At 43.8% G+C, this 144,179-nt stretch overlaps 3 protein-coding genes and 3 pseudogenes across 14 annotated transcripts in view; 4 read left to right on the top strand and 2 right to left on the bottom strand.

The window, feature by feature from the left end:
- The first annotated feature begins 72,381 nt into the window (after nucleotides 1-72,381).
- ZNF32 (zinc finger protein 32) lies at nucleotides 72,382-77,542 on the top strand. 6 transcript variants are annotated; one of them, XM_007962476.3, is made up of 3 exons: nucleotides 72,382-72,605; nucleotides 75,207-75,345; nucleotides 76,603-77,542. In XM_007962476.3, exons 2-3 carry the CDS (start codon nucleotides 75,276-75,278, stop codon nucleotides 77,352-77,354), a joined length of 822 nt encoding a protein of 273 aa, XP_007960667.1. In that variant the 5' UTR covers nucleotides 72,382-72,605; nucleotides 75,207-75,275; the 3' UTR covers nucleotides 77,355-77,542. The 6 variants fall into 6 exon arrangements, with proteins under 6 accessions (XP_007960667.1, XP_037842467.1, XP_007960668.1 ...); XM_037986539.2 differs by having other exon boundaries at nucleotides 72,525-72,605; nucleotides 75,207-75,349; XM_007962477.3 differs by lacking the exon at nucleotides 72,382-72,605 and adding an exon at nucleotides 72,608-72,822.
- Nucleotides 77,543-89,787: 12,245 nt separating this feature from the next.
- Nucleotides 89,788-90,404, bottom strand: LOC140712460 (large ribosomal subunit protein eL21-like; annotated as a pseudogene).
- A 15,442-nt stretch (nucleotides 90,405-105,846) lies between these two features.
- Nucleotides 105,847-119,305, bottom strand: ZNF485 (zinc finger protein 485). Of its 5 annotated transcripts, none has more exons than XM_007962465.3 (5): nucleotides 119,220-119,305; nucleotides 118,657-118,734; nucleotides 116,991-117,117; nucleotides 116,380-116,475; nucleotides 105,847-109,406 (listed from the first exon to the last, which is right to left on the bottom strand). In XM_007962465.3, the coding sequence occupies exons 1-5, from the start codon at nucleotides 119,292-119,294 to the stop codon at nucleotides 108,334-108,336; spliced, it is 1,449 nt and encodes a 482-aa protein (XP_007960656.2). In that variant the 5' UTR covers nucleotides 119,295-119,305; the 3' UTR covers nucleotides 105,847-108,333. The 5 variants fall into 5 exon arrangements, with proteins under 5 accessions (XP_007960656.2, XP_007960657.2, XP_007960659.1 ...); XM_007962466.3 differs by having other exon boundaries at nucleotides 119,186-119,294; XM_007962468.3 differs by having other exon boundaries at nucleotides 119,191-119,294.
- Nucleotides 119,293-121,893, top strand: LOC119619978 (adenylyl cyclase-associated protein 1-like; annotated as a pseudogene).
- A 2,880-nt stretch (nucleotides 121,894-124,773) lies between these two features.
- Nucleotides 124,774-127,913, top strand: LOC103215765 (putative coiled-coil-helix-coiled-coil-helix domain-containing protein CHCHD2P9, mitochondrial; annotated as a pseudogene).
- Nucleotides 127,914-138,764: 10,851 nt separating this feature from the next.
- Nucleotides 138,765-144,179, top strand: part of ZNF239 (zinc finger protein 239) — an 11,378-nt gene continuing 5,963 nt past the window's right edge. Inside the window, exons 1-2 of one of the 3 annotated variants that reach the window (XM_007962470.3) lie at nucleotides 138,765-138,841; nucleotides 139,722-139,762. Coding sequence is in view for 1 of the 3 variants with exons in the window: in XM_007962469.3 (XP_007960660.3) it covers nucleotides 139,338-139,342; nucleotides 139,722-139,762 (46 nt within the window). In the remaining 2 variants the exon portion in view is untranslated. The other 2 variants (XM_007962469.3, XM_007962471.3) reach the window with 2 other exon arrangements.

Raw genomic sequence — 144,179 nt, 5'->3', positions numbered from 1 at the left:
ATTTTCTTGTTTCTTTGAATGTTGAAACTGGACATCTCAAATGATGTAATGTGGCTGCTTTGAAATTCAGGTTCTCTCCACTCCCTGGGATTTCTTTTTGTTGTCATTTATTGTTGTTCTTGCTGCTGCTGTTTGTTTGTTTTAGTGACTTTCCTGAATTAATATTGTAGACTCTGTCTTTTTGTGGTAAATGACCAGAGAAGTCTCTGCTCAGCTCAGTGGGCAGCTCAAAATTGTGCATAGATTTTCTTAACTGTCTGAAACCATTAAGTTTCCCAGTTGTTGCCAAGGGATTCTGAGTACATTTTGGGAAATGCCTTCTACACTCAGCCAAGTAGTTGACAGCTCTGCCTTAGGCTCTCCTTTTTGCTCTTCAGAACCTCCATATCAGCCACAAGTGAGAGCTTAGAGTTTCTCAGCTCCTTCCTGAACACATGCACAGCCCTGGGCATTTGCACTACCCTGTGCATGCAAATGGCCTTCCAGGTTCCCAGGATGTGTCAGAGTTTTTCAAAGCCTCCTTTGGACATCTGTCTCCAGCTTTTCCCTTTGGGTTTTTATGGTCAGCTTGTCATTTGCCCCAACTATTATCATCACCTCAGGCAGCAGTGATGCTAAACCATCACCACTGATTGTTTTTGACAAATGTCACTGAGGAAAAGGTTATTTGCACTGGGCAAGCTCTGAGTCAGACCAAATAAAGAAAACTCTTATGAGTGGGGAATGACTAGCAGGTCAAACAATGGCAGTTCTCTGGGAATGGGTCTTTGGAGAAGCTGCAGCCCCATTCTGGCCTCTCCACTGGCTGCTGGGCTGCTGTCTTTTACCTCTGCTGTGGGTTGTTGGCTTCCAAGGCTACTGCCAAGCTGTACAGGGAAGACAGAAATAGGGCTCGTTAAAATGCTACAAAGCTTGCTGTTCTTACCTCAGCTCAGTGTTTTTCTTGAGTAAATGCTTTCCAGATTGTGACAGGCTTTGTTAGTTTCCAGAATTCTGAAAAAGTTAGTTTTCACGATTCTTAGCAGTGTTATTGTTAATTTTATAAAGAGAAGGAGAGGGGTTTGAGATCCTTGCTCCACCATCCCCACTGACATCCTCTTCACATGCCATTAGAACTATATTAGAGTTATAATTTTTGTTTTAGTTGTCAAACAAACTAGAAAACATAAGAGGAGAAGAAAAGACTATTGGGCTTAACCATATTTTTGTTCTTCATGTTCTTGCTTCCTTCCTGATGTTCTCAGATTTTTCTTATCATTTCCTGTTTAGAGAACTTCCTATAACCAGTCTTTTAAGGTAGGTCTGCTGGCAACAGATTCTCTTAGCTTTCCTTCATCGTTAATGTTTCAATTTTCCCTTCACTCTTGAAGGATATTTTCACTGAATATAAGATTCTGGGTTGACAGTTCTCTTTTTCAGCACTTGTTATGCCACTTCTTTCTGGTGTTGGAGGTTTGATCTTGATTAATCTATTGTCATTTGAATTGTTTTTCCCTGTGAGTAAGGAGGTATTTTTCCTCTCCTGTTGCTTTCAAGACTTTTCTGTCTTTAGTTTTCAGAAGTTTGACTAGGGTGTGCCTTGGTGTGGATCTCTTTGGGTTTATCCTGTTTGGGGTTCACTCAACTTCTGGAGCTTTGTAGGTTTCTGGACTTCACCAAATTTTGGAAGTTTTCAACCATTATTTCTTGGAGTACTTTTTCAGTATCTTCTTCCTCCTCTCCAGGTGGTAATTATTCCATTTTTAATATTCTACCACATTATGTTGTATCAGTCTATGAATATGCTGCTTGATAAGTATAGTTAATTATTTAGAATTTTTATCTATAGTTGTAAGTGAAAATGGTCTTGTTATAGGTTTGGAAGTATGGTTGCAGTAGCCTTACAAACAAATTGTGGAACTTTGTAACTTTTTCTATGATCTAAAACAGCTTAAAACAGAAATGGCATACTATAATTAGCTCCTCTCAAAATCTATTTGAATTTTTTTGTTTTTGAGACACAGTCTTGCTCAGTCGCCCAGGCTGGAGAGCAGTGGAGTGATTTCGGCTCACTGCAAGCTCTGCCTCCTGGGTTCATGCCATTCTCCTGCCTTAGCCTCCCAAGTAGCTGGGACTACAGGCGCCCGCCACCGTGCCTGGCTAATTTTTTTTGTATTTTTAGTAGAAATGGAGTTTCATCATGTTAGCCAGGATGGTCTCAATCACCTGACCTCATGATCCACCTGCCTCGGCCTCCCAAAGTGCTAGGATTACAGGCATGAGCCACCACGCCCAGCCGAATTTTTAAAATCAAAGCTATCTATGTACTTTTCTCACCTCTTCTGTCACTTTTTATCTGGTTAGTATTCTCCTCCTTCTTAGGTTAATTTTGGTGGTTATCTTAGTATGTTCAGACTGCTTTGTCAAAATCTCATTAAGTGGGTAGCTTATAAACAACAGGAATTTGTTTCTCACAACTCTGGAGGCTGGGAAGTCCAAGAGCAAGAAATCAGCAGATTTGGTGTCTGGTGAAAGCCCGCCTTCTGGTTCACAAACAGCACTGTTTTGCTGTGTCCTCGCATGATGAAAGGGGTAAGGAGTCTCTCTTGGGCCTCTTCTATAAGGGCACTAACCCCATTCATGAGAGCTCCACTCCCATGACCTAGTCACCCGCTAAAGGGCTCACCTCCAAATACCATCACCTTGGGGTTAGGACTTCAATGTATGAATTTGGGAGGGGACACAAACATTCAGACCATAGCTGTGGTTTACATTTTTCCTAGAAAATCATCTATTTCTTATATATTTTCTATTCATATTTGATGTCATTGAGTTACATATTATACTACTTATAATTTTTAATATCTCTGTTATATCTGTAGTTAGTTTTGCTTTCTCTCCTTTTCCTTAATCAAGCTTGTTGGGTATTTGTAAATTTAATTGGTCTTTTGAAAGAATCAGCTTTTATGTATTTAATTTGACTTCTGTAAAAACTGGTTTTGGTTTTATTTATCACTGCTATTATTTTAATATCATTCATTCTAACTTTCATCTTTGTCAATTGCCTCCTTCTACATTGTTCATTTCTTTGGTTCTTCTCTTGGGTTTATGACATATAAAACCAACTTCTTTTAGCTCCTCAGAGTCTGCGTCCATGTGTTATTCAGTTTTGTGTGCTCAAACCACCCAGAACATTGCTTAGCAAAGCAGGTGCAGCAAGAATGAGTGGATTAAATTACTGACATTGGATCTCATGGTGATGAAAGTCTCCTCATCTATAGCCACATGGCTGGGGTACCAAAAAACCTTATGAGATGTGTATATTTGCCTTCAGAGAGGTTAATTTCCGAGGAGTTGGGGTTGGAGGAGAAAAAGCCCGAAAGTCAAAGAATGCAAGGTCACATTAAAGTGTCATCAGAGGAGTAGAGGCTGCAAATCATTTCAGTTCTGCTGAGTCCAACCCAGTTCCTTCTTAGCTTCTCACTTTGCATTCTAGTAACAAATGTGAGAACATCCAAGAAGAAGGCTATTTTACTCAAAATCCTGGTGCTACAAACAAGAATATTGCACACACTTGTCTAATGGATAGAGCTTGTGACTTAAGCCCTCTCAACTCACGCATTGTAAAGGATGCTAGAGACACCACAGGTACATTTTGGAGTCTGAAATTAATCAAAAGACCAACAAAAACATCTCAGCCTTTTGGGAGCACCTTGCAAAATATACAAGTTTAAATGTTCTGCTAACTCCCTCTAAACTCCTAAAAGCTCGACAGTGATTTTGTTCTCCCAATTTCCTGAAACCATTGTACCCACTGGATTGGACAACCTCAGCTGGTGGCCATGTGTGCTATAAGAATCATCCATTTTAGACACTAGAGTTGGAGAATATTTCCCTGGTTCAAGCAAAAAAGCCCTTCTATCTTTCTGTCATAATAGTCATTTCCATGGTAAACTCTATAGGCCTCTTTGTAAATTTGGAGGCTGAGCAGAGCAGAGAGACATTTTCCCTCTTTTGAGAGAAGACATGTGAGTACCTTAGAGGCACAAGCAGCTCTCAAGACTCACTGTCATGCTGCTTGGTTTCCAATTCTTTGCTTTCAACAAAATTGAAGGAAAACCTAGTGAATGTGTCAGCTGACAATTCACTGAAAATAATATTTGATGATAGATTACTGTTTGATTTTTGGCAAATAGCTAGGAAAGAGTTCAAAGTACTGATAAAATAAAACTCCATTCTCATCTACTTATATAAGAGAGTAAGGGTTCTCAGGCTTAGATTTATAGAAACTGAAAATAAGTAATATTCATCTCTGTATGCATGAATTAATTTATTAAAATGTCCCATATATCTCCTTTAACACTAAAAAAATAAATTTAACCACAAAATTTTTACTTTTATGTACTTTCTCCAAATTTATAATATATTCACGGTATTTTCATCAATTGCATACTAATAATATTATAGTAATCAACTAACAATAAATATTCTTAACACTTGTAAGAGCCTTGTAATCTCATGAACTACTTTGAAAAATCTATTTTTATTTTTATACATATTTTTGCCATATACATATTTTTGCCACAGGGAAGTTTAATAAATATACCAATAAAAGACTTTCAGCCATTAAAAAATATATTAAGATAAAATTCAAAGAGGGAGGTGGGAAATGGAAATACAATGTAAGGAGAAAAAGGAACAGTGTTAAGTTTCCAGCTATTAAAGATTTAAATTCATATATATATATTTATTTATTTATTTATTTATTTGTTTTAGAGACAGAGTCTCCCTCTGTCACCCAGGTTGGAGTGCAATGGCATGATCTTGGCTTACGGCAGCCTCTGCCTCCCAAGTTCAAGCTATTCTCCTGCCTCAGCCTCCCAAGTAGTTGAAACTACAGGCACACACCACCATGGCAGGCTAATTTTCGTGTTTTTAGTAGAGATGGGGTTTCACCATGTTAGACAGGCTGGTCTCGAACTCCTGACCTTATCAAGTGATCCACCCACCTCAGCCTCCTAATGTGCTGGGATTACAGGTTTGAGCCACCGCACCTGGCCTCAAATGTATTTTTAAATAGGTGATGATGAGTATCAAATTGCAAGATACTTAATTTCTATTACATCTATGTTTTAAAGAGTGTTATGTTTACTTTAAATGACTAATACATATGCAAATTACATCCCTTGCAATTATAAAATACAAGATAACATAATTAGTGTCATCTTTAAATGTGCATCATTTTCAAAATTCCTGGGGAATATGCAAAACTGTTTAGTCTGAAGGCCATGGCTTGAGAGGTGCCTCAGGCCTCTGCTTTCCACCTCCCCAGCTGCCTCTCTGGATCACAACTTTGGCCCCTTTCACCCGGACTACAGCACAACCCCTCAGGACATCTCCTTGATTGGAAAGACCTGAGTGTGCTGCCTGGGAATCTCCTACAAACAAATCTGGTCACATGGCCCCTTCTTCAAAATCCTGTTGATGTCATCCCACCTGTGGATTATTGCTGACAGGACTCTGAGCTAAGTCAACTTTAAATCAAGTCATTAACTTAAGCCATAGCCATTAGTTTAAGATGAAGCCATCAGAGGGTATTGACTTGGATTTCACTCTATCTTGCTCAATGAAGAGCTCCACATTTAGATGGCGTACAACATAGGAAGCAAACCAGCCGCCCTTGGGCCACATCAGGCCTGCAGGTGTGTTTGGCTTGAAATCAACCTGCTTTTCAGTACCTGGCAGGAGCACACTGGGCCAGGACTCCCAAACAGCCATTCAACTCAGGTGCAATCATCACTGTCCTTGTGGAAGGTCCGCCCTGCCTGCTTTCCTAAGTGTGTGTTATTGCCGGGCACCTGCAGGCAATTGTACCTGAGACCTGAAACAGAGTTTCTTCTGCGGTGTGTATTAACTACATGATAGTATCATCGTGTCATAGACAACTTAAAGCATCTAATGCTAAGGGCACAATAAAATAATATTGATGAGAAAATTTAAAACAAAAACACTCACATCCCATTTCTCCAAAGGATTCGTTCTGGATCATTCATCATCTCTGGTTCCTGGTTGCTCTCCCCTCCTCCTCCCCTGGCTCAGACTCCCTGTGCCATCTCTAAGACCTGGCTGCTTTGTTTGCACAGGACCCCAGGAAGTATGGACAAAGACAAAATCTCTGGAGGGCTGAAGCATTTGTGCCATGAACAGGTCATCCTCAGAAGGACCTGAACTCCAGAAAACAGAAGAGCACTTTGGGGGATCTTGCAGCTGGACTGCTGCACAGGAAGGGCTGGGGCAGGGCCCCTCTGCAGAGAGCGGGGCAGACGAGGCTTCTTGGGCACTGAGGGATCCAACTTGTGCCCGGCTCCAGGTGGTCTAGGGTCTGGGAGCTCAGTCATGGAATACGGGTGCCAGACAGGGCCTACTGGAAGCTGATGACCCAGAGGCCCCCTTGACTGTTACAGGTCAGCTCTGGGTGGGGTTATTTCTAGGATCAGTTACACCATGCCCAAAATAATGAAACCAATACACTTCTGGTCAAGCTTTCATGTGCTTTGGGAATCTCAGCCAGCAGCCCACTTCTGCTGCCCACCTCACTTGATTGAAATTACAAAGACAAAAGATGACCCTCCCCATCCATGTTCACAGCAGCACTGTCCACAGTAGCCAAAATATGGAAGCACCCAGGCATCATCACAGATGCTTATCATGGAGAAGCAAAATGTGCTGTGTCCCTACAATGGAGTATGATTCAGCCTCAAAAAGGAAGGAAGTTCCGACACATGCTACAACATGGATGAACCTTGAGACCATGATGCTTAGTGAAATATGCCTGTCAGAGAAGGACAGAGATGGGGCCAGGCATGGTGGCTCATGCCTGTAATCCCAGCACTTTGGGAGGCCGAGGCAGGCAGATCACCTGAGGTCAGCAGTTCAAGACCAGCTGGGCAACGTGGCGAAACCACGTCTCTACTGAAAACACAAAAATTAGCTGGGTATGATGGCGCCCGCCTGTAATCCCAGCTACTCGGGAGGCTGAGGCAGGAGAATCGCTTGAACTGGGGAGGCGGAGGTTGCGGTGAGCCAAGATCACACCACTGCACCCCAGCCTGGGCGAAACAGTGAGACTCTGTCTCAAAAAAAGAAAAAAGAAGAAGGACAGAGATGGCATGATTCCACTTACAAGGTCCCAAAAATACTCAGAGCGATAGAGACAGAAAGTAGAATACTGCTGTTTCAGTTTTGCAAGTCAAAAAGGGTGCTGTGGATGGATGGCGATCACGTTTGCACGGCATTATGAATGTATTTAATACCACTGAACTGCACACTTAAAAATGGTTAGGATTGTAAATTTTATGTGACATATATTTTACCATAATTTAAAAATTGGGAAAAACAAAGATTATCAAATTCAGGGAAACAAAGTTTAACTTAATTTAGTAGCAAAGAAAACTAAGTCTAACAAGAAAAATTAAAACTGAGAAGAGTGTGTGTTTGTGTGTGATTCAGAGGACAGAAATGGACCCAAAGAGTAGAATTTAGAGGAACTCTGAGATCAGCTCAACACAAAGAGCGTTCTGACGTTCACTCGTCTAGCAGATCCGTGCCAAGGACCTCTGTGTGCCAGGCACTGGAGAGGCAGTGGGAGCGGAACAGAAGGTCCTGCCCGGGAGTGGCCGACTGGACTGCCCTATGAAGGGCCACTCCCCATCCCTGCAGGAAGAACCTGGACGCCTGTCTCAGGAGAGTGTCATGCAGTGAGTTTCAGATTTACAGGCAGATGAGCTGGGTCCAATCTGAGGCTCCTGTGAGCCCAAGGGGTAGTGGATTACAGTGTTTGTGTTTCTTAGGTGCTCACGGCTCCACTCTCAAAAGAGGGAAAACATCTTTCACCTCACCCTTTGCTCAGCTACTTGAATTTACATAGAAACCTATAGTGTTTATGACAGAAATGATCGTCAGAAAGACAGTAACAAGCCATATTGCATCGGGTTCCCCATCGCTGCACCAAGAAGGGCACACCAGCTCTGGACACTCCTACCAGAAGTGTGTGACCTCATCATGAGAAAACTACAGACCCACCCAGACTGAGACATTCTGCCTAGTAACTGGCAGCATCCTTCCAAGTCTTGAGGGCATGAAAGGAAAGGGGCAAAATGAGGACTGTTGCAGACTGGAGAAGACTAAGGAGACGTGAGGGCTGCGCGCAAGGTGGGATCCTGGAAGAGAAATAGGATCGCAGCATGAAAAGCGCTGGAATCATATAAAGGCTGCCATTCACCCAATGATACTGCACTGTTCATCTCTTCGTTTTCATCATCGTGCTAGGGTGTCTCTAAAATGTGCATACTGTATTGGCGAAAACTCTCTGCACTTTATTTACAACTTTCCTGTAACTCTAAAATTATTTCTAAATAAAGAGCTTTTTAAATACTCCCACCCCTGGCCTGGCTTGCACCTGTATTCCCAGCTCTTCAGGAGGCCGAGGCAGGAGGATTGCTTGAGCCCAGGAGTTTGTGGCCAGCCTGGGCAGCCTGGCAAAACCCCATCTCTACAAAAAATACAGAAATTATCTGGGTATGGTGGTGCACATCTGTAGTCCCAGCTACTCAGGAGGCTGAGGTAGGAAGATTGCTGGAGCCTAGGATGCAGAGGTTACAGTGAACGGAAACTGTGCCACTGCACTCCAGTCTGAGCAACAGAGCAAGGCCCTGTCTCAAAATAAAGAAAAAAAGAAAAGAAAAATTAAAATCCCCACCCTAAGCCCAGCCCCAGGGGTACCAACCATCAGGCCAAACGTCTGCACTGAGGTCCACTGTGCTCTTCTGCAGGGCGCAAAATGGCCTCCGCACAACCCTTGCCACTTGGAAGGTGTGCGCATGGCTGTGTATCAGCTGATGCCCCATGGGTCTCTCTGCTCCTCTGTCTGCTCCTCACTTCAGCTAAAACCCCACCCCATGCCTCCCCCTTCAGCGATGCCTGCACACATCCCCCCAGCAACCCTCTGCATGGGCATGGGTGGGAACTGTGTATCTTGTGTCCTAGGCTCCTGAGGATACTAAGGAAATGTGAATCCATTTAGATTTTTAAAGGGTTGGGAAGAGAGAGGCATCAGTATTGCCAGAGTGACCTTTCCCTGAGGCCAACCTGACCGAGCCCTCTGTTGGTTCCATTGCCTCTACCCTGCCCACCTCTCGGCATAGCACACAAATGCCTGGTATGACGTCTACATCCGTGTCCAGCCTGGCCCTGGACCTGGTGTCTCTGGGCTGATAATTCTCCTGCCCGGATAACAGGCATTGTGCCACCTGTGGACCCCATTGCCCTGAGACCTCAGGCCCCTCCCTTGCTCACTTGCCTCCTGGCTGCGGCTTCTCTAGTGCTCTTGCCACCTTCGCCCCTGAGAGCTGCCTCTAGTGAGCTGGTTAAACCACGGAGATTCCTGACCCCAGGAAGATGCACCTGTTTCCCTAGTTCTTTCCTTCTCTCTCAGCGACAGCTGAGAGTGACCAAAGAGAAGTCCTGCCTAATCACTTCCAGGCTGGGGGATAAAGGGCAACTTATTTTGGATCCAATGATGCTTATAAATCCGTGGAGCAGCCGACAGCGTTATCAATAGAGAGGTTGCACATCCTGTCCGCAATGGCTACACGTAACTTAATTTTACATACAAAACTGTAATTCAAAACGGTTGAGTCAGGAACCATTTCAGTCATTCTCAACCCTAAAGAGCTTCTTTCTACCTCCTATCCCTTTAGCCTCCCACTCCAGGGAAGTGTTTTCTTCCCAGAACTCATTAAATCCTCTTCCACTTTTCATTTATTTTCTCATTTTCCCCCACAGCCCTTCTCGCTGGTTTTAATATTTTTGTTTTCTTTTCACCACCCACTACAACAGCCTCTCTGTGATGGTAAGCACTGTTCTTTCCAGAATTCCTAGTTCTTGTCCCCACCTTCTCTTCTCCCCTGTTTCCCCCGGCTCTCCTGCCCTGATGGCATCATTTGTTAACTTTGGAGGTGTTTACTCTTTTAATCTTCTGAAGTTTGGAAAGAGGATTGCACTTCCCTCCATGTGTTTTGTGAGAAGACCACATTTGGTGGCAGCTCAGGCACTGCTGTGCAGCCTTTTTGTGATTCAGTTGATCTGTTTGCCTGCTCCTTGGGTTGTTTAGTATAAGGCCCCTGCCAGCATGCTTTAGAAAGGGCTGCCCGGCTGTCCTGCCACCTACCCCTGGTCCACGCTGGGCTCACGGGAAGGCAGCTCAGAGTCTCATCCCTCTCTCCTCCCAAGCACGCCTCCCTTCCAAGCCACACCTGCATTCTGTGAGCCCCATGCAAGATCCAGCTCCATCTGGCTCAACCCTGTTTGATAACAACCACTTCCTCCATGGACCAAGCAGTCCTTCTGTGTAGATGTGGCACTTTCAAGTTTCCATGACAACTTGAACATGTAGACATTTATCTTCAAAAATGGTCTTAGGAAACTTCTGCCATATGCTATGTCCCCCAGATACAGAGTAATGGGGTCTGTGGTTGCACCTGCTGCAGTGCTGTGTGTAGAAGAGGTACTGCTATTCATGCCCGGCAGACACCCTCCAGTGCCACATCATGATGCACCTGCCCTCTCCTGTGTGAACAGATACAGACTGAGCGTGCAGCCGAGAGTCAGAAGAAAGACCTGGTGCTAGTCCCACATCCTTACACTTACCGGCATAGTCCCATATCCTTGAACTTACTTAGTGCCCAGAACATCACTTCCTTAATTTTTCCAAATAGAATGACAGTACCTCCCATGCTTAATTCACAAGACTGTAATGAGAATCACATGAGGTAATGTATGTCAGCAAAATATTGCTGAAAATACTCTCCCCTCAACTATGTTGTGAACCTGAAAATGCTCTTTAAAAATAATAAAATCTATTTTTTTTAAAAAGTAGCCCTTGGAGAGGTTAGCCATTTTTCTTTCCCAGCCTCTGGACTGATTCTGTGGAGAGAGCATGGGAATGACTTGGGGGTGCAGCCCTCAGTGTGTCCCTCCGCCAGGCAAGAAGGACTCCCCAGGCCCCACAAGGGACATTACAAGCTGCTGCCCTTCTGCCTACTGATAACCTACAAATTAAGGACATTTGGGACACAGACTGCACAAAGGAAATGCTGGCTAATGAGAAACACAAATGTAAACACCATAAATCAAAGTGCCCTCTCTACGTGGATGAGTGCAGTTAGGAGGATTAAGGTCCAGGCCAGAGCCAGACGAGGCCTGACCTGGGCAGAAAACTTCTCACACCAGGGACAGTGACCACATCGGGGGAGAGAGGTGTCCCGGCACAGGCAGGGCCACCACCCACTGTGGCCATAATTGAGTGAGGTCAGACTCAGAAAAATGTGGATGTCTATACAATAGGGTCAGCAGACTTTATTCACTGGACAAATAATTTCTTCATAATCAGGATAATTTTATCCATCACCTCTTAAGGATAAGACATGAATGGTTTCCTTGTACCACTAGAGGAAATTCTGCTCAGAAACCAAGTACTTGTTAGGGGAACTATTTGATTAAGTATTCTGGGTGAATATAATACTGATCTCAAACAACTGTAGCTGAAGTCATCACAAGTACAATGGTCATTGTACGCACAAGAATCAAGGGCATATTTTATTTCTAGGTAAAAACTATTTTTAAGGTACTTCATAAATCACTGGCAAGGTCAACCACACTAAACATTCCAGAACACACAGGGGAAATCTCCGTGGGCGTGCCCAGACCTCTGGGCTGCAGCGATGCATTGTTCTGAGGCTTCCTGCACGGAGCTGTCCCCGTCGTCAGCAAGTCTGCTGGGCCCACAGTAGTGACTGCGGGAGGCTCACTGTGACCCGGCTGCACAGGTGCAGCAGACACCATGGTCCTCACTGCCAGTACCCACACAGTGCGGTGATCACTATGAGGCAAACCTACTGCAGGCCCACTGTCTTCATGCAGCAAATACAGCAGCCCACAGAGCTGTTAAGAACATGAAGTGGAATAATAAAGACGGAGCACTTTGCACCTAGCCTGTCATTCGTCCAGTGTTCATCATTTCACAGATAGGGATGATCACTTTTTATCCCAGGCCGTGCTGATCACCTTACCCAGGTGCATTTAGTAGTAGGCTCAACCCCAAGCCTACTCCTGAATACACATGAATACATGCATGAATGAGTGCAGAGTTCCCTATATTTACAGATGAGGATAGCAGGAATCAGAAAAGGCAATATAATGAAAATTGTGACTGGAATTCACAATTTCCTAACCAGGAAAGCAGGTTAAATGGGAGACCAGTAAGTGGCAGGAGACAGTTATGCTTTTCTGTCCTCCCACTTTCTAGGTGTGAGACTACAGATGTGATGGCTGGAGGTCCAGCAGCCACCACAGACTCTGAGTTGACTTTGAGGACAGAAGTTGTGTGCTAAGGCTGACAAAAACATAAAGATAGGTGGTGTCAGTGTCCCTCATATCTGTGGGGCCACTCTGTTGTCCCTAGGCACACATTCTACTTTTCACTAATACAGGCGGGGACACGTCTATCTGATTCTAACCATTGTTATGTTTGGTCTCCATTACTAGAAGCCAAATACATTTCTAACTGAAAAACAAATATTCTGGACTGGGCGCAGTGGCTCATGTCTATAATCCTAGCACTTTGGGAGGCCGAGGCAGGCAGATCACCTGAGGTTGGGAGTTCAAGAGCAGCCTGGCCAATATGGTGAAACCCTGTCTTTACTAAAAATATAAAAATTACCTGGGCGTGGTGGCAGATGCCTGTAATCCCAGCTACTTGGGAGGCTAAGGCAGGAGAATCATTTGAATCAGGGAGGTGGAGGCTGCAGTGAGCCGAGATCACACCACTGCACTCCAGCCTGGGCAATAGGTCTCATCTCAAAAAAAAAATAAAATAAAATATATATATATATATGTGTGTGTGTGTGTGTGTATATATATATTCTATGTCATGCCCATCTCTCCTCACAAACTGCTGGCCCCCTCCCCGCCTACTTCACTGGACCCCACTCCTCTCCCTTCTCTAAATGCTGGATCAACACAGGGCTCAGGCCTGGGCCCTTCTCAAATCCCACAGCTAATTCCCCCCACTCCTACCAAACCTTTTTCTCTCCTACTCGCCAATCTCAGAACATGAAGCTCAGGCCAAAAGGCTCAGAATTCTCCTGAATTCCTCCCTCAGGCCATGAGCACAGCCCACATCAGCCCACAGCCCCTTGCCCTGGGCCCCGGCACATGCCAGCCCTTACAGCCTGCCCTGCACGCAGCCTCAGAGGGTCGCTTTTCCACTCGTACCCTTCAATGGTGTCCTGTGGCCCTAAGAATAAAATCCATGTGCCTGCCACGGTGGCCAGGGTGCTCTGGTCAGCCTTTGCCTGCCTCTCTGCCCACGTATATGCCTTCTGGCCCCACATCAGCTTCCTCTCAATCAGGGCCTTTGCCCTCACCCCTGCTGCCTGGACACCCCTCCCCGAGGGTGAGTGGCAGTCTCACACTGCGACTGCGCATCTCCTGACCTGACCGCTATGAGCAGCCTCTACTCTCTCCATCCTCCCCATCAGCACCTTGTGGTATTTTCTTTGTAACTTTACTGCTGTCTGAAATCATCTCATTAATTTCCTTGTTTTCAGCCAGGCACAGTGGCTCATGCCTGTAATCCCAGCACTTTGGAAGGCCGAGACGGGTGGATCACTTGAGGCTAGGAGTCTGAGACCAGCTTGGCCAACATGGTGAAACCCCCACCTCTACTAAAAATATGAAAATTAGCCAGGCGTAGTAGCACATGCTTGTAATCCCAGCTACTTGGGAGATTGAGGCAGGAGAATCATTTGAACCCGGGAGTCAGAGGTTGCGGTGAGCTGAGATCATACGACAGGTGAGCCGAGCTTGAACGACAGAGTGAGACTCTGTCTAAAAATAAAAAATAAAAAGTCCTTGTTTTCTAGTGTATTATTTAGGATGTGCAACTGTAGAAAATCAGGAGCTCTCTTTGTCTTCATCCCTGGTTTCTGAACCTTGCCTGGCTTAGAGACACTTCTCACTCATCAGGAATTAAAGAGCCATGTCGTGGTTACCAAGCTACAGTTTTTGTTCATTATGTATCTTCAGTCTTCATGCTGCTTTCTGGCTCTTTCACCCAAACTGACAACAAGGTAGACATTTGTAAACTGAGCTTTCCATTCCTGAGTTCCTGTGGTTGATTCTTTTCTCAGTTATGACATCATAAAGCTTAGCATAAGTCCAGAGCCCTTGTATATAAGAATGGATTTGCTGTCTTAACATATAAAGTCAAATTGGGGATAAGAAAATGATTTCTCTGAAAACCGAGACATTGCCCTACTGTCTTCTGCAACTTGCTGCTGGGAACGGGTCTGACATCCTCCTGACAAGCAGTTTGTTCGTTCCTGAGTAGCATGAGCTCTCAGATCGGATGTTACTATACCTATTTTTAATTTGTCAGTTAAATTGCCTGTTTTTAAGCACTGATAATGGATATAGCTTTGTTTTTTAGAAAATTTGCCTTATACATCGTTATGTAACTCGGTCTCTAGACCAAGTACTCTTTCATCCCAGCTCAAGAAAGTTTTCAAATGTTCTATCTTTCATTATTTCTTCTTTGCAGTTATTTTTCGTTCTTCCTCACAATAGGCCATATTATTCGAAGCCTGTTTCTCCTCTTACTAGCCTCCTTGATGGCTGTACTGTTTTCATTGCTTTCATCCCTTTATCCTTTCCCTGTGGATTCTAGGAGAGCAATTTGAATTTGCTCTACCTACGGGAGGGTGTTTCTAAGGCTTCAGTCCTTTCCTTTATGGCCACTGTGGAGTGCTGGGCTCTGCTGTTGCAGGTGGGCGCCTTTGAAGCCTTTTCTCCTGTCTGGGGTGCTTTTCACTGGGGCTTGTGCCTCAGCCTCTGCATTATCTGAGCTCCTCTAATAATCTCATATCCCTATTGCTCACTGAGAATTTGAAATATGGATCTTTAAATTCTTTTTTACTTCTTTCTAAAAATATTTTTTTCAAACACTGTATTTTCAACTATAGTCAGTGTATTCGGTTCAGAAGATGTTCATTAATTCGACTGGTCCATGTTCCGTAAAAACCTTGTTACAGAGACACACAGCACACTTTCACTCTCTTACCACCCTGCGTCCCCTGGCTGAATGCCCCTTGAAGAGCTAAAGCTAGAAGGCACAGTGGGTTCACCCCCAGTCCTGATGTCAGTGCTTTGGAGATGGGCACTCATTGGGTGTGGTTGGCTGGGCTGAGGAAGGCAGGTTCTCTGACCCACTTAGGGTCAATGTATGCCCTTGTGAATACAGGGATGGGCTTAGTTTTGTTCCACCAAATAGGCTACACAGAAGAAAAAGCCGTACCAGTCCTCCCTCCATCCGGCCAGCAGCATTGTACCTTCAGGGACAACACGGCTCAGGACTCATTGGGACATGTCTGCCCCCTTACCTCCCCAACATTGCAAGCCGGCAGGGAGCAGGAGAGGCAAGGCCCAGGCTCAGGACAGATGAGCAGCAGTCCCTGCCCCAGGGGAGGGTAAGGTGCTCTCAGGACTCTACCGGGTTCAATGACAGCCACTGGGCCACCAGGCCCCTTCTCACTCACATACCTCTGGCCAACTGAGCCACTAACAATGGAAATGTCCTCAATTGTGCCTGAGGCTGTCTCATTATTTTTGAAGATAATGGAAATCCCTCCCAAGGCTAACAATTGTTGACACTGTTCCTGGGCGGTTTTTGTGTTGCTTTTTGGCTGTTTTCTGTACTTTGATGTGTATTTTAAGAACAAGTTGGAAGAGAGACTACTCAGGGCTACAATAGCCTCAGGTCACCGCTAGTCTCCTTCTCCTTGAATCCCCATAATGTGGAGCCCAGAAGCTGGCACTAACAGGTTCTCAGTAAAAAATAGACAAATGAGTCGTGAGTTTTGGCTGAGCTATTTGGGACCGGAAACTGATCTAGACCCAGGCTGGGATGGATCTAGGGCAGGGGTTGGGCTGTAACAGGTCAAGGGAGGAGGGGCCGTCAGAAGCCTCTGAAGGCACAAACACCACGTGAACCGAGGCAAGAGGCAAGTCCAGCGTGCAAACCAGGCTGCCCAGGAAGAACAGGGCTGGACAGCAGGACCTCAGCTGTGGGGGGCAGGAGCCCCGCCACTGTGAAGCTGATACAGAGCCAATGCACATCAGGGGATTCAGGGATAGTGCAGGTAAAGTGGAGCTGAGTGTCTCCAGCTGCTGCCTGGGCCTTGGGGCGCAGGACAGACCCAGACGCTGCGGCCACGCCTCCAGGACCCCTCGGCAACATCTCCACCTGTGAACCTTGGCCTTCACATGCTGTCCTCTGTGTGCAGGGATCCCAGACCGCCACTGACAATAAGCCTTGCTTCTGCAAGGCCTATTGCTGCCATGGCTGGTCCTAGTTCTAGGCATGAAATTTTGCCCTAAACACCTCTCTCTTCCACCTCTGGACATTCACAGTGGGATGGGGGAACTCCCTGTGTCCCGTGTGTTCACAAAGCAGGGCTTCTTGGGCCCAGGCCTGTTGGTCAGCCGTCCCGGCCTTGCCTGCTGAGGGAGCACCAGCACCAGGAGTCCGGGCATGCGTAGGAGTCGCCGTGACCAGGCAGACCAGCATGGCCAAGGACCCTACCGTCCTCCTCTCGCAGGGCATAGTGAGGCGGGGCCAGAGCTGGGCTAGAATAAGTGCCCAGATCACTAGGGGAAACAAGCAAGGAAAGACAAGGAAGGGCAAGAAAGCGAGCCCACCTGTCTCAGAAGCGCCTCCCTGCAAGCCCGCACCAGCCTCCTGGCCTCGCCCTGCCCACCACCCTCCTTCTTCCCTAGAAAGTGAGTCCTTGGCAGAAAAAACTGCCACCGTTCTATACCTGGAAGGTGCTAGCAAATATGCCATGGGCCATGGGCAGCCAGCTCGGGACCCTGGTCTTGGGCCACGCCGGGTGCAACTGTCAACTTGTCCATCAGAGCTGGGGTCTCCCAAACCTGCCCGCCTGCCTCCTGCCAGTCAGGATCGAGGACGTCCGCATGGGCTTCAAGGAAAGAATCATTTTCTCCTGGGGCATTTCCCACTGTAGCTAGTTGTTCTCCAGCACATTCCATATAGGCATTAAAGGGAGATTGAATAGCTGGTCTACAGCAGCAGAGACCCTGAGAGTTCTGAAAGCCCCCGACTCCACGCCCGGCCTCTGCACTGGGGAGGCTGAAGCCTCTACAGAAGATGGGGATATGGGCAGGTGGCAGCACGGGTGGCAGCATGGGGGGCAGCTCGGGGAATGCACCTGTACCCGCCTCCTGTGTAGTGCTTCCTGCCCCTCTGAACTGCCCCCGCAGGCCGGCCTCAGGCGTCTCCATGAGTTCAACACTAACACCACCTGCCATGCACCCAGTTGAAGAAGCCCCGGACAGAGGGCACCAGTAGGGACAGAAAGAAAACACCTCTCGTCTTATTTTTTTAAAACTGTGGGCCGGGCACGATGGCTCACTCCTGTAGTCACAGCACTTTGGGAGGCCGAGGCAGGCAGACTACCTGAGGTCAGGAGTTCAAGACCAGCCTGGCCAACATGGTGAAACCCTGTCTCCACTAAAAAATACAAAAATTTGCCAGGCTTGGTGGTGCACACCTGTAATCCCAGCTACTCGAGAGGCTGAGGCAGGAGAATCGCTTGAACCCAGGAGGCGGAGGTTACAGTGAGCTGAGATCGTGCCACTGCACTCCAGCCTGGGCGACAGAGTGAGACTCCATCTTGAGAAAAACAAAAAACTATGGAATTGTCCCACCTATCAAAACAATTTTTGTTTTGGAGTTTATTGGGAGGAGTAGGGGGTTAGGGGAGAAGCAAGAATTATAAATAGAATACAGAAAAAAAGTTTATTAGTATATTAGTAGAGATAAAAAGCATTAGATAATGTCCCTCATGTTAACATCTCTAACAATATTTAAGTTAACATTAGGTGAGTGACCGAGCTGAGCGTACACTGGGGCGTAATCCCAGGAACGCAGGCTGGGATGGATCTAGGGCAGGTGTTGGGCTGTAACAGGTCACAAAGGAGGAGGGGTGTCAAAAGCCTCTGAAGGCACAGACACCACCTGAACCGAGACAAGAGGCAAGTCCAGCGTGCAAACCAGGCTGCCCAGGAAGAACAGGGCAGGACAGCAGGGCCTCAGCTGTGGAGGGCAGGAGCCCGGCTCCTGTGGCGTTGATGCGGAGCCACTGTGCACCAGGGGATTCAGGGATAGTGCAGGTAAAGGTGGGGCTGAGTGTGGGGGGTGTGCTCCCAACCCCTGCCCTTCTTGCTGCCCTCCAGCCTCTGTGCCCCTCAAGGTACTCTACACCATGGTTCTTTCTTTATTCCAGTAACACAAAAGTCAGCCTGCATCCCTGCCTGCTCCAGGTATTTTAATGAGAACCTCCAAACATTGGCTTCTTCTCCTCCGGCCCCCCTGCATCTGGCCCTGCCCATTTTCTCCTCCTCTCCTATGGGCCCCTTCGCTGGGACCCACTGGGGCACACATTCCGCCCTGTGCTTCTGTTCACCACTGTGGGCCGCCCTTCTCTTTCCATGGGCTTCTGTCAAAATCCCACCCAGCCTTGAAGGGCTGCTTCAATTCCATCGTCTCCAGGGAGCCTGAGTCTCAGTCAGGACTGTCCTCCAAAGATCCACACTCCCCTAGTAGGTATTCATGCATTCACTGAGCCTCCCTTTGAGACCCGAGCCCCTTGTGGGGGTCTCCTCCTCTCTGTGCCCCTCAGCACCTCACACCGTTCCCAATACTAGGACACTCAGCAGTTTGGAGGGTGACTGAAAGTGTGGGTGATATGTGACTCTGCGACTGTGTGGTCTGCCCCCCTACTAATTTGTCACAGTTCAAGGAACATGCCTGAGCGTTTTCATAACAAGAGAAAAGACAGGAAGGAGGAGAATGGAAATAGAGGCTTTGGAGAAGTTGAGAGTATTGAAGTTGTACTCACTGTGGTTCCCTAGAGTCCTGGAAATCTCGAGGGGACAGTTTAGTGAAAGACTTGATGATGAGCTCCTTCTCTTAAGAGTAGCACAGTGGACCAAAATCGTGTGACACAAACCCCTCCCACGTGGCTGTGAGGTTTATAAATGTAGTTAGGCAGAACAATGTGTTACTCAAAATTCCTCTCTACTTATTCAGGGACAACTTCTTCTGAGGCCCATGAAGGGTAAAAGCTGAGTGTCTTGGGGGCCCTGAGGCAGGGAGGAAAGTTCCTGCCGGGACACAAAGGTGGCTTAGCTGAGCTGGGTGTAAGGAGAAGGGGCAGGAGATAGGGAGCAGGCATCCCACCTCCATAGAAGGACACAGAAATCAGGGACCTGCTGTATGTGGACTTCGGGAAACGTGTTGAGGGGGCTTCAGCAGGCAGAGATGCAGACAGCAGCAGGGACTCACCGACCTGGTAGGGGCCTCATCGAAGCCAGAAGAGCTCAGGTTTGGGCCAATGACATGAACGTTCTCCACTGGTAGTGAGAGTGTCTGCTTTCATTCATGTGCACACAAATACACACACACTCACACACAGGCTTAACTAGCATGCAAACCAAGCGGGTGCTCCAAGTGTTTATCTGGATCAAGTTGACTTAAGTTTAAATGGCAAGCAGTAGTTTGGAGCAGAGTGCTGGCCGCAGTGGCCCACAGAGGGCCTGAGTCTCGGTGGATCCTGATCCTCCCCGAGCTGCCCCCTCTCCCTCCCCTATGTACATCTATACATAGAGAGGGCTCCACGCCTGTTCAATTGGACCCCATGAGTCCATCTGGGGGATAATTAAAAGGGATGGAAGGATGATATACTAAGTAATGTAGAAAATGGAGTCTTGTTTACTTTATAGATGAAGAAGACAGTTTGCCAATAAAACATAGCACTCCATTTCCCTCTAGAGTTCTGTTATTAATATTAATCTGTGATGAACTCTTGGCACTTCTCTCACAAGGCCTTCCAAAGGCTTTAAAAACAATAAAGCATGCTCAAGAAGAGCAGAGTGGATTCCAGCAAGACAGCTGGACCAAATTGCCTTCTGCCGGGTGGGGGGAGTGGGAAGGAAGGCAGCTGGCAGCTTCATAAATTAAGCACATTAAGGACAAAATTAGTAAAGGAATGTCATCCCTCCATCTCTTCAGAGACACCCAAAAACACAGTCTAAACACGAACATGAGTTCAGCTCACAACTTTACACACAGGCTCCAGAGAGACACACACAAACGCAGAGCCACAAACACACATGCAGAGACTTGGGTACAATCTTGACATGGCACACATGCAAAATACACGTTTGCACACAGAGACACAACATATGCACAGACACTAGGAAGAAAATACGCAGTGCACTTCCATTGCTTAAGTGTCAATGTCAGGTGCTGGGCCCCTGCAGGTTTCTGAAAGTGGCCTAGGGGAAGAGGGGGTCAGAGTCCCACAGAGACCCTCCTGGGCAGAGCTCATCTTTTACCTAATCCTCTGGCATGAAATGGTGAAACGCTGATGCCCCCCGCCCTCTTGAGCACGGCAGATGATGAGGCCTTGTGGCCCCCTCTCCCTCCACACTCAGTTCTGAAGAATGCTTGGCGTCAAGCGATGCAGACACCATCCCAGAGTCCCCCTGGGTCTTTTCCCTGGAAAGCATGCGGAGGAAGTCTGTGGTGGCCCAACCCTGCCCAGGCTGAGAATGAAATGATAGTTGGCAATCTCCACTATCCCCTCATTTTAAAGTCAATAATTTTGCAAAACTTTTCATTTAAATCATTGAACACCCTGATTTTGAGAAATGAAATACATTTTGTAGGATGTAGGCATTATCACGTGCAAGTGCTGTCCTTCTCTGCCCACATCCCTACTCTCTTCTCAGCAAGAAGAGGAGCCTGGGGCTTGTGTGGCCATTTCAGGCAAGGCTAAGTTAGGACAAAGAAGAGCCAAGACACGGGCGGGAGGAGGGCAAGAAGGGGCTGTGACTTTGCTGCAGTCCTTGGGCACAGTTAGTGTGAGTCAAGCGTTGATTAATACAGATAAGGTCAAGTCTAGAAGGCCAACTCTATTAAACTCAAATCTTATTATCACATCTGACATGGACATTAAAATCTCTCAGATAATGGCAGCTATGTGCACTGGGGGTGACATCAGGGTTTTTCAGGCACTGGAGAAATTATTTTGACAGGGAAACTTATGTGCTGAAGGCAGAACAGCAGATGAGCGAGCTGGGCCGTCTCCTGGGAGCCCTGAGACAGGATACAATGCGGCTGTCATGCTAAGTGACATTCGGTCCCTTCAAAGGTCGGCCTGGTCACGCCCGCGAGCCCCAGCCCTGGCAGCAGGGTCACCCTTGGGCCACAGATCCTGCAGAGATGGCCAGGGCTGCACATCTGAGGGTAGACTGGCAGGCGAGGCAGAGCCCACCCGGCCTATGGGTGTATTGGTTTACGCAAAAACATCTCTCAGTGTTTTGGATACCTAATACATTCTGAGAGACACTTTCTTTAACTAAGTAACAATGGAAGAATAAAATTGCGGACTATGTGCACCCCATAATGCAGAATGAGCACGAAGGTTTCTGTACATCTTTATTGTTAGATGCTTAAATGTCAAATAAATCACAACAAAATATTCTCTCTGCTTAATGCCATATTATGAATTCAACAGTTTCTTTTTTTCTCAAATCAGCTATCAGTAAACTTTCAAGAAGCCTCCTCCGTATTATACACGGAAAGCACAAGGGTAAATGGTATTCGTTTCCGCTAGGAAATATTTGCTGATTGTAGAAAATTGTGTGAGATCCTTCCCGCTTATGGAGAATACCTTCATAAGGCAGAATAGATTTCCTCAAAACTTCAAGATTGAGCCTAGAGAATCAATGCATGCACACATGTACACACATGAGCACACACACACATGTGCAGTGGTGGGCAGTGGATGGCCCCCAAGGTCCCCATCCCTGCTATAGAATCCCCTCCCCGGGGCTGTGAGGGATGAGTTATTCTCCCCCAGTAACTGCTCCCTCTACAGCAACAGCGATTCTGCAGAGGTAATTGAGGTCTCTGTCAGTTGACTTTCAGTTAACCAAAAAGGAGATTCTCGCAGTTGTGAGCCTGACATGATCAGGTGAGCCCCTTCAAGGACCCTTCTGGAGGGAGAGACTGGAAGTGGGAAAGGGCCGTGCCAGCAGCCCCGGGGCAAGGAGCTAGGGGTGACTGCTAGGAGCTAACAACCGCCCCAGGTGACAGCCAGCATGAGAATGGGCGTCCCCATCCTACAATTTGAGGAACTGAATCCTGCCAACAGCCACGTGAGTCTAAAGAAACAGCCCAGGACACGCCTTGATTTCAGCTTCTTGAGACCGTAGGTGGAGAGGCCAGCCACGTTGGGCCTGAACTTCTGTCCTAAAGAAACTGCAAGACAATAAGTAGCTGTTGTTTCCCCGTTGTGTGGTCATTTGTTATGCAGTAATTTGTTATGAAGCAATAAAAATCCGCACGCTCACACCAGCACCCTTCCCATAGCCGCCCGCTTCTGTGTCCTTTCTGCAAACAATTCCAATAACCAAGACCATGGCATTCAGTAACTCCTGCATTTTATGCCTACGTCTACTTCCCAAATGTCCTGCAAATGCACTCACACACACATTCACTCACACAAACACAATGACTCACATACAAATACACACACATGCACTCACATGCAAATACATTCACACACACATGCACTCACAAATACGCACACACACATGTGCTCACATGCAAATACACACACATTCACACACATGCACTCACAAATAAACTCACAAAATGCACTCACATACAAATGCACTCACACACATGCTCTCACATACAAACACGCACATTCACTCACACACATGCACTCACATACAAATACACACACGTTCACTCACGTTCTCACAAATACACATTCATTCACACACATGCATTCACAAATGCACACACATTCACACACATGCACTCACATACAAATACACTCACAAACATGCACTCACATACAAATACACTCACACACATGCTCTCACATACACACACATTCACTCACACATGCACTCACATACAAATACACACATTCACTCACATACAAATACACACATTCACTCACGTTCTCACAAATACACATTCACTCACACACATGCATTCACAAATACACATTCACACACATGCACTCACATACAAATACACACATTCACTCACATACAAATACACACACATTCACTCACGTTCTCACAAATACACATTCACTCACACACATGCATTCACAAATACACACACATTCACACACATGCACTCACATACAAATACACTCACATTGACACACACACGCACTCACAAATACACACATTCACTCTCACACGTACTGACACATGCACTCATACAAATACACATTCACTCCCACACTCACTCACACATTCACTCACACACTCAGTCACACATTCACTCACACAGTCACACATACACACACTGGCATACACGCAGTCATACATTCACTCAAAAATAAACACACATTCACTCACACTCACACACACATTCACTCACATGCATACGTATACACATTCACTCACACTCATACACATACACAGTCACACACATGCACTCACACACACGCACTCACACACAGGGACTCACCCACACTCAAATACACATGGATTCACACACGTGCAGTCACATACACATTCACACACACATTCACACACAGGTGCACACATAGGCACTCACCTTCACACTCACACAGGCACACTCACACTCATACACACTCGCTCACACAGGCACACTCGCACACAAACACACACTTTTTTTTTTTTTTAATTATACTTTAAGTTCTAGGATTAACACACACTCAAAGAGCTCCATCTGGCTGCCAGGGGGCGGGGGGGGCGGGTGTCTGAAACGAACACCATGTTGCGGGACCGCCAGGGCCCTCAGGCTGGGAGGAGCCAGTGCAGGAGTCACTCCTGCTGTTAGAGCGCCGGCCTGAGGAGGCCGGGGCCATCTTGCAAAGGAAGCGAGTTCTGGGAGGATGGAAGATGGGAGGGTTCCGTGTGGTGGATGGAGCACAGAACCTTCTCAAAGGCAGGAGTGGGAACGGGAGCCTGGCGGGTGCCCAGAAGGTGGGAGGCGGGCTCTGCTGGAGTCTGAGCTCTTTCACAGGAAAGGTCGGGGCCTGGAGCTGGCGAGGGGCGCCCGCAGTGTGGATGCGGCGGAGAGCTCTGCGTGCCATGTTGAAAGGGGACTGGGCCGAGGGCACCCCAGCAAGCTCCATCACCCAGGTCAGGGCTTGACAGGGATGGCGGCGGGGGGCTGCCAAGCGGAGCTGCTGCCCAAGGGGCTCCTGCCGGGCAGAGCAAGAGCAAGGGCAGCACAGCCCTGCCGAGGGACAGAAGCGACTGCCAGAGTAGAAGCAGGGTAAAAAAGAGTCCCATGTCCCACGAGAAGTCAGTTGAGAGAGAAAAAGAGCAGGCCCTTATCCCACCAGGGTAAGTGCCTACGGGAGAAAACAAAACAAAATGTGAGGATGCATTCGCCCCTGTTGCCTTCATTTTCTCAGCTAAAGACCCGTGGCGCCCAGAGTGAGGCTGAGGACGCCATGGAGGCAGAATGCCATGCAACTGTGGGGCCTGCATGGGGCTCCAGGAAACCAAAACCCACTGGGGCTCAGCTCCTCTGGGAAGCAGCCAAGCAGGTGCCCTGCCCTGACAGGACCATGCCTACAACTCCCTACACAGCCTTTGCCTACCTCCCCCTCGCCCACCCAGACCTGCACCCCTGGGAGCCTGTCACACATGTTCACTGCCCTGCCAAGCCCCCCAGGACGCCCTTGTGTTTGACTGTAACCAAGTCCTCATGTTGTGATCCAATCATTTCCCTCAGGGAGTAAGAGAGTTCAAGAAGACCATGGACAGGGTGTTTATTACACAACTTCTTTGCAGTAATTCTCCTGCCACTACTTTCTCACTGTTTAAAATCAATAAGGAAGAGGCACTGTATTAGTCCGTTTTCACGCTGCTGATAAAGACATACCTGAGACTAGGCAGTTTACAAAAGAAAGAGTTTTAATTTACAGTTCCACGTGGCAAGGGAAGCCTCACAATCATGGTAGAAGGCGAGGTAGAGCAAGTCATGTCTTCCATGGATGGCAGCAGGCAAAGAGGGAGAAATTGGGCAAGGAAATTCCCCCTTACGATACTGTAAGATCATGAGACTTACTCATTATCACGAGAACAGCATGGGAAAGACCTGCCCTCGTAATTCAATTACCTCCCACCAGGTCCCTCCTACAACACGTCGGAATTCAAGATGAGATGTGGGTGGGGAGATAGCCAAACTATATCAGGTACCAAGGGTAAAACCCAGGGAGCAGCTGAAGGGCCACCAGGGACGAGAATGAGAGGAGAGGTGAAGGGCAAGTCCAGGGCCCCAGGTGTGTGGGTCCCAGATAGAAGTAACCCCGAATGCAGGGAACAGACCCTCCCCTCCTCCCAGCCCCTCTGTTTGCCACCAAAGGGCTCACTTTCTGGGAACCAAGCTTACAGTGACCCCTTGGGTGGGCAGAAAGCTTCCTGCAAGTTGAAAGCATGAAGGAGAGAAGAAGAGGTCTCAGGAGCACAAGCCAAGTGGGGTTGGCACAGGGGAGCAGGCAGAGGGAAAGCACACAGTGGGGGATACAGTGAGGGGGGCCTGGGCTCATAGCAGGCGATTCATGTGGCCAGGGTCCCACCTCCCTGTCAGAGTGTAGGGCAACCAACTGGTCTCTGGGTCAGGATGCTGCCTCACCACTCACCATTGTACACCCCTGCCAGACAGAGGCCTGTAGCTACCTGGATTCTCCCCCAGCAGAAAGAATATGGACTTCAGTGAGTGAAAGTCATTTCCTCGGTCTGTTCAGGCAGACATATCACTGGTGGTCCAAGATGCTGGTCAAAACAGAGCTTCCTCCTCAGCCTTGACCAATGACAGAGGTTTTGATAACATTACCTTGTATGGCACCATCACAGGCCAAAATTTATAGAGATGTTTTGTTAAATCTAATTTTTATTTTACTACATATTTTTTGAAATAAATGCATATTTTCCTAGACACTGAGTCAATTCCATAAACACCTGTGGGTGCCAGCAGGCGTGCTAGGAGCAGAGGCCACTGGAGACATGAAGGCTCCTGCTGCTGGGAGACTCACTGGCCATAACCCAAGTGCTACATGTTGGGTGAGGGGAGTCCAGGAAGGCTTCACCCCAGAAGGGATGTTGAGCAGGGATGGGGGAAGAGAAGACTAGGTGGGATTTGCTGGGCAGACAAGAGAAAGGCAGTGCAGAAAGAGGAAATAACTCCTGCAAAGGCCAAGGTCTTGAAGAATTAAACAAAGGAAGTACCAATAAAAATAAAGAAAGGGGGGAATATGAGACCCATTAAAGGAGAGTGAATTCCAAAGGCCTTCCATAATGGGGTTAAGGAGCTGAGGCATTCAGCATGACCCCCTGTGAGGGAGTGGAAAGTGGTGTCACCAGTGGAGACGTGGAAGAGGCCAGAGGAGCAGGCTGCAGGAAGGAAATGAGTTCAGTCTTGACTGTGTCTGCTGGACATTCCAAAGCTGCTGTCTGCTAGGCAGTGAGGAGTTAGGTAGGTTCATCTGGAGACCAAGGAGCAGGGTTGGTGGTAAAAGTAATAATAATAATAATAATAATAATTAATTTTTTAAAACCCTGGAGTGTGAGTTACTCAGAAAGAGCATCTGGGAAATTAGCAGAGAGCAGAGTCATATGGAGCACACATTTCCTACAGAGTTTGTAGGGTAAAAATACATAGGAGGTGGGTGCAGAGAGAGAAGATGTGGTTGCAGAGACTGATGAGGAACAGACATTGCAAGAAAGAGCAAGCGACATGCGGACTCATAAGCATTATCACTGTGAGCTGCGGAGCAAAGCACTTTCTGGGTGCCACATGCTTCATCGGCAAGGCCTCTTCAGTCTTCCCAAAGTCTCTGTATAGTTACTTGCTCTCTTCCCCATTTTATAGAAGAGGAAAAGAAGTCTCAGAGCTAGCAAGTGATGAGTCCAAAATCACACAGCTCTTACCTGATGGAGCTGCCGTTGGAACTTACTGCAAAAAAACATGCTCTTTCCACTCTGCTGGGCAGCACCAGGTTTGTCACAGAAGAATGGGAAGGTCACACCTTCAGATTCTGGGAAGAGAACAGGTGAGAGGCATGACTGTCACCTGCCTGCAGGAGAGCAGTTTTGGTGGAGTTTGGGAAGTCGGAGCTAGACTGCAGAGACTAATGGAGGGGCTGGACGGGGAGCAACACAGGCCAGTTTCTCTTGCCAGAAAGAAGCCCGACCATGGCATGAGACAGGTCTCACCAGTGAGGGCATTTTTATTTTCTCTTTTTTGTTGTTGTTGGTGTTTTAAGCTTGTGCGTGCTCATAATCTGTGGGGGAAAGAGTCAAAGAAGGAGACATCGAGGACTCGGGAAAGCAAGAAGTAAATACAGGAAAGAACAAAGTACCCAAGAGGAAAAAGGTGAAGGTGTCAAGATGAAGAAGGAGAAATTACCCCTGGATGAGAGGACAGTGCCTTTGATTCAGAGACCTGAACACAGCAGGGAAGGGCATTTGTGGGCCTGGGGCCAGGAAGCTGAAGGAATCCTCTTCTAACCTAGGGAAATACGTGCATGCCAGCAGGGGCTGAGATGGGGCAGTGGGGAGAGGGACTGGAGGAGCATGGTAACGGTGGAACGGCCGTTCCCTGAGGAAGGACAGCATGCCCAGCAGAGCCCATGTATAGCACAGCAGGAGACCTCACGCCGGTCTTTGACCAACTGCATAACTCTCCTATCTTCTTGGCCAGCCATCAGTTGCAGGCAAGCAGGAGGGGAGAGCAGACGGCTCTACGGGTTCACAGTTGGGCACTGGCAGAAAGTCAAGGGGAGAGGGACTGGCAGGGGCTGGAGTGACCTTCAGAAGACCTTTACGAGAAGAAAGACATGTTGCAATGTGTGTTGTAATGGGAATTGGCAAGAACTTTATACCACCAAGCATCTAAGGATGCAGTTTTGAATCATGTCGAGATAGCTCTACTTGGAGCTTTGTTTAAAGGTTTCCTAATCTTCTCCCCCACCCACCTCTCTTTCAACACATGGTAGATAAATGCTAAATAGACAAATGTCCCAGTTAGCCTCAGTAACAGAGGAAATCCAAGCTGTAGGGTCATCTAAGACCCATGGAGGAAAAATGTGAAATGTCCACACGCACAGGTGGTGCTCAGTCCCCCGCCACACTGTGTGTGGCCTGGGTCCCTGAGGCTATTCCTCTCCAGGAATGGCAAGCATGTCCTTTGGGGCTCTGCATCATCGGAGCTGTCTTCTTTCACATTCTTCTCCTTGCAGCAGTCTTTGGTGCTTTATCTGTAAAATAGGGCCCAGGACTTGAGGGGCTGGAGCCCTTTAAAATTCTAACAGTTCATGAGCCCTCCTCCTCTTTCAGCAGCTGCTCTATAACCATTACTTCTGCATCCTCCTAAGACACTATAGAAAGGGTGCACCCAGCCCCAGAATGCTGGGTGACTCAGCCCTTCCTAGCTTCCAGATGGATGGCAAGCCCAGGGCTGCCAGCAGGGGCGTGGGCCAGGGACAGGAAACAAGAATGAAAAAGAACAGTGCCTTTTGGCCATCTTCCCAGAGTCTCGCACCTCATCACCACAGTCTTATTAACCATTTGGTCCAAAATATTACCTTTAAAAATGTGTTGAAAGTAAGCCACTTTTTAAAAATCATGCAACTGTCACTATGGAAGACAGTATAGCGGTTCCTCAAAATATTAAACACAGAATTACCATCTGATCCAGCAACTCAACTCCATTTCTAGGCATATATACAAAAGAACTGAAGGCAGGATCTCAAACAGATATTTGTACGCCCATGTTCATGGTAGCATTATTCACAACAGCCAAGAGGTACAACCAAACCCACTGTCCACCAATGGATGAACAGATAAGCAAATTGTGATATAGACATGCAATGGAATATTAGTCAGCCTTAAAAAGGAGGATTACTCTGACACTTGCTACTACATGGATGAACCTTGAGGTCATTATGCTACCTGAAATAAGCCAATCACAAAAGGACAGATGCTGTTTCATTCTACTTATATGAGATACCTAGAGTAGTCCAATTCCTAGAGACAAAATAGAATGGCGGTGGCCAGGGCCTGGGGGAAGGAGGAAATGTGGAATTGTTGTTCAATGGGTACAAAGTTTCAGATTTGCAAGATGAAAAGATTTCTGTAGATGGATGGTGGTGACCTCTGCACACCAATATGAGATGAACTTAATGTCACTGAATTGTACACTTAAAAATGGTTAAAATGGTACATTTCATGTTATGTGTATTTTACCACAAAAAAAAAAAAAAAGATCTTTTAATCACGCAAATGCTTCTTTCTCCTTCCCTACTCCAGAATCAGCAGCCACACTTCCGTCCCAAGGAGTGAAGCTGAGTAGAGAGCGCACCCTCTGCCTGGGACCTGATGAAAGATCCGAGCAGACAGGGGTCCCCTGGGGAACTGTGGACACCGAGCTGCCTCCTGTTCCGGCAGCAGCCTGGACCCCCGACTCCGGGTGCAGGGTCCTCACAGGTGTCCTGTGACACCCGCCACTCACTGCGCAGCCCCAGCCGACTGCTCCCACTCCGCGCTCCCCTCCTGGACCCCGCGCAGCTCTCTTGCGCAGAGGCCAGGCTACCTTCCCAGTCTCCATCAAAGGCAGAAATTACCGAAATTCCGCCGCTACTCCTGACAGAAGCGAACGTGAGGGGCCTGTGGGCCTCTGACCCTGGAAGGAGTGCGCAGTGCCAATGTTGGATAGGGACGCAGCGTCGGGCAGGAGGACGCAGCCAGCAGAGCGGCGCAGCAGGCCGGCTCAACTGGGCCCCCTGGCGCTCTCCCCCGCCGGTTCCACGGCCGCCCCGCAGCGCCCTCTTCCGGCCCAGCCCAGAGCGCCGCTCCCCAGCACACAGTGTGCGCCGGGTGTGCGCGCCCCCGGGGCCAGAAGCTCTCCCTGCTGCTCCTGGCACGCGCAAATGCGAAGCCCAACTCTCCTGAGGCGCGAGGCTTCTGGCGAGTATTATTTTTTTATCCCTCTTCAAAAGGCCAGGATCTGTTAGATCTGGGCACCGCGTTTCTAGTGTCCCTCTGAATCGACCAGTGAATGAACCCATTTCCAGGAGACTTTCGCAGAAAAATGCGAAAAAGTGAACCCGGCGGGGGACGAGAAGGGCGATCGCAACGAGGGCCCCATGGGGGAGAGCTTGCGGTTTGAGGGGCGAGGCCCACAGCGAAGGCCTGGTTTCTCTCTTCCCTAGAAAGTCCTTGTGCAAACGAGTCACTGACCACGGCGGAAGGGCTTGCCCGGCCGGGCTCTCTGCAGCCTGCACCGCGCACAAGGCGGAAGGCGAGAGGGCTCCAGACTCCGCCCTTCCCTCTTCCTCCCGCTCACAGCTCCCGGGCCACCCGAGGCCAGGGCCTGGCCTAGTGGACCTCGCCGGCTCACAGTGGTCACCAAGACGCTCGCGGCGCCCGGGTTCTGCTCACCCCCAGCTTCCGTCCGCTTTCTGACCCTGTCTCGCACGCCCTTACCCCCTAACCACCCCCGCACGCTGATGCCCTCCATACCCTGACTCCCATAGTCCTGGCCTCACTGGGAGCTTCAGGCCGGTAATCTCACCTCCGTCCCGGGCTCCTCCTGTCCTGCCCCAGCTGGAACTCCATGGCCCTTTCCTTAAAGCGCTGCCTTGAAGGCGCCCTTGAGTCCCTGGACCCTGGCTCAGCCCCTCGCCCTCGCGTCCCTCCTGCTCTCTGCCTGCGTGCCGCCTTGCCTGGGCCGCTGCAGGTGTTGGGAGAGGGTGGCTTTGGGCATTATGACCCCGGAATCCTCAGGGGGACCCACGACTGCTGGGAGCGAATCCCCGTGCAGCTCCGCACCTCCCACCCGCTCCACTCCTCAGCCTCCCAGCACCTGTAAGGATGACGGCCTTGCTTCTGTTGCCTTGAGAAGGCAGGAGGTCAGGGGATCGGCACAGGCCTCCTCCGACATCCTGCCCCGTGTGCCATCTGCTGCCCCCGCGCCCCCTGGTCTTGCCCTAAGACCTTCCCAAGAGCTCTCCGGGCCAGGACCCCCCTCCCCCCGCCCCCAGGCCGTCTACTCAGCCACCAGCCACGCCCTCACTTCCAACTTCCCCCTCCTCTAGGTTATTCCAGTGAAGGCCAAATCCAGTAGGATTTCTCCACCTTACCTTACAAAGGCCCCCTCAGGGCCCCACACTTCTTTCCCCAGCAACCTCTCCCAGCTCCTGTTTGCACACAGCTCCTATTTCTCCTTCGCACCCTGACACATTCACCTTTACCCAGCACTCCATCAAAACCACTCTGACATGGTCAGTCTTCCGCCTCGCCCTGCTCCACTCCGAGGTACTGGCCACTGCTAATCATTCCCACCTTGCAATGCTTTCCCAAAGGAGGGTCTCAGCCTGCCCCTCGCTCCCCAGCCCCTCAAGCCTCCCTCCCAGCCCCTGTAGCCCAGGCGAGCCCAGCTTCAGGTACAGTCCCTGGCCCTCTGGAGGCACGCTTCTGCCCCGATGACTTCACCCACTCTCCCTGTTTAAAGGCCACTTTTCCACCCGTGAGTCACCAAGGAACAGCCCCATCCCAGCTTCTCACACCTGCTCCACACTCGCCTTTCCTGTAGTCCACCAGACAGCTCCTCCCAAATGCCGAATCTTAAACTGAAAACACAAAGGGCAAACTCCTGATTCCCTCCCCCCACAGAAAAACAGTTCGCAGGCCGGGCGCCGAGGGTTCACGCCTGTAATCCCAGCACATTGGAGGCCGAGGCGGGTGATCACAAGGTCAAGAGATAGAGACCATCCTGGCCAACATGGTGAAACCCCATCTGTACCGAAAATACAAACATTAGCTAGGCTTAGTGGCGCATGCCTGTAACCCCATCTACTCAGGAGGATGAGGCAGGAGAATCGCTTGGACCCAGGAGGTGGAGGTTGCAGTGAGCCGAGATTGTGCCATTGCACTCCAGCCTGGGCGACAGAGCAAGACTCCATCTCAAAAACAATACAAAATAAACAAAACAGTCCCGCTGGGAACTTCTTTGCCTTTCTTTCTGTTGCTTAGATCCAAATCGCATTTGTCTTCAACTACCCTGCTTCTCCTCCATCCAAACCCACTGTCAGCAAATCCTGCTGGACTTGCCTTCAAGGAAGACCCAGAGAGCAGCCCCTTCTTGTCACCTCCCTCACGCTCAGTCCAGGACACGCCACCACCGTCACTCCCAGAATCATGTGGCGTCCTCCGTCTTCTCCCTACTTCCGCCCTTACCGACCCCTCCAGGAATCTAGTCACAACACAGCAGCCGCAATGGCCTTGTTAAAGCGTTAAGTGAAAGTCATGTCAATTCTTTGTTGAAAATCCCTCAATGCCTTTCCATCCCAGAGTCCTAAGATATCCCAAATGGGCCCCCTCTGCTGGGCACTTCCCCTCCTCCACCCACAGTGGCCCCCCAGACTCCCCAACTCAAGCCCTCCCCGCAATGCCACCACCATCTCAGGGTCTCCACAGCACCATCCCCCTGCTTGGAATGCAGGCCCCAGGTACCGCCCCCCACCCCCACCCCCGCCCCGCACTTGCTTCCTGATGCCTTTAGCTCTCTGCTCAGAGCTCCCTGCACAGCAGACTCCTCCTGGCCACCTTAAGACTGCAGCTCTCTCCTTCCTCCCCATGCCTTCTTTTCCTCTTCCTCACTCTGGGTTTCCAGAGCCCTGGCTGCTTTCTCTCATTCGATGTGTCCTGACTTGCTTATTGTCTTTCATCCCTCACTGAAGATGTGCTTCAAGCAAGCAGGAATTTTTTTTTTTTTTTTTAAGAGACAGGGCCTCACTCTGTTGCCCAGACTGAAGTGCAGTGGCTTTTCACAGGTGCGATCATAGCCTGCAGCAGCTTCAACCTCCAGGGTTTAAGCAATTCTCCTGCCTCAGCTTCACCAGTAGCTGGGATGACAGGCACGTGCCACCACCATGCCCGGCTAATTTTCTTCACTGCTAGGTGCCCCTTGCTAAGATCATTGAGGAGGATCTAGTGGATCTTTGCCCACTAAATGCATGAGGGAATCCTATATCTGCCTTCTCTCCCCTCTTTTCCTGCCATTTCCATCACATTCTACTCTTGCTATGCTCCGTGAGGATTTCTCCAGGTAGACTCTTTCCTGCCTCGGATTTTAGAGTCCATTTTGGGACTCACCACCTCTAGTGGGTTTTGCTTTAGCTTGGGCCACCGTGGACCACTTCTATTTCTAAGAACATTCCCTTGTTCTTCCACTGCTGCTTTTTCATAATTGCCTACACTTGTGTTTAATCAAAGCTCTGGCCCCTTAACACCCTCTGAGATGCAGGCGGAAATTGTGTAAACGTGTTTCTGCCTTCTACAGTAACTATTTGGGTTGGGGCATTTTTGTGGTTCTAAGCACTGCTGGCTTTCTGACCCACCCAGACATCTTCTGTGGCCCATCCACATTTGTGAACTTGATTGACTGCCATGGAGCTGGTGGGATTCCATCAACGGGATGTTGAGGCTCCCCCAGAGGCATCCACATGTAATTATTTGAGTTGAAGGAAAGGCCTCCCCACTGAGAGATGAGTGAACCTTATACCTTACACCTTTCCTTCAGGGTGTTCAGGTAAGCGGCTGACCAGCAGAATGAGGTCCTCTCAGAAGGGAAGTAGGTGATCGACCACATGGGGTCCTTGGGGAGCACCCACCTCCGCTCACAGGTGACCAAGCTGAGCCCCGGGAAAAGCTGTGGCCTGCTGTTCTGACTGTGCTCTAAAATACTTCCGGAAAGCTTTTCCTTTATTCTCCCATAACTGCTTCCTGACCCACCCATTCCTCTAGCCTCTGGACTTTAGATTTATTCAGTGAGGTCTGTAATAACAACAACAAAAGCTAAAATCATCCTGACATTTGCTGTATGCCAATATTGTTGTCAGGACTTTATAGAAATTAACTCATTTAGTTAGCTCATATCAGCCCAATCAAGTATTTACTATTGTTTTCCCAGTTTGAAGAGGAGGGAACTAAACCGCAGAGAAGTGAAGACCTGCCCATAGTCAAGCAGCTGCTAAGGGGCATCCCTGAGACCACAGCTCACTCACCAGCAGGGAGCGAGAAAAACAGAGAGGGCGAGCACACCTGAGACCTGCCGTGCTGGGCCTTTGAGAGTGTCTGTGAGTGCGTGAGCGTGTGTGCAGTCAGGAGTCACCTGGGGAGCTGGCCGGGGGCCCTCACATGAAAGCCCAACCAGCCACAGCCACAATCACCCTGCTATTCCTGTCAAGACCTTGCATAGCAATAAATTGTTCACATGCCAAGGCTAGAAAGGCAACAGAGTCTGCAAAGCCAAGCTCTCATTGACCTTATAACCAGAGGGTCTAGCTTATGCATATAGTAGGTTGTTTAATAAATATTTGTTGGAATAAAGACATTAGAAACATTAGAAGTCTCCTTTTGATTTTTTTATTCTGTATGTGCATGTATTTATGTATGCATGTGTACAATGTGTATCTGTATGTACATATATATACATGTTTTCATGTATGTGTATAATATACACATGCATGCATATACTGTATGTACAATATATTATAAACATGTGTGTGTTAATATGTCAGAAGTAGCCTTTTACAATCAAACTCTACTGAGGGACACATGATTTGCCTAGTAAAGGATTCCCAAACCAGTAGGAAGCCAGTTTTGTTTCCAGTCTTGAAAAAGAAATATAACTAGCATCAGTTGGAATTGAGAAGAATAGTCCTTCTCAACAATATCTCATATTATTAGAGAGTAATCCTGAAAAGATCAGGCTACTACATATACCACACCTGTAGTTAAAATTCAGTTCTGTGAAACCTTGTCTTCTAAGTATACCATTTATGGAGTCAGAACATAAAAGATCTTAAAAATAAATCCTTCAGAAGGTTAAAAAAATCACCAACTTAAAAATAAACACTGAGACATTGATTTTGGAAAGACTCTAACAAGGATGTTGCAGAAAGTCCACAAAACACAGCACCCAACCAAATTCAGGTTCAAGGCTGCACACCAATCAACAAGAACTGCTTGCACATGAAACACCCATCCCACTTTTACAAATCTGCACAAAGAAGCCTTAGAAAGTCAGAGGGCACTCCATATTCCAGTCTGTAAAGGCTGTGATTAGCTGATTAGCATCACTTTAATATTCAATACAGATTTCTCATAAAGCCCAATATGTATTAGTCTGTTCTCACGCTGCTAATAAAGACATACCCAAGACTGCACAATTTACAAAAGAAAGAAGTTTATTGGACTTACAATTCCACATGGCCTGGATGGAGGCCTCACAATCATGGCAGAAGATGAAAGGCATGTCTCACATGGCGGCAGACAAGAGAAGAGAGCTTGGGCAGGCAAACTCCCGTTATTAAAGTCATCAGATCTCAAGAGACTCATTCACTATCACAAGAACAATGCAGAGAAGACCCGCCCCCAAAATTCAATCACCTCCCGGTGGGTTCCTCCCACAACACATGGGAATTGTGGGAGTTACAATTCAAGATAAGATTTGGGTGGGGACACAGCCAAATCATATCACTATATGTTATTAAAACCACACAATTGAAAACCTCTACTACAAGCCAAATATGTAAAACCTTTAAAGAAAAAAATCTCAAACTGAGGATTAGAGGACAAATGGTTGTGGTTTTTTTCCACAAGAAATTTCATAAGAAATCAGCTGAGTATGGTGGCTCACACCTGTAATCCCAACACTTTGAAGGCCAAGGCAGGAGAATCACTTGAACCCAGGAATATGAGATCGGCCTGGACAACATAGTGAGCCTAGTCTTCACAACAAACAATTTTTAATAAAATAGTTTTTTAAAGAAGTCGTCCAGAATACAGGGCCAGCTGGACTTGAGGGATTGCAGAAAGTGTCCTCAAACTTGGACATCAAGAAAGATGAACTTGAAAAAACAGTCCTGCGTCCCATCATCGTTGGAGTTAGAACTGTCTGAAATGTGTACAGTATGCACTGCAAAAACCTATTCAAATGTTCTTGTTTTTCTATCCAGATATGTTTTGGTTCTGTGTCTGTCTCACACCTGTCCAGAGTCTCTTGCCTGATACTAAGTCATTTGCTTGAAATCTGGAAGTTCTATCTCAGTGTGCTTAGCAGGAAGAATCACACAGGAAGGATACATGTTCTTGGTGACAGGAGTGAATGAGGGATAAAGGTTCTTGGGTGATGAATAGGGGATAACCAGGGTAAAAAAAAAAGTCAAAGGAATTGTGTCCAGAAAGAGGAATTAATTTCATGTTAGGTCAAAAGTATGACAGAACAAAACTCAACTGAAGAACTGTAAGTTATTTTAGAAAGCTGGATTCATAGGGTGGATGGGTGGCGGAGAGAATCATGAGAAATGGGCTCGAGAGTGGGGCAGAAGCAATACCACAGGGCAGAACTCTCACTGAACTCTAGAGGGAGCCGCTGAGTTTTACATCGACCCCCCCTCATTGCATCCCCTGGGTTAGAGGGCTGGTGGTGCTCTGGTCTAAGTGATGAATCTCTGCAGCACTGAGCAGGGTGTGTTGCCTAATGGGAGAAATTTCAACGGTAATCAAAATTACAGGACTGACAGGCCAGTCCTCTCCTTTCTCTGCACAAGGCTGGGAAGATGCAGCTGGAGGCAGCTGCTATGGGAGGCTCAAAGGATAAACCCAGTACTTGAAGTTTTAACTCTTTCACATTTCCAGGGACTGTTCATCATCACAGATTTCTTCTCCCATTTTTTGCTTGCACTATCTCTCTCTCTCTCTGAAATTTTAACATTTAAAGAAGTTCAAATCTCTCCTGTCTTAAAAGCAAAAAGCAAACAAAAAATACCTCAACTGCAATGTTCCTTCTGGCCACCATCCCCCTGTCTCCCACTTAACATCAAGCTTCTCAAGAGAACTGTCTGTATTCATTTTTGTTGACTCATATCTCAATGACTCTCCATGCAGTCCACACAGATTTCTGCCTTCATTAGTTCCCCAGGAGCATATTCCCTTGAGCCATCAATGCTCTCCATGCAAATGGTTTCAGTGGATGGTTTTCAGACGCCTTCTGACTTTCTCATACTCCTTCTGACTTTCTCATACTTCTCCTGGTTTCCCTAACGCCACATTCTCTTAGTTGTTCTTGTCTATCTCTGGCTACTCCTTCTCAGTTTTCTTTGCCAGTCCACCCTTTTCTAGCCATCTGTATATGTACAGACAACTCAAGGGCCAGTTCTTAACAAGCTCCTCATCTTCAAACTCCATCTTCTCTTCCCGGGGTGTTCTCATTCATAACAACATTCATTACCATGGTTACCTGGCTAGATGCTCACCAACCTCTGTTCCTCTTGTGGGGCACATAGACCAACTATAATTCCCAGCTTATCTTACAGTTATATTGGGGCCACATGACTGGGTTCCAGTTCATGGTACAAGGACCAAAGTAGCATACACCATAAAACATCCTGCATGAGCCCCTTTGTTATGGAACTCAGATCCTGAAGTCATCATTTGGAAGATGGCCATTCAGGAGAACATTCTGTCCCATAACAGACTTTGTGAGAGCAAGAAATCAACTTTTATGTGTTCACCCACTGAGATTTTCCAGGGTTTGTTTCAAAAGCGAGCATTAATTACCCTAATACACGTCTACCATCTGCCGGTAGGTGACTCCCAAAGGTACATCTCTAGCTAGACCTCGTCTCTGAGCTCTGAATCTGAATATATGTGTCTCCTCAATATCTCCCATCATAAGTCCCAAGGGTCCCTCTTCCATAATATGCAAACCTGACCTCAGGGCACTCCCAATTGCTTCTCTTCCTGGGTTCCCATCCCAGTGAATGGCACCTTATCCATCCAGCTGCTGAAGCTAGAAACTCTGAAATCATCTTCCACGTCTTCTTTCCCTCACATTCCCCAACATGCACCATCAGACATCTAGGCTATCCCTAAACCTAGTGTATTTTTCTCTCCTAAGTTGTACTTTTTCACTATTACTTCCCTAGTACCAGCCACTATCAGCTCTTGCCTGAGCTGCGGTGAATCCTGTGTTGCACACTTTTAATCTGCACACCTCTAACCCTGCAGTCTAAATTTTCGTAGAAAACACTAGCCACAGCCCTGGCTGACTATTGCTCCCAGAATAAAAAGTTGGCATCCTCAATACAGCTGCAAGACCCCACCTGATAAGTCCCTATGAGTTTCCCAAACCTCATTTTATATCTCTCTGCCCTCAGGCTCAGTGCTCCAACCACTTGACCCTTCATCCAGTCCTTGAACCCACTGGGCTCCTTCCTTCCTCATAGCCCATGCTGCCTGGTGCCACAACCCTGCTCCACAGAGACAGAGAGCTCTTGTGCCCTTGCCTGCAGCCCAGGCTAGAGGCTCCAAGTACATCACTAGACCTAATCCTCAAAACAATCCTCTGAGGTACGTGCCTTTATGCACATCCTATAGATGGGAAATTTGAAGTTGTGGGGATCTAGGAAACTTTTCAACGTTTACATATCCAGTAAGTGATAAAAGCAGAATTCGAATGTCAGCCTGCTTGACTGCAGTGTCCGTGCTCTCACTCCCTGCACTGTGAGGGAGACACTTGCGATGGTTGAGAGGACCATGGTGGAGGACCAGGAAGGATGGGATTCACTGAGGCAGAGTCAAGGCCCCAAAACACCCATTCCAGGAAAACTACAGGTGACAGGGCCTGCAAGGATGGAGGATTAAGTCAAGCCAATAACCAGTCTGGCACTCCTCCTGAAGCATCTCCTGTGCTCCTTCCTCTTCCCAGGACCCCAAAGGGCTCCAGTGATTGTCCCCCCAACTTCATGAGGGAGTTCATGACTAACATACTTAGCAGTATTTGATAGCTATTGGATAATTTTCTTATCATCAGGAAATTATTGAGATAATTCCATGTCCTCATCACTATTACACATTTATAAAGTGTCTTGCCAAGCAGAGAGGAATTTGGTTTTAAAAAATAAAAATGCTTATTGAGCACTGCTGGAGCCAAAGTTTTAGGTTGTCAAGAGATGTGATCCTTATTCTTGTGAAGCTTAAGTACCCACTGGGGTGTGTTCTGGTTATCCACAGTCATGGAACAGACAAATCCAAACTTAGTGGGTAAAAACAGCCGCTGCTTCTTTATGTCTCATTTTTTTGTAGCTGGGGAAATTGGGCAAGGTTTGGCTGGGTGACTTCTCTGTCCTACATGGCACTGCAGAGGTCACTTGGTGGTATTCAGCTGGCAAGCAGGCTCTTCTGGAGGGACCAAGCTGACCTCACTGACACATCTAGTGACTTGGAAGACATGGGGGATGATTCAGCCAGGCCTATCCATCAGAGATCTATACAATGGACTACTACCGAGCAATAAAAAGACAAATTACCGATCCATGCAACAAGCTGGCTGAATCTCAAAGGCATTATGCTGAGTAAAAGAAGCCAGTCTCAGAAGTTACATACTCTATGATTCCATTTATACGACATTCTCAAAAAGACAAAACTATAGTCATGGAGTGGGTACCAGGGGCTGGGGGTAAAGGAAGGGACAGTGTGACTATAAAGGAACAGCACCAGGAAGCTTTGGAGGAGATGGAACAGCTCTGTGTCCTGATTGTGGTGGAACTGTCCATTCCCAAAAGGTCACCCTTACTGCATGTTAATTTTAAAAATAAAATAACTTTGAGTCAAGTAACAACTTCTTCTGGACTGAATACATGAGCACAGAAGTAATTCTGAATAGAAGCCTGGCAGTCTGTGCAAGGGACATGATGTGCCGAAAAGTGCCTTGGTCCATTTTGTGCTGCTATAACAAAATACCTGAGACTGGGTAGTTTATAAAGAAGAGAAATTTCTCTCACAGTCTGAGGGCTAAGTGCAAATCAAGGCTCCAGCATCTGGTGACTCATTCTTGCTGAGTCATCCCATGGTGGAAGGTAAGAGGGCAGGTGAAGATGAGAGAGGGTAGGGGAAGGCAGAGAGAGGAAAGCAAACACCCTTTAGTAAGTAACCCACGCCTGTGATAATGAACCCACTCCCAAGATAATAGCGTTAATCCATTCATGAGGGCAGACCTTCCCAAAGGTCCCACCTCTTCATATTGTTAAAATGGCAATTAAGTTTCAGCATGCATTTTGGAAGGACATTCAAACCATAGGAGGAAGTGAGGAAGGAATCCCTGCTGTGAGCCTCACCCTTCATCCAGGGCTCACCTGGCTGACTCCATTCATCCCAGCAGAACTATGGAGAGTGGAGCCATAGTGAGTCCTGTCATGTCCCGACCGGCATGAGGAGAAAGGCCCAGAAAGACTCCAAACCTAGGAGGAGGCCGGGCCAAGTCAGCATGCTCTGGTTTCCCCGCCTCCTGGTTACCAGAGCTCCTTGGGCCATGCCAGCACTTGACAGCAGGCACCGGGACACCAGCCAAAACTCCTCCAAACCGCCTCCCTAAGTTGCACTTGTCAGCAATTAAAACATTTGTCAAAGAGTATTTAATCCTGGTGTTATAAAGTGCTATGGCAAACAGATTTGGCTCGATATTTTTAAAAGTTCTACAAAATGGCTACTCCCAACTGTAACTCAATTATGTTACTATGGCTTTAAACAAAAACAGTAACCAAAAAGACCGTATTTTGATGTACCAGGAAAAGTCATTTGCAACCACAGAGTCATGAATACTTTTTTTTCAAAAAAATAAAAAGTAAACTCCAACTATAGAAAGTATCCTTAAAGCCAAGCCTCAGAAACCTCAGAAGTCAAAGGACAAATACAACACACAGGACAGCAGAGGTCATGGTATTTACATCAAACTGTGGAAGAGGCTGCATTTCTTGGGAGACCCTCAACTCTTTTTACCTCCCATTCTGTTCACCACACTTGGCAGGGATTATTCCCTTGAATTAGGAGTAGCGTGAAAACCAGTGGTTATTGTAAATCCAGATCATAGACAGATATTTTCATGAGTCAAAATCTAAGTATGAGTAGGATTTAATTTACATGAAAGGGTGTTTGCCAAATGTTAACAACTGGTGGCCTGAGGGGATGCTGGGAGGGAGCAGGAAGCGAAGTGCAAGGTTGAGGAGGACCCTCTGTGAGGGCCAGGGCCTATGCAGGGACGTGGCAGGCAGCATGGAGGCTGGGACACAGGGCAGGCAGAGGAACATGGCTGCAAGCAGAGAACATGGCAGACGGAGGATGACAGTGACCAGAGAACATAGTGGGCGGGCAGGGAAGATGGCAGCAAGCAGCGAACATGGTGAGTGGGAGGGGGCCTGGTGGGCATGGAAAACGTGGCATCAAGGATGGAGAACTTGGTGGGCAGGGAAGATGGTGGGTGGTGAATATGATGGGCAGAGAACAATGCAGTCCCCAGACAACCCTTTCCTGCCTGGATTCTGACTGATGGTGCAGTCTGTGAACATCTCTCCCTGCCTCCACTACACCCAGATAAGAAGATGAAAATCTCATGCCAGCTGCCCAAAATGGAACACTGCCCCTTAGGTTTCCCTGAGGGCCACCCCTGCTTTCTTCTCTGCCTATGAGTTCCTAAACATTGGCAGTATCATTGCATCTGCCGTATATCTCCGGTTCTGCCCTCTGTCTTCATTTTTGTTTGTTTGCTTGCTTGTTGCTAGCAAATAAAGAATAAATGAGGAATAAATAATCTTTTAAAGAAGCCAAGTTGTGCCTTTTGTTCGTGGTCCCCAAGTCATCTTAGGGCAGAGCTGTCTGATGGGAAGGGTACAAGTTAGACTCAATAGATTTTTTCAATGTTTACTCAACTCACACAAAGTAGAATTCCAGAGGGAGGAAGAGGTATGCAGAGATACAAAGTGGATCACCTTATGATGATCAGGGACACCAGGGAAAAAGAACACACAGCCCTCACCATCACATGAGGGTCAAATAACATCCTATGCCAACACATGAAGTGACTCTTGCAGGAATTACAAAGACAAAGTAGAATAAATGAGTGTCCTGGGATGTTTTATTGTACCTATTTTAATATACATTTATGACAGATTAAGTACATTAAAATGAAAATATAAGGAATCTAATAATACATAATGAGTCCTTGGTTCAGACTCTTTTGGAATAGTACTTGTGGGGCACATATAATAATAAATCATGATTTCAATTACAAAGAAAAAATGAAATGTTAACTCTAAATCCACCATAAAACTCACCTCCTTGCTTAAAGAGGGTTGAAATGCGCTTCTGGAGACAGTGAAATGCAGGTCCCTGAGACCTGACCAACTGTGTCTGGGACCGGTTCTGGTCACTAACAGTGTGGCATTAGGCACCTCTCCCTGCCTGAGTTGTCATCTTCTGTAAAATAGGGAAATGGTGATCTTGGCTTCAAAGTGTTACTGTAGAGATTACAAAATACACACATAAAATGCTTAGTAGATACAGTGCCCAAAAACTAGGAAACACACACTCAACATGAGTTATTATTAATACTAACAATAGTAGTAGTAGTAATACTGCTACTGCTATTATTATCACTACTACCTGCTCCTGGGGCTTCAAAACAATATTTCAAAAGAAGCAATTCAAAGGAAGAAATGGTTAGTTTTGGATATTTGCAACTTCAAGGCCATAAGTGAGGATGCATCACAGAAAGGGGAGTGAAGATATCTTACACTCACCAAATTACGGAGAATCATTCTCACCTCTGTGTTACTCAGGACCTTTCCAGTATATGTAAGAGGAGGCCCAACGCAGCCTGGCTTAAAAAAAAATTAAAATACATAACCACTAAGTCCAACAGTTAACACGGTTTCAGAACTGGTTAGCCCAGGGGCTCTCCAATAGCACGGAGTTCTACATTTCCTTCTTTCTGCCAGTGTTAGCTCCATCTTCTCATGACTAAAGTTCAGTGGTATGTAAAGATCACACTCTATGCTTCCTCATTCTTGCCTAGCAAGAGGTCTCACTGCTCCAACAAGCACTCTGCACCCCTCCCAAGAGAGTATGGCTAGAGGAAGAGTCTGCCAATCCAGTGAAGCCAACCAGCCTCCATGGCAAGAACCGGGATGGGTCATCAGCTTCATCCCAGATAGGAGAAGACAGAACACTGGAGAAATTCAAGAGAAAATGGATGAGAATAAGTGCTGAATAGTGCATCACTGGGTGGGCTCTCTCCCGGAGGGGGTTTTTTAGAATAAGAACACTGGATGGTTAATTGTGTCCACTACACACATCCTTTGAGACAAATTTGCCACATTCAAGTGGGTCCGGTTCTGCCCAAAGGGTGGTCAGTGAGTTATCCTGTGAGAAACCATCTACTAATCTAATTAAATGTCTGAAGACTACAACTAACTTCTAATGTAGTCCCTTTCAACCATATGTTTCTGTGCTGGGTGCCATGAAAACCCAGGTTCCACTGGGCTCAAGACAGAGATGCGGCCCAGAAGCCACAGATTCACTAAGATGGGGTCAGGAGGCCCAGTGCTGGCCCGGCCTGGGCTGGGCTCCAACCATCTTACTTCCTCAAATTAGCAGTCCTGATTACATAAATTACACATCTTACTAAATGCATCCAAAATTCTGACAAAATTTTTTTCCAAATCTGGTTTATTTCCAAAGGTGAAAAGTCTAAATTATAAAATATTACAATGTCCCAATGAAAGTAAACAAGGGAGAATTAGGTGAAAAATCATGGAAGTTTATAAAAACCCCTTCACAGAATGAAGAATTCCCAAGAGCATTTTGTCTGGTTTAAATTAATAACTTATGATTAAAACGCCATTTGTACGAATCCTCCACATAATGAGAAAGGTCAAAGCGTGACGGGTTGTGTGGTTGTGGCCCTGCTCACACTCTTCCGTTTGGAATGAGCAGCTCTCCTACCCTTTCTTGGAGGCTCTTGGCCATCAGCACAGGAGCATGTGCCCCCCTGAATCTCAGGAACCTTTGATTCCACTTCTTGCGTGGAGTGAAAATATCTATGGGCTCTGCCTGCACTTTTATCTTTAAAATTCAAAAAAAAATTAATAGCCACAAGACATAAACAAGGAGCCAAAGACAGAGTGAGATGATAGTTCTTAACTGACTTAGGCAGAATCACTCAGAGAATCAGGGCTTAGAGAAAATACTAATTTAACCCTGAAAGTATTTACTCTCTTGGAAAAAAAATGAAAGGTCATAGCCGTATCTGTTTAACTTTTCTTTTTCTTTTAACTGTATAATTTTATTTTTTTATTTATTTTTATTATTATACTTTAAGTTCTAGCATGCATGTGCATAATGTGCAGGTTTGTTACATATGTATACTTGTGCCATGTTGGTGTGCTGCACCCATCAATTCGTCAGCACCCATCAACTCATCATGCTCATGGATAGAAAGGATTAATATCGTGAAAATGGCCATACTGCCCAAGGTAATTTATAGATTCAATGCCATCCCCATCAAGCTACCAATGAGTTTCTTCACAGAATTGGAAAAAACTGCTTTAAAGTTCATATGGAACCAAAAAAGACCCCGCATTGCCAAGACAATCCTAAGTCAAAAGAACAAAACTGGAGGCATCATGCTACCTGGCTTCAAACTATAGTAGTCTACAAGTAACCAAGGCTACAGTAACCAAAACAGCATGGTACTGGTACCAAAACAGAGATATAGACCAATGGAACAGAACAGAGTCCTCAGAAATAATACCACACATCTACAGCCATCTGGTCTTTGACAAACCTCAGAAAAACAAGAAATGGGGAAAGGATTCCCTATCTAATAAATGGTGCTGGGATAATTGGCTAGCCATAAGTAGAAAGCTGAAACTGGATCCTTTCCTTACTCCTTATACGAAAATTAATTCAAGATGGATTAGAGACTTAAATGTTAGACCTAACATCATAAAAACCCTGGAAGAAAACCTAGGTAATACCATTCAGGGCATAGGCATGGGCAAGGACTTCGTGTCTAAAACACCAAAAGCAATGGCAACAAAAGCCAAAATTGACAAATGGGATCTCATTAAACTAAAGAGCTTCTGCACAGCAAAAGAAACTACCATCAGAGTGAACAGGCAACCTACAGAATGGGAGAAAATTTTTGCAATCTACTCACCTGACAAAGGGCTAATATCCAGAACCTACAAAGAACTCAAACAAATTTACAAGAAAAAAACAAACAACCCCATCAAAAAGTGGGCAAGGGATAAGAACAGACATTTCTCAAAAGAAGACATGCGTACAGCCAACAGACACATGAAAAAATGCTCGTCATCACTCGCCATCAGAGAAATGCAAATCAAAACCACAATGAGATACCATCTCACACCAGTTACAATGGCAATCATTAAAAAGTCAGGAAACAACAGGTGCTGGAGAGGATGTGGAGAAATAGGAACACTTTTACACTGTTGGTGGGATTGTAAACTAGTTCAACCATTATAGAAAACAGTATGGCGATTCCTCAAGGATCTAGAACTAGAAGTACCATATGACCCAGCCATCCCTGTTTACCTTTTCAAGCACTGCACCCAGTAGTGGAGCTTGGGGAAGTTTTACAGCTTCTCACATGTGTTTTCTGACATCTCTGCAGATCACAAGATGACTCTGTTTCCACTCTAGTAACATGGTAATAATGTTCACAGATTTCCTTTTGTTGAACTATCCTTGCATTGCTCACAAACGTTTCTTGGTCAGGATGCACTATCTTTGATAGCATTGCTTGTTTGATTTGTTACCTTTTTTTTCTTCTTTAAAGAATGGAAGATAAGGTGGCTCACACCTGTAATCCCAGCATTTTTGAGAGGACAAGGCAGGTGGATCACCTGAGGTCAGTAGTTGGAGACCAGCCTGGCCCACAAGTTGAAATCCTGTTTCTACTAAAAATACAAAATATTAGCTGAGCATGGTGGTGAACACCTGTAATCCCAGCTACTCAGGAGGCTGAGGCAGGAGAATAGCTTGAACCTGGGAGGTGGAGGTTGCAGTGAGCCGAGATGGCACCATTGCACTCCAGCCTGGGCGACAAAGCAAGACTCTGTCTCAAAAAAGAAGATAAGATTTGCTAGTTTTAACTGAGATCTTTGCATCTTTGTTTTTGAGTACAATAAACCTATACATTTTCCTTATCATGCTAGGGTGGTTTCTTTCCCCAGTGTGAGATCAGAGTTATGTTCACCATTAGAAAAAGATAAAGACGGCCAGGCACTGTGGCTCACGCCTATAAACCCAGCACTTTGGGAGGCCAAGGCAGGTGGATCATCTGAGGTCAGGAGTTGGAGACCAGTCTGGCCAACATGGCGAAACCCCATCTCTACTAAAGGTACAAAAATTAGCCAGGTGTGGTGGCAGATGCCTGTAATCCCAGCTACTCAGGAGACTGAGGCAGGAGAATCACTTGAACCTGGGAGGCGGAGATTGCAGTGAGCTGAGATTGTGCCACTGCACTCCAGCCTGGGCGACAAGAGCGAGACTCTGTCTCAAAAAAAAAAAAAAAAAAAAAAAAAAAAAAAAAAAAAAAAAAAAAAGATAAAGACTATTTCATCCTTTGCTGTGTTCTGGAACAGTTTAAAATGACAGAAGTTATCAGTTCCTTAAAAGATGGTGACTATTATTTAATAGGTAACTGTGGAAGGACTTGTGAGCAGTGTTTTAGCTACAGGAGAAAATAGACAAGCACACACAGGGTGATTCATACACTACACAGGATTGTCCATGCACAGGTCCTTGCTGTGTACGAAGTGCCTGCTACCTGCAGTACAAGTGGCCATAATCCCAACTGGGTTCTCATAGGCTCGTGGTTGCTTGGTAACATTGACATTCCCTCTCGGCTCATCACAACCTCCAGCACACTGATGTGTGAAAAGAGGTAACAGGAGAACCCCAGAGCCCTAGTGATGAGGCAACGCCTTCGTGACGCCCCTGCCACCTTGGCTCCGGAGCCCCAAAGCATGGTGGCTCCCTATCACAGAAATCTGAGCCCACACTGAGGCCAAGACTGAGACAAAGGACACGTGGAAAGAAGTAACAGTCTTAATAAGTTGGTGCCAGATTATGAGTTTCTCTGGAGTCTGTCCTAAAGGAAATGGAAAACCACTGAAGGTGCAGCAACAGGAGGCAAGTTAATGGCAGATTGGCAAGAGGGACAGCAGTAAGGAATTTAATTGAAAAAGACTAAAACGTTTCCAGGAATATGTGCCAAATGTGACACTTCAGCAAGATGGGAGACTTCTGCAGACCGCCAGAAAGGATTTCTGCTTAGACTTTAAATCCTTCTTCTACATGTTGGATTTTACTATAAACCCATTTTTAACATCTTTTCCATTTCTAGAATTCCCTAACCCTGTCATGCTGCTGTTGTTTTTTGTTCATCTTTCTGAAGAAGAAGTCATAGAATATTTACTGATTATATATAAGCCACAGAATATGTACACAATGTGAACATAATAAAATTAACCATTCAAATGCACAATACGTGTTTCAGTTCCAATCATCCTAGCTACATAGTCAAGTAGAAAATACCTTAATATTTCTTCCACTGTATGTGACAAATTAAATGAAATTGGCCAAAATACTGTACTTGTTATGGTTGTCATGCTAAACTAAAAAGGTTTTAATGAAACAAAACAGCTAAAAGTGGAATGATGGTACATGTTCTCTAACCCGGTCCTTGAAAACATCTGCGTCAAGGTGCCAAAGTGGTTTTCCAGTCTTGTGGGTCACTGTCGTCATCACGATTTAATCATAGCCACATTCATGATGGGTGGCATTTACGGAGTGTGAGGAGCTTTGTCGGGTGCCTGTCAGAGGGGGCCCTGCGGAGAGGGTCTTAGTGGGCCCTCTTTGCACTGATAGAACCTGAAGAGCAGAGGGTCCTGTCTCTCACTTCAAGACGCCGACTCACGGATCCTGGCCGGGAGCCCTGTTAAAACAATACCCAAACTTTTTGAGATCATTTGTTAATGAAGGAAGACCTACAGTTCCAACCCAGTCTTCAGTACTTGGGAAGGCTTGCCTCTCAAGAATTCATTTCATTATTTATTCATTCAACAAATATGTGCTGGGCACCTGCTGCATGCCAGATAACTGCTCTAAGCACTTGGGGCACATCAATAAACAAAGCATGGCTGGCCTTGTGGAGCTTGCATCTAGAAGGAAAAGCAGTCAGCATTAGATAATAAATAAGCAAATCCAATAGCATGCTGGGGGATAAGTGCTGCAATGTAAGTAATAGTACAGCACCAGGGGGTGGGGAGACAGGGTGCGGCATGAAGGAGGGTCGAGATAGACCTTGGGGAGAAAAGGACATCTGGGCAAAAGCTGAGGAGAGTGAGGAAAGTGTCTGGGGAGGAGTGTTCCAGACAGAAGTACCCAGCAGTGTGAATGTTCTCAGCAGGTGTGTGCCCAGTGCCCCAAAGGAATAGCAAGGAGAGCACTGGGGACAGACTGGAAAGGGCACAAACACAAAAGGTCAGAGACATACAGGGCCAGATGGCAGAGGGCCTTGGTCATCAGTGAGCTGACGAGCATTGTGGGATTTTGAGCAGAGGAGGGTAAAGAGCTCTCTGCTGTTTTGATAGCCACGGTGCTCGCTCTCTTGACAACAGCCTGTAACAGACCAAGGGCTGAAGCAGTGAGAGCCACTGAGAAACTTTTGCAATAACCCTTAGGAGAGTCTTGGGCCCAGTGATAGCAGAGGAAGAGGTAGGTGGTTGGATTCTGGAACTTTTTTGAAGCTAGAGACAGCTGAATTTCCTGATAAATGCTGAATATTTGATCAGATATCATAACCATATCTTCTTTTAACAGAACATAGTCCAGGAAATCAATTTGCCATGGAAATTACTTTCTTGAGTTGGTCTGTTGAGGATGTTTCCGTGCGAACCCAAACCTGCTAGAGCAGGGGCTGCAAATTTAGGTTTTCAGAGTTTAGCAAGCTCTCGTCTAATGTCAGCATGACCCTATCATCTATTACTCATCCAAAGGTCATGAAGGAGTTCCCTTACACAGTGTTGAAAATCAGCTGGGATTTCAGACAGGGCTAAGACATTAGCAGATGCTCAAATTGTCACCAAAGGAGTTTGAAAATCTGGAAGCATTATTCTGCTACGTCCAGGAACCAAAGTTGGTGCACGGACTAGGACCCTCAGACCAGCAGGGATGCTGAAATAAGAACGTAGCATTAAAGACAGGGCCACAGGTACTGAAGCTATAGGACTTCCACCAAAGCCTGCACCCCCCAGACAGGGTGCTGTGCCCTGGAATAAGAGAGCTCATAACCATCTTCTCTGAGCCACCGGCTCTTCCCATTCGGTCTCGGCCCTCGCTTGCTCTCTTCTTACTTCCAAACACACAAAAATACGGTGAGGGTTTGCAGCTGATGAAGTCTCAAAGAAGCGATCCAGGGCTTGGTGCATTTTCCTGTAAGGGGCCTGACAGTAAATATTCTAGGCTCTGTGGCCACACGGTGTCTGCGGCAGCTTCTCAACTCAAAGCAACATAGACAACACTGAACAAATGAGTGCACATGAGTCCAACAAAACTTCATTTACAAACCTTGGAATCTGCATTTTATGTGAGTTTTACCTTTCACAAAATATTATTTTTTACTTTTTTTCAGTCATTCAAAAATTTTAAAACCATTCTTACCTTGCTGGCCAAACAAAACCAGGCAACATCCAGTGTGAGGCCTGAACTAAACCACGTGCTTTGAAAGGGCTGTGGTGCAGACAGGCCGGCATGGAGCCCCTAGGTCATGCAAAATGTAGTGGTCTTTCTGCTGTGGCCTCAGCTTAGTAGCGACTCCAATAAGTCCGGTGTGTGAAGCCTGGTCTCTGCCAACTCACAAAGGTGCAGCACAGGTCACCAGGCAACTCTGTTTCATGACACTTTACTGCCATCTGCTGGACAACTGTTACAATACAATTATATACAGATTGCACCAACCTTGAATTTGAAGAGTCCCCTTGTAGTTTTGTGATGCATCATTTGTTCAATTTAAGCAGTGGCCCTGGGTTGGGGAAACACAGGAGGAAGAAGCAACTAATTCACAGGAGTCCCAGAAGTCATCATGCAAATGACACAAAGATCCCATCACTTTCTAGTTTGAGGAGGGAGCACAAGGGGAAGGAAAGAGGGAAAGAAGACATCTTCCAGCTGTTCTTGTCTAGTCTCTGCAGGCTTAGATTGGTGCTCTGCCTATATTGCAGGTGTTCTGAAAACCAGAGTCCTTCTCACTAGAGTCCCAAAAACATGCCTCAGTCAGACGCTGGAGAGACAGAGAAAGGAAGAATCCATCAGGGCCTCCTGATTCGAGCGTCACACAGCAACCCTTCTGAGCTCAGTGGTCCACTCAGCGCGGGGTTCTGTGAACTCCTGCAGAGAGCAAGGAGTGCTACTAAGCTTCCCCAGGTGTGCGTGACCATGTGTGCCTTCATCTGTGTGTGACTTGGGCCAGCACTTGCCCTCCTCCTTCCTTGGCTTCTCTGCCCCTTCAATGGGGATAACACTCCTAGATGTTGCTGCCTCATGGAGAGAGTGTGACCGGGGAACGAACACCGTTTGCACAGCATAATCAGGATCAGCAGTCCTGAAGCTGCAAGGCTGGTGAGAGAAGAGGAGGTGAAAGAAAAGGGCGAGTTAGACCACAGTTGTGGGGTGCAGTCGAGAAGCCACGGCACATAAGAGATTGCCTGTAATGGGGCTCCAGGCTTTCAGGCCTGGCAATGGATCCTCAGGTTTCAAAATGAAAAAGGAAAAGAGATAGAGACCAAGACCAAGGGTTACGTGCAGAGACCGTGAGGTCCACTGTTTTGTAATTTAAAACCAAAACACTTGCCATTTGCTCTAGAGAATCAGGGAAGAAAGATACAGGGTGATCTGTTTGGCCCCACCCCCAGGCTTCTGGACATTTCCAGGACTCTAGGCAAAGGCAGAAGCCAGGTCAAGAGTCCCACAGTAAAACAGGTGCACCCAGGACCGGGAAAGGCTCAGGACACCCATAGTACACATCGGCTGGAACTCAGGGGGCCTGGGACTCAAACTGCCCTGTGTCCGGCCTGGGGGAACCTGGGGCGGGTGGCATGATGTGCAAACCTCAGACCCAGCTCTGGTAACACAAAGTTGTCCCAGGGAAAAGTGAGCGGATTCCAGTGTTGTGACAGCTGCAGAGGGCGGCTCAGGATGAAGACGCCTGTGTGGGGACAATGGGTCCTTTGTGGGTGCAAGGGAGGTCTTTGGGGGCAGGGCAGTGCATGGGGGTCTGGTGGCCCCTTCACTTCCTTCCAGAACTCTTGGGAAAGAGACACTGCCTGGGAAGACTGAGTGTCATAACTCACCCAACCCCTTGTCCAAAATGAAGTGACCAAGCCCTTGATCAGCTTTAAAAACTAGTTTATGGCTGGGCACAATGGCTCACGCCTATAGTCTCAGCACTTTGGGAGGCCAATGCAGAAGGATCGCTTGAGCCCAGGAGTTCAAGAACAGCCTGGGCCACACAGGGAGACTCCGTCTCCACCAAAAATTTTTTTAAAAAATTAGCCAGGCGTACTGACACATGCCTGCGGTCCCAGCTACTCAGGAGGCTGAGGCAGAAGGATCTCTGGAGCTCAGGAATTCAAGGCTGCAGTGAGCTATGATGGCACCACTGCAGTCCAGCCTGGAAGACAGAGTCTTGCTCTGTCTCAAAAAACTAAAAATACAAACTAGTTTCCATCTCCTCAGCCACACACCATGATTAAACTTCAGCACTAACACTTTCATGCAGGACAATGGTTGACAGGCTTTAAGACTGCTTCCTTAGCGCATAGAGGGCAATGGCACAACATCAGAGCCAACCAAGCCCAGACCAAGGTGGGATTCCACTCTTACCTGGATCTGGAAGGCAGAGTCCCCCTGGTCACTGGCCAGCACTGTTTAGAACTATCCAGGAGGCTCAAGGACTCATGGGCTCTCTTCCTCCCTTCCCTTCTCCCAGCTCCTATCTCTCTCCACACTGTCCCTGCCCACAGCCCCAGGAGTCAGGTCCACGGGGCACAGCCACCCTTGGCCACCAAGGTAAGCCTGGAGTCCTAGGGAGCAGGCTCTGTCCCTCTGGGCTGCTCACCAAGCCACACGCACAAAATCCTGCCTGTCACCCCAGCAGCCTGCCACGCTGCTGAGCCCAGATGGTAAGTTTTAGTATGAAGACACAGGAAGAAGCCAAGGGAAATGTAACAGAGAACTTAGAAGCAGGCTCTACCTCTGTCCTAGAGTCCCTGAACTGATCCCCTGCCTGGCCCACGAGGCCTGTGCATGGCAGAGGTGTGACCCCCCCCCGCCAGCACTAGTCAGGGTCAGGCCATGCCTTGGCCCCCACTCTTCACTCTTGGGTGAAAGCTCTCAATTTGTTCAGTACCCACACATGAGGGGCTGTCTTTGTGGGTCTGCCCAGACATCCCAGGCCCTCCCAAGTCCATGTCCTTCCCTAAGACTCTCTACTTCCCAGGACGGTGACAATAAAGGCCCGTTCCCCTCAGGAGAAGCCCCCTCTACTCAAGGTGTGGCCTTGGAGATGTGCCCCGACCATGCCCAGAACCACACAGACTGAGGAGCGACCAGGACCACCCACGCTGGCCTGCCCCTGCCCTCTGATGGCTCCTTCTGGCCCAAGGACCATCCCCTCCTCATTGAAACCCTGACTCAGGGATGCTCTGGGGAAAGGGAAGGTCACTGTGGAACCAGAAAATAAAGATACAACCCTAGCTTCTCATCTAGAGAGTGCCATCCAGCTGTGAGACCAAGTATCGGAAAGGCAATGAAGTCGAGTGACCGCAGGGCTGGTGTGTCCTCACCCGCAGCACGTGCAGACACATGGCACTGTAAGCTACAGGCACGGCTTCTCTATATCTAGAATTGTGTGTGTATCCATGTGTGTCTGTGTGTCTCTGTGTGCATCCATGTATTGTTTCTGTGTGCATCCATGTGTGTCTGTGTCTGTGTGTGTCTGCATGTCTGTGGGTGTGTCTACGTATGTCTGTGTGTGTGTGCCCTCCAGGCTGGGTAGGGGCAGGAAGAGTTGGGAGAGGAAGCCTGAGACAGGCCCAGGCCCCAGGCCCTGCTCACTCCCCTCACCTCCTTGGGCTGGGTGCAGTGGGCTTGAGGGTGGATGTGCAGTGGCCTCCTTCCTGAGGTCCGAGGGCCTTGGTCTAGGGCTGAGGTTGAAGGACAGCCTGGCAGGCACAGTACCAAGGCTCTGGGAGAGGCTGTGTCAACCGCCTCAGGGGCGCAGGCAGTCTGAGTGCATTTGGCACCCGCGGCAGCCCCATCTTCCCTGAAAGGCTGAGGAGGGAGGGCAGCCAGAAGTTCCATGGGGACCCCAGTAAACTTGAAAGCTGGCCCACCCAGGCGAATCTGATCGCTGGAGTCGGAGGTGGGGAGGCTGCAGTTAGCCGTGATCGCTCCACTGCACTACAGCCTGGGCAACAGAGCAGGACCCTGTCTCTAAAAGAATTAATTAACATGACTGAGAAGTGACTAACTTGGCAGAATTCACCAAGAAGCGGTCGATTGCTCTCTATCAAGCATGAAATAGGAACTAGACTAGAATTACAGAATATAATGGGGAGTTACGTTTTTTCGTGGGCGTCCCACTGGGAACTCTGGACCCAGAGCCAGGTCTCCTGCTGCGTGTGAGTCTGCTGACACCCCCCTGCGCAACCGGGGCCCCTCCGGCCGCCCCAGGACGCGCGTGCTCCTCCCACCCGCGGCCCACCCCAGTGGCGGTGCGTCCTCCCGCCAGTGGGACCTGCTGTGGGAGGCGAAGGTAGGGGAAGGGAAGAAGGCCAAGTCCGCCTCCCCTTGGGTGTAATCTGTGCTGCTGACTTCAGAAGGATGTCTTCGGGTGGGAAGATTTAACTTGGAGTGAAAGTCAGTAAACTCGGGCCCACGAAACAGGCCAAGGCTCTCTAGGCCCTTCCAGAGGTTTTTTTTGCATGATGAAGCCCGGCAGTGGGGAGAGCCCTGGAACGCACCAGCCGCGCCCCTGCTGGGAGCTTTCCAAACTCAGCTAAGACCCTTGGCGGTCCCGGCCAGCGTTTCCATCCGCGGAAAAGACCCACTAAGCGACGTCTAAGTAGCACTTGGAAATCGCTACGTGCGGAACCCTGGCTCGGGCCGGCGGACACCCGGACTCCTCTGCGCGCACAGCGGCCGGCCGAGCCTGGGGACCGAGCCTGGGCCGGGCTCCACGTGACTCCCCGTGGCCCCAGGGAACTGTCGCCCCTGGGGTCCGCCGTGGCTGCCCTCTCGGCCCTCCGCTGGCACAGTGGCACAGGGGTTTTCCAGGGCAGGGGTCGGGTCCAGCCTGTCCTGCTTCTGAGCCGCAGGAAGTCGCTGGGACCATCGTTAAGGAGGAAACCCCAAAATCTCTAATTGGGCAGAAGAACCCCTGAGGGACCTCCTGAGAGGAGGAGCCGCAGCTGAAGCCGGCAAGCAGAGACGGAGAGAATGTGTGACATCGTCATAATCAGCACCAATACATACATACATAAATACTTGGAAAACCACCCAATGTTAAATTTCAGATTAGAAACGTCCTAAATGTCCAACAGCACGGGAATGGCTAAGTAAAGTATAATACCTAGCTAGAGCAGATGGTACCAGCCAGTCTAAAAGGAGGGTTCAGAGTTTGTTGTAATTTTGGAAATTGTAATTAATACCCATTTAACTGAGGAGATAATTTTTATTTACTAACATGATCTCATTTATAGCTTTAAAATGCTTCTAAAAATAGCAATTTTCATGGTGATTTTATTTGTTTGATAGAATGGGTGGCAATTAATATATGAAAGAACAACTTACCCCAAGAAGACAAACAGGTTAGAGTGACCTTGTGCAAATAATAATAATAATAATAATTCCATCTGCTTCTGAAGGAGGCGTGAAGTTGCCTGTGTGGTGCCTGCCTCCTTGGACGTAATGCAGAAGAGCTGGGGCTCTGCCTGGCAGTGCCCACTTCCTCTGTAACAGGTAGCATGGTGTCAGCTGAGGAAAGAGCTGTGGCCTGAGGAGGGGACAGCGGATTCCTGAAAGTAGAGCCCAGGGAATGAAGGAGGGACAGGATAGGGGATGGGTAAGGGACAGGGAGTCCAGAATCAGAAGCGTGAACCCTAGGGCCAGGCCACTTGGGCTGGCGATGCAGCCTCCCAGCTTGGCAGCAGGAGGTGAGACCTTGACTATGGCCCCCATGAGTTCCCCGTCTCTCAGGAGGGTAGTAATGGTCCCTACTGCTATGATTTGAATACTCCTCCCTTCAAAACTCACGTTGAAACCTAATACTCAATATGGCAGTATTGAGAGGTGGGGCCTTTAAGAGGTGACTGGGTGATTAAGGTTCTGCCCTCTCGAATAGGTTAGTCTGCTAATGGATTGATGGAGGGGTTGATGGATTAATGGGTTATGCAGTAGGACTGGTGGCTTATAAAAAGGGGAAAGAGACGAGCTGGCATACTCAGCCCCCTGCCGTGTGATGCCCTGAACCACCTATGGGCTCTGCAGAGTCCCTGCCAGGAAAAAAAAAACCCTCACCAGAAAAACCCTCACCAGATGCACCCCCTCGACCTTGGACTTCCCAGCCTCTAGAACTGTGAGAAATACATTTCATTTCTTTATAAATTACCCAGTTTCGGGTATTCTAAGCAACAGAAAACAGACTAAGACCCCTGCTTACTAGAGATGTAGAGAGGGGCACACACCAGCATCCACAGAGCACTAAGAAGAGGGCCTCCATGGCATAGGCACCCAGGAAATGTGTCCACTGAGCCTGTGGATTCACAGGTGCCTCTGATGGACTTCAGGACGGGCTGGTGGTGCCATTAAAGACTCATGGCTGCCTCTGCTGTGTTCATGTTGTCCACACCACTACTGGAATGACAAAACTGCAGAGGCCCCATCTGCACACGGTTTTGATGAAGCTAGAAATTCTCCCTGTCTCCTTGCACCTCTTTCTCAGACTTTCTTCTGGGATTTTTATGGTTTTCTGAATTATTTTTGCATAAACACTATTTTAACAGCAAAGAATAAAATTTTTTAAGTGTAAACATTCACCCTTCATCTCACTGCTCTCAAATTATCTTTTACATTTTCATATTTACCTCCTATCCCTTCTCATATTCAGACATAATTTGACATAATGCTAATTATAGCATCAATTCATATTCTGTCTTTGCTGTTCAAAGGAGTTTGGGGTAGATTGGTGGAAAAGTCAGTTAAATGAATGTGAAGCAAGCTAGCATCAAGCTGCCCCTCTGCAATCATAAGCACCAGATCTTTGGGAGGATCAACAAGTGTTACATTCAGAGTAGCCGGCTTCAAGAGCAAAGGCAACCCCAATTAAGCCATTTCTGAAAATATTATCCCAAGTGTATTATGTGTGTGTAATAAAATTATGCAATGGTTTCATGCAAATTGTTGAGTAGTGAATGAGAACATTGCCATTTAAAACAAACAAAAAGCCCCAGATGAATCCGAAACCACTTACTGGAAGGGATGAAGAATTAAAGAAAATCACTAAACTGCCATAAGATATATTACTAATAAGTCTGATGAACCAAGTGAGCTAGATGCAATCCCTCGCTCTCTCTTTCTCTCTCTCTCTGTCTCTCTCTATACACACACACACACACACACACACACACACACACACACGTCAGGAAAACAGAGTAAGTTAACATCATTTTAAACCAGCATTTAAGATCACAAACTAAATAATAAAGAATAGAAACAGGTGGGAAAGTGAGCAGAGGGAAACCAAAAATCATTAAAGACTTAACCCTTCCATAAAGGGCAGAACAAGTTTTGTGTGGTTTTTTTTTTTTTTTTGCCAATTGTAGATATATTCTGAATCAGACTGATACTGTTTTAGGATAACAACCGTAGGATCAAAACTGGGTTGATTTCCTGGCTGACCCTTAGTAAAAGATGGAAGCAAATGAAATGTGGGTCACTCATCCAAAGACAGCAAATAGAGAAAGAAGACAGAAAGCTGGCCCTGCTCTGCGGGTATCCACAGTAGGCACCGTAATGGGGCAGGGGCTCCCTCACCTCCCACGCTCCCCTCACATGGGTCCTCCCAGCCTTCCTCTTAATCATTTAGTAGGTGTGCCTCCTTCTTCCCTCTCCTTCACTCCACACCATCTGTGTGAACTTTTTCTGGATTTCTGGGTGGGCTCCTAAACGTTGATTTGTCTAAAATATAAAACTCGTCGTACAGAGTAGGTATCCAACAAATACAAAATGTGAGTATTTTGGTATATTCATTTTATTTACATCAAGTTTATTTCTATCTACATAAGTGTAATACTGTATATCAGCATGTTTCAGGTTTTACTATGATGGTTCTGCTAGCTACGGTAAAGGAAGAAGGCTTTTATGTTTGTGTGCATGTGGCTGTCTTGCAAAATGTATATGGGATATGCATTGTCTGTTCTTTAAAAACATAAAATGATTCGCCTATGTATTTCCAGTTTATTAGTTCTGTTTACTTAGTCATTTCCACTCTCAACTTCTATTAGTCTGCTCGGTTTGCCATAACAGAATACCACAAACTTTTTTAAAGAGTCTTAAAAAACAGAAATTTATTTCTCACAGCTCTGGAGGCTAGAAGTTTGAGATCAGAGCGCTGGGCAATTTGGTTCTTAGTGAGGGCTCCCTTCCTGGCTTGTAGACAAACACCTTCTTGCTGTATCGTCACATGGCGTTCTTTTGGTGAGCATGCATCCCTTGTGCTATGGTGTGAGTGTTTGTGTCCCTGCCAAAATTCATGTTGAAACTGAATTTCAACAGCATCAAGAGGTGGAGCTTCTAGGAGATGATTAGGCCATGAAGTGTCTGCCCTCATAAACGGGATCAGAAACCTTGTAAAAGGGCTCAAAGAAACTAGTTCCACCCTTTTTTGCCTTTCCATCCCTTCCATGTGAGGATATCTAGATGGTGCCATCTTAGAAGCAAAGACTGGACCCTCACCACACACTAAACCTGCCTATGCCTTGCTCTTGGACTTCCCAACCTCCAGAACAGTGAGAAATAGACTCTATTATTTATAAATTGCCCAGTTTGTGGTTTTTTTTATAGTACCACAAATGGACTAAGAAAACTGCTATCTCTTCCTCTTCTTCTCAGGACATCAGCCCTGTGGCATTAGGTCCCTGTCTTCATGGCCTCATTTAACCTTAATTACCTGTTCAAAGTCCTCATCTCAAAATACAGTCACATTGGGGGTTAGAGTTTCAACATGTGGATTTTGAGGGGACACAATTCAGTACATACCACAATTTTTCTGGCTAATTGTGGGATGGTGCTTCTTGGCACACTTAGGGATGAATTAGATTGTGTGATTAGCTCTGGACAACAATTTGTGAGCTGCTATGATTTGAATATTTGACCCCTGAAAACCTTGTGTTGAAATTTGATCTCCAGTGTTGGAGGTGAAAGCCTCACAGAAGGTGTTTGGGTCATGAGGGTGGACCCCTCATAAATAGATTAGTGTCCGGGGGTGGGGCTGAGTGAGTTCCTGCAAAGAGTCTGGCATTTCCCCCTTGCTTCCTCTCTCAACATGTGATCTCTACACACAGAGATCCCCTTCACCTTCTGCCATGAGGGGAAGCAGCCTGAGGCTCTCACCTAACATTGGTGCCATGCTTCTGGTACAGCTTGCGGAACTGTGAGCCAAAAAAAGTCTTTTCTTAGGCTGGGTGCAATGGCTCACACCTGTAATCTTAGCACTCTGGGAGGCTGATACAGGAGGATCACTTGAGCCCAGAAATTTGAGGTTATAGTAAGCTATAAATACATCACTGTATTCCAGATTGGGTGACACAGCAGGACCCTGTCATTCATAAATAAGTAAATAAATAAATAAATAAATAAATAAATAAATTTTTAAAACTCTTTTTTTTATAAGTTACCCAGCCTAAAGTATTCCTGTATAGCAACACCAAAAAGACTAAGATGTGAGCAAATGTGATTTATGTCACCACTGGGCTATGCACTTAATTGCCAGTATAAAATGTTTCAAAGCTTTATCATCTCTATGCCATAGTCACTGGCACTGTAAAGATAGTGGCTGCTTTGTCAACTTGGGTTGCTGAATGTCCACAATGACTAGAAGTTCCTGTGATTGGATAGCATGAGAATGGAATAGAGAAGAAATACACCTTTTTGACTTGTCACTAGGATTTTACTGTTTTTGCTGCAGCATAACCTAATCTACTTTCACTGATACAACTTCTTTGGTGGTAATTTTTAGTGGAGATATAATTTAGACACAAAAAAAAATGCAAAGTGTTCATTTCGATATGTTTTGGTAATTATATTACTCCCGTGTAGTCACTTCAAACTATGGTGCATGTCCATTACCCCAAATGTTTCAAGCTCTTTCCAACCAGTCCTCCCACCCTCTTCTATCTCAGAGAAACTATGCTCTGATGCTCTGATTTCTGTCATCATAGATTAATTTTTCTCTTCTTGAGCTTCATATAAATGGGATCATATTGTATGGATGTATTTGTGTCTTGCTTCGTTCACTCCATGTGAAGTTTTTGAGATTGGTGTATTTGTGCGAGTCAAGTGAGCATGCTTTTGCTGCTTGCTGACTACTATTCCATAGTATTAACATGCCACAGTTTGTATATCCATTCTCCTATTGATGGACATTTGGTTGTTTTCCCTTTCGGGTTATTCAAATAAGGCTACATTCTTGTGAAAGTCTTTTTGTAGACATGTGTTTTATTCCTGTTGGCAAATACCTAGGAGTGAAATTTCTGGACCATAGGGTAGGTGTATCTTGAAATTTAGAAGAAACTAACAAAAGGTCTCTAAAGTTCTCCAGCCATTTTATACTCCTTTCAGCAATGTTTGAGAGTTCAGTGCTACATACTCTTGCCTATATTTGGTTGTATTGTCTTTTATAATTTTAGCTAGCCCAGACTGCTGTTAGCATTCAGTCTAGGAGCTCTCAGGAGAGAGAGCCTTTGCTTTCTTTCCCAAAAAAGTCTTCCTTAACAAATGGTGCTTAAGCACTGATTGTTTATATGGAAAAAATGAACTTTGACCTCTAAGTCACTACATACACAAAAATTAAAATGGGTTATAGACCTAAAAATAAAAGCTAGAACCATAAAGCATCTAGAGGATAACATAGGAGATTCTTTAAAAAAAAAAAAAATTAGAATAGGCAAAGGGTTCTTAGGACACAAAAACATTAAATCATTAAAAAATGATAAATTTGACTTCATAAAAGTATTTCTCCCAAAGTACTTGAGTTATAATTAACTATATTTGAGCACCACCATGCCAGGCTAATTTTCATATTTTTAGTAGAGACAGGGTTCCACCATGTTGGCCAGGCTGGTCTTGAACTCCTGACCTCAAGAGATCTGCTCGCCTCAGCCTCCCAAAGTGCTGGGATTACAGGCATGAGCCACTGCACCTGGCTGATTTTCTTTGTATTTTCTAATGCTTTGATCGTTGTTATGTCATAATGATTTACCATATTTTTAAACATTTTAGACACTAGAAAGTCCCCAGGCAGGACCTGATGGCTCATGCCTGTAATCCCAACACTTTGGAAGGCTGCAGTGGGAGGATCTCTTGAGCCCAGGAGTTTGAGATAAGCCTGAGTAGCACAGTGAGATCCTGTCTCTACAAAAAATTTTACAAATTAGACGGTGTGATGGTGTGTGCCTATAGTCCCAGCTACTCAGGAGGCTGAGGCAGGAGGGTGGCTTGAGCCCAGGAAGTTGAGGCTGCAGTGAGCTATGATCTCCACTGCACTCCAGCCTGGGCAACAGAGTGAGACCCTGTCTCAAAGAAAGCCTCCAAATGTCAGAATCTATCGATTAATTCTGTTTTGCATTTCTGTAATTTATACCTACCTTTGCCAGCTTGACTTTAATAATGGTGAGTCAAATTGTCTAACTAGCATATTTTGTCAAATTGTTCCTAACTCTAAATCTTATGTCTTTATGTCAAAAAGTAACAAAATTCATAAAGTTTCAAAAACATTATACTTAATATTGATAATAATTTTTGTTAAATGCTATTTAGCCAATTGCAGTTGACTAAATCATGCCCTTTTAATATTAATATTGATGTCAATGCCTGTGATTCTGTTTGGCAAAGGCTTTCTGGTTATTATGTTGCTGCCCAGTGCATATCCCATCATGAAAGCCTGGTGAGTTGGAAGGAACAAGGTACTTGAGTCAGAGCTGGGTAGAATCCCACATCGACTGCTCACTGGTTGTGAGATCCTGGATATGTGTGGTAACCTCTCCAAACCATGGAGGGAAGAACAATGCCTACTACAAAGATTGAAATTGTAGATTCTATGCAGCAATGGCTACATACACACATCCGTGTCCAAAAGCAACAGACATGGACTGTTTCCAAGCCCATTTTTTAAATTATATTTATATTTGAGTATAGTGGTGTCAAATATAAATATATACCAAACCATCACTATGGTTTGGTATTTTTGAGACAGGTTCTCGGTCTGTAGCCCAGGTGAAGTGCAGTGGCACAATCTTGGCTCACTGTAGCTCTGCCTCCTGGGTTCAAGCAATTCTCGTGCCTCAGCCTCCTGAGTAGCTGAGATTACAATAGTGCACCACCACTCCCAGCTAAGTTTTGTATTTTTAGTAGAGACAGGGATTCACCATGTTGACCAGGCTAGTCTCAGTCTCCTGACCTCAAGTGATCCACCCACCTCGGCCTCCCAAAGTGCTGGGATTACAGGCCTGAGCCACCCCGCCCGGCAGCAAGCCGGTCTTTGGAAGCTTTTGTGTATTCACCATGGTTTGGAATTTATTGGGTACCTAATATACATAATAGTTGCATATTTTAGACAAGTCAACATTTAGAAGCTCATTCAGAAATCCAGAAAAAGCTCACATAGACGGTATGGAGTGATGGAGAGAGAAGAAGGAGGCGGCAGATCTATTAAACGATTAAGAGGAAAGCTGGGAGGACCCATGTAGCAGAATCGTGGGAGGTGAGGGAGCCCCTGCCCCACTGGCCGTGACTACCATGGACACCTGCAGAGCAGGCCCAGCTTTTCATCTTCTTTGTCTATTTGCTGTCTTTGGATAAGGGAGCCACGTTCTTGTTTGCCTCATCTTTTACTAAGGTCAGCCAAGAAATCAGCCCAGTTTTGATCCTAGAGTTGTTATCCTAAAACAGTATCAGTCTCATTCAAAATATATCTAGGCCAGGCGCAGGGACTCAAGCCTGTAATCACAGCACTTTGGAAGGCCGAGGTGGGCAGAACACCTGAGGTCAGGAGTTGGAGACCAGCCTAGCCAACATGGTGAAATCCCATCTCCACTTTAAAATAAAAGTACAAAAATTAGCTGGGCGTGGTGGCGGGTGCTTGTAATCCCAGCTACTCGGGAGGCTGAGGCAGGAGAATCATTTGAACCTGGGAGGCAGAGGTTGCAGCGAGCCAAGATTGAGCCATTGCACTCCAGCCTGGGCAACAGAGCAAGACTCCATCTAAAAATAATAGTAAATATATATATTGGCAATAAACACACAAAACTTGGTTTGCCCTTTATGGAAGTGAAAGTCTTCAGTGATTTTTGCTTTCCCTCCATCCACTTTCCCACCTGTTTCTATTCTTTATTATTAGCTTATGATCTTAAACGCTGGTTTAAAATGATACTATCTTCTCTTCCATTACTTACTTGTGTGTGTGCGTATGTGTTTTGTATCCATTTCCTTGGCCCATGAGATTTAAAGTAAATCCCTTCCTGTTGGAGTTTAGCGATTTTCCTGAATTCTCCATTCCTTCAAGCAGCTTCAGGGCCACTATAAGCTTTCAACTTCCCAGTGAGACTGAGGGTGCTGTTGAGTCACCTGGTTCACATGGCATCTTCTGCTGCCCTCCCCAAAAAGGAGACCCTGAGACAAACTTGGGGCTAGTCATTTGACTTGACTGTCAGTCACTGCGCAATAAGCCAGAATGGGAAGCTGTGCCACACACAGGTGCAAGAATGAGTGGGGTGCCACTGTGGCAAACAGGGTGCAATCCCACTGAGGCCCTCTGAGAGAACATGGAACACGGCAGGACTGACTCACAGAAAAGTGGGTGAGCTGGGATAGTCCTCCAGGAACTCCTAGTCCTTATCGGTGGAAGGTAGCTCCTGGAAAGCATTAAATCCCCAGCACCTGAAGTTGGGCACACCCACAGGGCAGGCAAATTCCTGTGGCCACTGAAAGGCCTCAAGTAGGGAGCTCAAGTTCTTGAGGTGGGAAGCCCTCGACACACGGGGACATTGGCCACCAAAGCACAAGATGAGCTCAAGAGATGTGAGGGCCGCTACCAGCAGCTGCTACACGTCATGTTTTATGAAGTGTCAGAGCATGAGGGGCTCTGCCAACTGAACGTGGCTGGGAACGGCTGCCTTATGGTGCCCTTCACCAACATCACAGAACCTAGGCCATGGGAACGCCTTCCCAGGAGGACCTCCAGGTATGGACCAATGCCAGGGGCCCAAAACTGAAGTAACAACTTCTCCTTCTGCTGTAGAAAAATTGCAGAAAAATATTGTCTCTAATTTTATTAGAAGTACTTCTAACTGTAAAATGTTTCCAATTAAGTATTTTAAATTTGTATCACTCTAGGCATTTCTGAAAATGTTATTCAGAAAACTGTAGGAAAATACTTTTCAGCAGTTCATTTTATGAGTTAAAAACAACTTATTTCAACTCCTAGTGCAATAAATTTTATTTTAAAAGTATTAATAAACTGGCAAGTTCAGAAATAAATACTGGAACAGTTCTAAATCAAAGTTTACAAACATTTGAAATGCCAACAGACTGCAGTACTTTTTAATAGTTGGAACTTTTCAGTAGTTGGAAGGATTTCTGAAATAAAGAAGACAAAAGCACAGAAAAATAACGTGTTCACATGTGCACATTTACATATTTGCCATATATTGAAACTTTTGAAATGAAAAATATATGTTCCAAAAATGCCACAGCATAAACCATTTTCACAGTTAACATCCATTTTTGCTCTGAAAACAGCAGTCTTCGATAATGTAAACATCAATTTAGCCTTCATCCTATAATCCGTCTTTTCTCTTAAGTAAATATTGGGACTTCTGTTTCAGAAACTTAATAACCACAAGGCAAGTTCAAGTGCCTGGAAAATACTCTGCACTTGATGCGTCTGGTTCCCATAATGAAAAGATGCATCAATTCAGAGCAAACCTATCAAAGCTGCACCTTCGGAAAGATGCCCCTGTTGCCAAAATACACCACCGCCCCCGCTGGAATTACATAAATGTGTTTAGTGTTCATATGGAATTTTCTAAAAGAAAACAAGTCAATCAAGCTGTTTTGTAGTCCTAAAGAACTTAGGTTTTGGCAAAACATTGGAGACATTTTAAAAGCCCTGGACTCAAGACAGATTCATGAGTGATGGGTCGAGGTCAAGGTCTTTACAGACAGTGGATGTACGTTGTTTAATCTCCATTGTTTAGAAGAAACCTAGTGCTCATTATAAACCCTCAATGCAAGTGAGATAACTTCAGGTCTTAAACTGACCATAGTTCTATTGTGTTCTTATAAATTAAACATGTTGAAGTGCATTTGCTAAACTGAAAATGACACTTTACTAGTGACAATCTCTTGCTTGTCTTGGGAGAAGAGTTATTTTTATCTTCAAGTGCAAACACATGGTTTCAGATTCAACTTTTTTTTATTATTATTATACTTTAAGTTCTAGGGTACATGTGTACAACGTGCAGGTTTGTTACATAGGTATACATGTGCCATGTTGGTTTGCTGCACCCATTAACTCGTCATTTACATTAGGTATTTCTCCTAATGCTATCCCTCCCCAAGACCCCACCCCACGACAGGCCCCAGTATGTGATATTCCCCTCCCTGTGTCCAAGTGTTCTCATTGTTGAGTTCCCATCTATGAGTGAGAACATGTGGTGTTTGGTTTTCTGTCCTTGTGATAGTTTTTTGAGAGTGATGGTTTCCAACTTCATCCACGTCCCTGCAAAGGACATGAACTCATCCATTTTTATGGCTGCATAGTACTCCATGGTGTATATGTGCCACGTTTTCTTAATCCAGTCTATCATTGATGCACATTTGGGTTGGTTCCAAGTCTTTGCTATTGTGAATAGTGCTGCAATAAACATACGTGTGCATGTGTCTTTATAGTAGCATGATTTACAATCCTGTGGGTATATACCCAGTAATGGGATCACTGGGTCAAATGGTATTTCTAGTTCCAGATTCTTGAGGAATCCCCACACTGTCTTCCACAATGGTTGAACTAGTTTACACTCCCACCAACAGAGTAAAAGTGTTCCCATTTCTCCACATCCTCTCCAGCATCAGATTCAATTTTTAAAGTCATTGCAAAAGTTAAGGTCAACTACAGTTAGAGAAACAGTTCATAAGACTGCCTTCATTTTTTTTTTTTTTTTTGAGACAGGGTCTAGCTCTGTCTACCTAGGCTGGAGTGCAGCGGCACAATCAGAGCTCACTGCAGTCTCAACCTCCCAGGCTCAGGCAATCCTCTCACCTCAGCCTCCAGAGTAGCTGGGACTACAGGCATGCACCACCACACACAGCTTTTTTTTTTTTTTTTTTTTTTTAAGAGACAGGGTCCCACTATGTGGTCCAGGCTGGTCTCAAACTCCTAAGCTCAAGCAATCCTCCTGCCTTGGCCTGTCAGAGTACTGAGATTACAGGCATGAGCCACTGTGCCCAGCCAAGACTGCCCTCACTTCTGACACCAACTGTCAATTTGGTGGGGAGGTTCCCAAAACCACCCTCAGATTCAATTATTTGCTAGGAAGACACAGAACTCACTGAGAGCTGTTGTTATTGTAGGTAGGGTTTATTACAGTGAAAGTCTAGATGAAAATCAGCCAACGGCAGGGTGCAGGGAAAGTACCGCTTGCAGTTCCCATTGTCTCCTCCCCATGGAGTGAGGAAGGCGTGGCTTTCCTAGCATCGCTGCATGACAGTAGGCATTGGGTCTGGAGTGTCTGCTGGAGCTCCCTCACATGCATGTGACTGATTGTTCCCCTGGCAGATCTCAGCCTCCAGCTTCCTGCCCTCCCGAGGTTGACTGATTCCACGTGACCCCCAAATCCCCCACCCATAGCACGTCGTTACCACCTGGAGTGTCCAGGTTCCATCCTGAGACTACCCAGTGGGGCAGCCCCACCCTAAATCACATCTACACTACCCAGTGCGAGCCCACGCCACTGGCAAATGAAGACAATCCTATTAAGCACTATACTCCAAGGGCTTGGAGATAGATCACCTGCCAGTAGCTGAGGACAAAGTCAGAGCTCTTTAGGGCAAGGTTAAACTCCTTACTACACAAATCAGTTGTATGATTATTACAGTCATGTATTTTATATTTCAAGAAATGTGTTTGACTATTGTGAAATAGAGTTGAAGCCTTTCAAGCCTTTAAAACCAACAACTATATGTTTTGCATATTTTAAAATAAAAGTTATGACATACTTTACTTTGGTGATAGCAAATGAAAATAAACTTAATTTTAAGGGACAGAAAATGAGTAAGAAGGCAAGAAGCAAGAAGGGCAGACGATTTGTGTGTCCCTACAGTTATCTTGCAGTTTACCACCATTGCTACCAACAGATTTTATTTTCTTTTTTAAAATGAGAAAATGCCACAGATTCAAAGAGATTGTGGAGACACAACAATGGTGTGCAATGTAGGATCCTGGATTGGATCGTGGAAAGAAAATGAACATTAGCGGGGAAACTAGTGAAACATAAACAAGGTCAGCAGCTTACTATTAATTATTACCATGATGCCTTTGGGAGGCCAAGATGAGTGGATCATGAGGTCAGGAGTTCAAGACCAGCCTGGCCAACATAGTGAAACCCCATCTCTACTAAAAATACAAAAATTAGCTGGGCGTGGCGGCGGGAGCCTGTAATCCCAGCTACTTGAGAGGCTGAGGCAGGAGAATCATTTGACCTGGGAGGCGGAGGTAGCAGTGAGCCGAGATCGCACTACTGCACTCCAGCCTGGGAGACAGAGAAAGACTCTGTCTCAAAAAAAAAAAAAAAAAAAAAAAATTACCATGATGCATAGATGCATGGTACCAATGTTAATTTTCTGCTGTTTTTATAATTCTGTGAGTTGTTACTATTAGGGGAAAGTGAGTGAAAAATATATGTGAACCCTCTCCATTGTTTTTGCAACTTTTCTGTAAATCTAAAATCGTTTCAAAATGAAAAGTTAAAAGAAAAATGTTTAAAATGATCTGCCTCTGCATATTCAAGGATTCTCAATCATTTTCATCTTTTTGGAGATCAACCAACTCTTTGATGAAAAGTATGTACTATCAACCAACTCTTTGATGAAAAGTACGTACCATCTGTCCTAAAGAGCCTCGAGTCCACTTCATAGTTTCGATGTTTGTACCAGAAACCTTATGTTGAAATTTGATCTCCAGTGCTGGAAGTGGTGCCTAACAGGAAGTGTTTGGGTCATGAGGGCAGATCTTCATGAACAGATTCATGCTCTGAGTAAGTTCTTACTCTATTAGTTCCCTTGAGAGTTCCCCCAAGAGCTAGTTGTTAAAAGAACCTGGCACCTCCTCTGTCTCTCTTGCTTCCTCTCTCACCATGTGATCTCTACACACCACTCTCCTTCACCTCCCACCATGAGCAGAAGCAGCCTGAGGCCTCCCCAGAAGCAGATGTTGGTACCAGGCTTCTTGTACAGCCTGCAGAACCATGAGCCAAATAACCCTCTTTTCTTTCTAAATTACCCAACTTCAGGCATTCCTTTATAGCAACACTAAATGGACTAAGACATCCACTTTTGCCATTCCATCAGTTCACAGACCCACATGGAGCCCATCTGTGGGCCCCAGTGAAGAACCCTAGCTCCAGGATCCACAGCTCAGGACTCAGGTGTGAGAGGAAGTAGCATCTAACAGTTGATCTGAGGAGGAACACCTAGCTCCTACTTCAGCTAAGGGAGGAGACCACCCCTCATATTGTCTTATGCCCAATTTCTGCCTTTAAAGAAAAAAGAAGTGAAAACTAAAAGGTGGAAATGAAATCCACAGGCAGACAGCCCATTGCCACACCCTGGGCATGGTAGTTAAAGATTGACCCCTGACCTAATCGGTTATGTTATCTAAAGACATTGTATGGAAAAGCACTGTGAAAATCCCTGTCCTGTTCTGCTCCGTTCTAATTACCAGTGCATGCAGCCCCCAGTCACGTACCCCCTGCTTGCTCAATCGATCATGACCCTCTCACATGGACACCCTTAGAGTTGTAAGCCCTTAAGAGGGACAGGAATTGCTCACTCGGGGAGCTCGGTTTTTGAGAGGTGAGTCTTGCTGATGCTTCCAGCCGAATAAAGCCCTTCCTTCTTTAACTCGGTGTCTGAGGGGTTTTGTCTGCAGCCCCACTAAGTGACACCAAACAGGGTAATCAGATCTGGGCATCAGAGCCTCTGCAGGAAATGTTGGCTTAGCCCACAGTGCTGAAAACAAATGTAAATTTGTACTAGGTGTGGGTCATCTGCTGCATCCCACACTTTCCCTCCCACTTCTGGCTTATAAGCAATTCCATCAAGAGGTTGAAGAAGGGCACAGTTGGCTAAATGGTAGAAATGAAAGGCAAGAACCAAAATCTGCCTGAAGCCTGCAGAGATAGCTTCCATCAGTATGATTTTTATATTAATAGTTGTGGGAGTTTATGAGGGGACGAGAGCAATGATGCACACACTAGGCTCATGAAGGCCAAAGTCTTCGTATCCTGAGTTTATAAATCAGGTGCTAGTGAAATCAAACACAAAACACATTCACTCAAAAGGACAAAGGTGGCTTCAGAGAAAAGGAACAGTTTGTCGAAGGAGAAGCCGTGATCACTTCCAGCCCTGAGAAATAGCTAGCACATCAGGAAATGCTTGGACAGCTCTGGCCCAGGTTCAACAATCTTTCCAAAGAATCACACTAAAGCACAGATCCTTTTATCCTGGAGGTCCAGCTGCCCAAGCTTGGCCACCGAGATGGAGGGGTCTGCAAGAAAGCTCACTTTCTCCCAAGCACTCCTCCCTAATGGACAGAGTGAGAGGAGTGTGTGGAGTGGACAAAAGGATTGCACAGTGCAGTGAGTGTGCAGAGCACTGAGGAAGGAGGAACACAGCCAGTGGGGACTGAAGAGGCCTGCATTTCTGACAGGGACTGGAGTAGACACAGATGGTAAGCATGATGGAAAGTGTTCTGATCAACCCCCCCCCCCCCCCCCCGCAGGAGGGTGTGCTCTCATTCTACCACTCTAGACCCAGGTACAGTCATGCGCCGCATTATAACCTTTCAGTCAACAATTGACCACATATAGAACAGTGGTCCCAGAAGATTATACCACCACATTTTTACTATACCATTTCTATGTTTAGATACACAAATATTTGCCATTGCATTACAATTGCATGCAGTATTCAGTACAGTCACTAGCATGTGACTGTACCGAATAGAATCTAAACCACTGAGCCTAGTGTATAGTGGGAGGTACCAGCTAGGTTTGTGTAAGTACATTCTACAATGTTCAAAGATGAAATTGCCTAACGATGCATTTCTCCGAAGGTGTCCCCATCACTAAGCACCAAATGACTGTATTTGTTCAGAACTATCGCAGCAAGTGAAGGCTTCAGCTTCCCTAGAGCTTCACAGTCTCATGGAAACTTCTAGGGCAGCCACTCCTTTCAAAGGAACTAAAAGTCCTTTCAAAGCCAATAATTCACTTCAGCAACCTGGACCCTAAGGCTTTCGTTCCACAATTAGGATACAATTAGCTGATTCTTTTTCCCCAAAGAAAAAATTATAGAAGGAATATGTACATTTTCAGGACTTTTGGTATGCACTGCCAAATGTCCTATCAGAGCAGTCATCTCAATTTACACACGGACAGACATGTCCACGTCCCCAGTCTCCTTTGCAATCTTTGCCATTTAGTACTTGGGAGGTAATTTTCATTTGTTTCAATTGTAAATTTTATAAAATGAACAGTGAATGTATTTTCCTTTCATTTGTGTGTGTGTGAGTTGCTGTCCTTTGCTACATTTCTAGTAAACTGTCTTTTTCCTATTGATTTGTATGGTGTCTTTAAGTATGACAGTTGCTAATATTTTCCCAGCTTGTCATGTGTTAACTTCATTTAGTGGTGCTTTGGCCACACAGAAGTGCTGGATTTTAATCTTCTTCTTTATTGTTTCTGCCTTTGTTACATTGGTTAAGAAAGCCTTCCCTGGCAGAGCTTGCAGTGAGGCGAGATAGCAACACTGCACTCCAGCCTGGGCGACAGAGCGAGACTCCTTCTCTAAAAAAAAAAAAAAAAAAGAAAAAAAAAGAAAGAAAGAAAGCCTTCCCTATGCCAAGATTATAAGAAGATTAATCCATGTGCTCTTCTGGGCCTTTGTGGCTCTGTGTTTCCCATTTTACATTAATCCATCTGGAGGTTCTCTTGGCATGGGAGTTAGGTAAACATTCAACTCCCCCCACCTCCAATGTCTCACCCTTGTCATAACACCATTTATTGAATTATCTGTCCTTTCCCTAATATTTTGAAATGCCTGCAAAGTGGGGGAATTGTTCTTTGGCAATTTTTCAAATCTATACTGCCGACAACAATTTCCCTTTCACCCTCACCCCACACCCTCCCTCTTGTTGAGTATTTGCCTTAAGATGCAGGTGGTGGGTGAGGATGTGCCCTATTTTGCAACTGGGCAGTCTGTCTATGGAGGCTGGGGTCACATCAACCCCAATCCTAACAACTTTCTCCCCCGCTTTGGGCCCTTCAATGTGTCCACTTTCCTGAGACCCCTTAAGGGAGTTTATGCAGATTTATAAAAGTGATGATGATTGCCCCTTACAGCCACCTTTTCCCATCAAAGCTTTGTCATGTACCTTCACGGCAGGATCTGAAACTTGTCCTAGCGTCCACAGCCGGTCTTGACCTCAACGGAACTTATGTACCCTTGTGTGAAGCAGAGGACGCAGCCTTAGGACTCTGAGCCTTGACCTTTGCTGTGTGCCACCCTCCACCCCTTTCTCTCTCAGATTTGGGAGGAGTGAGGGGAGGAGCCACCTGGAGCAGTTCAGGAGTGGGGAGCTTCAGGACAGTTTGCACCACACACTCTGGGACTTCGCTGCGCAACACCCCTGACCCCCATGTGAGGAAGGTGGTTTTTGTTTTCTCCACTAGACTGTCAGCCCCTCCCTAGGAGCACAGTGTGTCTTGCTCACATTCGTGTCCCCAGTGTCAGCACTTAAAATGGGTTCAACAGATAAATGTTGAATGAAATTCAGAAATGATGTGCAATAGTAACAGTTAACATTTAGGAATCAACTTATTACTTACATGACACCTTTGCATATTGAGTGAAATTAAGTTGTTTGGTTTAACAAATGTGTGGCTTTCGGGTAGAGGACAAGAACATAGCAAGAGGAAGCATTCTTTATGAGTCCTTCACGCAAGAGGATGGGCAGACACATCCCTCCAGAGGCAGGGACCCAGAGAGACGCCCGGCCAGGCAGAAGAGCTCCAGGATGAGGCCCCAGTCCTGGAAAAGTGCATTTGAAGGAGGCTTAAGGCATATCAGACAGCCTGGCCAACATGGTAAAACCGGCCTCTACCAAAAATACAAAAAAATTAGCCGGGCATGGTGGCATGATAGTCCCAGCTACTTGGGAGGCTGAGGCAGGAGAATCACTTGAGCCCAGAAGGCGAAGGTTGCAGTGAGCCGAGATCCTGCCACTGCACTCCAGCCTGAGAGACAGAGTGAAGAAAAAAAAAACACCAAAAAAAGGTATTAGAGAGGCTTTATCTCCTACGTGTTCAAAAGCAACCATGCTCCTCCCAGTATCTCACTAAGACTGTGTTCCTGTTGATCTTCACAGAAGCTCCATGAAAGCGAGCTTCGCCTTTGTTCAGTCAGCGAGCGGCTCAACACAGGACCTGGAAGCCCCCAAGGCTCTATCAACGGATTTCTCCCCAAAACTTCGTTTCCTTCCGCGACGCCCTACAAGAACCCTGGACTCCTGAGTCCCTGGCTCAGTGCCTGCTACCCCGATGCTGTCAATCAGATCTTGCTAATCTGAGCGGCCGTGGCTCGGACCCGACTCCGCGTCCACTGACAGGTCAGCGCTGTGGGTCTCCGGATTCCCAGTCCAAATCCGACGGCTTGAGGTCCCCGCGCCCCCGGGACCTGCGGAGCCCGAGCACCGGGAGCTCCAGAGAACTACATTTCCCACAGTGCTCTTGGGAAGTCGGGGCCGCCGAGACCCACGGCCCGACGGGCGAGCTCGCGCGGAGACTCCTGGGAGTTGTAGTCCGGTCCGCCGGCGCCGGCGCTGGTGCTGCTGCGGGCACGGCGCCGGCCTTTGTCTGCGGGCACGCGCCGCTGCGGTGAGTGAGGCCCCCGGCCGGGTCAAAGCGCCGGGGCAAGGCGGGGCTGCGCCATCAGGCCGCTGTCCCGGGCCCTCCGTGTGGCCGCATTATGACAGCGGCCGCCACGGAAATGAGCAGGCCCGGCCGGCCCGGCCCCCGAGGGAGGCCAGCCGCGAGCGGAGAGGTCGGCGGTCCGCAGAGCAGGGTCCCGTGGACCGGAGAGCGGGGTGCCGAGGTTCAGGACGCTGGGCGGGCCCGGGGCCCGAGGCGGGAGGGCAGCGTCTGCGGAGAGGAGCAGGGCCCATAGGGTCGGGGCGTGGGAGGGGGAGGCCGCGGTGGGCTCCCCGGGCCTCCGTGCGGGCTTCAGCGAGGGCGGGAAGCCGGCGCCGGCCTTTCGGGGATGCGAGGAGAGGCAGCCCCTCCAAGGGAGAAGAGGAAGCCAGGCAGTGTGTGGGAAACCACGCTACCCACAAGCTCCTACACCTGAAACGCCCCAGGACATTCTCCAGACCGCCAAGTGTACCCCTCTTCTCATCCGCCCTCCAGAGGACGCTGGATTTTAGGTCTTAAGCCTGGTGGTCTCGTCAGATACCCCTCTTGTTTGGTTCTTTCCCTTTCACTGTCCTACTGATAGCAGAGTGTTAGGAACCTGTTTGGTAAGTGGGGAAACTTGCCGAAGGTCACAGACCCTGGGGGAGCCAGGGCAAGAAACCAAGACTCTCACGGACTACTACTAAGCTTTTTCCAAAGGATATAATAGCCTTTCTAATAGGAATATCACTGTTTTTAATTATAAAGCCACTTTTACAAAATCTTAGGAAAACTACTTCCTCAGACCTGTGATCTAGGGAGAAAAATGTGACAATTTCCCCCTTACTAATCACGGAGGTCCCTGATAGGCGGCGGAGTTGTAACTTGAAGACGTCACAGCAGGTGGAAAGGCAGAGCTGTGAATTCTACCCTAATTTCCAGAATCCCCAGCGACAGAGTCCAACTCCAGGCAGCAGGCGTCATGTACTCCAGGGACTTTTAATGTGTGCAGTTGTTGAGCAAGAATACCTTGAACTTCCAAATGATGTGCTGGCATGCTGGTAGGGAATTCCTTTGTAGCTTGTGTTCCAAGTTGGAAGTGAGTCCTCCAAATAAAAATTTAAATGCCTCTCTTGGTCATCACAGCATGTAGCAGAACGTGCAGCTGTCAAGAAGAACCAGGTGCTTAGGTTAACAAAACAAATTATGGTAGCATCATATTATTATTTCATTAAATCAGAAGGCCAGCATTTTGATAGGACATTAGAGGGAAACAAGGAGTATACATTGAACCACTGCGTTTCTTAAAAGTGTAAGAATTCAGTAATTAGGATCCTGAAGTAAGAAAAAATATTTTTTAAAAAAATAGATCATGTGGGCCAGGTGTAGTGGCTCATGCCTACAATCTCAGCATTTTGGGAGGCCAAGGCAGGAGGATCACTTCAGGCCAAGAGTTGGAGACCAGCCTGGGCAGGATAATGAGACCCGATCTCTACAAAAAAAAAAAAAATTTTTAATAATTTTTAAAAATGAGCTAGGCTTGGTGGTACTTACCTGTAGTCCTAGCTATTTGGGAGGCTGAAGTGGGAGGATCCGTTGAGTCCTGGAGTTCAAAGCCACAGCAAGCTATGATTGAGCCACTGTACTCCAGCCTGGGCAACAGAGCAAAACCTTGACTCAGAAAACTTTAAAAAATAATAATAATAAAAGATAATTTAGAGCACATACAAGAGGATTCCTAGGATCTGGAAGATCCTAGGAATAGGATCTTCAGTCTAGTCAAACTCTCTTCCTTTCTGTTCAATTTTATAAGCATTCTGACCAGGTCTTTAGTGATCAGGAACTAGACAACTGTTTAATGTAAGAGCATACACTTTGGATCCAGAAAGTCTTGGATTTGAACCTTTGTTCCACCTTGATTCCTTATTTTCTGTGGGTTTTTGGGCAAGTTACTTAACCTAGTTGGAGTGCCTCGGGCTTGGTTTTGGAGTCCAGAGTAGGTCTTTCTTTTCCAAGAATTGACAAGTGTTTACACTTGGTCAGAACTGGTATTCTTGTATCTTCAAGAGCAAGAGAAAGGTGAGTCTGGGTCTGGAGCCTCCTAAGAATTGTTCAGTGATAACATATGGACTCTCTTGTTAAGTCTTTGTAACTACAGAGAACTGGAGAGCTGCTTGGTTCCAACCAATCGTGAAGGCTGAAATGTTTTTTTAGATTCTGAATTCCTCTGGGGCTTGGAGGGAAGAAAGTAGTAGGTGGTTAGGTGGGGAACCAAAATGGAAGATCCCAATCACATGCCAAGACCAAAGTGTAAACAGGAGTGACTGTTAACTTGGGATTGGCAGGAAGAGATATATGTTTATGTGTTCTCTGCCTTCCCACCTCCTGCTTCCTCCTAGACTCATTTGTGTGTGGTCCTGGTACCTCTGGGCCCATTTTGCTGTGACATTATAGTAACTAACATTATGTCAAGCAATCTAACTTTCTTACATTCACTTATGCCTCCACAACTGTTGACTTTTTCCTTCTCACATATCAATTATTCTGCCCTTTCCTGTTTGTTTCTGTTTGTTTGTTTTTATCCCTCAGGTGCTCAGGAACAGTCCATGGAAGAATCATATGAAGAGGTGGTGACTGAGGTCGTAAGCAGGAGTGGACATGTTTGGATTTCCAACAGCTACCCTGCTGGACTGTCATGGAAGATATGCCCAGAATGTAGCGTTCTTCAGTGAGTGAGTCAGTTGATGTCTGGATGTGCTCAGCTCACAGATATTCAGTGTCCCTGTCCTCAGCACTGGTCAGCAGTCTGAGGAAGCAGAGGAGACCTTGCTTTGGTAGAGCTCGCTGTTCCTAGGGTTACAAGAAAAGCCTGTGAGCTGGAGTTAGAAGTAATAGTAGAAACAGAGCAAGAGAACCATCGTGATATAGAGGTAGCGTTGAAGTAGTCTCTGAGAATCAATGAGCAGCTTAAATCTCAGCATTGTCTCTGAGTAAGGCAAGAGAACAAGGAGAAAATTACCCTGGGGTGACACCAAGAAAACTGTTAATGGTGATGAATGGACCCATATTTAAAGTGCACCAGGAGGCTCAGATGCAGGGCAGTATTAGGAAAAAATAAAGTCAATACCTGCATAGAGAATAACTTCCAAACCAAAATTGATTTCAGTTTTGCCATAGCTTAGTAGGCTAAAAATAGCAAGGATTTTAATGGGAAAAATTCCTTGGATCAGATTCTATAATTGCCATGGCTAGATCTGCAGTATCAGACAGGTTATTTAACTTCCTTAAGCTCCAGGTTCATCTGTAAAATGGGGCAGTAAGTTCTATCTTGTAGGGTTGCAGGGATTAGCAATGACAGATGTAAAGTACCCAGGATTGTGCCACATATTTTCTGAGGTCACGGTGCTTATTCCATTATAAAAGCAGACTGGACAGAGGTGGATTTCTGAAGAAGCAAATGCAGCTTAAGTTTTAGGACCGCTTACTTGCATTGGTCTCTCCAAGACCCTGGACTTAATTTTATACATTTTCTTAAAAGGGTGCCTCTAAAATGGGGAAGTTTTAGGCCTTATACAGCCTGGATCCACACCTGTTTTGGAGTCAGACAAAAGTTGGGTATGGGGCTCTATGTGATTCTGTATAGTTTTCTAAATTTTCTGAGCTGGTTTTCTGACCTATAAAATAGAGAAAACCATGTCTGTCTTACAAGGTTATTTGTTGGCCTAAATTAAATTTAGAGGCAGTACAGTACTATGGAGAATGCCTATTTGAGTCAGCTCTAACTTACCTAGTTCTGTGACCTTTGACAGTCTCCCTTTGCTCCCATTATCTGTATCAATCTCATGGTATTGTTTTCAGGATTGCATTGTCTATGCACAGAATAAGGCCTGGCACATCATAAGCACTCAAAGAATTATGTTTCTTTTTCCCTATTCTAAATCAGCATATTGGTGCTTCTTACGTGACTTCCCTCTCATTTTATCAGATGTGATGACTGAAGCCCACCACAAGTATGACCACTCTGAGGCTACAGGATCCTCAAGCTGGGATATCCAAAATTCTTTCAGAAGAGAGAAGCTGGAACAAAAATCCCCAGATTCGAAGACCCTACAGGAAGATTCACCTGGAGTGAGACAAAGGGTCTATGAGTGCCAGGAGTGTGGAAAATCCTTCCGGCAAAAAGGTAGTCTAACGTTACATGAGAGAATCCACACTGGTCAAAAGCCTTTTGAGTGCACCCACTGTGGAAAAAGCTTCAGGGCCAAAGGCAATCTTGTTACACATCAGCGGATACACACGGGAGAGAAGCCTTATCAGTGCAAGGAGTGTGGGAAAAGCTTCAGTCAACGAGGTAGTCTCGCTGTCCACGAGAGACTCCACACTGGACAGAAACCCTACGAGTGTGCTATTTGTCAGAGAAGCTTCAGGAATCAGAGTAACCTTGCTGTTCACAGGAGAGTTCACAGTGGTGAGAAGCCCTATAGATGTGATCAGTGTGGAAAAGCCTTCAGTCAGAAAGGAAGCTTAATTGTTCACATCAGAGTCCACACGGGCCTGAAGCCCTATGCCTGTACCCAGTGCAGGAAGAGTTTCCACACCAGGGGGAATTGTATTCTGCATGGCAAAATCCACACAGGAGAGACACCCTATCTGTGTGGCCAGTGTGGAAAAAGCTTCACCCAGAGAGGGAGCCTGGCTGTGCACCAGCGAAGCTGCTCACAGAGGCTCACCCTTTGACCACTCTCTTGAACAGAAGTTCTCTTTATGAATTAAGAGTACAAAATTCTCTGAGATGAAGCAACCTATCCAGTTCTATGGAATGAATGGAGAATCTTTCAGAAAGACCATCATCGGGTAGGGCAAACTGACTTTTCTCCTTTCCCCCGAAAGAGTATGAGAAATAAATGTCTTCTTTATTATCATTATCATGTATGTTTTATAATTTCTGTCACTTTATTTTGACCTGATTTTTCAAGGTACCCCCATTAATCCGGTGCCACACTAGAGATTGCTCTGTGTATACACAATACAGATTTTAAATTTGTAGTTGACACCATCAGGCTTTTTTAAATGTAAAAAATCAGCCCCTCATCAATCGCAAGTTCTTTTTCTTCCCTACATATTCAAATTAATCTTGTTTTGCCTTCAAAATCACTGGGCAAAATCCATGGGGCAAATCTAGTTAACCTTTATAATCGTCTTGTTGAACATTTCATTACCTGGATGATACCCCTAATAACCTATTGTAACTAATCACTCATGTCTGTAGCAAGGGGCCTACCCTTTTGTTACAAAGAAAATTTCTTTCCAAGCCTGCAGAGCTTTAGTTTGTGCATTTAGACATACTTCAGTCCTCCACTCCTAACTAGGATAGAGATAATTCACCTATAACCAAAGAGCAAACAACTACTGTCTGTGCAATTTTTTAAAATCTTTAACCCATTTCTCCCCATCTATTAAAGGGACTCCTACATTCTCAGAGACCTTCACTCCCTCCTTGGTAACAGTAGCAATATCTTAGGATTGGGTTATCTAGAAAGGATGTAAGTGTTCTTATTACTGAACCCAGACTTGTAGTTTGTGGTCAATAATGAACTTCCACTCTGCAACAATACTATCCTCTTCCTCTTCTTTGCACACACACAAAGAAATTTGGAATTCTAACCCATCCTTTTTTCTGACCTCCAGGAGATGAGATTTGAAGAAGGCTGCAGAAGAGAAATTGGTTCTGAGGGGAAATTTTCATTTCCATTTTTTTAAATCTTAGCCATCTCTATAATTTTTCATGCTGAGCATTTATGTAAGTGAAATAAATGATGGATGATAGAGATTTTGGTTTTCTTGGTAAGACACCATTCCATACTTTCTAGTGGATCCTATAAACCAGTGGTCCCCAAGCTTTTTGGTACCAGGGACCAGTTTCATAAAAGACAATTTTCCTACAGATGGAGGGGGAAGGTGGGATGGTTTTGGGATGATCCAAGCACATTACATTTATTGTGCACTTTATTATTTTTACATTATAGTATATAATGAAACAATTATAAGGTACTCACCATAAGGTAGAATCAGTGGGAGTCCTGAGCTTGTTTTCCTGCTACTAGACAGTCCCATCTGGGGGTGATGGGAGACAGTGACAGATCATAAGGCATTAGATTCTCATAAGGAGTGCACAACCTAGAATCCCTTGCATGCACAGTTCACAATGGGGTTCACACTTCTATGAGAATCTAATGCTGCCACTATCTGACAGGAGGCAGAGCTCAGGCGGTAATGTGAGCGGTGGGCAGTGACTGTAAATACAGATGAAACTTCGCTTGCTCTCCCACCACTCACCTCCTGCTGTGTGCCCCAGTTCGTAACAGGCCACAGACTGGTAATGATCCATGGCCCCAGGGTTGGGAACTCCCTGCTATAAATTATTGCCTCCTTAATCCCAAAAAGCTTGTAATAGTAAATCCTTACCATCTAGAGAGGTAAATTTCAAAGGTCTTTGAGCATTGAAATAATTTAGAAACACTGGATTTTAATATGAAAGTATTATTCCAAAGATACCATGATAACATTTGAAGATATATACAAGAATGTTCATATCATCTTCATTTGTAAAAGCTACACACTAGAAATAAATGTCCAACAATGGGTGAGGGATAAACTGTAGTATATCCATACAGTGAAATACAACTCAGCAATAAAAAAGAACATACAAGTGATACATCAATATGGATGAATCTGAAAGTTTTATGTTGAGTTAAAGAAGTCAAATACACAAATAGTATAATTCCACTTACGTGCCTTCACAGAACAGGAAAAACTATGTGTGAGGATTGACCTGAAAGGCACACAAGGGAAGTATACAGAGTGAAAACAATGTTCTGTACCTGACATCAGGCAGTAGATGCACAGGTCTAAACAATTACCAAAATTCATTGAACTCAATGCTTAAGATCTGTGCATTTTATTATATGTAAGATATACTTCAGTAACCATGAAGCAGTATATTGCCTACAAGCTCTTTGACACTCATCCCATGAAGATATGTAGGCTATGTCACCACCGCTTGAATCTGGACAGCCTTGTGACTGCTTCAAACAATAGAACACAACAGAAGTGATACTACACCAAGTATAGTTCTGAAAAGCCCTTAAAAGGTATGAAAAATTTCTGCCTGGTTCTCTTGAGAGACTTACTCTCAGGTGAAACCAGCCACCATGTAAAAAGTCCAGTTATCCTGAAATCACTATAATGGACAAGCTGCATATAAATGCTCCAGCCAACAGTTTCAGCTGAGCTCCCAACAGCCTGCCAGCCATGTGTGAGGGTCATTGTAGGTTTCTGGCCCAGTAGAATGCAGCCCCAGCTGACATCTGGCCAAAACTGCATGAAAGACTCCAAAGTGAGACTGCCTCACCTAATTCCTGACAAACAAAATCATGAGAAAAATGAAACATTATGGTTGGATACCACTAAATTTTCAGGTAATTTGTTATGTAGCAATAACAGAATAACTTAAGTACTTTTTAAGGATAAGCCACTGTAAAATTTATATATAGAAAAAATCAGAGGCTAGGAGTGGTGGCTCATGCCTGCAATCCCAGCACTTTGGGAGGCCAAGGTAGGCGGATCACCTGACGTTGGGAGTTCAAGACCAGCCTGACCAACATGGAGAAACCCTGTCTCTATTAAAAATACAAAATTAGCTGGGCATGGTGGCGCATGCCTATAATCCCAGCTACTTGGGAGGCTGAGGCAGGAGAGTCACTCGAACCCGGGAGGCAGAGGTTGCAGTGAGCTGAGATTGCACCACTGCACTCCAGCCTGGGCAACAAGAACAAAAACTCTGTCTCAAAAAAAAAAAAGAAAAATCTGGGGAAGCAGCTTGATATTACCTCACTGGCTAAATCAAAACAGGAAATTATGATTTATGATTCACCAGAAAGCTTAAGGTTTAAAATAAACATTCTCTTTGACAAAATAAGAGGCATGGTATAGATAGTTAACTGATATCGAATCCAAGTTATAAAATGAAGAAGTAGATGCTGGACTCCAGCAGTACTGCATTATAAGAAATGTAAAAATATATGCCTATATGTATACTTATTCTTTCAGAATCTCAAAAATATATATGTGTATATATAGATAAATATAGAGAAAGAGCTATATAGATACATAAAATCTTAAAAGCATAGTTCTGCAAAAAGGAATGAGTAAATAATAAAGAGTAAAGAGGTCAGAAAATATATCATTGGCCACTGGTGATCAACTAAACCTTTAGCCCCTCTCCCCTCCCTGTGGTAGGGGGGTGCTGAAAGTTCCAGTCCCCTAATCCTGCTTTGGTCGTTATGGTGACCAGCCCCATCCTGAAGCTACCTTAGGACCCCTGGCCATAGTCATCTTATTAGCATAAAAAACGCACTCTTATCACTCACAAGATTCCAAGAGAGAAGCTGTTATGTCAGGAAATGGAGACAAAAACCAAATATATGGGCCAGGGTGCGGTGGCTTATGTCTGTAATCCCAGCACTTTGGGAGGCTGATGTGGGCGGATCACTTGAGGTCAGGAGTTCGAGGCCAGCCTAGCCAACATGGTGAAATCCCATCTCTACTAAAAATACAAAAATGAGACAGAAGTGCTGGTGGACGCCTGTAATCCCAGCTACTGGGGACTCTGAGATAGGAGAACCACTTGAATCCGGGAGACGGAGGCTGCAGTGAGCCAAGATTGTGCCACTGCACTCCAGCCTAAGTGACAGAGTGAGACTCTGTCTCAAAAAGAATACATAAAAATAAAAATAAAATATACATATATAATGTGATATCATAAGTCCCAAATACATAAAGCAAAAATTGAGAGAACAAAGGAAATACAGACACCACCAAAATCCCATAGTTAGAGATGTTGACACCCTTCTCTCAATAGCTGTAAAGTTAGGGGGAAAAAAGCAGTAAGGATATGGAAGTTTTGAAAAGCACTATCAACCAACTTGATGCCATTGGTATTCGTGGGCACTACACGCATCCAAAGCAGCATACACATTCCTCTGAAGTGCACATGAAACCTTCACCACAATGGACCATATGCTGGGCCACAAGTCTCAATAAATTTAAAACACTTGAATTATACAGAGTATATTCTTTGGCCACTACGTCGTTAAATTAGTAATCAATAATAATAAAATATCTAGAAAATCCCCACAATTGTTTGGAAATTAAACTGTACACTTCTAAATCACTTATAGTTCAAAGAATAAATCGCAAAGAAAATTGAGGAAAATATTTTGAACTAAATGATATGTGTCAAAATATGAGGGCTGCAGTTAAAGCAGCTCTTTAGACGAATTGTGTAGCTTTAAAATGCCTGGATTCGAAAAGAAAAAAACATAAAATCACTGATCTGTTACCCACTTGAGAAGCTAGAAAAAGAGTTAATCAAAACCAAAGAAAGAAGATATTGTTCATAATAGAGTAGATCAATGAAACTGAATATCAGCAAAGCAGAAGTAAGCTCTTTGAAAGGGTTAATAAAACTGATAAACTCATAGCAAGGCTAATCAAAAAAAAAAAAAGAAACACAAACTACAAATATCAGGAATAAAAGAAAGGACATCACAACAAATTACAAAGATATTAAAGGAAAAATGAAAGCATAACAGTGTTATGTCGAAAAGTTCAACAGCAAAAATGAAGTGTACAAAGTCTTTAAAAGACACAACTTGCCAAAATGACAGAAGAAGAAACAGAAAATCAACTGGGTGCAGTGGCTCACACCTGTAATCCTAGCACTTTGAGAGACCAAGACAGGAAGATTTCTTGAATTTCTTGATGCCAGGCATTTGAAATCACCCTGGGCAACATAGTGAGACCCCGTCTCCACCAAAAAAAAAAAAAAAGAAAAGAAATAGAAAATCCAAGTATCCCTATATCTAATAAAGAAATTCAAATACCTTCACACAAAGAAAACTCCAGACCAAAATTGCTTTACTGATAAAACATAAAACATAAAAAAGTATTCCTACACATTTTTTCAGAAAATAAAAGAGAATATGCGCCAAGTCATTGTATAAAATCAGTATTACTTTGACCCTAGAACCAAAGATGTCATAAGAAAAGAAAATTATACATCAGCATCCCTCATGAACATAGACACAAAAATACTTAATATTTTAGCAAATCTAATCAAACAATATATAAAATACATAATACATCCTGATAAAGTATAGTTTGTAAAATTAATGTGCCTTGCAAGTCTAAAATTTTTCCCCATCACAGCACCCATATTATACGTCCAAGTAAAGACCCAAATCTGTTTCATCTACCTAGAATTTCGATAATTAAGAAAATATATATATGTAGGGGTGTGTGTGTGTGTGTGTTTGTGTCTGTACAACTGATTTTTATTATTCATAGATTCTATACTTACAAATATACCTACTTGCTAAGTTTTATTTGTAACCCCCAAATCAATACTCACTGTGCTTTTGTGGTCAGTCACTCACAGACATGCAGAGGACAGTGAGAAATCTGAGTCATGCAACATGCACATTCCCAGCTAAAGTCAAATAATTATTGTTTTCTTGTTTCCTTTCTTATATTATAAACAAGTGGCCTTTTCACAATATATTGAGTGCTACGTTTTTCATAGGTTTGTGCTTTTTGTTGATGATTTTTCTGTTTAAAATGACTTCAAATTTAGTGCTGAAGTGCTCTCTGTTTTTCCTAAGCTGTGATGTGCCTTGTGGAGGGAGAAAACACATGTGTTACATAAGCTTTGTTCAGGGATGAGTTATACTCCTCTTGACAATGAGTTTAAAGTAAATGAATCAACAATATATATTAAATTAGGTTTCTTTAAACAGAAACATACATAAAACAAGGTTATATTTTGATCAGCTTATTAAAATGTTGTGACTAGAAGCTTGTAGGAACCTAACCCTGTATTTCTCCTAGGAACAATGGTTCCATATTTGCTAATCAATATTCACAGAGACTTTACAGAACATAACTACTGTGAATAATGAGAATCAACTATATATGTGTATATAATACACACATCTGTGTATATATATTATATAGGCATATATAATACATATATCTATATAAATGTGCATATATTTGTATAATATGTATAACACACAAAATATATTTAAAACAAATCATTAAATATCAAAATGTTAAGTTAAAATTTTAGGCTAAAGTTCCTAGTGTATGGGTACATTAAGACCGAATAAACATATTCCACTGAAGTGCAGAATTTTGCTCTGTTAAAATGACAATCTAGCTTCCCACTGACTTTCATTGTAAAATATCAATGTGTCTGTAAGGTGGGACTGACTCCATACAATAAAAATCATATACCAGAAAACCAGAAATATTTGACATTAGTATGTAGAAAAATGATTTTTAAATGAGAGCTAACATTTTTGAAATGCTTAGGCTTTGCTAGATGCTGAGCTAAGCTTTATATCCTTGGCTCTCACAGCAAACTTGAATAAGTGCTAACTATAATTCAGAAAACTAAAGTCTAGAGGGGTTAAAAAAACTTATACAAGGTCATGCAGGTGGTGAATAAAAAAGAATCAAATGGAAATTTTAGAACTGGAAAATAAATGTAAAAATCACTAGATGGCTCAATAGCAGCATGAATATGGTGGAGCAAGGAATCAATACATTTGAAAATAGAATAATAGAAATTACCCAATCTGAATGACAGAGAGAAAATAGACTAAAAAGAAATTAACAGATTATCAGGGACCTGGGAAACAATAACAAAAGAGATAACATTGGTATCACTGCTGTTTTAGAAGAGAAAAGAAAGTAAGGCCGAGAATGTACTTGAAAAAAATAATGGCTGAAAATTACCCAAATTTGGTGAAAGCCACAAACTTTCAGATTCAAGAAGCAGAGCAAACTTTAAACATGATAAACACAAAGAAACACACAGCAAGACACATCATAATTAAACTTGGTTAAATCAAACATGATGAAAAAATCTTGAAAGCAGCTAGAGAGAAACAAAACATAATCTATAGTGAATGAATGATTTGAGTAACAATGGACATGTCACTAGAAATTATGGAGGCCAGAAGGAATTCACACACATTTTTCAGAGAAAAGAACTCTCAACCCAAAATTTTATATCAGTGAAAACATATCATTCAAGAACGAAGGGGAAGGAGGAACTCCTCCCTAACTCATTCTATGAGGCCAGCATCATCTTGATACCAAAACCTGGCAGAGACACAACAAAAAAAGAAAACATCAAGCCAACATCCTTGATGAACATCGATGCAAAAATACTCAACAAAATAGGCTTTATCTCTGGGATGCAAGCTTGGTTGGTCCAATATATGCAAATCAATAAATGTGATTCATCACATCAACAGAACTAAAGACAAAAACCACATGATCATCTCAATAGATGCAGACAAGGCTTTTGATAAAATTCAACATCCATTCATGTTAAAAATTCTCAATAACCTAGGTATGGAAGGAACATACCTCAAAATAATAAGAGCCATCTATGACAAGCCCACAGCCTGAATGGGGAAAAGCTGGAAGCATTCCCCTTGAAAACTGGCACAAGACAAAGATGCCGTCTCTCACCACTTCTATTCAACGTAATATTGAAAGTCCTGGCCAGAGCAATCAGGCAAGAGAAAGAAATAAAAGGCATCCAAATAGGAAGAGAGGAAGTCAAGCTCTCCCTGTTTGCTGACGATATGAACCTATATCTAGAAAACTCCATAGTCTCAGCCTAAAAGCTCCTTAAGCTGATAAACAACTTCAGCAAAGTCTCAAGATACAATATGCAAAAATCGTAAACATTCCTTTACACCAACAACAGTCAAGCCGAGGGCCAAATCAGGAATGCAGTCCCATTCACAACTGCCAAAAAATAAAATAAAATACCTAGGAATACAGCTAACCAGGGAGGTAAAAGATTTTTCTCTACAAGAAGAGCTATAAAACACTGTTCAAAGAAATCAGAGATGACACAAACAAATGGAAAAATACTCCATGCTCATGAGTTGGAAGACTCAATATCGTTAAAATGGCCATATTGCCCAAAGTAATTTACAGATTCAATGGTATTCCTATTAAACTACGATTGACATTCTTCACAGAACTAGAAAAAACTATTTTAAAATTCATATGGAACCAAAAAAGAGCCTGAATAGCCAAGGCAATCCTAAGCAAAATTAACAAAGCCGGAGGCATCACGCTACCTAACTTCAAACTGTACTACAGGGCTACAGTAACCAAAACAGCATGGTACTGGTACAAAAACAGACAGACCAATAGAACAGAATAAAGAAGCCAGAAATAAGGCCACCCACTTACAACTATCTAATCTCCAACAACCCTGATGAAAACAAGCAATGAGGAAAGAATTCTCTATTCAATAAATGGTGCTGGGATAACTGGCTAGCCATATGCAGAAGACTGAATCTGAACCCCTTCCTTACACTATATACAAAAATTAATTCAAGATGGATTAAAGACTTAAATGTAAAACCCAAAACTATAATAACCCTGGAAGACAACCTAGGCAATACCATTCTGGACATAGAAACGAGCAAAGATTTCATGATAAAGACACCAAAAGCAATTGCAGAAAAAGCAAAAATTGGCAATTGGCATCTAATTAAACTACAGAGCTCCTGTACAGCAAAGGAAACTATCAATAGAATGAATAGACAGCCTACAGAATGGGAGAAAATTTTTGTAAACTATGCATCTGACAAAGGTCTAATATCCAGCATCTATAAGGAACTTAAACAAATTTACAAGAGAAAAACAAACAACCCATTAAAAAGTGGGCAAACAGATGGGCACAGTGGCTCACATCTGTAATCCCAGCATTTTGGGAGGCTGAGGCAGACGGATCACTTGAGGTCAGGAGTTCAAGACTAGCCTGGCGGTCTCTCCTAAAAATACAAAAATTAGCTGGGCATGGTGGCATGCACCTGTAATCCCAGCTACTCAGGAGGCTGAGGAGAAGAATTACTTGAACCTGGGAAGCAGAGGTTGTGGTGAGCCAACTTCATGCCACTGCACTGCCGGGGCAATAGAGCGAGGCTCTGTCTCAAAAAAAAAAGGAAAATAAAAAGTGGACAATGGACATGAACAGACACTTTTAAAAAGAAGACATACATGGGGCCAACAATCACACTTTTTAAAAAGTCAACATCACTGATCATTAGAGAAATGCAAATCAAAACCACAGTGAGATACCATCTCACGCCATTCAGAATGCTATTACTAAAGGCTACTAAAAAGTCAGAAAGTAACAGATGCTGGTGAAGGTGCAGAGAGAAAAAAGGAATGCTTTTACGCTGTTCTTGGGAGTGTAAATTATTTCAACCATTATGGAAGACAGTATGGTGATTCCTCAAAGACCCATAAACAGAAATACCACTTAACCCAGCAATCCCATTACTAGGTATACATCCAAAGGAATATAAGTCATTCCATTATAAAGACACATGCACACATATGTTCACTGCAGCACTACTCACAATAGTAAAGACATAGACTCAACCTAAATGTTCATCAGTGATAGACTGGATAAAGAAAATGTGGTACATATACACCATGGAATACTATGCAGCCATAAAAAAAAATGAGATCATGTCCTTTGCAGGAACATGGATGAAGCTGGAGGCCATTATCCTTAGCAAACTAATGCAGGAACAGAAAACCAAATGCTGCATGTTCTCACTTATAAGTGGGAACTAAATGATGAGAACACATGGACACACAGAGGGGAACAATGCACACTGGGGCCTACTGGAGATTGGGAAGAGGGAGAGGATCAGGAAAAATAGCTAATGGGTACTAGGCTTAATACTTGAGTGACGAAATAATCTGTACAACAAACCCCCATCACACTAGTTTACCTTTATAACAAACCTGCACATGTACCCCTGAACTTAAAAGTTAATTTTTTTAAGTATGAAAAGGAACGTGATGGGGAAATCAATCATTTCTTTCAGATGAAAGAAAACCAAGAGAATTTTTCAACAGCAGACCTTCCCTAAAATAATGACTAAAAAAGTTATTCAAGCAGAAAAAAATAATAAAACAAGGAAACTTGAAGCATGAGAAAGGAAGAAATAAAAGCAGAAAGAGGCCAGGTCCTGTGACTCATACCTATAATCCCACCACTTTGGGAGGCCAAGCTGGGTGGATCACCTGAGGTCAGGAGTTCGAGACCAGCCTGGCCTACATGGTGAAACCCCATCTCTAGTAAAAATACAAAAATTAGCCAGGTATGGTGATGCATGCCTGTAATCCCAGCTACTCGGGAGGCTGAGGTAGGAGAATCACTTGAACCCAGGAGGCAGAGGCTGTAGTGAGCTGAGATCATGCCACTGTACTCCAGCTTGAGCAACAGAGCAAGACTCTATCTCAAAAAAAAAAAAAAAAAAAAAAAAAAAATCAGCCTGGCATGGTGGCGGATGCCTGTAATCCCAGCTACTCAGGAGGCTGAGGCAGGAGAATCACTTGAACTTGGAAGGCAGATGTTGCTGTGAGCCAAGATCACGCCACTGTACTCCAGCCTGGGCAACAGAGTGAGACTGACTCAAAAAAAAAAAAAAAAAACAGAAAGAGTAGAAATATGGGTAGATATAATAGATTATCCTTCTCTTAAGTTTTCTAAATTATATTAGGCTTCTGAAGCAATAACTATAACACTGATGTGGTTCTCAATGTGTGCAGAGGAAACACTCAGAGCAATTTCACTATAAAAAGAGTGAGGAAGGGAGCTTGGAGGTACACATATGGTTTATTTCCTTAACAGGATCAAACCACACATAATTATCTACATCAGGCGGGTCTAGTCTTTTGGCTTCCCTGGGCCACATTGGAAGAAGTATTGTCTTGGGCCACACATAAAATACGCTAACATTAACAACAGTTAAACAGCTTTAAAAAAAATCGCCAAAAAAAAATTTCATACTGTTTTAAGAAAGTTTACGAATTTGTGTTGGGCCGCATTCAAAGTTGTGTGGGCCATGGGTTGGACAAGCTTGATCTACACGTTTACTTTTTTCCCTTAAAATATTCTGAGTTTCCACATTACTTCGTCTAGATCTGCCTAGATTGTTAATAGACAATTATGAGCTGTATGTCAGGAAATGAGGACAAAGACTAAATATATATATTTCACAGTATCACGGGTTATAATTCATTTACAAGTTTCTCTGCTGATTTATTGGCTTATAAGTGTTTACTATCACAAACGATACCGCAGGGAACATCTTTATGCATATCTTTTCATGTAACTGTGAACAGTTAAACATAAAATACATTCCCAGAAGTAGAATTGCTAGATTAAGTTATATACACTTTAATGGTTGCTGTTGTTTTGAGACAGGGTCTTACTCTGTCGCCCAGGATGGAATGCAGTGATGCGATCACAGCTCACTGCAGCCTCAACCTACCAGGCTCAAGCGATCCTCTCACCTCAGCCTTCCAAATAGCTGGGACCCCAGGCATGCACCACCACACTTAGCTATTTTTGTATTTTTTGTAGAGACAGGGTCTCACTATGCTGCCCAAGCTGGTCTCGAACTCCTGGACTTAAGCCATCCTCCCACCTCGACCTCCCAAAGTGCTGGGATTACAGGTGTGTGCCACTGTGCCTGGCCCTTTAATTGTTTTATATTAAAATTTTTTCTATTTAAAAAATTATTTCCAGAGCTCCTTAGGCTTGAAAGTGTGGATTAAACATTAACAGACTTTTTTTTAACAAACTATCTAACCTCATAATCAAATTTTCCCAGGAAATAAAAGGTGGTGACAAGTAAAATCCAGAAGAGAACCACTGGATCTGCTCTACCATGGGGGTGGAAATTTTAGCCGGCTTAAACCAGTCAGGGAGCACTGTTCCTGAGAGTTCTTAGGGGTTAGGGTCGTGAATAGAAACAGAAAATTCAGAAAGGGAGAGAAATAAACACAAGGTGGGACAAAATTCAGAAGCAGCAGCAGCGACTGTTCAGCACTGTGAACATGACTTCCATCAACCCCAAAGAGGCTCTGAGACCAAACACAAACTGGTCCGATGCTTTTGCTAAAGTCCATAAACATCAACACGCAACTTACTCCACTATTCCGTAATTTATGTATTGTGTTATGTTTGTGTATATAAAAATTAAATATATCATTAAACATAATGTTTAAAAGGTGACCTGTTAAAAGCAAGGATTATATAGTGTTTATCTTCGGGAGGGGTGCTCATAATTTTCTTTTTTTTTACAGTCCAGAGGTCTTTCATTTTTTTTTTAACACTGATTATGCCATGAATCAATCCATAGGGAAGAGGTTCCAGCAGCTCAAGCTCCTTCCCATTTGTTCTCACACAGTGCGCTTCTCTGGGCAGAGCAGACTGGCGCTTCCGTTGAACACAGGTACCTTTCTCTTTGGCTTCCTTCTTTTTCTGATCATTTTCCTTCACAAGTTTCAGGAAGCTAGCTCGGCTCTCAGAGTACTTAATGTGCTGAATACCCACATGAATACTCTTGGCAAGAATCTTGCCCTTAACTTGCATGTTTACAACAATGCCAACGGCCTACTGGGTAACACTGTAGACTCTTCCAGTTCTGCCATGATAACACTTGTGGGGCATTCCTTTTGAAAAGTGCCCATTCCTTTAATGTCTACAATATCATCTTTCTTATAGATTCACATATACATGACCAAAGGAACAACTCCATGCTTCCTAAAAGGCCTAGAGGACATCTACCAGGAGCCTCTCCTCTTTCCCTTTGTGTTTGTCATTTTGTCGAATTACTGGAAGACGGTGGTTCTGATCAAAAGGGCCATAATAAATTTTTATTTTCTTGTTTCTGTGTTTTTCTACAATAAACATACATTATTTTTATAACCAAAAATGATCAACATACGTAATTTTCTCTTTAATACACGTTATCTGATTTTCCCATTAAAGCTAAATATGCTCCTTATCACTTCCAAATAAAAAGTTATACTAAAAAAAGCCAAGAATCTCCCTACTCCAAAAACTCAAGTGTTACATCACTCCAAATAACATCACTCCAAAGTTACACACACACACACACACACACACACACAGTATATGGTTGTGTGTATTTCTATATACTATTTGATATATATACTTATACAAACCGTGGAATTTGAACATATTTTCTTATTTCATTCTTTTTAAACAAAAAAGGACCAATCTATACACATTGTTGGCAGTTTAGTTTTTCTGTTTTCATTAATAAATGTATCTATCTTTACATTCTAGTAACATATTACTGCAAATTCAGCAGGTTGAACAACACAAATGTATTATCTCACAGTTTTGCATAGTTCTGAAGTTCAGGAGGTACCAAGCTGGGAACTCTGCTCAGGGTCTCACTAGCCTGAAATCAGGGTGCCAGCCAAGCCGTGTCCATCTAGTCTCAACTAGAGAAGATCCCTCCTTAGCCCATTCAGATGGGGGCGCAATGCATTTCCCGATGGCTGTAGTACTAAGGGTCCCACAGTTTCTTACTATTAGCTGAAGTTTGCCCTGAGGTCCTTCAGGCCACTTAAACTTCTCTGCCACCACATGGCAGTTTGCCTCTTTAAGTCCAACAGAAGAGAATTTATCTTCCAAGTCTGCTAAGAGTCTGCTTATCTTCCAAGTCGGCTAAGTGTCTTCAGAGTCTTATATAACATAACAACCATAGGAGTGGTGTCCCATCACCTCTGCCATATTCCATCAGAGGCAAGTCTCGGGTTATTCCCACAAAGGGAGAGGTTATACAAGGGCGTGACTCACTGAGGGTAACCTTAGTGTGTTACTTTTCTAAGGATTCTATAATAAGGTACCACAAACCAGGTGGCTTAAATAACATAAATTTATCATCTGGCAGTTCTGGAGGCTAGAAGTACAAAATCAAGGCCGTGCTCCCTCTGAAACTGTAGGGAGAGCCCCTCCTTGCCTGTCCCTAGCTGTGGTGGTTTGCTGTCAACCCTTGGTGCTTCTTGGCTTGCAGCTGCAGGACTTCACTTTCCACCTGTGCTGTCATATGGCCTTCTCCCATGTGTCTGTGTCTCTGCATTTCTCCACCTCTTATATGGACACCAGTCACATCGGATTAAAGGTCCACCCTATGCCACTATGATGTCATCCTAACTAATTACATCTGCAAAGACCCTATGTCCAAACAGGACATGGTATGAGGTAGTGGCAGTCAGGACTTCAGCATATCTTTTTGGAGGACAGAATTGAACCCATAACACTTGGCGAGTATCCGCCACGGTATCAAAAACATTCTTTTGCAGAAATACATACAAATCCAACCAAGTGGTTCTGAAGGACATCAGCATCACCTGGGAAATTATAGGAAATGCAAATCCTCAGGCCCTGTCCCAGACCTACTGACCTAGAAACTGCAGAGATTGGGGAGAAGGGAGGGACAGCACAATGTGTTTTAACAAGCCTACAGTTCATTCTTCTTACCAGCTTCACAGTTTGACTCTCAACCCTACCAGACTCTCTAAGCAGACCCAAAACTCCCTTCAAGGCAATAAAAAGAGCAGGAAGAAAATTCCAAGCAGCAGTTGGCCTGGATTACCCTACTCCTTACACAGGGCGTTGAGACAGTACATGTCTGTCCTCCTTTTTCACGCCGAGTTCCTCATTGCTAGGGCTTCCATTCAAGAATCAACGCCACAGAAGACTAGAAAAGTCAATGAAGATGATTAAATACATGATTTCTTACCTAATTTTGACATCAAGTCACAGGAAGGAGCACAGATGAGTCAACCGTGCCAAAAAGGCCCCACACATGCAAACTCAAATGAATACCTTCATCTTCCCTTTTATTGTGGGCACAAGTCTCTCCCAAAGTTCCTTCCACACCATCCACCAAGTCCAGTTCACCAGATCAGCTGTAGCCCTGCCCTGATTCTGTTTACTTCACTTGCATTTGGGGTCATTATGATGTCATTGCCATAGGGTCAGGCACTTAGTGACAATAGAACGTATAATCCAGCCATGACCAAGACTTGTGTTTCTGCAGTACTGAATCCCATCTTACTCTTAGACAGCCTCATTCCTTTGATAAAAGAATGCAAATCACTCCACAATTCTGCTTGCTTTCTAATTTCTATCTCTTCCCAGTAGTTCTGGCCAGCCTGCCTGGTTTTTCCTGATTTTACTGATTATACTCCTTTTATGTTTTCAGGCCACTAACCTCCCTAGCTTTGCCATAGTCCAAAATAGCGACTGTAATCAATACATCTCATTCAACACAAGCTACAGATGTACTGGAAAAACTTGTTTGACTATTGCCATAACCTTTCAGGAAGTTTCTTGGGGTTTTGCTTATACAAACATCTCATATAATCCTGACTATAGCCTGTTGTGACTCTGTCTCTGCTTGATTCAAGACAATACTCTCTCCCTCTCTCTTAACTCCAACGTTGAGTCTCTTGCCTTAAAGCTATTGTACACATTATTCCTCTTTGCAGCAGTTATCTATCACCTGGGTCACTCCTTGAAGATTTTAGTTCCTGTATCACTATCACTCACTCCAGCTCTACTGTCATCCCACTTGGAGTGCTTATAAATGACTCATCACTTTTCCTCCTTACTTCCAATGAACTTCCTCTCTGTAAGACCAGAGCCACTCACCTCCTCCATCCATGATCATATTCGTAACATTTGCATTATCAATCCAACAAAGGTCTCAACTTTAATCATCTCACTTTCTGATTATCAACTCCTGTCTTTGCATCTCAATTCCTCTAGTGAACTAAAGCCAATAAATTGTCAGCTGCACCAAATAATTCATGGATCCTGCTACTCTCTCATTACTGTTCATCCTTCCTTACCAGCTTTTATTATATGGTCCCTCTTTTAATCACCTACTTGCAAACACCCTCAACTCCCATACCTTGCTATCATTTTTAAAAACAGTTTTATCAAGGCATAATTCACATACAATAACACAATTCACATACAATAACATTCACTTATTTTAAGTGTACAATTCAATTATTTTTAGAAAATGTGCACAGCTGAGTAACTAACATCTCAATCTAATGTTAGAACATTTGCAATACACCATCAACAAACTTCATTTCCATTTGGAAACATCCCCCATTGCTACCCTCTGCTCCACGGGACCATAAATCTAATATCTGTTTTTATAGACTTGCCTTTTCTGGACATTTCATATAAATGGAATTATAGAATATATGGCTTCTTTTATTTGGTAGAATGTTTTTGAGGTCCATCCATATAGTAACCCATATCAATACTTTATTCCTTTTATTGTTAATATTCCATTGTATGAACATAGCAGATATTGTTTGTCCAATCATAAGCTGATGGACATTTTGGTTGTTTCCAGTTTTTGGCTATTTCAAAAATTGACAGCCAGGTGTGGTGGGTCACACCTGTAATCCCAGCACTTTGGGATGCTGAGGTAGGTGGATCACCTGAGATCAGGAGTTTAAGACCAGTCTGGCCAACATGGTGATACCTTGTCTCAAAAATAATACAAAAATTAGCCAGGCATGATAGTGCATGCCTGTAATCCCAGCTACTCAGGAGGCTGAGGCAGGAGAATTGCTTGAATCTGGGAGACAGAGGTTGCAGTGAGCCGAGATCGCACCATTGCACTCCAGCCTGAGTGACGGAGCTAGACTCCATCAGAAAAAAAAAAGAAGAAGGAAGGAAGGAAGGAAGGAAGGAAGGAAGGAAGGAAGGAAGGAAGGAAGGAAGGAAGGAAGGAAGGAAGGAAGGAAGGAAGGAAGGGAGGGAGGGAGGGAGGGAGGGAGGGAGGGAGGGAGGGAGGGAGGGAGGGAGGGAGGGAGGGAGGAAGGAAGAAAGGAAAGAAGAAAGGAAGATGTTATGAATATTTACATGTAAGTCTTTATGTGGATATATATTTTAATTTTCTTGGGTATATCTCAGAGTAGAATCACTGGGTCATATGGTAAAACTATGTTTAGCATTTTAAGAAACTGGAAAACTGTTGTCAAAATGGCATTTTACAATTCCACCAACAATATATGAGGACTCCAGTTTCTTCACATTCTCCCCTGCACTTGTCCATCTTGTGTTGCTATAAAGCAAGCTTGTCCAACCTGCAGCCCAACACAAATTCATAAATTTTCTTAAAACATTATAAGAATTTTGCAATTTTTTTTTTAGCTCATCAGCTATCATTAGTGTTAGTGTATTTTATATGGGGCCCAAGACCATTCTTCCAATATGGCCCAGGGAAGCCAAATGATTGGACACCCCTGCTAAAAAGGAATACCCAAGTCTGGGTAATCTATAAAAAACAGAAGTTTATTTGGCTCATAATTCTGCAGGCTGTACAAGCATGCTGCCAGCGTCTGCTCAGCTTCTGGTGAGGCCCTGAGAAGCTTACAATCATGGCAGAAGGCAAGGGGGAGCCAGCACATCACATGGTGAAAAAGAGAGTGGGGTGGCAGTGGGGGAGGTCCCAGACTCTTTTAAACAATTAGATCTCAAGGTAACTCATTACCATGGGGAGTGCAGCAAGCCATTCATGAGGGATCCACCCCCATGACCAAAATACCTCCCACCAGGCCCCACCTCCAACACTGGAGACCACATTTCAACATAATTGGAGGGGACAAATATCCAAATTATACCACCCCCCAACACTTGTTAGTGGTTTCTTATTACAGACAACATTCCCTGGGGCACAAAGTGTTGGTGGCATCTCATTGTGTTTTAATTTACATTTCTCTAATATCTAACGAGGTTTTCATGTGCTTATTGAGCTTTGTTTTATTTTTGTTTTTGTTTTTTTTGAGACAGAGTCTCACTCTGTTGCCAGGCTGGAGTGCAATGGTACTATCTCGGCTCACTGCAACCTCCACCTCATGGGTTCAAGCGATTCTCCTGCCTCAGCCTCCTGAGTAGCTGGGATTACAGGCGCATGCCACCATGCCCAGCTGATTTTTGTATTTTTAGTAGAGACAGGGTTTCACCATGTTGTCCAGGCTGGTCTCGAACTCCTGACTTCGTGATCCACCCGCCTCGGCCTCCCAAAGCGCTGGGGTTACAGGTGTGAGCCACTGCGCCTGGCCCCTTTTTTTTTTTTTTTTTTTTTTTTTTTGAGATGGAGTCTTACTCTGTTACCAAGGCTGGAGTACAATGGTGCGATCTCGGCTCACTGCAACCTCCGCCTCCTGGGTTCAAGCAATTCTCCTGCATCAGCCTCCCAAGGAACTGGGATTACAGGCGCACACCTATTTCAACTAAAACTATGATCAAAATAAATGTGCATGCCTTTTCTATTAATCTGCCTTTTGTCAGTGATTTTCAGCAGACTTTCAGAGGGCAATGGGGAAGTTTTCCCTTCGCCTCTACATCCCAAACCAAATTTATAGTTATACCTCTTATATTTAAGTCAATGATCTTTCTTGATTTTTATGTATGATGAGAAATGACTAAATTTATATTTTGTACATGAGCATATCCAATTATTCCAGCACCATATGTTGAAAAAACTATCCTTTCCCTGCGTTGAATTGCCTTGGCACATCTGTCAAAAATCCATTGATAATGGACTCAGGTGATCCTCCCATCTCAGCCTCCCAAGTAGCTGGGACTACAGAGGTCACCTGCACCCATGCGGTGGCTCACACCTATAATCCCAGCACTTTGAGAGGTTGAGGCAGGAGGATTGCTTGAGCCCAGGAGTTTGAGACCATGCCCAGCTAATTTGAACTTTCATATACAGTCATGCACCATGACATTTCAGTCAATGACAGACTGCATATACAACAATGGTCCCATAAGATTATAATACTGAAAGGCCGGTATGGTGGCTCATGCCCGTAATCCCAGCACTTTGGGAGGCTGAGGAGGGCAGATCATGAGGTCAGGAGTTCAAGACCAGCTTGGCCAATATAGTGAAACCCCATCTCTACTAAAAATACAAAAAAAAAAAAAAAAAAAAAACTACTAGCTGGGAATGGTGGCAGGCACCTGTAGTCCCAACTACTTGGGAGGCTGAGGCAAGAGAATCGCTTGAACCTGGGAGACGGAGGTTGCAGTGAGCCGAGATCGCGCCACTGCACTCCAGCCTGGGTGACAGAGTGAGACTCTATCTCAAAAAAAAAAAAAAAAAAAAAAAAAAAAAAGATTACAATACTGTATCTTTACTATACTTTTTCTATGTTTAGATACACAAACACTTACCACTGTGTTACAATTGCCTGCAGTATTCACTATATTCACTATAATAGCATGCTGTACAGGTCTGTAGCCTAGGAGTAATAGGCAACACCATATGGCCTAGGTGTGCAGTAGGCTATACCATTTTGGTTTGTGTAAGTACACTCAATGATGTTCACACCATGAAACTGCCTAATAATGCATTTCTCAGAACCTCTCCCTATCATTAAGGGACACATGACTATATTTTCTTTGGTTAAATGTCAATGCATATATTTTTTAGACAAATTCATTGAGATATATTTCACGTACCATATGATTCACCCATTTCAAGTGTACAAGGCTTTTTGTATATTCAGAAATGTAAATCACCACACCACATCCCTACTAAGTCAATTTTAAAACATTTCATCACCCAAAAAAGAAACCCAGTACCCATACCCACTACCAATTACTCCCCATCCCCCCATCCTCCATCCCCCAATTCTTGGCAACCACCAGTCTACCTGCTGTCTCTACATATTGACCTCTTGGGGGTATTTCATATAAATGCAGTCATACAATATGCGGTCTTTTGTGACTGTTTTCTTTCATTTAGCATAATGTTTTCAAGGTAAACGCATGTTGTAGCATGTATAAGCATTTTACCTGGTTTTATTGCTGAACAGTATTCCATTGTATGGATGGACCACATTTTATTACTCCATTCACCAATTAGTGGACATTTGGATTGTTTTTACTTTGCAGCTATTAGAATAATGCTTCTATGAACATCTGTGTACAAGTCTGGGGGCAGAGGAAGTTTTCATTTCTCTTTGATAGATACCTCAGAGTGGAACTTCTGAGTCATGTGGTAACTGTACGTTACACCTTTTTAAACTACCAGGCTGTTCTCCAAACTGGAAGGACCATTTTACATTCTCACTAAATGTACGAGAGCTCCAATTCCTGTACATCCTCACCGACGCTTGTATGATCGGTTTTTATGGTTACAGCATCCTAGTAGGTGTGAAGTACATCTCATTGTGCTTTTGATTGGCATTTCCCTGATAGCTACTGATGCTGAGCATCTTGTCATGTGCTTATTAGCAATTTGCATATCTTCTTTGGAGAAATGCTTGTTCAGATCTTTGGCTCATTGTTATGGGCTGAATTCATATAACAAAGTCATAATATCCAATATCTCAGAATGTGACTGTATTTGGAGACAGGATCTTTAAAGAGATGGTTAATTAAAATGAGGTCATTCAGGTGGGTCCTAATCCAATGACTGGTGTCCATACAAGAAGAGGAGACGAGGACACAGACACACTCGGAGGGAAGGCCATGTGAAGATACATGGAGAAGATGCTATCCACAAACCAAGGAGAGGGGCCTCAGGCGAAACCAACCCTGCCAACAGGTAGATCTCAGACTTATACCTTCCAGAATTGTGAGAAAATACATTTTTGTTGTTTAAGCCAGTCTATGGCATGCTGTTACGGCAGCCCTGACCAACTAATACAACTACTCTTAAAATGTCTTCGGGGTGGGCTGGGCGCAGTGGCTCACACTTGTAATCCCAGCGCTTTGGGAGGCCGAGGCAGGTGGATCACGAGGTTACGAGACCAGCCTGGCCAAGATGGCGAAACCCCATCTCTACTAAAAATACAAAAATTAGCCGGGCATGGTGGCAGGCGCCTGTAATCTCAGCTGCTCAGGAGGCCGAGGCCGAGAACTGCCTGAACCCGGGAGGCAGAGGTTGCAGTGAGTCAAGATCATCTTTGGGGGGTTTTTATTATTATTTTAAGACAGGGTCTGGCTCTGTCACCCAGGCTGGAGTAGAGTGGTGAGAACAAGGCTCACTGAAGCCTTGACCTCCTGGGCTCAAGCAATCCTCTCACCTCACCTTTCTAAGTAGCTGGGACTAAAGTCCCTGCCACCACACCCCACACCTAGCTAAATTTTTTTTTCTTTATTTCTACTTATTTTTGTACAGATGGCAGGGGGATGTCTCATTATGTTGCCTAGTCTGGTCTCAAACTCCTGGACTCAAGCCATCCTCCCATCTAAGCCTCTCAAAGTGCTGGGATTACAGTCATCAGCCACCGCTCCCAGCAAAATGTCTTTTTATTACCGAGTTGTAAGAGTTCTTCATATATTCAAGATACAAGTCCCTTATCAGATAAATGATTTGCAAATATTTGCTGCCATTCTATGGGCCATCTTTTCACTTCCTTGATCATGCAAATCTTTTAACTATTTTTAAACTGTCTAGTTTAATAATAATAACAATAATTGCGGCCGGGCACGGTGGCTCACACCTGTAATCCCAGCACTTTGGGAGACTGAGGCAGGTGTATCACCTGAGGTCAGGAGTTCAAGACCAGCCTGGTCAATACGGCGAAAACCTGTCTTTACTAAAAATACTAAAATTAGCCGGGCATGGTGGCACGCACCTGTAATCTCAGCTACTCAGGAGCCTGAGCCAGGAGAATTGCTTGAACTTGGAAGGCAGAAGTTGCAGTGAGCTGAGATTGCGCCACTTCACTCCAGCCTGGGGGACACAGCAAGACTGTGTCTCAAAAAAATAATAATAGTAATAATTGTGTTGTTAGAGTTCTTTATGTATTGTTGGATACAATCCTATATTAAATATATGATTTGTAAATATTTTCTCCCAGTCTGTGACTTTCTAAATGATGTCTTTTGAAATGCAAGTGATTTTAATTTGAATAAACTCTAATTTATCAGTTTCTTTTTTTCTTTATCACTTTTACTTTTGACGTCATATCTAAGAATTGATTGTCCAGTAGGGTCTCAGAAAATGATACCCAAAACTGAAGGCCACAGAAGCAGCTCTGACTTTCTCTTAACCTTTCTGCCTCTGGTCCCTCATTCTCCCCTTAGGCTAGCCATAGAAATTAGAATCCCTCTTCCCCCACAGGTCTAGAAACCAGAACCCCTTTTCTCCAAAGCCAGCAATAAAACCTAAAAATATATCTCTAACTTTCCCATACCTTTCTGTGTAAAAACAGGCCATAAAAAAGTTATCTGACCTACCTTGTTTAACTGTATGTCCTAAGACCCCCATTCCAGAGAGGGTCCTGCCTCAGAGGCAGAAGGAAGGAATGCATGTTTAGAGAGGCCATGAACAATCTAGACAGACAGGCCCTGCTGGGTTTCCCCTTTCCCCACTCAGTCTGTCAGTATCAGATCACACCCTTCTCATCCCATCAGATTTCTACATGGCTGTACATATTTTGTTGAACCTGAGCAAAAAAATGGGCCCTATCCCCTGTATCTCTGAGTCTTCATTCTGAAGGCTCCTATTTCAAGTAAAACTACGATCAAATAAATGTGCATGCCTTTTCTATTAATCTGCCTTTTGTCAGTGATGTTCAGCAAACTTTCAGAGGGCAATGGAGAAGTTTTCCCTTCGCCTCTACATCCCAAACCAAATATATATATATATACACACACACACACACACACACACACACAATATATATATATAGTATAACACCTCTTCTATTTAGGTCAATGATCTTTCTTGATTTTTATGTATGATGAGAAATGACTAAACTTATATTTTTTTGAGGATAAAACTTATCCATATATATATAAGGATATATATAAACATATATTATATATAGGATATATAAGTATCTATAGGATATATAAAGATATATATCCTTATATAAACATATATATCCTTATATATAAGGATATATAAACATATATTTTATATGTAGGCTATATATATGTTTTTATATATCCTTATATATATTAGGATATATATATAAACATCCTAAACTTATATATTTTTACATGAGGATATCCAATTATTCCAGCACCATTTGTGGAAAAAACTATCCTTTCCCCACACTGAATTTGCCTTGGCAAATTTGTCAAAAATCCATTGCTAACGGGCTCAGGTGATCCTCCCATCTCAGCCTCCCAAGTAGCTGGCACTACAGAGATCATTTGAGTCCATTTAAAAAAAAAAAAAATCCACTGATGATGGGCACGGTGGCCCACACCTGTAATCCCAGCACTTTGGGAGGCTGAGGCAGGAGGATTGCTTGAGCCCAGGAGTTTGAGATTAGCCTGATCAACATAGGGAGACCCCATCTCTACAAAATATTTTAAAATTCGCCGGTGTTGTGTCACACATCTGTAGTCCCACCTACTCAGGAGGCTGAGGTAGGAGGATCGCTTGAGCCTGGGAGGTCGAGGCTGCAGTGAACCATGATCTTACCACTGCACTCCAGCCTGGGCAACAGAGTGAGAACCTGTCTGAAAAAAAAAATCCACTGGCCAAAAACATAAGGGTTTATTTCTAGAATCTCTATTCTGTTTGATGGGTCTATATATCTATTTTTATGCTATGACCACACTGTCTTGATTAATGTAGTAGCTGTGACATTGTGAAATATATAATTGGTCTTCAACCTCATTTCCTAACATACAACTCCTAAAACCCTTAGAAACACCAAAGTGATGTCTTATTGTATGTTAATGCATTGACAGCCCCCCAGGTAGCTTCAGGATGGGGCTGTCACCATAAAGACCAAGGGAGGATTACAGGGTTGGGACTTTCAGGCCCACCTCCTCTGGAAAGGGTTGAGGGGCTAAAGGTTGATCACCAACCAGTGGTTTAATCAATCATGCCTATGTAATGAAGCCTCCGTAATAACCTAAAGGACAGGGTTCAGAGAGTTTCCAGATAGCAAAACCTATGCAGGTTCTGGAGGGTGGCACACTCCAGGAGGGCATGAAAGCTCCATACCTCTTCCCACATGCCTCACCCTAGGCGCCTCCTCATCACTTTCCTTTGTAATATCCTTAAGAATAAACCAGTAAATGTAAGTAGGTATTGCCCCGAGTTCCGTGAGCTGCTCTAGCAAATTAATTGTGTGGTGACAGCAGTTATATAAATGGAACCCAAAGAGGTGATTGTGGGGGCCCAAACTTGAGAAGCTGGTGGGTCAGAAGTTCTGGAGACCAGGGCTCACCTCCAGAATGCCTCCAGAAGCACCTAGCATCTGAGAGGGTGTAGGCAGTCTTACAGGGTTGAGCCCTCAACCTGTGGGATCTGACACTATCTGTCAGACAGGAAAAATCCCCACACATTTGGTCACAGAAGTCTTCTGTGTTGTCGTCGTGGTGTGACAACAGATGGAAAAGTTTGTTTTTTCCCCTTAGCAATTGTATAGTAAGCTCTGAAACTGGGATTAATTTTGTTCTTTGTTCTTTTTCAAGATTGTTTTGACCATTCTCAATTCTTCTTTTAGTATAAATTGCAGAATCAGTTTGTCAATTCTTCAGAACAATCCTGCTGCAAATGTGATAGGTGCTGCACTGAAACTATAGATCAATTTGAAGAGTTTTGCAATCTTAAAATATTGAGCTTCAACTTCATTAATGCTGAGTGTCCCTATATTTATTTAGATTTTTAAAAATTTCTTTCTGGAATGGTTGTTTTCAGTGTACAAGTCTCACATTTATTTCGTTAAATTTATCTCAAATATTTTATTGTTGCTATGGTTTGAATTTGTTCCCCCAAAATCATGTGTTGGAAACTTATTCCCAATGCAAGTTTGGGGAGGTGGGGCCTAATGAGACATGATAAGGCCATGTGGGTGCAGTGAATGGATTAATGCTGTTAGCATGGCAGTGGGTTTGCTATAAAAGGAGGGAATTCAACCCCCTTTACTTTCACTTTCCCTTTCTCTTTCTCTCACCCTCTCACCTTCCACGATGGATGAAATAGTGAGAAGTCCCTCACTAGATGCCAGAAACTTAATAATGGACTTCCTACCTTCCAGAAATGTGAATTCCAGTTTATCAATTTTTTTCTGCATGGATTATGGTTTTTGTGTTATGTCTAAGAATTCTGTACCTAACCCAGATCATGAAGATTTTCTCCTGTTTGCTTCTAAAATTTTTACAGGTTTGTGCTCTACTTTGAGCTCTATAATCCCTTCTGAGTTAATCTGTGTGTAAAGTGTGAAGTATAGGTCAAAGATCATTTTTAACACGTGGCTAAATGCTCCACTACCATTTGTTGAAAATGGTATTGGATTTCTCTTTTTCTATTGAATTGTTTTTGCACCCACGTTTAAAATTTTTTAACTAGTCATATTTCTGTGGGTCCATTCTTGACTATTTTGATCCACTTATGTATATTTCTATATCTCCACCAATACCACAGTCTTAGAGTCTTAAATCTTTAGAGTCTTAACTTGTGTAAACTGAGTCAAAGTTTTTTCTAGTTTTGTGAAAACTTGTTTTAGCTATTCCAGTTCCTTTGCCTTGGATAACACTTTAGAATCCACTTGTCTACATCTACAAAACAATCCTTCCAGGATTTTGACTGATATTTTGTTAAATCTAAAGATCAATTTATGGAGAACTGACATCTTGACTATGGTGAATCTTCCCATCCATGAATATGACATGTCTCTCCATTTATTTAGGTCTTTTATTTCTTTCATCAGCATTTTATAGTTCTCAGTGTACAGGTCCTACACATGTTTTGATTTATACCTAAGGATTTCATTATTTTATGAACTATTGCAAATGGCACTGTTTTTAATCTCAGCTTTCAGTTGTACATTGCTAGTGTGTAGAAACAATTTTTGTGTGTGACCTTGGATCCTATGATCTTGCTAAACTCACTTATTAGTTCTTGGATTTTTTCTTCTTTTTCAAACAGAGTCTTGCTCTGTCACCCAAGCTAGAGTGCAGTGGCACAAATCTCAGCCCACTGCAACCTCCACCTTCTGGGTTCAAGCAATTCTCCTGCCTCAGCCTCCCGAGTAGCTGGGATTACAGGCATGCACTTTAATGCCTGGTTAATTTTTTGTAATTTTATCCAGATGGGGTTTCACCATGTTGCCCAGGCTGGTCTGAACTCCTGGCCTCACGTGATCCAGCTGCCTCGGTCTCCCAAAGTGCTGGGAGTACAGGTGTTGAGCCACCACACCTGGCCGGTTTTTGCTTTTTATAGCTTCCTTTGTATGTTCTACATATTCAATCATGTCCTTTGTAAACAGACAGTTACACTCTTTCCTTTACAATCTGTATGCTTTTTATTTCCTTTTCTTGATTTATTGCACTGGCCAGGATTGCCAGTCCTATGTAAAACAAGAGTAGTGACAGCAGATATCCTAATCTTATTTTCATCTTATAGGGAAAATATTCAGTCTTTCACCATTAAGTATGAGGTTAGCTATAGGTTTTTCATAGTTGGCCTTTATGGGGTTGAGGAACTTCCCTTCTACTAGCTTGCCGAGAACTTGTATCATGGATGGATGCTGTATGTTGTCAAATGCTTCTGCTGCATCAATTGGTACGATCAGGTAGTTTTTCCTCTTTGGCCTTTAATCTTCTTTAACGTGGATTACATTGATTGATTTCCAAACACTGAACCAGCCTTAACCTCATTTGATCATGATTCTATATTATTATTTCTATATATTGCTAGATTTTATTTGCTAATATTCTATTCAGGATTTTTGCTTCTATGCTGATAAGGAATATTGGTCAGCTTTCTTTTATTGTCCTGTCTTGTCCCATTTTGAATAAACACCCTAGTGTTTTAAATGAAAACTTCTTAAATGAAATACGTTACCAAAAATGTCACAATTATCATTACCATTTTGAAATATTTTATTTGTTTTCATATGTTAAAGTAGGTTTCCTCAATAAGACAAGCCAGTACTCAAGCTTTGTTCATGGTGTTTGACAGCAGGTAAAACCACTGGCCCCTCTTGAGCCTTGTGCACAGGATATAGATCATGGTGGAGCACGTTCTTTTGAGATCTTTAATCAATTCTGTAAGAGACCTCTCACATATATATGAGAGAAATTTTTTATTTTATATCTTTATGCAGAATTTTAATTTTATATTTTTTAAAAATACAGGAGAAATATATGTATATACACCTATACATATATATGTGTGCGTGTATATATGTATACATACTATACACTTTTTAAACAAACAGAAATGAATATAACTAACACAGCACCAGCTAACATTTACCTTGCACTTTGCATCTGGTATTCAGCTAAGCACTTTACAAATTTACCTCCTTTAAACAAAACTAGGGTTTTTTTATCTGTACATGGTAGATGATTCAATAGGCTATATAACTAGCCAGTGGTTTCACAAAATACATAAGAGGTAAGTTGCATCTTGCACCCTGACTCCAAAGATTATACTTCTAAACTGCTGCCATAAGCTTTCAGATACTGTTCTGTAACCTATTTCTTCATCCAACATATCCACTTTATCCTTTTTAATGGTTGTATCATATGCCATGGCAGATCATATTTTCCAAAATTGTTGTAATAATGTATTCCACTGAATATACTTTTCTGGCAATGTGACTCTGATACTCCTCCAAAAAATTATGGTCTATGTTCCCTCCCCTTTAAGTTTGGACAGGCTTGACTATGGAGAAAGAGACGCCAAATTTTTTGTTATTGCTGTTGTTTCTTTGAGACAAGGTCTCACTCCAGTTGCCTGGACTGGAGTGCAGTGGTGCAATCTTGGCTCACTGTAACCTCTGCCTCCCAGGCTCAAGCAATCCTCCTACCTCAGCCTCCCCACCACTACAGGCACTACATGTCCCAAAGGCACGTGCCACAGACCTGGCTAATTTTTTTGTAGAGACTGGGTTTCACCAAGTTGCCCAGACTGGACTTGAACTCCTGGCCCCAAGCAATCCACCCACCTCAGCGTCCAAACTGCTGGGATTACAGGCATGAGGCACCACACCCAGCTGAGATGCTGTTATTTCTGATGCTACATCACAACAGGCAATAACAGTTTCTCTGCCTGACTCTCCAGAACCCAGGCACCAAGCTGAGGAGGCCTATGCAGCCACATAAAAAGGTCACATGTAGGTGTTCACATGCAACTGCCCTAGCTGAGGTCCCAGCCAACAGCATCAACCACCCAATTTGTGATGGAGCCTTCAGTTGTGTTGTCTGATAGAAACATGCGAACCATACATGTAGCCCACATATGTAAATGGAAATTTTCTAGTAGTCACATTAAAATTCAATTTTAATACATTTAGTTTAACCTATCTAAAATACAGTCAATATAAAAAACATTAAAATAGTTTAGTTTCTTTTTTTATACAAAGTCTTCGAAATCTGATGCACATTTTATACTTACAGTCCTATTTTCAATCAACACACTAGTCTCCATTCAGACTGGCCTCACTTCAACTGCTCAGTAGCCACCTGTGGCTACCATAGTGTGGCCACTTCAGATGACTCCACTGACCAACTGTCGATTCCAACCTCGAATTTTCCCAACTGAAATCCCAGACATCATGGGGTTACAAAGCTGTTCCTGCTGTGCCCTTTCAGAATCCTTGACTCACAAAATCTGTGAGCATAAATACTGGCAGCTAAGTGTGTGATGGTTTATTATACATCTGTAGTAACTGGGATGCTAGCCTATGAGAGTTTTGTAACTTATTTAAACATTTCCCTACTTAGATGTTTCTCCCACATCTTTCCAGGATATTAGTGTAACCAATGGTGATGAGCAATACAAGTTCTGTAAGTTAGTCAAATTATTTCCTTAAATGTTTGAGGGTGGCATTTCTGGGTCAATGAGAACATACATTTAGATTTACATTCATGTTGCCAAACTGTTATCCAAAGTAGCTTAACCAGTTCTTACTAACAATCATCTGTGTGTGTGCAACTGTGTTTCTTTTGATTAAATCTGGCCCTTTTCAGTCGAGTTGAATACTTAGATATTTTCTATTTCATAACATTCTTCAAGTTTGCTTTATTTCTTTTACATTTTGAACTATATCTGTGATATAGTTTTATCATAAAATATTCAGGTAATGCATTGACTACACAAAAGAAGTACTATACTATTATTCTTTACTTTGGATCTTTTTCAACTTAATGTTATAAACAGCTTTCCCTGTCAGCTCATAAAAGTCTAACTCACCAAATGTTAATTAATTAAAGGACTGTCTTTTAATTAAATGTTGAGTGACTACATGGTAGTCCAAAGACTGCATGTATCTTAATTTAAACATTCCCCTGATGACAGACATTACAGTGACTCCAGCTCTTCATTACTACAACACTGTACTTTTTAATTAGATTTTAAATATAAATGGTAGGTCAAAGGGTCAAAGTTCGTAGGCATAATTTATATTTCTTTTTCTGATAATTGTACATTCATATCCAAGACCACTTCTCCACTGGAATTTTTATATTTATGTATTTTTAAGGACTCTCTAGATATTCTAAGTGTTATCTGTTAAATATGATGATGGTAATATTTTCTCCAAGTCCAGCGCTTTGTATTTTAATACTGAGAAGCCTCTAGCTGCTAAAAGCTTTTAGTTTCTGTGTGGCATTTGTCTTATTTTTATGATTTCTGAGTTTTCTCATATTGGAAGATAACTACACTAAGTTACAGAAGACACATGAATGATGCTTGATTAAATATTTCATTTCAAAGAACACGGCCAAAGTCAAAATTTCACTTCATCATACCAATATAGGTTGAGTACCCCTCGTCTGAAATGCGTGAGATTAGAAGTATTTAGGATTTCAGACTTTTTTGGACTTTGCCATATTTGCACGCACAAAATAAGGAATCTTGAAGATACATTTTAACTGCAACCCATCACATAAGGTCTGTTGTGGAATTTTGTACCTGTTGGTGCTCAGAAAAGTTTTGGATTTTGGAGCACTTCAGATTTCAGATTTTCCGATTATGGATGCTCAACTTATTCTACATCCTCCTCAAAGATAACTGCTGTTAGCTGAGTGTGGTGGCACATGCCTGTAGCCCCAGCTACTCCAGAGACTGAAGTGGGAAGGTTGTTCAAGCTCGAGTTCAAAACTACAGTGAGCTATGATCACACGGCACTCCAGCCTGGGTGACAGAGTAAGAGCTAGCCTCTTAAAAAAAAAAAAAAAAAAAAGAGAGAGAGAGAGAGAGACAGAGAGAGATAACTGCTGTTAAGATTGGTCTTTATTTTTCCAGGTCTTTTTGAATGCATATAATATAGATTTCCTGCAACTTGCTTCTTTAACTTAACAAGGTATCATGGGTATATTTTTACTGTTGTATTTTTTTTACTTAGAGATGGAGTCTTGCTATGTTGCCCAGGCTGGGGTGCAGTGGCTATTCACACGCACAATCATAGTGCATTACAGACTCAAACTCCTGGGCTTAAGCAATCCTCCTGTCTCAGCCTCCCAAGCAACTGGAACTACAGGCATATGCCACCAGGCCTGGCTTTGTACAGTATTTACAGCTCCACCTCATTCTTTTCAATTAGCACGCAGTATGCTATAACTACTTCCGTACTGACATACATTTAGCTTATTCAAATATTTCACTAGTACAAACCTCACAATGAATATCCTCACAAGTGAGACGTTCTCTCAGAAGTACACAGAGTATTTCTGTTAAATGCATAATTTATTTAATGTCTCCTCTATGACGGTCAGAAGGAATAAACTACTCTGCACAATTTGCCACACTAACTACATTTCATGGCTTTCTTTGTTATGAATTTTCTTATGTTGTTTAAGGGCTGAACTTTGGGGAAAAGCTTTCCCACATTCATTACATTTATAAGGTTTTTCCCCAGTATGGAGTCTCTGATGTTCAACAAGGCCTGAGCTGTGCCGAAAGGCTTTCCCACATTTCTTACAGTGATAGGGTTTTTCTCCAGTATGAATTCTCTGATGTCCAGTAAGGGTTGAGCTCTTTGTAAAGGCCTTCCCACAGTCACGACACTGATAGGGTTTATTTCCACTATGAGTTTTCTGATGACCAGCAAAGGATGAGCTATACCTGAAAGATTTTCCACATTTACTGCAGTGATAGGGTTTCTCTCCAGTATGCATTCTTTGGTGACTAATAAGAGTTGAGCTCTTCCTAAAGGCTTTTCCACATTCATTACACTGATATGGCTTCTCACCAGTATGGATTTTCTGATGTTCCAACACAGTTGAGTTATCCCTGAAAGCTCTTCCACACTCGTTACATTTAAAAGGCTTCTCTCCACTGTGTATTCTTTCATGACGAGTAAGGGCTGCATTCTGAGCGAAGGCTTTCCCACAGTCATTACATTTGTAGGGTTTCTGGCCAGTATGAATTCTCTGATGACTTAAAAGGATTGAGTTCTTTCTGAAAGTTTTTCCACATTCAATGCATTTGTGGGGTTTCTCCCTAGAATGAATTCTCTGATGGTGGATAAACGTTGAGTGCTTCTTCAGGAACTTCCCACATTCAACACATCTATAAGGCTGTTTGCCTGCATGAACCTTATGGTGATTTAAAAGGGATGAACTGTTCATAAAGGCGATGCCACATTCTTTACACTTATGTGGTTTCTCACTGGTATGATTTCTCTGGTGGCTAATGAAGGATGAATTGTATTTGAAGACTTTCCCACACTCCTTGCACTTATAGTTCTTCTCTGTGGAGCTTCTGCCCTCCCAGTCCAGGCCTTTTTCCATCATGACACTTTTCCTTCGCTCTCCCACAACAGATCCTGCAGAAGTGCTTTGCTTTAGGGCTGACATCTTTGTTTCAAACCAGTAATCCTGGACTGAAAGAAAATTTTAAAAATTCAAACGTTCTCTATGTCGAAATGCTAAAAGTGAGAGTTGTGCAAGGACTTGAATAATGTTCTATGCTACATAACTAAAGGTTAGGAAAAATTATTAATGTGTCCCATTTGTGATTCTTGCTGAGAAAAGATGGCCAGGCTAAGGGCAGGAGAAGTATGATTTTAAAGAAAAGAAAAGAATCTGTACTATAAACATCGCATTTAAAGAATGCAATGGGCACCTAAGAAGTTGCAAAGTTAGGAAGACAACACAGGAAACAGCTAAAAAAGAAAAAAGACAATGTCAGAATAAATACAAAATTGAGGAGAAAGACCAGAGTCACAAAGAAAGCTATAATTACTACTAGGACAGATTTCTGCAGGTGGTATATTTGAGAACATTATGCTGTCACCAAGAACTTGAGAAAAATATTTCTCTGTGAGGATTTAACAGTGAACCAATATTCAATTGCTCAGAAGAAAAAAGAAAATAGAAAAATATTCAAGGAACAAAAATAGTTCTCAGGACAATAAGATTTTACTATAAACTAAATTTTTAACATATCTAAAAAACAACATACCTATGCCAGGCACGGTGGCTCATGCCTGTAATCCCAGCACTTTGGGAGACCGAGGCGGGTGGATTACTTGAGGTCAGGAGTTCAAGACCAGCCTGGCCAGCGTGGCGAAACCCTGTCTCTACTAAAAATGCAAAAATTAGCCTGGTGGCACATGCCTTTAATCCCAGCTACTCGGGAGGCTGAGGCAGGAGAATAGCTTGAACCTGGAGGCAGAAGTTGCAGTGAGCTGAGATAGTGCCACTGCACTCCAGCCTGGGTGACAGAGCAAGACTTTGTCTCAAAAAAAAAAAAAAGAAAAAAGAAAAAACCACACACAATCAATGGGTATACTATGTGAATTTTCTCTAGCTTTTTACAAAGTACAGACACAAGACCCCAGACAGACAGAGCAAAATGATTCAGATAAAAACATTCTGAAAAACTAATAGAGACAAACTTGTAGTAAAATTAACAATCACCAACCAATTGTTTCACTAAATGCACTTTTCTTACAAACATAAGTTGTATCTATCTATACCTAAAGATATATACACATACATATATTTATATGTATTTATACTTAGTAGTCTAGGGAGAAATTCCATACAACAGATATTAGAGCTAAGACTTATCTTTTCAAGGAAATGCAAGTTGAAGGTGAAGCCCAGTCAGAAACAGCCCCGATTCTTCCAATGGTCTTTGATGGGATATGTGTTTAATGTATTATGATCAAACTAGAGAATATTTCAAGATACTGATTGTCAAGCTGGCAACGTGAAGACACATATGGGTACTTGTTCTATGACAAAGGTGGTCTTGCAAAGCAGTGAGGAAGAGGAGGCTCTGCATTAGCACATTTCAGGAGAAAAAAATAAATATAAACCCTACCTCATATGATGCACAAAAATCCATTCCAAGAGGATGGTAAATGCAAACAAAAAAAAACAAATAATAAAGCTTCTAGAAATTAACACAGAAGAATATCTTTGTGATCTTGGGAAAAGAAAAAATATTAAAATCACAAAAATAATAAATGTTAATAAATAATTGTTAATAATATATAATTTAAAATAAGCATTTTAAATAAAGCATGACACAAAAAAGCACTGACAAAGAAGAAAGAGATAGATCAACTGGAAGAACTCGGCTGGGCACGGTGGCTCATGCCTATAATCCCAGCACTTTGGGAGGCTGAGGCAGGAGGATGGCTTGAGGCCAGGAAGTCCAGACCCACCTGGGCAACTTAGCAAGTCTCCATCTCTACAAAAAAAAAAACATGTTTTTAATTAGCTGAGCCTGGTGGCATGTGTCTGTAGTCCCAGCTATTCAGGAAGCTGAGACAGGATTGTTTGAGCCCCGAAAAAGGAATAACTGCTATTCATCAAGATCATTAACAGTCAGTAACAATACAGAGAGGGATGGTACAATACATGTAATCAGTAACAGGTTCTTGAAATAGCTACCCAATCAAGATGCTCTATAAGGACCAATAAATACTCTAAAAGGTCTTTTTTTTTTTTTTTTTTTTTTTTTTTTGACATGGAGTCTCACTCTGTCACCCAGGCTGGAGTGCAGTGGCACAATCTCGGCTCACCGCAACCTCCACTTCCCAGGTTCAAGCAATTCTCCTGTCTTAGCTCCCCAAGTAGCTGGGACTACAGGCACGTGTCACCACACCCAGCTAATTTTTTGTATTTTTAGTAGAGACAGGGCTTCACCATGTTGGCCAGGCTGGTCTCGAACTCCTGACCTCAGGTGATCTGCCCACCTCAGCCTCCCAAAGTGCTGGGATTACAGGCATGAAGCACTGTGCCCAGCCCTAAAATGTCTTTAACCTCATTAGATATAGAGACATGGATATGAAAACCACAATGAGGCACACTGCACATCCACCAGAATGACTAACTTCACAAGACTGACCACAGGAAGTGCTAGCCAGGACACGGGACAAGGAGTGCTCTCACACACTGATGAAGGAGTATAACTGGGTACAAAACTCTGGAAGATTATTTGACATTATATACTAAAGCTGAATACATGCCCAACAGAAATGTAGCCACATAGGAACCAAAAAAAAATTTATAAGAATGTTTACAGCACTTCTAATAGCCAAAAGCTGGAAAATGGCATATATGCATCTGAATATAAGACAGAAACTGAGGTAGAGTCACACAATGAGACATTCTACAGCAGTGATTTTCCAAGCATGGGCTACAGCCCCGCGGCACCAGCATCAGCATGCCTGAGAACCTGCTGAATAAAGAACTCTGCAGGGGGCCCCACAACTGTACTGCAGCATGCATTCTGAGGCACGCTAGAGTTTTCAGAAGCATGGATCCACAGCAAAGAAATAAATAAAAATGAATGAATTTGAAAAAATGTTATGCATAAGCCAGACAAAAAATTATATGTACTATATGATTCCATTCACATAAAGTTAAAAACAGGCAAAAATAAACTATAGCATTAGTTCAAGGGGAGGAGAATGGGTAATAATTGGGAGGAATTATGATGTGATTTACTCAGGTATTGCCAAAGTTCTATTTTTTAACCTAAGTTTTAGTTACATGGGTATTGAGTTTTAAAATACTAATTTGGGCTGTACACATATTTTATCAGCTTTTCTAAATATGTGTTAATTTTTTTAAAGGCTTTAAGAAAGAAAAGGAGAGTCTAGCTTATAAATATCTTAGTACTTCAATCACAGAAATCAAAACACAAATTGCAAAATAACTAAAAAATAATGACAACTCTACATATTGTAACCTACTGAATATAACTAAAACATTACATAGACAAAGTTTAAGGCTTTAAATATTTACATTACATCAATAAGAAAGAAGAAAAATCAATTAATGAATAACTAAAATGTTTAGGAAAAAGTAAATAAACCCAAGGAAAGCAAAAGGGAAAAGGAACTTAAGACTCAAAACACAGAAAACAGTAACACTAATAAATACACCCAAATGCTCTTCTTCAAAAAAATAAAACAGAGCTAATAAAGGGGAAGTAGGAAAACATAGGAAATGGGAAAAAGACAAAGTAAGAAATCAGGGAAAATAACCAAAGATGCAGAGGATATTACTAAAAGAGTTATAAAAAGCTACTTTGTTTAACACAAATAACTTACAACCTTGAATTACTCCATACTTTTTAGGAAATCATAAATTACTAAAACTGTTTCCTAGAGAGAGAAAATCTATTTGGACAAGTCACTATTGACAACACTGTCAAAAAAATACCCCCAATTCCTCCCTTCTGCTCCCATCACAATAAATAAGCAAAAACGGGACAAAGGACCCAAACCTCTAGGGAACAGCTATCATGTGAGTTAAACTAGACTAAAGGATAAAAATATGAAAGACCAAAAAATGTTTTATGAAAGTATTACAAAATTAAAGTCAAAGCCCAATGAAAATGGGCAGATGAAAAAGAAAATGTAAATACATTTAAGTCTCTCTGCAAAAATTTAAATAAAGATTAGCAAACGGAATCATCTACTGTCATATTCAGAGAATGATATAATGTGTCATGGCCAAGATAATTGAGAATAAAATCTACCACAGAAACAGATCAAAATGGAAAAGACAGATATTTCCACATATCTTGAAAGAGCATTTAATAAAATTCAGCAATCATGCTTGATTTAAAAAACTAAAATTTCTTAACAAAACATACGAACGAAATACTTCCTTTAAATAACAATGTATGTGTATCCCAACTCAATAGCCAGCTTAAATGAGAAGCCCAGACACAATGCAAAGATGCAAAGATAAGCATATCCATCATTACCTTTGTTAATATAAAGTTGATATAAAACAAACTTTTAAAAAAAAAATCTGTGATATATATGATATACAATTAATTTCCTGAATGTATAAAGAAGCCTTCACATTGACAATTTTTATTGTCCAACAATCTAACAGTAAAATGGGCAAAGGACTGGAACAGGCAGTTCTCAGGAAAAATAAACACAAGGGTTGCCGAAAATGTTGAAACATGCTAAATCACGCTCCTGATAAGAAAAAGGCAAATTAAAATTACAATAAAATACTTTCACCTCTCAGACTGGCAAGGATCAAAGCATATAAGACACCGTTGACAAGCGATGATAAAAGTGGCACTCATATGTTGTCCTTAGGAGTATAAACATGTACTATCTCTATGAATAGTGGAAATACCCACCAAATTTGGTGGATTTTAAAATTTTAACCTTTAACAATTCTTATAGGAATTTATTCTACAGATTTACTTGTACACAAGAGAACTGATGTGTATGAGGATAACCACTGCAACACTGGTCAGAGTCATTAGTCCACTAAAGAGAACTGATTACATAAATTATAGGACATCCATAAAGTGGAACACTACGCAGGCATTAAAAAGAAAGATAAGCTGGCATGGTGGCGCACACCTGTAATCCCAGTACTTTGGGAAACTGAGGGAAGAGGACAGCTTGAGGCCACAAGTTCCAGACCAGCCTGGACAAAATAGTGAGATCTCATCTCTACAAAAACAAATTTAAGAATAAATACATAAATAAAATTAAAAATAATTAGCCAGGTGTGGTGGCATGTTCCTGTGGTCCCAGCTACTCAGGAGGCTGAGGCAGGAGGATCGCTTGAGCCCAGGAAGTCAAGGCTGCAGTGAGCCATGATCAAGCCACTGTACTTCAGTCTAGAAAACAGAGTGAGACTCTGTTTCCAAAAGAAAGAAAGAGAGGGACAGAGGAGAGAGAGAGAGAAGCTCTAAACAATATAGTTATGTCAAATGACTTCTAAGACATAAATGCCAAAGTAACAGGCAAAAGAGTGTGCTACCATATGCTTAAAGAATTCATGGATACTCTCACAAAGTACACATCACATACACAAATCTCCACAAGAAACTGATACAGGGATGCCTCTGGGGAGGGGAACTGAGTGATGAGAAAGGTATGTGAAGGAGACTGCATACCATTTGAACCATCTGAATGTGGTACCATAAGCATGTCTAACAACTAACAGAAAGGGAAATATATACACATACACACACAAAAAAAACCATAAAATACTGAATGGTTGTGAAGTCTTTGTAGAAAGATTTACTAGTCCTCTAAGCAGATGAAAGAAATATTAGGGGAAACATTGCTTGTTTTCATTACCTCTAAGGTTTAAACATTCTATTTCAAATAACAACCAAAATTAAAACAAAGAACAGAGAATAAAGACGACTGAGTGACTTTTGTTACTATATAAAGAATCTACACAAGAATTTACAGGGAAATGTTAAACATAGTAAGAATAGAAGGAATTACTTCAAAAGCATCCCACCCACAAACAACAAAAACCTAGGTTAAGCAAGACTCTGTATTACTGGTATTTTACATGAAATACAGTTATAAACATTCTCCTGAAGATGACAGAGGCAAAATGACAATTAGAGTTTTAGAAGAAGAAATACTGGCAGGATAAATATTTTAGGTGAGAGAAATATTCAGGCTTAGAGATTTAGAAAGGAACTATGGCACAGAGAAAGTGACATAGAGAAACATATACAAAGCATACACAGAAAAAAATGGGAGCCAAGTGCAAAGGACAGTAGAAAAGAGAAATAAAAGAAGATCCGTAAGAAAAGGAAATAAAATGCTTCCCCAACAATGTGTTCGCCAAAAATCGCAATTACCTGAGAGCTAGAAAATCATGCTTACATTTGGAATCTGCAACTACCACCGGGAAGTGGTATATAGTGAGTTAGCAAGCTTCCATGAGAGAGAACGGGTAAGGAATGGAAAATGAACAGTGGCCAGGCGTGGTGGCTCACACCTGTAATCCCAGCACATTGAGAGGCCAAAGTGGAAGGATCACTTGAGGCCAGGAGTTCGAGACCAGCTGTGACTAATATAGCGAGACTCCATCTCTACATAAAATAAAAATTTAAAAATTAGGCAAGCATGGTGGTGCACACCTGTAGTCCCAGCTACTCCTACTCAGGAGCCTGAGGTGGGAAGATGGCTTGAGTCCAGAGTTTGAGTTTGCAGTAAGCTATGATTACATTCCAGCCTGGGCAACAGGGCAAGACTCTGTCTCAAAAAATATAAAAGAAAGGAAATGGACCAGAAGTAGAAAGAAACGAAAGATAGCCTGGTGAATGCCTGGAAAGAGAGAGAGAAAAATCACATAAAGAGCTTGAGGATTTCAGAGGGCTGGGAGATGGCACAGATGGGCCTGAGGCCCTCAGGAAGGGAGCAGCCCTCCCAAGTACAGAAAGACTGGGGAGAAAAGCAGCCAGCCACTTGACAGGAGGATGACATCAAAAAAGGAAACTAGTGTCCTTCTGCACCGACAAGGCACTCAGAGATGAGCTTTCCACTCAGGAGCCCCCATACCGTTCCGTGTGCTCCGCTGCTGCTGGGATGTTTCCCACCCACTCACCTGCACGTGTGCCTGATGGAGCCTCTCGCACCTCCATCCAGGGCTCTGCCCCTTCCTCCAACTGAGTGATTAGTTTTGGTTTAGAAGAGAGAAGACCTGTTCATAAAGAAAAAGGATCTTAGAAGAAGAAAAAAAAAATGAATGAAAAGGAATGTGATGGTGGTTACAAGCACAAGCAGTCACTCCAGACCTCAGTGTCAACCTGAGCATCTGCAAGGAGCATGGACAGGTCAGAGAGGCCTCGAGGGTGGCACCCAGGATGTCCAACTCATGCAGTAAAGCAAATGAAGGGGGCAAAGTCAATTAGAAAACCAGGTCCTCCTGGAGGAAAAGAAACTCCTATTTTGGGAGGCAGATGAATCATGACACAGAAACGTTCCAGAACTGGGCTAGTTGGTACCACAAAGCTACCCATCTTAACTCTGTATGGCTCTGACCTTTCTTGAGGGGTGGAAGGGGCATAAACTCCAGCCTCTAAGCCCACACTTAAGAAAAACAAAACAAAAAGCACATCATTTAAGATTTTTTTCAATACCCCAAACCATTCACCCTGTGAAAACACAAAGTTGCCCAGCAGACCAATCTTGAGTCAAGGAGAAAGTCATCCTCACCCACAGACACCAGATTCCCATAGTTCTCCAGCATCACATCCCTGTACAGGGCCCGCTGAGCAGCATCCAGGTGTCTCCACTCAATCCGGGTAAAGGCCACAGCCACATCCCCAAATGTCAGCGGTCCCTGCAAAACCAAACCCAATTCTGGTCATCCAGGAACCCCTGAGGGAAGCATCCCAAGAGAAGGAAGCAAGGTGGTCAAAGCCAGCTTCTGACAGTTCCAATGGTGCTCATGGAAATGAACAAGTAAAAGCTGAGGGCTGGGGGGAGGTGTGACTCCTCTGTCAAGCCTGTTCTTCCTGCATGCCTGTCCTGCTTCCTCCTCCATGCCTGGCCTCTGCTCACCCCACCCTTCATGTCACCTCATCAAAAAGGTCTCTTTCTCCACCCCATCCTCTGCCACTCTGTCTCGAAACCCACTTCATTTTTCTTCACAGGATTTCTCACCACCTGGCAGGAGGTTTGCACTGACTGTAAGTATCCTCTCTAATGTGAGCTCCAGGGGGACAGTGTGGGTCACTGCTGCCTCCAGTCAAAAACACGGCCTGACACAAAAGTGTTCAGGCTTTGTTCCATCAACAAATGAATAGAAACTTTGAAAAGACATGGAAAGTGATTAGCTTTATCCGAAAATTTACAGGGAGTATGATCTAACTCTGGGGCAGAATATTTTTAAAAAAGAAAAAAAATTGCTTTTCATAACAGTAACAACTTACTAGGTACCAGCCACGGTGCTAAACCCTGAGATATATATCATCTCTCTAAATTTCTGCCATAACTATATAAAGTAAAATCTATTTTGTAGCTAAAGACACAAAGGTTCAGAGAGTTGGAAGAACTTGCTCAAGGTCCCAGGGCTGGTTGAAGGTACAGTATAAAAGGAAGCTATAAAAAGGAGGAATGAAACTAGAACAAATTGGAATGGTTATGAAATATTAAAAGAAAAAAAGAGTGGGCCTTAAAAATATGCAAAAGGTGTTTCAAATGAAATTACTTGACTTGTTAGAACAGTAGAAATGTAGCTAATCTTTAATTTTTAAAATTTTATTTACTTCTATAATAGATACTCAAATGTTTATCACTTCCTTTCAAAATACCAACTATATAATCAGTTTCTCAAAATCCTTCAAAACCTAGTTTTCTCCAGGATAAAGGTAAACTCCAGTCTGGGATTCCAGACCATGAATGTTTCCAACTTTCTCAGGCCAGTTTGTTCATGGTTCCGCCATAATGACTTCATTCAGGCAGCGCTTTCCCCTAGTATCCTCTGCGATTACGCATCTCATTTATATTCTTCAGGAAGAACTAAGGCGCCCACTACTCCACCCCTCCCACCCCACCACACACTGAAGGTCAAGATAGCAGTGCTATCACCCTGTGTCTTTATGGCCTCCGTCTTTATATGATAATGTGTATTTTTTTCATCATCTGCCAGGTTGCAAAGTACTTTTCTGTTTCTAGCACTCTAGAAAACATGGGTAGCAATAATCTATTTGGTGAATGACTACCTAATGGGTAGAGCGGACGGAAATACTGGGACCCATTCAGGATTGGTTCGGGTAGCTTGGCCCACACACAGGGAAGGGCATCGTCTGGGCAAGAGGCATAAGCCCCACCTCGCTGAAACACGTGGCTTCTCAAGAAATGGAAAAATCAAACTTGCCTGGATCTGGGCTCTTGGGGCCATCTGTCTCCTGAACTGTTCTCCCAGGCAAGGGCACAGAATCCTGCGTAAGTCAATCTGGGAAAGAAGAGAGGAAATATGAGGAAGTCCCTCCGTGCCCTAGCCTAGCTAGAATCTGCCCTCTGGACCAGGCCCCCGCCCGCCCGTTCCCTCCATGGGTGGGCAGACAGGTCCAGGTGGGTACGCTCGGGAAGAAAGGAAAGGGAACGGCTGCTGGGATCCGTCCTGGACTGCAGCCAGCTCCACGCCAAGCACTTTTGGCAGCACGGGGGGACGGCCTTGTCAGTGGCCCAATCTGTCTCCCAGGCGCAAGCCTGGAGCGCTCTGTGATGCACCAGTCTCGGGCGGTCGCTCCACATGGCTCAGCCACTGTGGGTAGGCCCTGCCCACCGCCGCCGTCCCCTCCCACACCGGCTCGCCCCCTCGACCCGCCCCTGGGAAAGGCGGGGAGCACCCGCCAGGGGCCCGAGGCTTCAGGGACCCAGCCTGGTGGCGGCCGCTGACAAACCAAACCTAGCCGGCAGGGCTGCGGAGCTGCACACCCAGAGAGACAGCGACCACGCCACACTGTCCAGACAGTAGCTACCAGCCAGCTGCTGGTGCAGCTCTCGCCCCATGCGGGGGCGGACCGGACCGGAAGCGGAAGTGGCTGCGGCCGCGGAGGCCTCTGGGAAACGTAGTCTGCGTCGCTCGGGAGTCTTAGGGGCTCCATCCGCAGAGCAGGTTGGCATCACCTGGGAATCTTTGAAAAGTGAAGGTGCGGGAAGTGGAGAGCGGCTGATAGCAATCGGGAGGTGGTACATTATAACTGACATGCAAAATCTGGTAGAAAAATTGGACAGGGCAGTGGGCTGCCTAGAGGCAGTATCCCATACCTCTGACATGCACCGTGGGTATGGAGACAGTGCTTCAAAAGCAGGAACAGCTCCATATGCGCAGGCATTTGACTCGCTTGCCTGTCCTGTGGCAGAGTACTTGAAGATCAGTAAAGAGATTGGGGGAGACGTGCAGAAGGATGCGGAGATGGTCCACACAGGTTTGAAGTTGAAGTGAACTCTCTTGGTTACAGCTTCTCAATGTCAACCGCCGGCAGCTTTCCGATTTGTTGGCACCCATCTCAGAACAGATCAAAGAAGTGATAACCTTTCGGGAGAAGAACCGAAGCAGCAAGTTGTTTAATCACCTGTCAGCTGTCAGCAAAAGTATCCAGGCCCTGGGTTGGGTGGCTATGGCTCCCAATCCTGGCCCTTATGTGAAAGAAATGAATCATGCTGCAGTGTTTTATACAAACCGAGTCCTTAAAGAGTACAAAGATGTGGATAAGATGCATGTAGACTGGGTCAAAGCTTATTTAAGTATATGGACAGAGCTGTAGGCTTACATTAAGGAGTTCCATACCACCGGACTAGCCTGGAGCAAAACGGGGCCTGTGGCAAAAGAACTGAGTGGACTGCCATCTGGACCCTCTGCTGGATCAGATACTCCTCCCCCACCACCAGGCCCCCCTCCTCCACTAGTCTCTATCAGTTCAGGCTCAGATGAATCCACTTCCTTCTCAGCACTGTTTGCGCAGATTAATCAGGGGAAGAGCATCACACATGCCCTGAAACATGTATCTGATGACATGAAGACTCACAAGAACCCTACCCTGAAGGCTCAGAGTGGTCCAGTATGCAGTGTCCCCAAGCCATTCTCAGCACCTAAACCCCAAACCAGCCACAAAGAAAGAGCCAGCTGTACTTGAACTGGAGGGCAAGAAGCGGAGAGTGGAAAATCAGGAAAATGTTTCCAACCTGGTGATTGATGACACAGAGCTGAAATACACAGCTTACATATACAAGTGTGTCAACATGACATTGCAAATCAAGGGCAAAATTAACTCCATTACAGTAGATAACTGTAAGAAATTTGGTCTGGTATTCGATGATATAGTGGGCATTGTGGAGATAATCAACAGTAGGTGCCGAGACCAGCTTGGTCGGGGAGACCCTAACTCAGCGGTGCTAGAGGAATTAAAGACACACACACAGAAATATAAAGGTGTGAAGTGGGAAATCAGGGGTCTCACAGCCTTCAGAGCTGAAAGCCCCGAACAGAGATTTGCCCACATATTTATTAACAGCAAACCAGTCATTAGCATTGTTTCTACAGATATTAAATTAACTAAAAGTATCCCTTATGGGAAACGAAGGGATGGGCCGAATTAAAGGAATAGGTTAGGCTAGTTAACTGCAGCAGGAACACACTCTTAAAGACACAGATAACTCATGCTTTCGTTTGTGGCTTAAGAATGCCTTTAAGCTGTTTTCCGCCCCGGGCAGGCCAGGTGTTCCCTGCCCTCATTCCTGTAAACCCACAACCTTCCAGCATGGGCATTAGGGCCATTATGGACATATCACAGTGCTGCAGAGATTTTGTTTATGGCCAGTTTTGGGGCCAGTTTATGGCCAGATTTGGGGGGGGGCTTGCTCCCAACAAGTAGGGATGTCAAAATTTAGGTAATGAGTAAAGTGCCAACCATTTCAATCAACAAAACAGATGGCTGCCATGCTTACCTGAGCAAGAATTCTCTGGATTGTGAAATAGTGAGTGCCAAATCTTCTGAGATGAACGTCCTCATTCCTACAATAGGCAGTGACTTTAGTGAATTCCCAGTTCCTGAGCAGTTCAAGACCCTCTGGAATGGGCAGAAGTTCAGAAATTGCTGGATAAGCAAAGTGCCACTGGGTTCCTTGCCCTCCCTTCATACCATGGGATAAATTTGTATCAAGACAGTTCTTTTCTAGATTTCCTCTACCTTTCTGCTCTTAAAACTGCTTCTCTGCTCTGAGAAGCACAGCTACCTGCCTTCACTGAATTATACCTCAGGCTAAGATTTGCGGTGGGATAGCAGGTCAGGTGATCTTCTGTAGGAAGGTGTAGCTTTTCCATATTAGCTCAACCACGCCACCAGTCCATTCTTAAGGAACTGCCGACCAGGCTAAAATGATGCATTTTAGCTTTGAGTTTTGGAGGTTATTCTACCAACAAACAGTCCATTGGGAGGAAAACAGTCCAAGGAATTAACAGATCAGAATGTTCACACTGGTTAATCTTTTTCTAACGATGAGCATGAAGGTAGCAGAAGCTGGTGTGTTTCCAGCTGGTTCTTCTAACCAAACTAATTTTTCACTATTGACAAGTGAGGCAAGGGTTGCACTGGACTGAAGGCTGAGGCTTGGCCATCTAGCATTCCACGCAAAATGGTTTCCTATAAGCATTCCTTTTATTCACTATTCTATCCTAGGTCTGCCTCAACCATGAGATAGGAGAGTCTCCGATACTAGCTGCTACAGCAGTGCCCTTCATCCAGGGCAGTTAAAGAAGTATTGGACCTTTTCTTTCTCTGGGATACCTACCCAGCACCTTCCTACAGAGATTTTTTTTAAAAAGGAAAAACAACACACCATTCCAAGGAGTCTGGCACAGCTGAATCCTCCTTCCCTGCTAGGTGCCTGTCACCTGTCTTCACTGCCTCCTTTTCCTTGTCATGCTCACCAGCTTATGGCTTCTGTCCAAGCACCTGAACAGGGGACCAAAACCTCCACTGCAAGCTGCTTTTAGGTCTTGATTTATGTAAGAATCTTGCACAGCACTGCTAATGTAAATTTCAGTTTTTTCCCTCTAGGACAAACACTTACCAAAATATGCAACTTTTTTGGTGGGAAAAGAGATTGTCCTGTGATTTCTACCCATTTCCTGAGGCCTGTGGAAATAAAACTTTATGTACTTAAAGTTATACAGAAAATAGAATAAAATTAATACCAAAAAAAGAAAAAGAAAAGTGAAGGTGCCTAGGTCCCAGCTTCAGAGATTCTGAATTAATTGCCCTGAGTGTGGTCCTGGCATTGGGATTTTTAAAAGCCCCCAAGTGATTCTAATGTACTGCTTAGATTGACACCTGCCACCAGAAACTGATAAGCAAAATATGAGAGACGTATTTTATGTGACTTTGGATAGCTATTTGTTTCCAAATAATCCTGTTTTTATTTCATACAAATAAAAAACATGTTAGAAAAGTACATCATCTAGAACACTAAAAACATTATTTCCTCACCATTTGCTGACATAGAAAATGAAAGTAGGCTGAATCTGTTTTAACAAATGTATTATTTTCTAGGGAAAATATATGTTTCTATTTATTAACTCCAGGAATTAGAAAGCTAAGGGAGGAAAATGTATCTCTCTCATTCAATTAGGGCCTTTTTTTTTTTTTTTTTAAGAAAATTTCTCAGAATGGTTCATTCATTTACCAATTTACCAATGATTGACTGAAGTCCCACTGTGTGCCACTTACTTCTGGATGCTAAGGATAGAACAGCTGACAAGCATCTCTCCTAAAGTGGAGTCAGGCTCCTTTGCATCCTCCTTTCAACTATGCCTTGTCTCGGCCTGGTGAGCCGAGTTTTAGACAAGAATCCTACAAAGCCACTTTATCAAGAATCATGACCAGGCACGGTGGCTCATGCCTGTAATCCTAGCACTTTGGGAGGCTGAGGAGGGCGGATTGCCTGAGTTCAGTAGTTCGAGACCAGCCTGGGCAACACAGTGAAACTCCATCTCTTCTAAAATACAAAAGAAGTTAGCTGGGTGTGGTGGTGTGCACCTGTAGCTCCAGCTACTCGGGAGGCTGAGGCAGGAGAATTGCTTGAACCCGGGAGGTGGAGGTTGCAGTCAGCTGAGATCGCGCCACTCACTACATCGTAGATGACAGAGCGAGACTCTACAAAAAATAAAAGAATCCCACTTTTTCCATCCCGCTTTTTCCAGCAAGGGCACCTGAGGACCAGTCTTTCCTTACTTTGGGGGCTGGATCCAGAATCTGCATTTATTTATATATGGCTAACATTTGCTGAGTTCAGAGGACATGCAGAGCCCTTTACAAATACATCATTGCACTGAGTCCTCACCACCAAAGAAGGTACAATTATTATTCTCATTTTACAGATAAGGAAATTGGCTCAGAGAACATAACTTGTCTTTGGTCCCTCACCTAGTAAATGGCAGAGCTGGGTACCAACAGTCATTGTTGGATCCCAAAGCAAAGCTGCCCCCATTGGCTTTCCATCATTCCTCGACTGTCTGAACTCCTTGCCTAACCCGCAGCGCCCTCCACCCTTTCCTGCCTGCTTTGCCATCCTCACCTCTCCCTCTGCCAATCCTGCTCATGTGGCTCTGCCCCAGTGGCTTCCTTAGCCCCTTGCTTACTAAGCTTCATACCACCTAGGGAACTGGACCCATGCAGGAGCTGCCCTGGGCTCTTCCTTCAGCTTGCCTAACTTGGGCCCCAACTTTTGTCCTGGCCAACTCCTCCCCATCCTTCCTATCGGAACTAAAATATCGATTTCCCTTCTGCGGCCCAAGACTAAGAGATACCCTTTCTTAGTACACTCCACTGTAAGTGCTCCTGTGTGGGGCTTGGACAAAGTGTCAATTGCCAGTGGGCAGATGTAGGCAGAGCTTGCAGGAGTTACGTCAATCATTTGAAAAGAACGTTATTTACTGATAATACAGATTAAGGACTCAAAATGGGGGGTTGGGAGCAAGCCCCCGAAAATCTGGCCATAAACTGGCCCCAAAACTGGCCATAAACAAAATCTCTGCAGTGCTGTAACATGTTAATAGTGGCCCTAACGCCCACGCTAGGGGGTGGAAGGTTGTGGGTTTACGGGAATAAGGGCAAGAAACACCTGGCCCACCCAGGGCGGAAGACAGCTTAAAGGCATTCTTAAGCTACAAACAAAAGCATGAACGATCTGTGTCTTTATGAGTGTGTTCCTGCTGCAGTTAACTAGCCTAACCTATTCCTTTAATTCGGCCCATCCCTTCATTTCCCATAAGGGATACTTTTAGTTAATTTAACATCTATAGAAACAATACTAATGACTGGTTTGCTGTTAATAAATACATGGGCAAATCTCTGTTCGGGGATCTCAGCTCTGAAGGCTGTGAAAGAACTTACAGAGAGGCGGACTCTGTGCTAAATGCTTAAATTCCTCACTTCTTTAGCCACTTGGCAATGTGAAGGGAATGGTGTAATCTGTCCCCATTTTTCAGATGAACTCAACGCCAGGTGGAGATGTGGTGCTCCAGCCAGTGGGCGGCACCAAGGCTGGCAAGAGGCTGGGCCAGGATGAAGTTTGGACCTTTCCCTGCAGGCAATGGGAAGCCTTGCAAGTTTTACACAGGATAAGACAGGAACAGGCCTTTTTCTCAAAAGATCACCCTGGGGGGCCTGGGGTAATGAGAACTTTAAGGGAAGGGACTCACAGCCAGAAAAGTAAGGAGCACATTGTGAGTACATCCGGTGACCCAGTGAGCGCCCTTCCACAGGCTCATCCTAAAGAGATAATCAGCCAAGCGTCCAAAAGTGTGTGTGTGAGAACACTGATTAAAAAGGACTATAGTTGTGCGCCATCACCCCGAGCTAATTTTTTCATTTTTTTGAGACAGAATCTCACTCCATCACCCAGCCTGGAGTGCAGTGACCAAGCCTAGGATTCACCATCAGACTGTACCCGTCATACCTGTACAAACTATATAAATTTCTCTCTTTTCTAGGTCTCAAAATATCTTGAGGTCCCTGTGCCTGTCAGAAACCGATATCCTTTTTTTTTTCTAAGTCGGAGTCTCGCTCTGTCACCCAGGCAGGACTGCAGTGGTGCAATCTCAGCTCACTGCAACCTCTGCCTCCTGGGATCAAGCAATTCTCTGCCTCGGCCTCCAGAGTAGCTGGGATTACAGGCTCCTGCCACCATGCTTGGCTAATTTTTTTGTATTTTTAGGAGAGACAGGGTTTCACCATCTTGGCCAGGCTGGTCTTGAACTGCTGACCTCGTGATCCTCCTGCCTCAGCCTCCCAAAGTGCTGGGATTACAGGTGTGAGCCACCATACCTGGCCAGAAACTGATATTCTTTTCTTACCACAAGGTCAGGAACCTTGTAAGGGAACTGTGTAGACAAGGTACCAGGCTGGTCATTCCCCATGTCTATCGGCTTTATAAGTCAACTTCAGTTATTTAAAGCAATCTGGTCATATCAGAAAATACGTCATTCCAGTCAAATGGTGGTTTAAAAAAAAACAGCGTCTCCAATTGTGTCCTGTTAAAAAAAAAAAAATGGATTCTTACTGAGCTTGTGCAAATAACTATATTGCCATAATGTAAGAAAACACACAAATAGTTTCTGAATTCTGGAGAAATCAGGTAGAGAGAAAGGTAAATGTCTCAATTTACTCACAAAAGTGTATTTTAGGCTGGGTGCAGTGGCTCATGCCTGTAATCCCAGCACTTTGGGAAGCCAAGGAGGGTGGATCACTTGAGGTCAGGAGTTTGAGACCAGCCTGGCCAACATGGTGAAACCCCCCTGCTAAAAATACAAAAATTAGCTGGGTGTGGTGGCAGGCACCTGTAATGCCAGCTGCCAGCTACTTGGGAGGCTGAGGCAGAAGAATCACTTGAACCCGGGAGGCAGAGGTTGCAGTGAGCCGAGATCACACCATTGTACTCCAGCCTGGGCAACAAGAGCAAAACTCTGTTTAAAAAATAAATAAAGGTATATTTTACCCAATTTCTGTGACTTACAAGTAGCTCAAAAGAAATAAAGTTTTCTTGACTCCACAAAACAAAACATGAAAAGAATCAGCAATGTTTCAAACAAAAAAATATAAAAATCATTTCACTTCTCCATCAGTTCAGTCCCATGTAATTAATTCTTGTTCTGCTTGATGTTGAGTTAGTGATATGGTTTGAATCTGTGTCCCCACCCAAATCGCATGTCAAGTTGTAATCCCAGTGTTGGAGGTGGGCCTGGTGGGAGGTGATTGGGTTGTGGGGACAGATTTCCCCTTTGGTGTTATCCTCACGAGAGTGAGTGAGTTCTCATGAGATCTGGTTGTTTAAAAGTGTGTAGCACCTCCTCTCTCTCTCTTTCTCCTGCTCTGGCCATGTAAGATGTGCCTGCTTCCCCTCTGCCATGATTGAAAGTTTCTTGAGGCCTCTCCAGCCATGCTTCCTGTACAGCCTGCAGAACCCTTGAGCCAATTAAACCTCTTTTCTTTAAAAATTACACTTTCTTTCAGGTATTCTTTATAGCAGTGCAATGGACTAACACAATTAGTGATCTTCATGAACACACCAGTTTTTTATTAGTGTTCTGTAAGCTTTTACATAGTCTAATGATATGATCTACAAAGCTATCAGAAACCTCTATTCAAGAGTACAATTCCTGGTCCTTTCCATGAATATCCTTGAAGACGTAACACTCCAGGATTTGCACAGAGCTAAAAGCTCTATGCAGAAAACATCAGATTTTTTTTTTTTTTTTTTTTTTTTGAGACGGAGTCTTGCTCTGTAGCCCGGGCTGGACTGCAGTGGCCGGATCTCAGCTCACTGCAAGCTCCGCCTCTCGGATTTACGCCATTCTCCTGCCTCAGCCTCCCGAGTAGCTGGGACTACAGGCGCCCGCCACCTCGCCCGGCTAGTTTTTTTGTATTTTTAGTAGAGACGGGGTTTCACCGTGTTAGCCAGGATGGTCTCGATCTCCTGACCTCGTGATCCGCCCGTCTCGGCCTCCCAAAGTGCTGGGATTACAGGCTTGAGCCACCGCGCCCGGCCAAAACATCAGATTAAAGCAATTCACTACATGTACCAAGATATATCAACTTTTTAGAAATCTTATACAATTTTGAAACACATATTCATAACACATTTATGGTGTTGGGCTCTTTGCAGGCTTTCACAGGCTGAGCCTCTGTGCAGCCATAATGCTGCATGGAAGCCGCATCAACACTTGCACGGCCCCTCCAGCCAGCCGGGCATCTGAGATGAGAACTGCACCCAGCCCAGCACCACAGCTCAGCCCCCAGCAGCAGCCCCACCCTCTACAACTGGCGTTCCTGCTGCTGCACCTTGGTGGCTAGCTCTGATGGCCCAAATGGCAACCACTGCAGCTGGCATTGCTGCGGGCTCTACCGTTGGGCACACGCTGGGGGTTTTAGTGGAAGAAATAATGCTGAGCCTCCAAGGCCTGGTCTCACTTACCAAGAACTTCAGGGAACCCAGCCAGCACAGCAGCAGCGGCCTTGCTTCTGAGATCAAACAATTTTTGGAGCATGCCCAGAACCAGGATGACATAAAACTCTGTGAGGTTTCAGTGAGGTGTTGAAACAGTGTACATTTGCAAATGGAATAGCCTAATCAAGTCCAAACTGAAGAAATGAAAATGGCTCTTATGACCAAGTTAATTTAGCATAAAATATAATTGACAATAAAGGTATAAAGTATAAAACCATCAGTTAAAATTCTCCTCTGTCATTCATATCTTTCCTGCTTCAGAATTACAATGGAAGAGGGTGTTCTCACTGTATAGAATTTCACCGAGATGGTATAGAATTTTGGCTGGACAAATATTTCTGTGGTTTCCTTAAACCAGCTGCTATAATTTTATTGTTTGAGAGTTAATTAGAATAAAGTGATTTTCTCAACCCTCCTACCCAAAACAAAATTAATATAGGCATGCTGGCTCACATCTGCAATCCTAGCACTTTGGGAGTTCAAAACTGAGCATCTCTTGAGCCCATGAGTTTGAAACCAGCCTGAGCAACGTGGTGAAACCCCATCTCTACAACAAATACAAAAAATTAGCTGGGTGTGGTGGCATGAGCCTGTGGTCCCACCTACTTAGGAGGCTGATGTTGGAGGATCACTTGAGCCCAGTAGTGCACTGCACTCCAGCGTGAGTGACAGAGTGAGACTCTCAAAATAAATAAATAAATAAAAAGCATACTTTCATGCAAATACGAATCAAAGAAAGTTACACAACATTTCTTTCTTTTTTTTTTTAGACAGGGTCTCTCTCTGTCATCCACTCTGGAGTGGCAGTCACTGCTTACTGCAGCCTCCACCTCCAAGCTCAAACCATCCTTCCATGTCAGCCTCCCAAGTAGCTGGGACAACAGACATCAGCCACCATACCCAGCTATTTTTTTAGTTTTTTGTAAAGACAGGGGTCTCACTATGTTGCCCAGGCTCTAAACATTATATTTGTCATTGCTCCCTATATGATTCTAACATGCCAGGCTAGGCACAGTGGCTCACACCTATAATCCCAACACTTTGGGAGGCCAAGGTAGGAGGATCACTTGAGTCCAGGAGTTGGAGACCAGCCCGGGCAACATAGTGAGACCTCATCTCTATAAAATAAAATAAAATAAAATAAAATAAAATAAAACAAAATAAAATACAAATAATAAACAAAATTAGCCTGGTGTGGTGGTGCATGCCTGTAGTCTCAGCTACTAGAGAGACTGAGGTGGGAGGGTCACTTGAGCCCAGGAGGTTGAGGCTGCAGTGAGTCAACATTGCACCACTGCACTCCAACCTGGGCAAGAAAGGGAGAGCCTGTCTCAAAAGAAAAAAAGCCCCAAAAGAATTCACTACCGCCAGACCCATCTTACAAGAAATGCTCAAGTTACTTCTTCAGTCTGAAAAAAAATTGCTAATGTGAGAAAAATGGAAGTATAAAACCCACTAGTAAAATTAAATACATAGAAAAACCCAGAATGCTTTAATACTGTAACTGTGGCACACAATCCACTCACAATTTTAGTATGGAGCCCAATAGGCATGAGACAGAAATTTAAAAATAATAATGAAAATAAGTACTGCATTTATTCGCTCCAAGAAAAGTGAATAAATTCAGCACTTAAAGGTGAAGTGAGAAACACAAGTTTTTCTCTACTGCAGGCAAGGCTATAGACAGGTCGTGGTGACCTAGCCTTAAGAAATGAACTCCAGACACCCCCAAGCAAGGTTAAAAGAAGAAAAACAAATTCCTTTACTGTCTCTCCTGTATTGTACTATTAGTTATGACTATGTTTGCCAATGCTTGTATTTAGTAGGATTTGCAAAGTTCCTGTTTTTCTTTCGATGCAGTTGCTAGGCCACTAGCCATACAAGGCCACAGGTTATTGCCAAGGTCAGCAGTTATGCTACAGATTACGTGACTTGTCACTGTAAAACTTACTGCCTTTATTTTGCTTATGTATGCTAACCTACATAAGCTAAACTCTGTTTTTGTTCAATGGTCAGCTTTTTGGATGTGAATCCACTGAGCTGGTGCGTACCTTAAATAAACATCCTCCTATATTCCCTGTATCGGTCTCTCTGGTGCTCAGTTTACCACAACAGGCATGATCGATTTGTCATGAACAATAATAGCTATAGCAACCTGTCAAGAGGTAAGTAATATAAACATATGTAAATTCAGACAACTAAAAGTCAAAATGGGGGGATAGAGTTAAAGTGTAGAACTGGTCTTTTTTTTTCCTTTTTTCTATTTGTCTTCTCTTCTTTGTGATCAAAGTTTAGTTGTCATCTGCTTAAAATAACTTGTTATATCTATAAGATATATATTTTTTGGTTTCCTCATGGGAACCACAATGCAAAAAAAAAAAAAAAAAATCGATTCACTGCAAGTAAAAAACAATGAATTAAAACATACTACCAAAGAAGATCACGTAGCCACAAAAGAAGACAATAAGAAAGGAAGAAAGGAAGACAAAAGTTACAAAGTAACCAGAAAACAAGCAACAAAATGGCAGTGGTAAATCCTTTCTTATCAATAATAAAATAGAATGTAAATGGACTCAATTCTCCAATTAAAAGGGAGAGAGTGACTGAGTAGATAAAGAAATAAGACCCAACTACATGCTACTATAAGAAACCCACCTCACCTCTGAAGACACGCATAGACTAAAAGTGAAGGGATAGAAGAAGATGCTTCACGAAACTGGAAACCAAAAGAGGGCAGGAATCATTATACTTAGATCAAATAGAATACAAAATAAGACTGTAGAAAGACACAAAAGGGGTCACTATATAATGATAAAGGGATCAATTCCGCAGGTGTATATAATAATTATAAATATGCATGCAACACAGGATGGTCCCAAGTTTAAAAAGCAAGCATTAATAGGTCTGAAGGGAGAGATGGAGTGCAATACAATAATAGTAGGGAACCGTCTCAGTAATGGACAAATCATACAGACAAAAAAATCAATAGAGTAACATCACAATTAAACTGCACACTATACTTAATAGACCTAAGTAACATCTACGAAACATTTGCCCAAATGCTGCATAACACACATTATTTTCATCAGCACGTGAAACATTCTCCATAATAGAGCACACCTTAGGCCACAAAACAAGTCTCAATAACTTTTTTTTTTTTTGAGACAGAGTCTCGCTGTGTCACCCAGGCCAGAGTGCAGTAGCCTGATGTCAGCTCACTGCAGCCTCCATCTCCCAGGTTCAAGCAATTCTCCTGCCTCAGCCTCCTGAGTAGCTGGGATTACAGGTTCCTGCACCATACCCAGCTAATTTTTGTATTTTTAGAAGAGACAGGGTTTCACCATGTTGGCCAGGCTGGTCTCGAACTCCTGACCTCAAGTGATCCACACGCCTTGGCCTCTGTGCTAGGATTATAGGCGTGGCCACTGTGCCCAGCCTGAGTAAATTTTAAAAAGTAGAAATCGGGCCAGGCATGGTGGTTTACATCTGTAATCCCAGCATTTTGGGAGACTGAGGCAGGAGGATCACTTGAGGCCAGGAGTTTGAGACAAGCCTGGCAACAAAGTGAAACTCCATCTCTACAAAAAATTTTAAAATTAGCTGGGCATGGTGGCATGTACCTGTAGTCCTAGCTACTCAGGTTGTTGAGGGGGGAGGATCATGTAAGCCCAGGAGGTCAAGGCTGCAGTGAGCCATCATTGTGCTACTGCACTCCAGCCTGGGCAACAAAGCAAGACCCTGTCTCAAAAAAAAAAAAAACAAAAAACAATGGAAATCATACTAAGTATCTTTTCTAGCTACAATGGAATAAAACTAGAAATCAAGATGAAAAGAAACATCAGAAACTTCACAAACGCATGGAAACTGTGCAACATGCTCCTGAGTGACCGAAGGGTCAATGAAGAAATTAGGAAGAAAAATTTTAAATTTCTTGGATAAATGAACAGGGAAATACAACATACCAAAATCTATTGAACACAGAAAAAGCAGTGCTAAGAGGGAAGATTTTCGCAATAAACACCTTCACCAAAAAAGCAGAAAGACAGGCCAGGCACAGTGACTCATGCCTGTAATCCCGGCACTTTGGGAGGCCGAAGTGGGAAGTCTGCTTGAGGCCAAGAGTTCGATAGCAGTCTGGACAACACAGTGAGACCTCATCTCTACAAAAATTTTTAAAATTAGCTGTTGTAGTGGCACATACCTGTAGTCCCAGCTACTCGGGAGGCTGAGGTGGGAGGATAGCTTGAGCCTGGGAAGTTGAGGCTGCAGAGAGCCATAATTGCACCACTGCACTCCAACCTGGGTGACAGAACAAGACTCTGTCTCAAAAACAAAACCAAGAAAGAAAGAAAGAGTAGACAGACTTCAAATAAAAAATCTAACAATGTGCCCCAATGAACTAGAAAAGCAAGAACACACTTAATCCAAAATTAGAAGGGAGGAAACAATAAGGATCAGAGCAGAAATAAATGAAGTTGAGGTAAAAATATATATAGAGAGAGAATATCAACAAAACAAGTAGTTTTTTGAAAAGATAAAATTGACAAACCTTTAGCTAGACTAAGGAAAAAAGAGAGAAGACCCAAATACATAAAATCAGAAACAACAAAAGGAGATATAACTGAGACCACAGAAATACAAAGAAACATTAGAGACCATGAACAACTATACAACAACAAATTGGAAAACCTAGAAGAAATGGATAAATTGGACACATAGAACCTGCCAAGATTGAACCATGAAGAAAAGAAAACATCAACAAGCCCATAACAAGTAAAGAGCTCTAAGCTGTAATAAAGTCTCCCATCAAAGAAAACTCCAGGTGGCTTCACTGCTGAATTCTACCAAACATTTAAAGAAGAACTAATACCAACTCTACTCAAACTCTTCAAAACAATGAAAAGGAGGAAGTACTTCCAAATTCTTTCTATGAGGCCAGCATTACCCTGATATCAAACCAGACACAACAAAAAAAGAAAATGAGAAGCTAATATAATTGATGAATGTAGATGCAAAAATCCTCAACAAAATACTAGCAAACTGAATTCAACAACAGATTAAAAAGATCATTCACCATGTTCAAGTGGGATTCATCCCAGAAATGCAAGGATGGTTCAACATACATAAATCAAGAAATATTAAATATTTATTGACTTATGTGATACATTAATAAATATTTATTGATTTACATGATACATTAATGTGATACATTGCATTTACAGAACCAAGAACAAAAGCCATATAATTTCAATAGATGCTGAGAAAGCATTCAATAAAATTTAACATCCCTTTATGATAAAAATGCTCAACAAACTGGGTGTATTCCATACCTCAAAATAATACAAGCCATATATTAGACAAACCCAAAGCCAACATCATACTTGATGGGGAAAAATTGAAAATCCTTTCTCTAAGATCTGGAGCCAGACAAAGATCCCCACTTTCACCACTTTTATTCAGTATAATTCTGGAAGTCCTGGCCAGAGCAATTAGGTGAGAGAAAAAAATAAAGGGCATCCGAACTAGAAAGGAAGAAGTCAAGTTAGACTTGCTGGCAGACAATGTGATCTTATATTTGGAAAATCCTAAAAACTATACCAAAAAATTCTTTGAACTGACAAATTCAGTAAAGTTCCAGGATACAAAATCAACATACAAATATCAGTAGCATTTATATACATCAACAGCAAACAATATGAAAAAGAAATCAAAATGCATTTTTTGATTTACAATTTTTCCCCATTTACAATAGCTACAAAGAATATAAAATACATAGGAACCAATTTAACCAAAGAAGTAAAAGATCTATACAAGGAAAACTATAAAACACTGATGAAAAAAAATTGAAGAGGACACCAAAATATGGAAAGATAGTCCATGCTCATGGACTGGAAGAATTGGTATTGTTAAAAACACAGTACTACTGGCCAGGAGCAGTTGCTCATGCCTGTAATCCCAGTACTTTGGGAGGCTGAGGCAGGTGGACTGCCTGCTCAGGAGTTCAAGACCAGCCTAGGCAACAGGGTGCAATCCAGTCTCTACTAAAATACAAAAAATTAGCCAGGTGTGGCAGCGGGCACCTCTAGCCCCTGCTACTCAGGAGGCTGAGGCAGGAGAATCACTTGAACCCAGGAGGCAGAAGTTGCAGTGAGCTCAGATCACACCACTGCACTCCAGCTTGGGCAACAAAGTGAGACTCTGTCTCAAAAAAAAAAAAAAAAGACAATACTACTCAAAGCAATTTATACATTCAATACAATTCCTATCAAAATACCAATAACACTCTCCACAAAAAAAAAAAAAAAAAAATTCTTCACAGAAATAGGAAACAAAATCCTAAAATTCACATGGAACCACAAAAGACCCCAAATAGCCAATGCAATCCTGAGCAAAAAGAACAAAGCTGAAGATAGCATAATACCTGATTTCAAAATATAGTACGAAGCTATAGTAACCAAATCAGTAAGGTACTGGCATAAAACAGACAAACAGTCGAATGGAACGGAATAGAGAACCCAGATACAAATCCATGTACTTACAGCCAACTTATTTTCAACAAAGGAACCAAGAACATTCGTTGGAGAAAGGGACAGTCTTTTCAATAAATGATGCTGGGAAACTGGGTAACCATATGCAGAAGGATGAAACTAGACCCCTATCTCTTACCATAAACAAAAATCAAATAAAAATGGATTAAAGACTTAAATCTAAATCCTGAAACTATGAATCTACTAGAAGAAAACATTGAGGAAACACTCCAGGACACTGGTCTGGGCAAAAATTTTTTTGTGTAAGACCTCAAAAGCATAGGCAACAAAGGCAAAAATTGACAAATGGAATATATCAAACTAAAAAGCTTCTGCACAGCAAAGGAAACAACCAACAAAGTGAACAGACAACCCACAGAATAGGAGAAAATACCACAACCTATCCACCTGACAAGGGACTAATAACAAGAATATACAAGGACCTCCAACAACTCTATGTAAAAACACAAATAATCCAGTTTAAAAATGGACAAAAGAGATCCGAATATACATTTCTCAAAAGAAGACATACAACTGCTAACAGGTATATAAATGAATGTTAAACATCACTGATCATGAGAAAAATGCAAATCAAAAGCACAATGAGCTATCATCTCACCACAGTTAAAATGACTTTTATCTAAAAACAGGGAATAACAGATGCTGGTGAGAATTTGGAGAAAGGGGAATCCTTGTACACTGTTGATGAGAATGTAAATTAGTACAACCACTATGGAGAACAGTATGGAAGCTCCTCAGAAAACTAAAAACAGAACTACCATATGATTCAGCAATTCCACTACTGGGTATATATCCAAAACAAAGGGAATCAATATACTGAAGAGCTATCTGCACTGCCATGTTTACTGCAACAATATTTACCATATCCAAAATATGGAATCGACCTAAGTGGCCATCAATGGATGAATGGATAAAGAAATGTGGTGTATGTACATAACGGAATATTATTCAGTCATTAAAAAATAATGAAATCCTGTCAGTTGCAGGAATATGGATGGAACTAGGGCCATGATATTAAGTAAATAGGTCAAGCACAAAAAGACAAATATTGCATATTCTCACTCATATGTGGGAACTAAACAAAAAAAAAAACAAGTGGATTTCACAAAGATAGTGAGTAGATTGGTGGTAACCAGAGTTCAGTAAGAGTAGAGGTGGGGGTCTGAATAGAGGTTGGTTAAGGGGTATGTATTAGGTTTTTTTTTTTTTTTTTTTTTCCACACTGCTAAAAAGCCTGAGACTGGGTAATTTATAAAGAAAAGAGGTTTAATTGACTCACACTTCCACATGGCTGGGGAGGCCTCAGGAAACTTACAATCATGTTGGAAGAAGGAGCAGTCACTTTCTTCACAAGGTGGCAGGAAAGAGAAGAACAAAGGAGGAACTTCCAAACACTTACAAAACCATCAGATCTTGTGAGAACTCGCTCACTATCATGAGAACACCATGGGGGAAACTGCCCCTGTTGATCCAATCACCTCCCTCCCTCCACTTGTGGGAATTACAGGTCCCTCCCTCAACACGTGAGGATTACAATTCGAGATGAGATTTTAATGGGGAAACAGAGACAAACCATATCAAGGTATAATACACAGTTAGATAGAAAAAAATAAGACCTGGTGTTCAATAGACCAGTAGGTTAGCTATAGTTAACATTAACCTACTGTATGTTTCAAATAGCCAGAAGAGAATCTTTTCAATATTTCTGGCATACAGAAAAGACAAATACTTAGTGATAGATATCCCAATTTCCCTGCTTTGATCTTCACACATAATATTAATCAAATTATCATATGTACCCCCAAAATACATGCATCTATTATATATCAATTTTTTAAATTAAGTTAAAAAATTAATTTTGGGTTTTGCATGTAAAAAAAGAGAGAATATGGGAGAAAAGAAATTGGAAACATCCCTTAGGGACAATGTTTTTAGGAGTTTTGCTGTAAAGCAAAGCAGAGAAATAAGGTAGTGGCTGGAGAGAAATAGGGTGCAAGGTAAGGGGTTTTATTTATTTTATGGACAATATTATAGTGTATTCATTAGTATGCTGATAATTCAGTACAGAATGAAAATCTTGAAATACAGAAGAGAGAGAACGCCCTCATTCACGAGAAGGCAGTTAACATCCAGGGTACAAAAGAATTTTCTTATATAGGAACTAGGGCCAGTCACTCAGAAAGAAAAGTAGAGCATACAGATTATAATGCAGAAAGGAGGGCAGACATGCCTGTGAGGCTGTACAGAAGTTCTCTTTACTCAGTAACAAAAAGCAAAGTCATCAGCACTTAGTGAGACGGGAGGAGTTGTTGGAGGCTTGAAAAGAGAGTAGAAGGCCAGGCATGGTGGCTCAGCCTGTAATCCCAGCACTTGGGGAGGCTGAGGTGGGAGGATCACTTGATCTCAGGAGGTAGAGACCAGCCTGGACAACATGGTGAAACCTCATCTCTTAAAAAAAAAAAAACAAAACACACACACACACACAAAAATTAGCTGGGCGTGGTGGTGCAAGCCTATAGTACCAGCTACTTAGGAGGCTGAGGTGGGAGGGTCGCTTGTGCCCAAGAAACAGAGATTGCAGTGAGCCAAGATCGCGCTACTGAACTCCAGCCTGGCTCAAAAAAATAAATAAATACTGAAAAGAGAGTAGAAGCTGTGAAACAGTCATTTAGGAGAATGGATGGACTAAGAAATGCAGAAGGATAGCCAGGCAGCATGAAGGGCTCACTTGAACTTAATGGTTATAAACTGAAAATGAGACCAATCATCCCAGCCATGTGGTTTTCTCAAACAACCTCTGCCATACAGGTGCAGGTCAGGAACTGGATTCAAGCAGATTTGGGTTTCTATCAAGAGAATAAAACCAAGAAAGACTGGGGCAAGAGAGTTAAGGGTAACTGCACATACACAGGACTGGCCATAACCATGGGCCATGGCCTCTTATATTGCACGAAGAGGGGAGTGAGCACATGAGGAAGTGAAGGTCAGGGCAAGGGTGGTAGAATCTAAATAGGGAAAAGCTCTGTGGTTTTCCATTGAGGAGAGGAGTAAGGTCCAAGGGAGACATTTTGTGTTCCCCAGGCAAAAGGTAAGAGAGCATCTCTGAAGAGGAGACTGAAGGGGACATGGGCCTCTCTAAGCATCGAAGTCCGAAAATAATAGTCCCCCAAATATGTCCATGTCCTAACCCCCAGAAGCTGTGGATGTTAATTTCTATGGCAAGAGGGATTTTTTGAAATGTGATTAAATTAAGGATCTTAACGTTGAGAGATTACCCCAAGATTAGTCAGCTGGGCCTGATGTAATCACAACAGTCGTTATTAGAAGGCCCCAGGAGGAGTCAGTGCCCCAGCATGTGATGTGATGATGAAGGCAGAGATTGCAGTCATGCTCTTTGAAGATAAAGGAGCGGGCCATAAGCCAAGGAATGCAAACAGTCCCTGGGAGCCGGAAAAGGCAAAGAAATATTCTCATCTAGAACCTCCAGGAGGAACTAGCCACACCGACACTGACGTTAGCCCAGTAAAACTGATTTCCGACTTGGCACCTCCAGAAGTTTAAGAGAATACATGTTTGTTATACTACTAAGTTTGTGGTAAGTTGTTGTGACAGCAATTGGAAACTAATACACCAAGGAAGGGGGAGGATATATAAGAGAGGTCCAGGCAACATCTCTTTTCTCTCCAAAATAAATCTGAAAGAAAGGAATTGGGAAAAGACCAAACGGGTAGCTCTGTGTCACTCGGTGAGAAGTGAAAGAAATGTAAAATCCTGGCATAAACAACCCTTGTGTGCGTTTAGGACAGTTCTGACTGCTGGGAGCCACTTGTCTAATTCCCTCACCTCCTGTGTTTGTTCCAAGATCCCCTATCTAAAATTGCAAAGTACACCCCCAGCCCTACACACTCACACCCCGCAACCCCCCGCCCAGCTCTATGCTTTCCGTACCACCTCATGACACACACGACGCCATGTATGCACTGTATTTATGGATTGCTTGTTTCCCCCACTAGAATAGGGCAGTGACTTTTGTGCAAGCATCTTGAACAGCTCCTGGTACACAGCTGGCTCTCAAATAATATCTGTTAAATGGATGACCTTCAGAGGTGAGATGGAAGATGCCGAATAGCAAATATTCACTTCAGAATGTTTTGAAAGGTAAAGATGAAATTATGGGTATTTACGTCCTTTTCCCCCAATAGTATTTTAACAAATGAAAAACACCTTAATAGGTATTCCCAAAATAATTCTTATGAGTTTGTAATAAAAAACGAGGAGAAGGACTTGAATACACGCATCGCTGACTCAAAGATGGTCCCCCACGCCGGCCCCCACCCCCTGCCAAGAATCCCGCTCCGCAGAGCGCGCTGAGCTCTGCGGCCCGCGCCGGAAGTGGGCGTGGCTCGCCCGCGGCTTGCTGGGACTTGTATTTCGGGGCTCTAGGCGCGCGAGCCGGCAGCATCCGGAATGCGGCCCCTGCAGGTGTGGGGTTCCACGTGGGAGGTGAGACTGGCCGGGCTTCCCTGGCCGCTGACAGAGGCGTTCAGGGGTCAGGAAATGGGTGTGCTGCGGCGAAGGCGCTGGGCCGGCGAGGCGCGGAAGCCGGGAGGGCGGCGATGGTAGGGCACGCGACCAGCGGAGGCGCGGCCCGCAGCGGCACGTGTGTCCCGGCGCCGCATTTCCGAGCTGCTGCGCCCCCGGAGCCTGGCTGCGGCCACAGCGAAGGCTGTCGGGCAGTGCAGCTGAGCGGCCGAGCTTCCGATGGCCCCTCCTCCCGCCTGGCCGAGCTCTGGCCTGGGCCGGCTGGGGGCTTCGTGGTTGGCCACGCCGGCCTTTTCCTCGCCTGTGACCGGCGTGATTGCAGGGGGTTTTCGGTGGACGTTAGGCGACGGAGGGGGGCTCCTGTAAGAGACTGAGGTTTCTGCCCGCAGCACTGCCTTCGCTGAAAAGAGCTTGCATCTGAGCCCCCGCACCGCAGGAACGAGCCACGCTCCTGAGAATGAGGTCGGGGAAGGCGTCTTGGGCAACCGAAACCCATCCCGAGAAGCGGTCATATAACCCGAGAGCTCCTCTTAACTAGAACTTTAGGACAGAGATCGGCAAAGTCTGAGGAAATGGGCACGGCTTAGAGCTGCCAGCGGCTGCGGAATTTACTTAGCTTCTTGGTTTTTTGGGGGGAGGACTTGGCTTGTTTAATCGAAAGCCCTGTGGAGAGAGATGAAGATGGTGACAGAAAATGCGTCACCTCTCACCTCATGGAGGGAGTGCTAGTGGAAGGGTTGACTGAAGAAGCGTCAGAGGCAGGAGCTGGGTAACTTTCCCTGCAGTCTTGCTGGACTTGATTTTCATGGCTTTTTCTCTTTCCCTAACTCTGCCTTTCCAGGAACCCATCCCCACTGGGAGTAAGAAATGACCGAGGTTCGGGTGAGTTGGCGCTCCATTTCTCCTAAAATGCCATCTCTCTGAAACGTCCCTGTGCCATGTGTTGTTTTCTTTATTGTCAGGCCCCCAGTACGGTATTTTATAGCTATGGTTATAGGGACATTAAGATACTAAGGACGTGTAGCTAGCAGATGATGTCACCAGGGTCTGCACAGATAGTTTTCACTGGCCCATCCTACCCAAGAATTTATTCCACTCCTCAGAGCAGTGGGCTGTGCCCTCCTGGGGAGCATCTGGAAGCCTACCTTTTCCTGCCAGACATTTCGCTCACATTGAAAGTCATTCCAAGCTATTCCATACTCATCCCAGTGCTAAGTGGTCTCAGCAAAACAGAATGATAAACCACGGTGCTTTTCTTCAAGGAGCTTACCATTTTGATTAGCATATTATATTACCTGTACACAAAAAATATGCATATTAATAGTGATAATTTGTTAACTATGAAAGAGTCAAAAACAAGGAAATTCGTTAAATGGCAGCACAGTGGTTACAAAATCACTCTAGAAATGCTTCTCAACCAGGCTAGTCTCTGTGGTGTTTTTTTAAGAACTAAGCTTCCTTCTCTCTTCCAGACCTAGTGAAAGGAGAGTTTCACTCCTTTTTTATTCTTTTGATCTTTGTACATCCAAAGGTTTATTGTGAAATACTCTCTATACACTTGATATAAGTGTCTCTAGGGTAGGTAAAATGAGTTATTCATCCTTTATACTCAGGTTGATTTGTTCTCTTTCACTAGCATGTCTACATATTTAACTGTCCCAGTAAATTTTAAATTACCAAGTCATACTTTTTTAAAGAGAGTTCTCATTTGTCTCTGTAAAACCATCTGTAGGAGGTTACCTCAAAATTAACCCTTAGGCTCCCAGGGTATTCAAGATGGTCAGCCTCCACATAGAATCCCACGGTGTTTGAGATGGTCGGCCCCCTCTTTGCCCTGTCCTGGCGTTTTCTGGTGGAGAGCTCTAACTCGGCTAACTGAGAAAGCCGAAGGAAAGTGCCTTGTCCTTTGTTGCAGAGAGCAGCAGGCCAGAAATAAATCCCGTGTTTTTTAACTTCAGGCTGTTCTTTCTCCGTTCACTAAACAGGTCATCACACCAGAAATTGTTTGAATAAAATATCAGACTGCGTTTTAAGGAAAAAAAAATGTTTTTTAACACTACCAGCAAAGGCCATCTTTTTGCTTGGCAAATACAGCCCTCACACACGAGCTCTTAGAAAAATCTGTTTAGAGGACAGTAAGCTGTCTTGAGGTACTGAGAGCATGGCTTCTCTGTGCCCTGAAAAGTAATTGAGGACTTGAAGGGAGACTAACCTGAGTAGAATCAATACATTTTCCTTCCTTCACTTCTGCCTGCTCCCTAATGGTTAATTATTCACTGCTGCTGCAACTGGGGATTGCTAGTTTAGTAAATTTTGAGATTCTGGTGTGTGTTACACAACAACTTTTTTAATTTAAAGAAAGGACTTAATTCCAGTCACTGTGTGTTTTCTATGTACCACACATTGTCCTTAGGTCTGCTGAAAGGCGGGAGTGTTAGTTAACCCTGCCCTTCCTCTGTGACATTGGGTAAATCACTTCACCCTTATGAACTTTGGTTTTTTCATCTGTAAACTGAGGGTCTTAGGCTTGACTGTCTTGAAGTTTTCTTTTAGTTGTGTTATTTATTATTCATTTAAATTGAATATGAACTTATATTTATCTTTCAGATTCCAAGTCAATTGTGGTAGTTGCTGGGGATTTAAAGATGAGTTGAGGCCAGGCGTGGTGGCTCACACCTGTAATCCCAGTACTTTGGGAGGCTGAGTGGGGAGGATCACTTGAGGTCAGGAGTTCGAGACCAGCCTGGCCAACATGGCAAAACCCCGTCTCTACTAAAATTATAAAAATTAGCCGGGCGTGGTGGTGGGTGCCTGTAATCCCAGCTACTCAGGAGGCTGAGGCAGGAGAATTGCTTAAACCCAGGAGGTGGAGGTTGCAGTGAGCCAAGATCGTGACCCTGCCCTCCAGCCTGGGTGACGGAGTGAGACTCCATCTCAAAAAAAAATAAAATAAAAAGATTTGTTGTGCCCCCTATGAACCAATTCTCACCCCTTGGAGACATTATTGTCCCTGAGAATGCATGGTATGTCCACTTACAGGAGGAACTGTTACACATTTAATGCTGTTCAACTCTCCTTTCTATTTTGATAAGCCTAAAATTATTTTCCTTTTTAAGTTCCCTTCTTGTATTCCCACTTTTGTCAGTATTAAAGTTGTTCCAGTCTCCTAGTTTAGAAATGGGCCATGACTGTATTCAGTTTCTCTTGGGCCAGGCATGGTGGCTCATGCCTGTAATCCCAGCTACTTGGGAGGCTGATGTGAGAGAATCGCTTGAGCCCAGGAAGTGGGGGTTGCAGTCAGCTGAGATAGCGCCAGTGCACTCCAGCCTAGGAGACACTGTGTGACCCCATCTCAAAAAAAAAAAAAGAAGCAGATTTATTTTGAGTAGGCAGCCATTGGATCAGGAAACGGTATGCTCTGATTGACCCAGTATCACTGTGACTACTCTGTAGAGAGTGATTTACAGGTAGACAAAAGTGAAATAGGAGATGGGCTTCCAATTTCAAGCTCTGCTCTAGGTTTTCATTTTTATTAACATAAAATGGAACAAACTTGTTGAACATTTTCCTTTTTTGCAAGTAAGACATAAAAGTCTCAAAAACTCAAACAACACAGTATAATGTGAAATCAAATCACTTTCTATGAACTCTATATTTATATATGTACAAGTATATGCATTAAAATTTTATGAGATTACACTGTGCGTATTTTTAATTTGCTGTTTTATGCAGTATGTGTTAGAGTTTTTTTCTGCCACGTTAACTCCCTATAAAAGGACCCCTTTTCTCATGTCAGTATTTTCTCCTAATGTTGTACACTCATTCTCCATAGTATTTTTTTTCTTCTTCTTCTTCTTTTAGACGAAGTCTCACTCTGTCACCCAGGCTAGAGTGCAGTGGCACAATCTCGGCTCACTGTAAGCTCCACCTCCCAGGTTCAAGTGATTCTCCTGACTCAGCTTCCTGAGTAGCTGGGACTATAGGTGCCTGCTATCACATCCTGCTCTTTTTTGTATATTTAGAAGAGACTGGGTTTCACTGTGTTGACCAGGCTGATCTCGAACTCCTGACCTCAAGTAATCCACCCACCTCAGCCTCCCAAAGTGCTGGGATTACAGGCATGAGCCACCGTGCCTGGCCTCATTCTTCACATTATTTTAAACATTTTTTTAAAAGCTAACATCACACTTTCATTAAAATGCACCTTTCATAAAATTCCTCCCCCATTCATTTTCACATACCTACAATTTCTATAACCACTAGCCTACTTCCAAGTACTGTACGATATGGCTGTTGAAGCAATATCCTTTCAAATCCATTTAATCATTTCACCCCATTTCATGATTTAACTGCTACAAACTGCCCTGTTTTTCTTTTGTCGTTTTTCTTTTTCATTTTTGCCATTACTTTTGAAATGTGTAGACAAAGTGATACATTCACCTGGGTAAAACAAGTTGTATGGACAGCTCATAGTGAAAATGTTCCTGTTTCCTGACTGCTGCTCCATCAGCCACAATGTGGCTTCCAAAGGCACTCAGTTTTCATCTTTCTAGCTGTTCCATATTGGGTTTGTCTTCCTACTCCACACGATATGTTTATACATAGTTACTCTTCTAAATAAACAATAAATGCATTCACATGGTTAAAAAATAAATATAAAAGGTGCACAATGAAAAGTTTCTTTCATGTCTGTAGCTCTTGTCTATCCAGGTTCTGGTCATTGGCCCTTAAAAAGTGAGTAGTCTCCTGTAAATGTCATTTCACAAATTATGCCTGGAAATCTGAAGAGTAAAGCTCTAAGTTGGAATGTTGAGTGCATATATTTATGACATTGATAATTGTCAAAATGTCCTTCATATCAGTTTACACTCACAAGTAATGTGTGTCTTCAGACTTCGGGTTTGTGCTAGTTTAACAGGTGGAAAATGGTACCTCAGTATCATTTAAATTTAGTGTATTGTGATATACTGTTATTTCTCCATTTATCAATATTTTGTAATTTCTATTGACTTCCCCATATTATAGATGAGGATGTAGCTTTTTCATATTACCTCCCCAAATGCCTAGCCTCCCAAGAATTTGTTAGAGTCATGTCAGTGATGAATGCTTACATTGCTTTGACTTTGTAATTAGTTGTTCACTATAGAGTCAAGTAGTACAATATGATTATAGTTCCTTTTTTATTTTTTTATTTTTCCTCTGACACTAATACTTGCCTTTTAAAAATATATTTTATTTGGGGGGTTTTGACTCCATACTGTTATTGTAGAGTTTTATTTTTTTCTTTTATTTTTCAACT

This window comes from Chlorocebus sabaeus, chromosome 9 (genome assembly GCF_047675955.1).
Source record: "Chlorocebus sabaeus isolate Y175 chromosome 9, mChlSab1.0.hap1, whole genome shotgun sequence".
NCBI lineage: Eukaryota > Metazoa > Chordata > Mammalia > Primates > Cercopithecidae > Chlorocebus > Chlorocebus sabaeus.
The sequence above is the reverse complement of the archived record's forward strand: the minus strand, read 5'-3'. Positions and strand labels throughout refer to the sequence as shown.

Bases quoted from the DNA above. Each gene is read 5' to 3' on its own strand.
- ZNF485 (XM_007962465.3), bottom strand. From the start codon at position 119,294: ATGGGGCGAGAGCTGCACCAGCAGCTGGCTGGTAGCTACTGTCTGGAC. The intron at 118,735-119,219 runs GTGTGCAGCTCC...CTTCTTTCCCAG, and splicing joins CGTGGTCGCTGTCTCTCTGG to ATTGACTTACGCAGGATTCT. The intron at 109,407-116,379 runs GTGAGTGGGTGG...ATTTTCTTTCAG, and splicing joins TCCATCAGGCACACGTGCAG to TCCAGGATTACTGGTTTGAA.
- ZNF32 (XM_073018941.1), top strand. From the start codon at position 75,370: ATGTGCTCAGCTCACAGATATTCAGTGTCCCTGTCCTCAGCACTGGTC. The intron at 75,452-76,602 runs GTAGAGCTCGCT...TCATTTTATCAG, and splicing joins GCAGAGGAGACCTTGCTTTG to ATGTGATGACTGAAGCCCAC.